Source organism: Carcharodon carcharias, chromosome 9 (assembly GCF_017639515.1).
Source record: "Carcharodon carcharias isolate sCarCar2 chromosome 9, sCarCar2.pri, whole genome shotgun sequence".
NCBI classification, from domain to species: Eukaryota; Metazoa; Chordata; class Chondrichthyes; order Lamniformes; family Lamnidae; genus Carcharodon; species Carcharodon carcharias.
In genome coordinates this window covers 57,271,921-57,416,099 of record NC_054475.1, presented here as the reverse complement: position 1 = coordinate 57,416,099, position 144,179 = coordinate 57,271,921, and the positions used below count along the sequence as shown (strand labels likewise).

General features: G+C 53.0%; 1 protein-coding gene across 1 annotated transcript; it reads left to right on the top strand.

Annotated features, from left to right (window-relative positions):
• The first annotated feature begins 30,309 nt into the window (after positions 1-30,309).
• LOC121282418 (protein PELPK1-like) lies at positions 30,310-86,263 on the top strand. Its single transcript, XM_041196134.1, has 7 exons — positions 30,310-30,461; positions 67,818-67,971; positions 71,296-71,502; positions 74,370-74,522; positions 84,007-84,159; positions 84,250-84,402; positions 86,153-86,263. Exons 1-7 carry the CDS (start codon positions 30,310-30,312, stop codon positions 86,261-86,263), a joined length of 1,083 nt encoding a protein of 360 aa, XP_041052068.1.
• Positions 86,264-144,179: the final 57,916 nt, after the last annotated feature.

Here is a 144,179-nt window from a genome sequence, read left to right as displayed (position 1 = left end):
CAATGTACCCGAGTGTCCAGAGATCCCCAAAGTGGCCGAGATCCCAGAGATCCCCAATGTATCTGAGAGCCCAGAGATCCCCAATGTAACCGACAGTACAGAAATACTCAAAGTATCTGAGCGCCCGGAGATCCCCAATGATCTTGAGAGTTCAGAGATCCCCAATGTACCCGAGAGTCCAGAGATCCCCAAAGGATCTGAGGACCCAGAAATTCCCAATGTTCTTGAGAGTTCACAGGTCCCCAATGTACCCAAGGGTCCAGAGATCCCCAATGTACCCGAGAGTCCAGAGATCCCCAATGTACCCGAGGGTCCAGAGATCCCCAATGTATCCGAGAGCCTAGAGATCCCCAATGTACCCGAGAGCCCGGAGATCCCCATTGTACCAGAGAGCCCAGAAATCCCCATTGTACCCGGCTGCCCAGAAATCCCCAATGCATCTGAGTCCGGAGATCCCCAATGTACCCGAGAGTCCAATGATCCCCAATGTATCTGAGAGTACAGAGATCCCAAATGCATCTGAGAGCCCAGAGATCCCCAATGTTCCTGAGCGTTCAGAGATCCCCAATATACCCGAGAGTCCAGAGATCCCCAAAGTATCTGAGAGCCCAGAGATCCCCAATGTATCCGACAGTCCAGTGATCACCAATATACCTGAGGGCCCGAAATCCCCAATGTACCCAAGAGCCCAGGGATCCCCAATTGTACCAAGAGCCCCGCGATCCCCAATGTACCCGAGAGCCCAGACATCCCCAAAGTACCCGAGAGCCCAGGGATCCCCATTGTACCCGAGAGCCCGAAGATCCCCAATGTACCCGAGAACCCAGAGATCCCCATGTATCTAAGAATCCAGAGATCCCCAATGTACGCGAGAGCCCAGAAATCCCCAATGAACCCAAGTGCCCAGAAATCCCTAATGCATCTGAGTACAGAGATCTCCAGTGTATCTGAGAATCCATAGATCCGCCGAGTACCTGAGAGCCCGTACATCCCCAATTTACCCGAGAGTCCAGAGTTTCCCAATGTACCTGAGAGTCCGGAGATCCCCAATGTATCCGAGAGTTCAGACATCCTCCATGTTCCTGAGAGTTCAGAGATCCTCAGTGTACCCGAGAGTCCAGAGATCCCCAAAGTATCTGAGAGCCCAGAGATCCCCAAAGTACCCGGGAGTCCTGAGTTCCCCAACGTTCCTGAGAGTTCAGAGATCCCTAATGTACCCGACAGTCCAGAGATCCCCAATGTACCCGAGAGTCAGGAGATCCCCAAAGTATGTGGGAGCCCAGATATCCCCAATGTCCCTCTGAGCCCAGAGATCCCCAATGTAGCCGAGAGTCCAGAGATCCCCAAAGTATGTGAGAGCCCAGATATCCCCAATGTCACTGACAGCCCCGAGATCCCCAATGTACCTAAGGGTCCAGAGATCCCCAATGTACCCGATAGTCCAGAGATCCACAGTGTACCTGAGAGGCCAGAGATCCCCAACGTACCCGAGAGCCCGGAGATCCCCAATGGACCCGAGAGCACGGAGATCCCCAATGTTCCCGAGAGCCCACAGATCCCCAATGTACCCAAGAGACCGGAGATCCCCAATGTACCCGAGAGCCCAGATATCACCAATGCACCCGAGAGCCCAGAAATCCCCAATATACCCGAGAGTCCAGAGATCCCCAATATATCCGCGTGTCCAGAGATCCCCAATGTATCTGAGAGTTCAGAGATCCCCAAAGTTCCTGAGAGTTCAGAGATCCCCGATGCACCCGAGAGTCCAAAGAACCCCAATGTAGCTGAGATCCCAGAGATCCCCAATGTATCTGAGAGTCCAGAGATCACCAATGTACATGAGGGCCCGAAATCACCAATGTACCCGAGAGCCCACGGATCCCCAATTGTACCGAGAGCCCCGGGATCCCCCATGTACCCGAGAGCCCAGAGATCCCCAATGTACCCGAGAGCCCAGAGATCCCCAATGTACACGAGAGCCCGGAGATCCCCAATGTACCCGAGAGCCCAAACATCCCCAATGTACCCGAGAATACAGAGGTCCCCAGTGTACCCGAGAGTCCAGAGATCCCCAACGTATCTGAGAGCCCAGAGATCCCCAATGATCTCGAGAGTCCAGAAATCACCAAAGTATCTTAGTGTCCAGAGATCCCCAATGTATCTGAGAGTTCAGAGATCCCCAATGTTCCTGAGTGTTCAGAGATCCCCAGTGTACCCGAGAGTCCAGAGATCCCCAAGGTATCTGAGAGCCTGGAGATCCCCAATGTTCCTGATAGTTCAGAGATCCCCAATGTACCCGAGAGCCCAGGGATCCCCAATTGTACCAAGAGCCCCGTGATCCCCAATGTACCCGAGAGTCAGGAGATTCCCAATGTATGTGAGAGCCCAGATACCCCCAATGTCCCTGAGAGCCCAGGGATCCCCAATGTGGCCGAGAGTCCGGAGATCCCCAAAGTATGTGAGAGCCCGGATATCCCCAATGTCCCTGACAGCGCCGAGATCCCCAATTTACCTATGGGTCCAGAGATCGCCTATGTACGCGAGGGTTCAGAGATTCCCAGTGTACCTGAGAGCCCAGAGATCCCCAATGTACCTGAGAGCCCGGAGATCCCCACTGTACCCGAGAGCACGGAGATCCCCAATGTTCCCGAGAGCCCAAAGATCCCCAATGTACCCAAGAGACCGGAGATCCCCAATGTACCCGAGAGCCCAGATATCACCAATGCACCCGAGAGCCCAGAAATCCCCAATATACCCGAGAGTCCAGAGATCCCCAATATATCCGCGTGTCCAGAGATCCCCAATGTATCTGAGAGTTCAGAGATCCCCAAAGTTCCTGAGAGTTCAGAGATCCCCGATGCATCAGAGAGTCCAAAGAACCCCAATGTAGCTGAGATCCCAGAGATCCCCAATGTATCTGAGAGTCCAGAGATCACCAATGTACATGAGGGCCCGAAATCACCAATGTACCCGAGAGCCCACGGATCCCCAATTGTACCGAGAGCCCCGGGATCCCCCATGTACCCGAGAGCCCAGAGATCCCCAATGTACCCGAGAGCCCAGAGATCCCCAATTTACACGAGAGCCCGGAGATCCCCAATGTACCCGAGAGCCCAAACATCCCCAACGTACCCGAGAATACAGAGGTCCCCAGTGTACCCGAGAGTCCAGAGATCCCCAAGGTATCTGAGAGCCCAGAGATCCCCAATGATCTCGAGAGTCCAGAAATCACCAAAGTATCTTAGTGTCCAGAGATCCCCAAAGTATCTGAGAGTTCAGAGATCCCCAATGTTCCTGAGTGTTCAGAGATCCCCAGTGTACCCGAGAGTCCAGAGATCCCCAAGGTATCTGAGAGCCTGGAGATCCCCAATGTTCCTGATAGTTCAGAGATCCCCAATGTACCCGAGAGCCCAGGGATCCCCAATTGTACCAAGAGCCCCGCGATCCCCAATGTACCCGAGAGTCAGGAGATTCCCAATGTATGTGAGAGCCCAGATACCCCCAATGTCCCTGAGAGCCCAGAGATCCCCAATGTGGCCGAGAGTCCGGAGATCCCCAAAGTATGTGAGAGCCCGGATATCCCCAATGTCCCTGACAGCCCCGAGATCCCCAATTTACCTATGGGTCCAGAGATCGCCTATGTACGCGAGGGTCCAGAGATCCCCAGTGTACCTGAGAGCCCAGAGATCCCCAATGTACCTGAGAGCCCGGAGATCCCCACTGTACCCGAGAGCACGGAGATCCCCAATGTACCTGGGAGTCCCAAGATCTCCAATGTATCCAAGAGACCGGATATACCCAATGTACCCGCGAGCCCAGAAATCACCAATGCATCCGAGAGCCCAGAAATCCCCAATATACCTGAGAGTCCAGAGATCCCCAATGTATCTGAGTGTCCAGAGATCCCCAATGTATCTGAGAGTTCAGAGATCCCCTATGTTCCTGAGTGTTCAGAGATCCCCAACGTACCCGAGAGTCCAGAGATCCCCAAAGTGGCGAGATCCCAGAGATTCCCAATGTATCCGAGAGCCCAGAGATCCCCAATGTAACCGAGAGTACAGAAATCCTCAAAGTATCTGAGCGCCCGGAGATCCCCAATGATCTTGAGAGTTCAGAGATCCCCAATGTACCCGAGAGTCCAGAGATCCCCAAAGGATCTGAGGACCCAGAAATTCCAAATGTTTTTGAGAGTTCACAGGTCCCCAATGTACCCGAGGGTCAAGAGATCCCCAATGTATCCGAGAGCCCAGAGATCTCCAATGTACCCGAGAGCCCGGAGATCCCCATTGTACCAGAAAGCCCAGAAATCCCCATTGTACCGGGCTGCCCAGAAATCCCCAATGCATCTGAGTCCGGACATCCCCAATGTACCCGAGAGTCCAATGATCCCCAATGTATCTGAGAGTACAGAGATCCCCAATGCATCTGAGAGCCCAGAGATCCCCAATGTTCCTGAGCATTCAGAGATCCCCAATATACCCGAGAGTCCAGAGATCCCCAAAGTATCTGAGAGCCCAGAGATCCCCAATGTATCCGACAGTCCAGTGATCACCAATATACCTGAGGGCCCGAAATCCCCAATGTACCCAAGAGCCCAGGGATCACCAATTGTACCAAGAGCCCCGTGATCCCCAATGTACCCGAGAGCCCAGACATCCCTAAAGTACCCGAGAGCCTGGAGATTCCCAATGTACCTGAGAGCCCGAAGATCCGCAATGGACACGAGAGCCCAGGGATCCCCATGTATCTAAGAATCCAGAGATCCCCAAAGTACGCGAGAGCCCAGAAATCCCCAATGAACCCAAGTGCCCAGAAATCCCTAATGCATCTGAGTACAGAGATCCCCAGTGTATCTGAGAATACAGAGATCCGCCGAGTACCTGAGAGCCCGTACATAACCAATTTATCCGAGAGTCCAGAGTTTCCCAATGTACCTGAGAGTCCGGAGATCCCCAATGTATCCGAGAGTTCAGACATCCTCCATGTTCCTGAGAGTTCAGAGATCCTCAGTGTACCCGAGAGTTCAGAGATCCCTAATGTATCCGACAGTCCAGAGATCCCCAATGTACCCGAGAGTCAGGAGATCCCCAAAGTATGTGGGAGCCCAGATATCCCCAATGTCCCTCTGAGCCCAGAGATCCCCAATGTAGCCGAGAGTCCGGAGATCCCCAAAGTATGTGAGAGCCCAGATATCCCCAATGTCACTGACAGCCCCGAGATCCCCAATGTACCTAAGGGTCCAGAGATCCCCAATGTACCCGATAGTCCAGAGATCAACAGTGTACCTGAGAGGCCAGAGATCCCAAACGCACCCGAGAGCCCGGAGATCCCCAATGTTCCCGAGAGCCCAAAGATCCCCAATGTACCCAAGAGACCGGAGATCCCCAATGTACCCGAGAGCCCAGATATAGCCAATGCACCCGAGAGCCCAGAAATCCCCAATATACCCGAGAGTCCAGAGCTCCCCAATATATCCACGTGTCCAGAGATCCCCAATGTATCTGAGAGTTCAGAGATCCCCAATGTTCCTGAGAGTTCAGAGATCCCCGATGCACCCGAGAGTCCAAAGAACCCCAATGTAGCTGAGATCCCAGAGATCCCCAATGTATCTGAGAGTCCAGAGATCACCAATGTACATGAGGGCCCGAAATCACCAATGTACCCGAGAGCCCACGGATCCCCAATTGTACCGAGAGCCCCGGGATCCCCCGTGTACCCGAGAGCCCAGAGATCCCCAATGTACCCGAGAGCCCAGAGATCCCCAATGTACACGAGAGCCCGGAGATCCCCAATGTACCCGAGAGTCCAACGATCCCCCATTTACCGGAGAGTCCAGAGATCCCCAAGGTATCTGAGAGCCCAGAGATCCCCAATGTACTCGAGAGTCCAGAAATCCCCGAAGTATCTTAGTGTCCAGAGATCCCCAATGTATCTGAGAGTTCAGAGATCCCCAATGTTCCTGAGTGTTCAGAGATCCCCAGTGTACCCGAGAGTCCAGCGATCCCCAAGGTATCTGAGAGCCTGGAGATCCCCAATGTCCTGATAGTTCAGAGATCCCCAATGTACCCGAGAGTCCAGAGATCCCCCAAGTATCTGAGCGCCCGGAGATCCCCAATGTACCTGAGAACCCAGAGATTCCCAAACTATCTGAGGGCCCAGAGATCCCCAATTTTCCTGAGAGTTCAAAGATCCCCAAGGAACCCGAGGGTCCAGAGATCCCCAATATCCCGAGAGTTCTGAGATCGCCCATGTTCCTGAGAGTTCTGAGATCCTCAGTGTACCCGAGAGTCCAGAGATCCCCAAAGTATCTGAGAACCCAGAGATCCCCAATGTACCCGAGAGTCCAGAGATCCCCAATGTACCCAAGAGTCCAGAGATCTCCAATTTACCCGAGAGTCAGGAGATCCCAAAAGTATGTGAGAGCCCAGATATCCCTAATGTCCCTGAGAGCCCAGAGATCCCCAATGTAGCCGAAAGTCCGGAGGTCCCCAAAGTATGTGAGAGCCCAGATATCCCCAATGTCCCTGACAGCCCAGAGATCCCCAATGTACCTAAGGGTCCAGAGATCCCCAATGCACCCGAGATCCCTGAGAACCCCAATGTATCCAATAATCCAGAGATCCCCAATGTACCCGAGAGCCCAGAAATCCCCAATGAACCCCAGTGCCCAGAAATCCCTAATGCATCTGAGTACGGAGATCCCCACTGTATCCGAGAATACATAGATCCGCTGAGTACCTGAGAGCCCATAGATCCCCAATGTATCTGAGAGTCCAAAGATCCTCAATGTAACTGGGAGTCCCGAGATCCCCAATGTATCCTAGAATCCAGTGATCCCCAGTCTACCTGAGAGTCCACAGATCACCAATCTATCCAACAATCCAGAGATCCCCACTGTACCTGAGAGTCCAGAGATCCCCAATGTGCCCGATGGTCCGGAGATCCCCAATGTACCCGAATGTCCAGAGATCCCACTTGTACCCGAGAGTCCAGAGATCCCCAATGTACCTGAGAGCCCAGAGATCCCCAATGTACTCTAGAGCCCGGAGATCCCCACTGTACTCGAGAGCACGGAGATCCCCAATGTACCTGAGAGCCCGAAGATCCCCAATGTACGCAAGAGACCGGATATCCCCAACGTACCCGAGAGCCCAGAAATCGCCAATGCACCCGAGAGCCCAGAAATCCCCAATATACCCGAGAGTCCAGAGATCCCCAATATATCCGAGTGTCCAGAGATCCCCAATGTACCTGAGACTCCAGAGATCCCCAATGTATCTGAGTGTCCAGAGTTCCGCAATGTATCTGAGAGTTCAGAGATCCCCAATGTTCCTGAGTGTTCAGAGATCCCCAATGTACCCGAGAGTCCAGAGATCCCCAATGTGGCCGAGATCCCAGAGATCCCCAATGTACCTGAGAGTCCAGAGATCACCAATGTACCTGAGGGCCCGAAATCACCAATGTACCCGCTAGCCCAGGGGTCCCCAATTGTACTGTGAGCTCCGGCATCCCCAATGTACCCTACAGCCCAGAGATCCCCAATGTACTCGAGAGCCTGGACATCCCCAATGTACCTGAGAGCCCAGAGATCCCCAAGGTACCTGAGAACCCAAAGATCCCCAATGTACCCGAGATCCCAGTGAACCCCAATGTATCCAAGAATCCAGAGGTCCCCATTGTACAAGAGAGTCCAGAGTTCCCCAAAGGATCTGAGGGCCCAGAGATCCCCAAAGTTCTTGAGTGTTCACAGATCCCCATTGTACCCGAGAGCCCAAAGATCCCCAATGTCCCCGAAAACCCAGAGATCCCCATGTATCTAAGAATCCAATGATCCCCAATGTACCCGAGAGGCCAGAAATCCCCAATGAACCCAAGTGCCCAGAAATCCCTAATGCATCTGAGTGCGGAGATCCCCAGTGTATCCGAGAATCCATAGATCTGCCGAGTACCTGAGAGGCCGTAGATCCCCAATGTACCCGAGAGTCCGAAGATCCCCAATGTACCTGGGAGTCCCGAGATCCCCAATGTATCCTAGAATCCAGTGATCCCCAGTCTACCTGAGAGTCCACAGATCCCCAATGTATCCAAGAATCCATAGATCCCCACTGTACCTGAGATTACAGAGATCCCCAATGTGCCCGATGGTCTGGAGATCCCCAATGAACCCGAAGGTCCAGAGATCCCCCGTGTACCCGAGAGTCCAGAGATTCCCAATGTACCTGAGAGTCCGGAGATCCCCAATGTATCCGAGAGTTCAGAGATCCCCAAAGTATCTTAGAGCCCAGAGATCCCCAATGTACCCGAGAGTCCTGAGATCCCCAATGTGCCTCAGAGCCTGGAGATCCCCACTGTACCCGAGAGCACGGAGAACCCAATGTACCTGGGAGCCCGAAGATCCCCAATGTACCCAAGAGACCGGATATCCCCAATGTACCCGCGAGCCCAGAAATCACCAATGAATCCGAGAGCCCAGAAATCCCCAATATACCTGAGAGTCCAGAGATCCCCAATGTATCCGAGTGTACAGAGATCCCCAATGTACCTGAGAGTCCAGAGATCCCCAATGTATCTGAGTGTCCAGAGATCCCCAATGTATCTGAGAGTTCAGAGATCCCCTATGTTCCTGAGTGTTCAGAGATCCCCAATGTATCCGAGAGTCCAGAGATCCCCAATGTGGCCGAGATCCCAGAGATCCCCAATGTATCTGAGAGCCCAGAGATCCCCAATGTAACCGAGAGTACAGAAATCCTCAAAGTATCTGAGCGCCCGGAGATCCCCAATGATCTTGAGAGTTCAGAGATCCCCAATGTACCCGAGAGTCCAGAGATCCCCAAAAGATCTGAGGACCCAGAAATTCCCACTGTTCTTGAGAGTTCACAGGTCCACAATGTACCCGAGGGTCCAGAGATCCCCAATGTACCCGAGAGTCCAGAGATCCCCAATGTACCCGAGGGTCCAGAGATCCCCAATGTATCCGAGAGCCCAGAGATCCCCAATGTACCCGAGAGCCCGGAGATCCCCATTGTACCAGAGAGCCCAGAAATCCCCATTGTACCCGGCAGCCCAGAAATCCCCAATGCATCAGAGTCCGGAGATCCCTAATGTACCCGAGAGTCCAATGATCCCCAATGTATCTGAGAGTACAGAGATCCCCAATGCATCTGAGAGCCCAGAGATCCCCAATGTTCCTGAGCGTTCAGAGATCCCCAATATACCCGAGAGTCCAGAGATCCCCAAAGTATCTGAGAGCCCAGAGATCCCCAATGTATCCGACAGTCCAGTGATCACCAATATACCTGAGGGCCCGAAATCCCCAATGTACCCAAGAGCCCAGGGATCCCCAATTGCACCAAGAGCCCCGCGATCCCCAATGTACCCGAGAGCCCAGACATCCCCAAAGTACCCGAGAGCCCGGAGATCCCCAATGTACCCGAGAGCCCGAAGATCCGCAATGGACACGAGAGCCCAGGGATCCCCATTGTACCCGAGAGCCCAAAGATCCCCAATGTACCCGAGAACCCAGAGATACCCATGTATCTAAGAATCCAGAGATCCCCAATGTACCCGCGAGCCCAGAAATCCCCAATGAACCCAAGTGCCCAGAAATCCCTAATGCATCTGAGTACAGAGATCCCCAGTGTATCTGAGAATCCATAGATCCGCCGAGTACCTGAGAGCCCGTAGATCCCCAATTTACCCGAGAGTCCAGAGTTTCCCAATGTACCTGAGAGTCGGGAGATCCCCAATGTATCCGAGAGTTCAGACATCCTCCATGTTCCTGAGAGTTCAGAGATCCTCAGTGTACCCTAGAGTCCAGAGATCCCCAAAGTATGTGAGAGCCCAGATATCCCCAAAGAACCCGGGAGTCCTGAGTTCCCCAATGTTCTTGAGAGTTCAGAGATCCCTAATGTACCCGACAGTCCAGAGATCCCCAATGTACCCGAGAGTCAGGAGATCCCCAAAGTATGTGGGAGCCCAGATATCCCTAATGTCCCTGAGAGCCCAGAGATCCCCAATGTAGCCAAGAGTCCGGTGATCCCCAAAGTATGTGAGAGCCCAGATATCCCCAATGTCACTGACAGCCCCGAGATCCCCAATATACCCGAGTCCAGAGATCCCCAAAGTATCTGAGAGCCCAGACATCCCCAATGTATCCGACAGTCCAGTGATCACCAATGTACCTGAGGGCCCTAAATCCCCAACGTACCCGAGAGCCCAGGGATCACCAATTGTGCCAAGAGCCCCGCAATCCCCAAAGTACCCGAGAGCCCAGACATCCCCAAAGTACCCGCGAGCCCGGAGATCCCCAATGTACCCGAGAGCCCGAAGATCCGCAATGGACACGAGAGCCCAGGGATCCCCATTGTACCCGAGAGCCCGAAGATCCCCAATGTACCCAAGAACCCAGAGATCCCCATGTATCTAAGAATCCAGAGATCCCCAATGTACCCGAGTGCCCAGAAATCCCCATTGAACCCAAGTGCCCAGAAATCCCTAATGCATCTGAGTCTGAAGATCCCCAGTGTATCCGAGAATACAAAGATCCGCCGAGTACCTGAGAGCCTGTAGATCCCCAATCTACCCGAGAGTCCGAAGATCGCCAATGTAACTGGGAGTCCAGAGATCCCCAATGTATCCTAGAATCCAGTGATCCCCAGTCTACCTGAGAGTCCACAGATCCCCAATGTATCCTAGAATCCAGAGATCCCCACTGTACCTGAGAGTCCAGAGATCCCCAATGCGCCCGAGGGTCAGGAGATTCCCAATGTACCCGAGATTCCAGAGATCCCCAATGTATCCGAGTGTCCAGAGATCCCCACTGTACCTGAGAGTCCAGAGATCCCAAATGTTTCTGAGTGTCCAGAGATCCCCAATGTATCTGAGAGTTCAGAGATCCCCAATGTTCCTGAGTGTTCAGAGATCCCCAATGTACCCGAAAGTCCAGAGATCCCCAATGTGGCCGAGATCCCAGAGATCCCCAATGTATCTGAGAGTCCAGAGAACACCAATGTACCTGAGGGCCCGAAATCACCAATGTACCCGAGAGCCCACGGATCCCGAATTGTACCCAGAGCTCCAGTATCCCCAATGTACCCGACAGCACAGAGATCCCCAATGAACCAGAGTGCCTGGAGATCCCCAATGTACCCGAGAGCCCAGAGAGCGCCATGTACCTGAGAACTCAAAGATCCCCAATGTACCCGAGATCCCAGAGAAACCCAATGTATCAAAGAATCCAGTGATCCCCAGTGTACCCGAGAGTCCAGAGATCCCCAAAGTATCAGAGAGCCCAGAGATCCCCAATGTAACCGAGAGTACAGAAATCCCCTAAGTATCTGAGCGCCCGGAGATCCCCAATGCTCCTGAGAGTTCAGAGATCCCCAATGTACCCGAGAGTCCAGAGATCCCCAAAGTATTTGAGTGCCCGGAGATCACCAATGTACCCAAGAGTCCAGACATCCCCAAAGGATCTGAGGGCCCAGAGATCCCCAATGTTCTTGAGTGTTCACAGATCCCCGTTGTACCCGAGAGCCCGAAGATCCCCAATGTACCCGAAAACCCAGAGATCCCCATGTATCTAAGAATCCAGTGATCCCCAATGTACCCGAGAGCCCAGAAATCCCCAATGAACCCAAGTGCCCAGAAATCCCTAATGCATCTGAGTACGGAGATCCCCAGTGTATCCGAGAATCCATAGATCTGCCGAGTACCTGAGAGCCCGTAGATCCCCAATGTACCCGAGAGTCCGAAGATCCCCAATGTACCTGGGAGTCCCGAGATTCCCAATGTATCCTAGAATCCAGTGATCCCCAGTCTACCTGAGAGTCCACAGATCCCCAAAGTATCCAAGAATCCAGAGATCCCCATTGTACCTGAGATTACAGAGATCCCCAATGTGCCCGATGGTCCGGAGATCCCCAATGTACCCAAATGTCCAGAGATCCCCCTTGTACCCGAGAGTCCAGAGATTCCCAATGTACCTGAGAGTCCGGAGATCCCCAATGTATCCGAGAGTTCAGAGATCCCCCATGTTCCTGAGAGTTCAGCGATCCTCAGTGTACACGAGAGTCCAGAGATCCCCAAAGTATCTGACAGCCCAGAGATCCCCAATGTACCCGAGAGCCCAGAGATCCCCAATGGACCCGAGGGAATGGAGATGCCCAATGTACACGCAAGCCCAATGATCCCCAATGTACCCAAGAGACCGGAGATCCCCAATGTACCCGAGAGCCCAGAAATCGCCAATGTAACCGAGAGTACAGAAATCCCCAAAGTATCTGAGCGCCCAGAGATCCCCAAAGTTCCTGAGAGTTCAGAGATCCCCAATGTACCCGAGATTCCAGAGATCCCCAAAGTATCTGAGGGCCCGGAGATCACCAATGTACCCGAGAGTCCAGACAACCCCAAAGGATCTGAGGGCCCATAGATCCCCAATGTTCTTGAGAGTTCACCGATCCCCAATGTACCCGAGGGTCCAAAGATCCCCAATGTACCCGAGGGTCCAGAGATCCCCCATGTATCCGAGAGCCCAGAGATCCCCAATGTACCCGAGAGCCCGGAGATCCCCATTGTACCAGACAGCCCAGAAATCCCCATTGTACCCGACAGCCCAGAAATCCCCAATGCATTTGCGTCCGCAGATCCCCAATGTACCTGAGAGTCCAATGATCCCCAATGTATCTGAGAGTACAGAGATCCCCAATGCATCTGAGAGCCCAGAGATCCCCAATGTTCCTGAGCGTTCAGAGATCCCCAATATACCCGAGAGTCCACTGTTCCCCAAAATATCTGAGAGCCCAGAGATCCCCAATGTATCCGACAGTCCAGTGATCAAAAATGTACCTGAGGGCCCTAAATGCCCAATGTACCCGAGAGCCCAGGGATCACCAATTGTGCCAAGAGCCCCACAATCCCCAATGTACCCGAGAGCCCAGACATCCCCAAATTACCCGAGAGCCCGGAGATCCCCAATGTACCCGAGAGCCCGAAGATCCGCAATGGACACGAGTGGGCAGGGATCCCCATTGTACCCGAGAGCCCGAAAATCCCCAATATACCCGAGAACCCAGAGATCCCCATGTATCTAAAAATGCAGAGATCCCCAATGTACCCGAGAGCCCAGAAATCCCCAATGAACCCAAGTGCCCAGAAATCCCTAATGCATCTGATTACGGAGATCCCCAGTGTATCTGAGAATCCATAGATCTGCTGAGTACCTGAGAGCCCATAGATCCTTAATCTACCCGAGAGTCCGAAGATCCCCAATGTAACTGGGAGTCCAGAGATCCCCAGTGTATCCTAGAATCCAGAGATCCCCAGTCTACCTGAGAGTCCACATATCCCCAATGTATCCAAGAATCCAGAGATCCCCACTGAACCTGAGAGTCCAGAGATGTCCAATGTGCCCGAGGGTCCAGAGATCCCCAATGTACCCGAATGTCCAGAGATCCCCCTTTGACCCGAGAGTCCAGAGATTACCGAGTACCAGAGAGCCCGGAGATCCCCAATGTACCCGAGAGCCCGATGATCTCCAATGTCCCCAATAGCCCTGAGATCCCCGTGCATCTAAGAATCCAAATATCCCCAATGTACCCGAGAGCCCAGAAATCCCCAATGTACCCAAGTGCCCAAAAATCCCCAATGCATCTGAGTACAGAGATCCCCAATATACCCGAGAGTCCAGAGATCCCCAATGTATCCGAGAATCCAGAGATCCGCAGAGCACCCGAGAGCCCGTAGATCCCCAATGTACCCGAGAGTCAGAAGATCCCCAATGTACCAGGGGGTCCAGAGATCTCCAATGCATCCTTGAATCCAGAGAACCCCAGTCTACCCGAGAGTCCACAGATCCCCAATATAGCCAAGAATCCAGAGATCCTCAGTGTACCCGAGAGTCCAGAAATCCCCAATGTATCTGAGAGCCCAGAGATCCCCAATGTACCCGAGAGTCCAGAGATCCCCAATGTAGCCGGGAGACCAGAGTTCCCCAATGTTCCTGAGAGTTCAGAGATCCCAATGTACCTGAGAGTCCAGAGATCACCAATGTATCTGAGTGTCCAGAGATCCCCAATGTTCCTGAGTGTTCAGAGATCCCCAGTGTAACCGTGAGTCCAGAGATCCCCAATGTGGCCGAGATCCCAGAGATCCCCAATGTATCTGAGAGTCCAGAGATCACCAATGTAGCTGAGGGCCCGAAATCACCAATGTACCCGAGAGCCCAGAGTTCCCAATGTACCCGAGAGCCTGGAGATCCCCAATGTACCCAAGAGCCCAGAGATCCCCAAAGTACCTGGGAACCCAAAGATCCCCAATGTACCGGAGATCCCAGAGAACCCCAATGTATCCAAGAATCCAGAGATCCCCAGTGTACCCGAGAGTCCAGAGATCCCCAAAGTATCAGAGAGCCCAGAGATCCCCAATGTAACCGAGAGTACAGAAATCCCCAAAGTATCTGAGCGCCCGGAGATCCCCAATGTTCCTGAGAGTTCAGAGATCCCCAATGTACCCGAGAGTCCAGACATCCCCAAAGGATCTGAGGGCCCAGAGATCCCCAATGTTCTTGAGTGTTCACAGATCCCCATTGTACCCGAGAGCCCGAAGATCCCCAATGTACCCGAAAACCCAGAGATCCCCATGTATCTAAGAATCCAGTGATCCCCAATGTACCCGAGAGCCCAGAAATCCCCAATGAACCCAAGTGCCCAGAAATCCCTAATGCATCTGAGTATGGAGATCCCCAGTGTATCCGAGAATCCATAGATCTGCCGAGTACCTGAGAGGCCGTAGATCCCCAATGTACCCGAGAGTCCGAAGATCCCCAATGTACCTGGGAGTCCCGAGATCCCCAATGTATCCTAGAATCCAGTGATCCCCAGTCTACCTGAGAGTCCACAGATCCCCAATGTATCCAAGAATCCAGAGATCCCCACTGTACCTGAGATTACAGAGATCCCCAATGTGCCCGATGGTCCGGAGATCCCCAATGTACCCGAATGTCCAGAGATCCCCCTTGTACCCGAGAGTCCAGAGATTCCCAATGTACCTGAGAGTCCGGAGATCCCCAATGTATCCGAGAGTTCAGAGATCCCCCAAAGTTCCTGAGAGTTCAGCGATCCTCATTGTACACGAGAGTCCAGAGATCCCCAAAGTATCTGAGAGCCCAGAGATCCCCAATGTACCCGAGAGCCCGGAGATCCCCAATGGACCCGAGGGAATGGAGATACCCAATGTACACAAGAGCCCGAAGATCCCCAATGTACCCAAGAGACCGGAGTTCCCCAATGCACCCGAGAGCCCAGAAATCGCCAAAGTACCCGAGAGCACAGAAATCCCCAATATACTCGAGAGTCCAGAGATCCCCAATGTATCCGAGTGTCCAGAGATCCCCAATGTATCTGAGAGTTCAGAGATCGCCAATGTTCCTGAGAGTCCTGAGCTCCCCAATGTAGCTGAGATTCCAGAGATCCCCAATGTATCTGAGAGTCCAGAGATCACCAATGTACCTGAGGGCCCGAAATCACCAATGTACCCGAGAGCCCAGGGATCCCCAATTGTACCGAGAGCCCCGGGATCCCCAAAGTACCCGAGAGCCCAGAGATCCCCAATGTACCCGAGAGTCCAGAGATCCCCAAGGTTTCTGAGAGCCCAGAGATCCCCAATGATCTCGAGAGTCCAGAAATGCCCAAAGTATCTGAGAGCCCGGAGATCCCCAGTGTTCCTGATAGTTCAGAGATCCCCAAAACTATCTGAGGGCCCAGAGATCCCCAATTTTCCTGAGAATTCAAAGATCCCCAAGGTACCCGAGGGTCCAGAGATCCCCAATGTACCAGAGAGTCCGAAGATCCCCAATGTACCTGGGAGTCCAGAGTACCCCAATGTATACTAGAATCCAGTGATCCCCAGTCTACCTGAGAGTCCACAGATCCCCAATGTATCCAAGAATCCAGAGATCCCCACTGTACCTGAGAGTCCAGAGATCCCCAATGTGCCCGACGGTCTGGAGATCCCCAATGCACCCGAATGTCCAGAGATCCCCCTTGTACCCGAGACTCCAGAGATTCCCAATGTACCTGAGAGTCCGGAGATCCCCAATGGATCCGAGAATTCAGAGATCCCCCATGTTCCTGAGAGTTCTGAGATCATCAGTGTACCTGAGAGTCCAGAGATCCCCAATGTACCTGAGAGCCCAGAGATCCCCAATGTACCCGAGAGCCCGGAGATCCTCACTGTACCCGAGAGCACGGAGATCCCCAATGTACCTGAGAGCCCGAAGACCCCCAATGTACCCAAGAGACCGGATATCCCCAATGTACCCGAGAGCCCAGAAATCCCCAATATACCCGAGAGTCCAGAGATCCCCAATGTATCCGAGTGTCCAGAGATCCCCAATGTACCTGAGATTCCAGAGATCCCCAATGTATCTGAGTGTCCAGAGATCCCCAATGTATCTGAGAGTTCAGAGAACCCAATGTGGCCGAGATCCCAGAGATCCCCAATGTATCTGAGAGTCCAGAGATCACCAGTGTACCTGAGGGCCCAAAATCACCAATGTAGATGAGAGCCCAGGGGTCCCCAATTGTACTGAGAGCTCCGGTATCCCCAATGTACCCGACAGCCCAGAGATCCCCAATGTACCCGAGAGCCTGGAGATCCCCAATGTACCCGAGAGCCCAGAGATCCCCAATGTACCTGAGAACCCAAAGATCCCCAATGTACCCGAGATCCCAGAGAACCCCAATGTTTCCAAGAATCCAGAGATCCCCAGTGTACCCGAGATTCCAGAGATCCCCAAAGTATCGGAGAGCCCAGAGATCCCCAATGTAACTGAGAGTACAGAAATCCCCAAAGTATCTGAGTGCCCGGAGATCCCCAATGTTCCTGAGAGTTCAGAGATCACCAATGTACCCGAGAGTCCAGAGATCCCCAAAGTATCTGAGTGCCCGGAGATCCCCAATGTACCCGAGAGTCCAGAAATCCCCAAAGGATCTGAGGGCCCATAGATCCCCAATGCTCTTGAGAATTCACAGATCCCCAATGTACCCGAGGGTCCAGAGATCCCCAATGGACCCGAGGGTCCAGAGATACCCAATGTATCTTAGAGCCCAGAGATCCCCAATGTACCCGAGAGCCCGGAGATTCCCATTGTACCAGAGAGCCCAGAAATCCCCATTGTACCTGACAGCCCAGAAATCCCCAATGAATCTGCGCCCGGAGATCCCCAATGTAACCGAGAGTCCAATGATCCCCAATGTATCTGAGAGTACAGGGATCCCCAATGCATCTGAGAGCCCAGAGATCCCCAATGTTCCTGAGCGTTCAGAGATCCCCAATATACCCGAGAGTCCAGAGATCCCCAAAATATCTGAGAGCACAGAGATCCCCAATGTATCCGACAGTCCAGTGATCACCACTGTACCTGAGGGCCCTAAATCCCCAAAGTACCCGCGAGCCCGGAGATCCACAATGTACCCAAGAGCCCGAAGATCCGCAATGGACACGAGAGCCCAGGGATCCCCATTGTACCCGAGAGCCCGAAAATCCCCAATGTACCCGAGAACCCAGAGATCCCCATGTATCTAAGAATCCAGAGATCCCCAATGTACCCGAGAGCCCAGAAATCCCCAATGAACCCGAGAGCCCGGAGATCCCCATTGTACCAGACAGCCCAGAAATCCCCATTGTACCCGACAGCCCAGAAATCCCCAATGCATTTGCGTCCGCAGATCCCCAATGTACCTGAGAGTCCAATGATCCCCAATGTATCTGAGAGTACAGAGATCCCCAATGCATCTGAGAGCCCAGAGATCCCCAATGTTCCTGAGCGTTCAGAGATCCCCAATACACCCGAGAGTCCACAGTTCCCCAAAATATCTGAGAGCCCAGAGATCCCCAATGTATCCGACAGTCCAGTGATCAAAAATGTACCTGAGGGCCCTAAATGCCCAATGTACCCGAGAGCCCAGGGATCACCAATTGTGCCAAGAGCCCCGCAATCCCCAATGTACCCGAGAGCCCAGACATCCCCAAATTACCCGAGAGCCCGGAGATCCCCAATGTACCCGAGAGCCCGAAGATCCGCAATGGACACGAGTGGGCAGGGATCCCCATTGTACCCGAGAGCCCGAAAATCCCCAATATACCCGAGAACCCAGAGATCCCCATGTATCTAAAAATGCAGAGATCCCCAATGTACCCGAGAGCCCAGAAATCCCCAATGAACCCAAGTGCCCAGAAATCCCTAATGCATCTGATTACGGAGATCCCCAGTGTATCTGAGAATCCATAGATCTGCTGAGTACCTGAGAGCCCATAGATCCTTAATCTACCCGAGAGTCCGAAGATCCCCAATGTAACTGGGAGTCCAGAGATCCCCAGTGTATCCTAGAATCCAGAGATCCCCAGTCTACCTGAGAGTCCACATATCCCCAATGTATCCAAGAATCCAGAGATCCCCACTGAACCTGAGAGTCCAGAGATGTCCAATGTGCCCGAGGGTCCAGAGATCCCCAATGTACCCGAATGTCCAGAGATCCCCCTTTGACCCGAGAGTCCAGAGATTACCGAGTACCAGAGAGCCCGGAGATCCCCAATGTACCCGAGAGCCCGATGATCTCCAATGTCCCCAATAGCCCTGAGATCACCGTGCATCTAAGAATCCAAATATCCCCAATGTACCCGAGAGCCCAGAAATCCCCAATGTACCCAAGTGCCCAAAAATCCCCAATGCATCTGAGTACAGAGATCCCCAATATACCCGAGAGTCCAGAGATCCCCAATGTATCCGAGAATCCAGAGATCCGCAGAGCACCCGAGAGCCCGTAGATCCCCAATGTACCCGAGAGTCAGAAGATCCCCAATGTACCAGGGGGTCCAGAGATCTCCAATGCATCCTTGAATCCAGAGAACCCCAGTCTACCCGAGAGTCCACAGATCCCCAATATAGCCAAGAATCCAGAGATCCTCAGTGTACCCGAGAGTCCAGAAATCCCCAATGTATCTGAGAGCCCAGAGATCCCCAATGTACCCGAGAGTCCAGAGATCCCCAATGTAGCCGGGAGACCAGAGTTCCCCAATGTTCCTGAGAGTTCAGAGATCCCAATGTACCTGAGAGTCCAGAGATCACCAATGTATCTGAGTGTCCAGAGATCCCCAATTTTCCTGAGTGTTCAGAGATCCCCAGTGTAACCGTGAGTCCAGAGATCCCCAATGTGGCCGAGATCCCAGAGATCCCCAATGTATCTGAGAGTCCAGAGATCCCAATGTACCCGAGAGCCTGGAGATCCCCAATGTACCCAAGAGCCCAGAGATCCCCAAAGTACCTGGGAACCCAAAGATCCCCAATGTACCGGAGATCCCAGAGAACCCCAATGTATCCAAGAATCCAGAGATCCCCAGTGTACCCGAGAGTCCAGAGATCCCCAAAGTATCAGAGAGCCCAGAGATCCCCAATGTAACCGAGAGTACAGAAATCCCCAAAGTATCTGAGCGCCCGGAGATCCCCAATGTTCCTGAGAGTTCAGAGATCCCCAGTGTACCCGAGAGTCCAGACATCCCCAAAGGATCTGAGGGCCCAGAGATCTTCAATGTTCTTGAGTGTTCACAGATCCCCATTGTACCCGAGAGCCCGAAGATCCCCAATGTACCCGAAAACCCAGAGATCCCCATGTATCTAAGAATCCAGTGATCCCCAATGTACCCGAGAGCCCAGAAATCCCCAATGAACCCAAGTGCCCAGAAATCCCTAATGCATCTGAGTATGGAGATCCCCAGTGTATCCGAGAATCCATAGATCTGCCGAGTACCTGAGAGGCCGTAGATCCCCAATGTACCCGAGAGTCCGAAGATCCCCAATGTACCTGGGAGTCCCGAGATCCCCAATGTATCCTAGAATCCAGTGATCCCCAGTCTACCTGAGAGTCCACAGATCCCCAATGTATCCAAGAATCCAGAGATCCCCACTGTACCTGAGATTACAGAGATCCCCAATGTGCCCGATGGTCCGGAGATCCCCAATGTACCCGAAGGTCCAGAGATCCCCCTTGTACCCGAGAGTCCAGAGATTCCCAATGTACCTGAGAGTCCGGAGATCCCCAATGTATCCGAGAGTTCAGAGATCCCCCAAAGTTCCTGAGAGTTCAGCGATCCTCATTGTACACGAGAGTCCAGAGATCCCCAAAGTATCTGAGAGCCCAGAGATCCCCAATGTACCCGAGAGCCCGGAGATCCCCAATGGACCCGAGGGAATGGAGATACCCAATGTACACAAGAGCCCGAAGATCCCCAATGTACCCAAGAGACCGGAGTTCCCCAATGCACCCGAGAGCCCAGAAATCGCCAAAGCACCCGAGAGCGCAGAAATCCCCAATATACTCGAGAGTCCAGAGATCCCCAATGTATCCGAGTGTCCAGAGATCCCCAATGTATCTGCGAGTTCAGAGATCGCCACTGTTCCTGAGAGTCCTGAGCTCCCCAATGTAGCTGAGATTCCAGAGATCCCCAATGTATCTGAGAGTCCAGAGATCACCAATGTACCTGAGGGCCCGAAATCACCAATGTACCCGAGAGCCCAGGGATCCCCAATTGTACCGAGAGCCCCGGGATCCCCAAAGTACCCGAGAGCCCAGAGATCCCCAATGTACCCGAGAGTCCAGAGATCCCCAAGGTTTCTGAGAGCCCAGAGATCCCCAATGATCTCGAGAGTCCAGAAATGCCCAAAGTATCTGAGAGCCCGGAGATCCCCAGTGTTCCTGATAGTTCAGAGATCCCCAAAACTATCTGAGGGCCCAGAGATCCCCAATTTTCCTGAGAATTCAAAGATCCCCAAGGTACCCGAGGGTCCAGAGATCCCCAATGTACCAGAGAGTCCGAAGATCCCCAATGTACCTGGGAGTCCAGAGTACCCCAATGTATACTAGAATCCAGTGATCCCCAGTCTACCTGAGAGTCCACAGATCCCCAATGTATCCAAGAATCCAGAGATCCCCACTGTACCTGAGAGTCCAGAGATCCCCAATGTGCCCGACGGTCTGGAGATCCCCAATGCACCCGAATGTCCAGAGATCCCCCTTGTACCCGAGACTCCAGAGATTCCCAATGTACCTGAGAGTCCGGTGATCCCCAATGGATCCGAGAATTCAGAGATCCCCCATGTTCCTGAGAGTTCTGAGATCATCAGTGTACCTGAGAGTCCAGAGATCCCCAATGTACCTGAGAGCCCAGAGATCCCCAATGTACCCGAGAGCCCGGAGATCCCCACTGTACCCGAGAGCACGGAGATCCCCAATGTACCTGAGAGCCCGAAGATCCCCAATGTACCCAAGAGACCGGATATCCCCAATGTACCCGAGAGCCCAGAAATCCCCAATATACCCGAGAGTCCAGAGATCCCCAATGTATCCGAGTGTCCAGAGATCCCCAATGTACCTGAGATTCCAGAGATCCCCAATGTATCTGAGTGTCCAGAGATCCCCAATGTATCTGAGAGTTCAGAGAACCCAATGTGGCCGAGATCCCAGAGATCCCCAATGTATCTGAGAGTCCAGAGATCACCAGTGTACCTGAGGGCCCAAAATCACCAATGTAGATGAGAGCCCAGGGGTCCCCAATTGTACTGAGAGCTCCGGTATCCCCAATGTACCCGACAGCCCAGAGATCCCCAATGTACCCGAGAGCCTGGAGATCCCCAATGTACCTGAGAACCCAAAGATCCCCAATGTACCCGAGATCCCAGAGAACCCCAATGTTTCCAAGAATCCAGAGATCCCCAGTGTACCCGAGATTCCAGAGATCCCCAATGTAACTGAGAGTACAGAAATCCCCAAAGTATCTGAGTGCCCGGAGATCCCCAATGTTCCTGAGAGTTCAGAGATCACCAATGTACCCGAGAGTCCAGAGATCCCCAAAGTATCTGTGTGCCCGGAGATCCCCAATGTACCCGAGAGTCCAGAAATCCCCAAAGGATCTGAGGGCCCATAGATCCCCAATGCTCTTGAGAATTCACAGATCCCCAATGTACCCGAGGGTCCAGAGATCCCCAATGGACCCGAGGGTCCAGAGATACCCAATGTATCTTAGAGGCCAGAGATCCCCAATGTACCCGAGAGCCCGGAGATCCCCATTGTACCAGAGAGCCCAGAAATCCCCATTGTACCTGACAGCCCAGAAATCCCCAATGAATCTGCGCCCGGAGATCCCCAATGTAACCGAGAGTCCAATGATCCCCAATGTATCTGAGAGTACAGGGATCCCCAATGCATCTGAGAGCCCAGAGATCCCCAATGTTCCTGAGCGTTCAGAGATCCCCAATATACCCGAGAGTCCAGAGATCCCCAAAATATCTGAGAGCACAGAGATCCCCAATGTATCCGACAGTCCAGTGATCACCACTGTACCTGAGGGCCCTAAATCCCCAAAGTACCCGCGAGCCCGGAGATCCCCAATGTACCCGAGAGCCCGAAGATCCGCAATGGACACGAGAGCCCAGGGATCCCCATTGTACCCGAGAGCCCGAAAATCCCCAATGTACCCGAGAACCCAGAGATCCCCATGTATCTAAGAATCCAGAGATCCCCAATGTACCCGAGAGCCCAGAAATCCCCAATGAACCCGAGAGCCCGATCCCCATTGTACCAGACAGCCCAGAAATCCCCATTGTACCCGACAGCCCAGAAATCCCCAATGCATTTGCGTCCGCAGATCCCCAATGTACCTGAGAGTCCAATGATCCCCAATGTATCTGAGAGTACAGAGATCCCCAGTGCATCTGAGAGCCCAGAGATCCCCAATGTTCCTGAGCGTTCAGAGATCCCCAATATACCCGAGAGTCCACAGTTCCCCAAAATATCTGAGAGCCCAGAGATCCCCAATGTATCCGACAGTCCAGTGATCAAAAATGTACCTGAGGGCCCTAAATGCCCAATGTACCCGAGAGCCCAGGGATCACCAATTGTGCCAAGAGCCCCGCAATCCCCAATGTACCCGAGAGCCCAGACATCCCCAAATTACCCAAGAGCCCGGAGATCCCCAATGTACCCGAGAGCCCGAAGATCCGCAATGGACACGAGTGGGCAGGGATCCCCATTGTACCCGAGAGCCCGAAAATCCCCAATATACCCGAGAACCCAGAGATCCCCATGTATCTAAAAATGCAGAGATCCCCAATGTACCCGAGAGCCCAGAAATCCCCAATGAACCCAAGTGCCCAGAAATCCCTAATGCATCTGATTACGGAGATCCCCAGTGTATCTGAGAATCCATAGATCTGCCGAGTACCTGAGAGCCCATAGATCCTTAATCTACCCGAGAGTCCGAAGATCCCCAATGTAACTGGGAGTCCAGAGATCCCCAGTGTATCCTAGAATCCAGAGATCCCCAGTCTACCTGAGAGTCCACAGATCCCCAATGTATCCAAGAATCCAGAGATCCCCACTGAACCTGAGAGTCCAGAGATGTCCAATGTGCCCGAGGGTCCAGAGATCCCCAATGTACCCGAATGTCCAGAGATCCCCCTTTGACCCGAGAGTCCAGAGATTACCGAGTACCAGAGAGCCCGGAGATCCCCAATGTACCCGAGAGCCCGATGATCTCCAATGTCCCCAATAGCCCTGAGATCCCCGTGCATCTAAGAATCCAAATATCCCCAATGTACCCGAGAGCCCAGAAATCCCCAATGTACCCAAGTGCCCAAAAATCCCCAATGCATCTGAGTACAGAGATCCCCAATATACCCGAGAGTCCAGAGATCCCCAATGTATCCGAGAATCCAGAGATCCGCAGAGCACCCGAGAGCCCGTAGATCCCCAATGTACCCGAGAGTCAGAAGATCCCCAATGTACCAGGGGGTCCAGAGATCTCCAATGCATCCTTGAATCCAGAGAACCCCAGTCTACCCGAGAGTCCACAGATCCCCAATATAGCCAAGAATCCAGAGATCCTCAGTGTACCCGAGAGTCCAGAAATCCCCAATGTATCTGAGAGCCCAGAGATCCCCAATGTACCCGAGAGTCCAGAGATCCCCAATGTAGCCGGGAGACCAGAGTTCCCCAATGTTCCTGAGAGTTCAGAGATCCCAATGTACCTGAGAGTCCAGAGATCACCAATGTATCTGAGTGTCCAGAGATCCCCAATGTTCCTGAGTGTTCAGAGATCCCCAGTGTAACCGTGAGTCCAGAGATCCCCAATGTGGCCGAGATCCCAGAGATCCCCAATGTATCTGAGAGTCCAGAGATCACCAATGTAGCTGAGGGCCCGAAATCACCAATGTACCCGAGAGCCCAGAGTTCCCAATGTACCCGAGAGCCTGGAGATCCCCAATGTACCCAAGAGCCCAGAGATCCCCAAAGTACCTGGGAACCCAAAGATCCCCAATGTACCGGAGATCCCAGAGAACCCCAATGTATCCAAGAATCCAGAGATCCCCAGTGTACCCGAGAGTCCAGAGATCCCCAAAGTATCAGAGAGCCCAGAGATCCCCAATGTAACCGAGAGTACAGAAATCCCCAAAGTATCTGAGCGCCCGGAGATCCCCAATGTTCCTGAGAGTTCAGAGATCCCCAATGTACCCGAGAGTCCAGACATCCCCAAAGGATCTGAGGGCCCAGAGATCCCCAATGTTCTTGAGTGTTCACAGATCCCCATTGTACCCGAGAGCCCGAAGATCCCCAATGTACCCGAAAACCCAGAGATCCCCATGTATCTAAGAATCCAGTGATCCCCAATGTACCCGAGAGCCCAGAAATCCCCAATGAACCCAAGTGCCCAGAAATCCCTAATGCATCTGAGTATGGAGATCCCCAGTGTATCCGAGAATCCATAGATCTGCCGAGTACCTGAGAGGCCGTAGATCCCCAATGTACCCGAGAGTCCGAAGATCCCCAATGTACCTGGGAGTCCCGAGATCCCCAATGTATCCTAGAATCCATTGATCCCCAGTCTACCTGAGAGTCCACAGATCCCCAATGTATCCAAGAATCCAGAGATCCCCACTGTACCTGAGATTACAGAGATCCCCAATGTGCCCGATGGTCCGGAGATCCCCAATGTACCCGAAGGTCCAGAGATCCCCCTTGTACCCGAGAGTCCAGAGATTCCCAATGTACCTGAGAGTCCGGAGATCCCCAATGTATCCGAGAGTTCAGAGATCCCCCAAAGTTCCTGAGAGTTCAGCGATCCTCATTGTACACGAGAGTCCAGAGATCCCCAAAGTATCTGAGAGCCCAGAGATCCCCAATGTACCCGAGAGCCCGGAGATCCCCAATGGACCCGAGGGAATGGAGATACCCAATGTACACAAGAGCCCGAAGATCCCCAATGTACCCAAGAGACCGGAGTTCCCCAATGCACCCGAGAGCCCAGAAATCGCCAAAGCACCCGAGAGCACAGAAATCCCCAATATACTCGAGAGTCCAGAGATCCCCAATGTATCCGAGTGTCCAGAGATCCCCAATGTATCTGAGAGTTCAGAGATCGCCAATGTTCCTGAGAGTCCTGAGCTCCCCAATGTAGCTGAGATTCCAGAGATCCCCAATGTATCTGAGAGTCCAGAGATCACCAATGTACCCGAGAGCCCAGGGATCCCCAATTGTACCGAGAGCCCCAGGATCCCCAAAGTACCCGAGAGCCCAGAGATCCCCAATGTACCCGAGAGTCCAGAGATCCCCAAGGTTTCTGAGAGCCCAGAGATCCCCAATGATCTCGAGAGTCCAGAAATGCCCAAAGTATCTGAGAGCCCGGAGATCCCCAGTGTTCCTGATAGTTCAGAGATCCCCAAAACTATCTGAGGGCCCAGAGATCCCCAGTTTTCCTGAGAATTCAAAGATCCCCAAGGTACCCGAGGGTCCAGAGATCCCCAATGTACCAGAGAGTCCGAAGATCCCTAATGTACCTGGGAGTCCAGAGTACCCCAATGTATACTAGAATCCAGTGATCCCCAGTCTACCTGAGAGTCCACAGATCCCCAATGTATCCAAGAATACAGAGATCCCCACTGTACCTGAGAGTCCAGAGATCCCCAATGTGCCCGACGGTCTGCAGATCCCCAATGCACCCGAATGTCCAGAGATCCCCCTTGTACCCGAGACTCCAGAGATCCCCAATGTACCCGAGAGCCCAGAAATCCCCAATGAACCCAAGTGCCCAGAAATCCCTAATGCATCTGATTACGGAGATCCCCAGTGTATCTGAGAATCCATAGATCTGCCGAGTACCTGAGAGCCCATAGATCCTTAATCTACCCGAGAGTCCGAAGATCCCCAATGTAACTGGGAGTCCAGAGATCCCCAGTGTATCCTAGAATCCAGAGATCCCCAGTCTACCTGAGAGTCCACAGATCCCCAATGTATCCAAGAATCCAGAGATCCCCACTGAACCTGAGAGTCCAGAGATGTCCAATGTGCCCGAGGGTCCAGAGATCCCCAATGTACCCGAATGTCCAGAGATCCCCCTTTGACCCGAGAGTCCAGAGATTACCGAGTACCAGAGAGCCCGGAGATCCCCAATGTACCCGAGAGCCCGATGATCTCCAATGTCCCCAATAGCCCTGAGATCCCCGTGCATCTAAGAATCCAAATATCCCCAATGTACCCGAGAGCCCAGAAATCCCCAATGTACCCAAGTGCCCAAAAATCCCCAATGCATCTGAGTACAGAGATCCCCAATATACCCGAGAGTCCAGAGATCCCCAATGTATCCGAGAATCCAGAGATCCGCAGAGCACCCGAGAGCCCGTAGATCCCCAATGTACCCGAGAGTCAGAAGATCCCCAATGTACCAGGGGGTCCAGAGATCTCCAATGCATCCTTGAATCCAGAGAACCCCAGTCTACCCGAGAGTCCACAGATCCCCAATATAGCCAAGAATCCAGAGATCCTCAGTGTACCCGAGAGTCCAGAAATCCCCAATGTATCTGAGAGCCCAGAGATCCCCAATGTACCCGAGAGTCCAGAGATCCCCAATGTAGCCGGGAGACCAGAGTTCCCCAATGTTCCTGAGAGTTCAGAGATCCCAATGTACCTGAGAGTCCAGAGATCACCAATGTATCTGAGTGTCCAGAGATCCCCAATGTTCCTGAGTGTTCAGAGATCCCCAGTGTAACCGTGAGTCCAGAGATCCCCAATGTGGCCGAGATCCCAGAGATCCCCAATGTATCTGAGAGTCCAGAGATCACCAATGTAGCTGAGGGCCCGAAATCACCAATGTACCCGAGAGCCCAGAGTTCCCAATGTACCCGAGAGCCTGGAGATCCCCAATGTACCCAAGAGCCCAGAGATCCCCAAAGTACCTGGGAACCCAAAGATCCCCAATGTACCGGAGATCCCAGAGAACCCCAATGTATCCAAGAATCCAGAGATCCCCAGTGTACCCGAGAGTCCAGAGATCCCCAAAGTATCAGAGAGCCCAGAGATCCCCAATGTAACCGAGAGTACAGAAATCCCCAAAGTATCTGAGCGCCCGGAGATCCCCAATGTTCCTGAGAGTTCAGAGATCCCCAATGTACCCGAGAGTCCAGACATCCCCAAAGGATCTGAGGGCCCAGAGATCCCCAATGTTCTTGAGTGTTCACAGATCCCCATTGTACCCGAGAGCCCGAAGATCCCCAATGTACCCGAAAACCCAGAGATCCCCATGTATCTAAGAATCCAGTGATCCCCAATGTACCCGAGAGCCCAGAAATCCCCAATGAACCCAAGTGCCCAGAAATCCCTAATGCATCTGAGTATGGAGATCCCCAGTGTATCCGAGAATCCATAGATCTGCCGAGTACCTGAGAGGCCGTAGATCCCCAATGTACCCGAGAGTCCGAAGATCCCCAATGTACCTGGGAGTCCCGAGATCCCCAATGTATCCTAGAATCCATTGATCCCCAGTCTACCTGAGAGTCCACAGATCCCCAATGTATCCAAGAATCCAGAGATCCCCACTGTACCTGAGATTACAGAGATCCCCAATGTGCCCGATGGTCCGGAGATCCCCAATGTACCCGAAGGTCCAGAGATCCCCCTTGTACCCGAGAGTCCAGAGATTCCCAATGTACCTGAGAGTCCGGAGATCCCCAATGTATCCGAGAGTTCAGAGATCCCCCAAAGTTCCTGAGAGTTCAGCGATCCTCATTGTACACGAGAGTCCAGAGATCCCCAAAGTATCTGAGAGCCCAGAGATCCCCAATGTACCCGAGAGCCCGGAGATCCCCAATGGACCCGAGGGAATGGAGATACCCAATGTACACAAGAGCCCGAAGATCCCCAATGTACCCAAGAGACCGGAGTTCCCCAATGCACCCGAGAGCCCAGAAATCGCCAAAGCACCCGAGAGCACAGAAATCCCCAATATACTCGAGAGTCCAGAGATCCCCAATGTATCCGAGTGTCCAGAGATCCCCAATGTATCTGAGAGTTCAGAGATCGCCAATGTTCCTGAGAGTCCTGAGCTCCCCAATGTAGCTGAGATTCCAGAGATCCCCAATGTATCTGAGAGTCCAGAGATCACCAATGTACCCGAGAGCCCAGGGATCCCCAATTGTACCGAGAGCCCCAGGATCCCCAAAGTACCCGAGAGCCCAGAGATCCCCAATGTACCCGAGAGTCCAGAGATCCCCAAGGTTTCTGAGAGCCCAGAGATCCCCAATGATCTCGAGAGTCCAGAAATGCCCAAAGTATCTGAGAGCCCGGAGATCCCCAGTGTTCCTGATAGTTCAGAGATCCCCAAAACTATCTGAGGGCCCAGAGATCCCCAGTTTTCCTGAGAATTCAAAGATCCCCAAGGTACCCGAGGGTCCAGAGATCCCCAATGTACCAGAGAGTCCGAAGATCCCTAATGTACCTGGGAGTCCAGAGTACCCCAATGTATACTAGAATCCAGTGATCCCCAGTCTACCTGAGAGTCCACAGATCCCCAATGTATCCAAGAATACAGAGATCCCCACTGTACCTGAGAGTCCAGAGATCCCCAATGTGCCCGACGGTCTGCAGATCCCCAATGCACCCGAATGTCCAGAGATCCCCCTTGTACCCGAGACTCCAGAGATTCCCAATGTACCTGAGAGTCCGGAGATCCCCAATGGATCCGAGAATTCAGAGATCCCCCATGTTCCTGAGAGTTCTGAGATCATCAGTGTACCTGAGAGTCCAGAGATCCCCAATGTACCTGAGAGCCCAGAGATCCCCAATGTACCCGAGAGCCCGGAGATCCCCACTGTACCCGAGAGCACGGAGATCCCCAATGTACCTGAGAGCCCGAAGATCCCCAATGTACCCAAGAGACCGGATATCCCCAATGTACCCGAGAGCCCAGAAATCCCCAATATACCCGAGAGTCCAGAGATCCCCAATGTATCCGAGTGTCCAGAGATCCCCAATGTACCTGAGATTCCAGAGATCCCCAATGTATCTGAGTGTCCAGAGATCCCCAATGTATCTGAGAGTTCAGAGAACCCAATGTGGCCGAGATCCCAGAGATCCCCAATGTATCTGAGAGTCCAGAGATCACCAGTGTACCTGAGGGCCCAAAATCACCAATGTAGATGAGAGCCCAGGGGTCCCCAATTGTACTGAGAGCTCCGGTATCCCCAATGTACCCGACAGCCCAGAGATCCCCAATGTACCCGAGAGCCTGGAGATCCCCAATGTACCCGAGAGCCCAGAGATCCCCAATGTACCTGAGAACCCAAAGATCCCCAATGTACCCGAGATCCCAGAGAACCCCAATGTTTCCAAGAATCCAGAGATCCCCAGTGTACCCGAGATTCCAGAGATCCCCAAAGTATCGGAGAGCCCAGAGATCCCCAATGTAACTGAGAGTACAGAAATCCCCAAAGTATCTGAGTGCCCGGAGATCCCCAATGTTCCTGAGAGTTCAGAGATCACCAATGTACCCGAGAGTCCAGAGATCCCCAAAGTATCTGAGTGCCCGGAGATCCCCAATGTACCCGAGAGTCCAGACATCCCCAAAGGATCTGAGGGCCCATAGATCCCCAATGCTCTTGAGAATTCACAGATCCCCAATGTACCCGAGAGCCCGGAGATCCCCATTGTACCAGAGAGCCCAGAAATCCCCATTGTACCTGACAGCCCAGAAATCCCCAATGAATCTGCGCCCGGAGATCCCCAATGTAACCGAGAGTCCAATGATCCCCAATGTATCTGAGAGTACAGAGATCCCCAATGCATCTGAGAGCCCAGAGATCCCCAATGTTCCTGAGCGTTCAGAGATCCCCAATATACCCGAGAGTCCAGAGATCCCCAAAATATCTGAGAGCCCAGAGATCCCCAATGTATCCGACAGTCCAGTGATCAAAAATGTACCTGAGGGCCCTAAATGCCCAATGTACCCGAGAGCCCAGGGATCACCAATTGTGCCAAGAGCCCCGCAATCCCCAATGTACCCGAGAGCCCAGACATCCCCAAATTACCCGAGATCCCGGAGATCCCCAATGTACCCGAGAGCCCGAAGATCCGCAATGGACACGAGTGGGCAGGGATCCCCATTGTACCCGAGAGCCCGAAAATCCCCAATATACCCGAGAACCCAGAGATCCCCATGTATCTAAAAATGCAGAGATCCCCAATGTACCCGAGAGCCCAGAAATCCCCAATGAACCCAAGTGCCCAGAAATCCCTAATGCATCTGATTACGGAGATCCCCAGTGTATCTGAGAATCCATAGATCTGCCGAGTACCTGAGAGCCCATAGATCCTTAATCTACCCGAGAGTCCGAAGATCCCCAATGTAACTGGGAGTCCAGAGATCTCCAATGTATCCTAGAATCCAGAGATCCCCAGTCTACCTGAGAGTCCACAGATCCCCAATGTATCCAAGAATCCAGAGATCCCCACTGAACCTGAGAGTCCAGAGATGTCCAATGTGCCCGAGGGTCCAGAGATCCCCAATGTACCCGAATGTCCAGAGATCCCCCTTTGACCCGAGAGTCCAGAGATTACCGAGTACCAGAGAGCCCGGAGATCCCCAATGTACCCGAGAGCCCGATGATCTCCAATGTCCCCAATAGCCCTGAGATCCCCGTGCATCTAAGAATCCAAATATCCCCAATGTACCCGAGAGCCCAGAAATCCCCAATGTACCCAAGTGCCCAAAAATCCCCAATGCATCTGAGTACAGAGATCCCCAATATACCCGAGAGTCCAGAGATCCCCATTGTATCCGAGAATCCAGAGATCCGCAGAGCACCCGAGAGCCCGTAGATCCCCAATGTACCCGAGAGTCAGAAGATCCCCAATGTACCAGGGGGTCCAGAGATCTCCAATGCATCCTTGAATCCAGAGAACCCCAGTCTACCCGAGAGTCCACAGATCCCCAATATAGCCAAGAATCCAGAGATCCTCAGTGTACCCGAGAGTCCAGAAATCCCCAATGTATCTGAGAGCCCAGAGATCCCCAATGTACCCGAGAGTCCAGAGATCCCCAATGTAGCCGGGAGACCAGAGTTCCCCAATGTTCCTGAGAGTTCAGAGATCCCAATGTACCTGAGAGTCCAGAGATCACCAATGTATCTGAGTGTCCAGAGATCCCCAATGTTCCTGAGTGTTCAGAGATCCCCAGTGTAACCGTGAGTCCAGAGATCCCCAATGTGGCCGAGATCCCAGAGATCCCCAATGTATCTGAGAGTCCAGAGATCACCAATGTAGCTGAGGGCCCGAAATCACCAATGTACCCGAGAGCCCAGAGTTCCCAATGTACCCGAGAGCCTGGAGATCCCCAATGTACCCAAGAGCCCAGAGATCCCCAAAGTACCTGGGAACCCAAAGATCCCCAATGTACCGGAGATCCCAGAGAACCCCAATGTATCCAAGAATCCAGAGATCCCCAGTGTACCCGAGAGTCCAGAGATCCCCAAAGTATCAGAGAGCCCAGAGATCCCCAATGTAACCGAGAGTACAGAAATCCCCAAAGTATCTGAGCGCCCGGAGATCCCCAATGTTCCTGAGAGTTCAGAGATCCCCAATGTACCCGAGAGTCCAGACATCCCCAAAGGATCTGAGGGCCCAGAGATCCCCAATGTTCTTGAGTGTTCACAGATCCCCATTGTACCCGAGAGCCCGAAGATCCCCAATGTACCCGAAAACCCAGAGATCCCCATGTATCTAAGAATCCAGTGATCCCCAATGTACCCGAGAGCCCAGAAATCCCCAATGAACCCAAGTGCCCAGAAATCCCTAATGCATCTGAGTATGGAGATCCCCAGTGTATCCGAGAATCCATAGATCTGCCGAGTACCTGAGAGGCCGTAGATCCCCAATGTACCCGAGAGTCCGAAGATCCCCAGTCTACCTGAGAGTCCACAGATCCCCAATGTATCCAAGAATCCAGAGATCCCCAGTGTACCTGAGATTACAGAGATCCCCAATGTGCCCGATAGTCCGGAGATACCCAATGTACCCGAAGGTCCAGAGATCCCCCTTGTACCCGAGAGTCCAGAGATTCCCAATGTACCTGAGAGTCCGGAGATCCCCAATGTATCTGAGAGTTCAGAGATCCCCCAAAGTTCCTGAGAGTTCAGCGATCCTCATTGTACACGAGAGTCCAGAGATCCCCAAAGTATCTGAGAGCCCACAGATCCCCAATGTACCCGAGAGCCCGGAGATCCCCAATGGACCGGAGGGAATGGAGGTACCCAATGTACACAAGAGCCCGAAGATCCCCAATGTACCCAAGAGACCGGAGTTCCCCAATGCACCCGAGAGCCCAGAAATCGCCAAAGCACCCGAGAGCACTGAAATCCCCAATATACTCGAGAGTCCAGAGATCCCCAATGTATCCGAGTGTCCAGAGATCCCCAATGTATCTGAGAGTTCAGAGATCGCCAATGTTCCTGAGAGTCCTGAGCTCCCCAATGTAGCTGAGATTCCAGAGATCCCCAATGTATCTGAGAGTCCAGAGATCACCAATGTACCTGAGGGCCCGAAATCACCAATGTACCCGAGAGCCCAGGGATCCCCAATTGTACCGAGAGCCCCGGGATCCCCAAAGTACCCGAGAGCCCAGAGATCCCCAATGTACCCGAGAGTCCAGAGATCCCCAAAGTTTCTGAGAGCCCAGAGATCCCCAATGATCTCGAGAGTCCAGAAATGCCCAAAGTATCTGAGAGCCCAGAGATCCCCAGTGTTCCTGATAGTTCAGAGATCCCCAAAACTATCTGAGGGCCCAGAGATCCCCAATTTTCCTGAGAATTCAAAGATCCCCAAGGTACCCGAGGGTCCAGAGATCCCCAATGTACCAGAGAGTCCGAAGATCCCCAATGTACCTGGGAGTCCAGAGTACCCCAATGTATACTAGAATCCAGTGATCCCCAGTCTACCTGAGAGTCCACAGATCCCCAATGTATCCAAGAATACAGAGATCCCCACTGTACCTGAGAGTCCAGAGATCCCCAATGTGCCCGACGGTCTGGAGATCCCCAATGCACCCGAATGTCCAGAGATCCCCCTTGTACCCGAGACTCCAGAGATTCCCAATGTACCTGAGAGTCCGGAGATCCCCAATGGATCCGAGAATTCAGAGATCTCCCATGTTCCTGAGAGTTCTGAGATCATCAGTGTACCTGAGAGTCCAGAGAACCCAATGTACCTGAGAGCCCAGAGATCCCCAATGTACCCGAGAGCCCGGAGATCCCCACTGTACCCGAGAGCACGGAGATCCCCAATGTACCTGAGAGCCCGAAGATCCCCAATGTACCCAAGAGACCGGATATCCCCAATGTACCCGAGAGCCCAGAAATCCCCAATATACCCGAGAGTCCAGAGATCCCCAATGTATCCGAGTGTCCAGAGATCCCCAATGTACCTGAGATTCCAGAGATCCCCAATGTATCTGAGTGTCCAGAGATCCCCAATGTATCTGAGAGTTCAGAGAACCCAATGTGGCCGAGATCCCAGAGATCCCCAATGTATCTGAGAGTTCAGAGAACCCAATGTGGCCGAGATCCCAGAGATCCCCAATGTATCTGAGAGTCCAGAGATCACCAGTGTACCTGAGGGCCCAAAATCACCAATGTAGATGAGAGCCCAGGGGTCCCCAATTGTACTGAGAGCTCCGGTATCCCCAATGTACCCGACAGCCCAGAGATCCCCAATGTACCCGAGAGCCTGGAGATCCCCAATGTACCCGAGAGCCCAGAGATCCCCAATGTACCTGAGAACCCAAAGATCCCCAATGTACCCGAGATCCCAGAGAACCCCAATGTTTCCAAGAATCCAGAGATCCCCAGTGTACCCGAGATTCCAGAGATCCCCAAAGTATCGGAGAGCCCAGAGATCCCCAATGTAACTGAGAGTACAGAAATCCCCAAAGTATCTGAGTGCCCGGAGATCCCCAAGTTCCTGAGAGTTCAGAGATCACCAATGTACCCGAGAGTCCAGAGATCCCCAAAGTATCTGAGTGCCCGGAGATCCCCAATGTACCCGAGAGTCCAGACATCCCCAAAGGATCTGAGGGCCCATAGATCCCCAATGCTCTTGAGAATTCACAGATCCCCAATGTACCCGAGGGTCCAGAGATCCCCAATGGACCCGAGGGTCCAGAGATACCCAATGTATCTTAGAGGCCAGAGATCCCCAATGTACCCGAGAGCCCGGAGATCCCCATTGTACCAGAGAGCCCAGAAATCCCCATTGTACCTGACAGCCCAGAAATCCCCAATGAATCTGCGCCCGGAGATCCCCAATGTAACCGAGAGTCCAATGATCCCCAATGTATCTGAGAGTACAGGGATCCCCAATGCATCTGAGAGCCCAAAGATCCCCAATGTTCCTGAGCGTTCAGAGATCCCCAATATACCCGAGAGTCCAGAGATCCCCAAAATATCTGAGAGCACAGAGATCCCCAATGTATCCGACAGTCCAGTGATCACCACTGTACCTGAGGGCCCTAAATCCCCAAAGTACCCGCGAGCCCGGAGATCCCCAATGTACCCGAGAGCCCGAAGATCCGCAATGGACACGAGAGCCCAGGGATCCCCATTGTACCCGAGAGCCCGAAAATCCCCAATGTACCCGAGAACCCAGAGATCCCCATGTATCTAAGAATCCAGAGATCCCCAATGTACCCGAGAGCCCAGAAATCCCCAATGAACCCAAGTGCCCAGAAATCCCTAATGCATCTGAGAACAGAGATCCCCAGTGTATCTGAGAATCCATAGATCCGTCGAGTACCTGAGAGCCCGTAGATCCCCAATCTACCCGAGAGTCCGAAGATCCCCAATGTAAATGGGAGTCCAGAGATCCCCAATGTATCCTAGAATCCAGTGATCCCCAGTCTACCTGAGAGTCCACAGATCCCCAATGTATCCTAGAATCCAGAGATCCCCACTGTACCTGAGAGTCCAGAGATCCCCAATGTGCCCGAGGGTCCAGAGATCCCCAATGTACCCGAATGTCCGGAGAACCCCCTTTGACCCGAGAGTCCAGAGATTGCCGAATACCAGAGAGCCAGGAGATCCCCAATGTACCCGAGAGTCCAAAGACCTCCAATGTCCCCAATAGCCCTGAGATCCCCGTGCATCTAAGAATCCAGATATCCCCAATGTACCCGAGAGTCCAGAAATCCCCAATGTACTCACATGCCCAAAAATCCCAAATGCATCTGAGTAAAGAGATCCCCAATATACCCAAGAGTCCAGAGAACCCCAATGTATCCGAGAATCCAGAGATCCACAGAGCACCCAAGAGCCCGTAGATCCCCAATGTACCCAAGAGTCAGAAGATCCCCAATGTACCTGGGAATCCAGAGATATCCAATGCATCCTAGAATCCAGAGATCCCCAGTCTACCCGAGAGTCCGCAGATCCCCAATATAGCCAAGAATCCAGAGATCCTCAGTGTACCCGAGAGTCCAGAAATGCCCAAAGTATCTGAGAGCCCAGAGATCCCCAATGTACACGAGAGTCCAGAGATCCCCAATGTAGCCCGGAGTCCAGAGTTCCCCAATGTTCCTGAGAGTTCAGAGATCACCAATGTACCTGAGAGTCCAGACATCACCAATGTATCTGAGTGTCCAGAGATCCCCAATGTTCCTAAGTGTTCAGAGATCCCCAATGTACCCGTGAGTCCAGAGATCCCCAATGTGGCCGAGATCCCAGAGATCCCCAATGTATCTGAGAGTCCAGAGATCACCAATGTACCTGAGGGCCCGAAATCACCAATGTACCCGAGAGCCCAAGGATCCCCAATTGTACCGAGAGCTCTGGTATCCCCAATGTACCCGACAGCCCATAGATCCCCAATGTACCAGAGAGCCTGGAGATCCCCAATGTACCCGAGAGCCCAGAGATCCACAATGTACCTGAGAACCCAAAGATCCCCAATGTACCCGAGATCCCAGAGAACCCCAATGTATCCAAGTATCCAGAGATCCCCAGTGTACCCGAGAGTCCAGAGATCCCCAAAGTATCAGAGAGCCCAGAGATCCCCAATGTAACCGAGACTACAGAAATCCCCAAAGTATCTGAGCACCCAGAGATCCCCAATGTTCCTGAGCGTTCAGAAATCCCAAAGTATCTGAGAGCCCAGAGATCCGCAATGTACCCGAGAGCCCAGACATCCCCAATGTACCTGCGAGCCCGGAGATCCCCAATGAATCTGAGAGCCTGAAGATCCGCAATGTACCCGAGAGCCCAGGGATCCCCAATGTACCCGAGAGCCCGAAGATCCCCAATATATCCGAGAACCCAGAGATACCCAATGTATCCGTGAATCCAGAGATCCCTATTGTACATGAGAGTCCAGAGATCCCCAAAGTATCTGAGAACCCAGAGATCCCCAATGTACCCGAGAGTCCAGAAATCCCCAAAGTATCTGAGAGCCCCGAGATTCCCAATGTTCCTGAGAGTTCACAGATCCCCAATGTACCCAAGAGTCCAGAGATCCCCAATGTGTCCGAGAATCCAGAGATCCGCAGAGTACCCGAGAGCCTCTAGATCCCCAGTGTACCCGAGAGTCCAAAGATCCCCAATGTACCTGGGAGTCAAGAGAGCCCCAATGTATCCTAGAATCCAGAGATCCCCAGCCTACCCGAGAGTCCGCAGATCTCCAATGTATCCAAGAATGCAAAGATTCCCAGTGTACATGAGAGTCCAGAGTTCCCCAGTGTGCCAAAGTGTCCAGAGAACCCCAACGTACCCGAATGTTCAGAGATACCCCATGTACCCGAGAGTCAAGAGATTCCCAAAGTATCTGATAGCCCACAGATCCCCAATGTACCCGAGAGTCCAGAGATCCCCAATGTACCCCGGAGTCCAGAGTTCCCCAGTGTTCCTGATAGTTCAGAAATCCTCAATGTCCCTGAGAGCCCAGAAATCCCCAAAGTACCCGAGAGACAGGAGATCCCCAAAGTATGTGAGAGCCCTGATATCCCCAATGTCCGTGAGAGCCCAGAGATCCCCAATGTTTCCGAGAGTCCAGAGATCCCCAATGTATCAGAGAATCCAGAGATCAGCAGGGTACCTGAGAGCTCGTAGATCCCCAATGTACCCAAGGGTCCGAAGATCCCCAATGTACCTGGGAGTCCAGAGATCCCCAATGTATCCTAGAATCCAGAGAGACCCAGTCTACCCGAGAGTTCGCAGATCCCCAATGTATCCAAGAATCCAGAGATCCCCAGTGTCCCTGAGAGTCCAGAGTTCCCCAATGTATCCGAGAGTCCCGAGAACCCCAGTGTACCCGAGAGCTCAGTGATCCCCAATGTATCTGAGATCCCAGAGATTCCCAATGTATCAGAGAGCCCAGAGATCACCAATGTTCCTGAGAGTCCAGAGATCCCCAATGTGCCTGAGATTCCAGAGATCCTTAATGTACATGAATGTCCAGAGATCCTCTATGTACCCGTGAGTGCAGAGATTACCAATGTACCTGAGAGTCTGGAGATCCCTAATGTACCCGAGAGTGCAGAGATCCCCCATGTACCTGAGATTTCAGAGATCCCCAACGTACCCGAGAGTCCAGAGATCCCCAATGTAGCCGAGATCCCAGAGATCCCCAATGTATCTGAGAGTCCAGAGAACACCAATGTACCTGAGGGCCCAAAATCACCAATGTATCCGAGAGCCCGGAGATCCCCAATGTACCCGAGAGCCCAAAGATCCCCCATGTACCCAAGAGCACAGAGATCCCCAATGTAACCGAGAGCCCAAAGATCCCCAATGTACCCGAGAACCCGGGGATCCCCAATGTATCCGAGAATCCAGGGATCCCCAGTGTACCCGAGAGTCCAGAGACCCCCAAGGTATCTGAGAGCCCATAGATCCTCAATGTTCCTGAGAGTTCAGAGATCGCCAATGTACCCGAGATTCCAGAGATCCCCAAAGTATCTGAGCGCCAGGAGATCCGCAATGTACCCGAGGGTCCAGAGTTCCCCAAAGTATCCGAGAGCCCAGAGATCCCCAATGTACCAGAGAGCCCGGAGATCCCCAATGTACCCGAGAGCCCAAAGATCCCCAATGTCCCCAATAGCCCGGAGATCCCCGTGCACCTAAGAATCCAGATATCCCCAATGTACCCGAGAGCCCAGAAATCCCCAATGTACTCAAGTGCCCAAAAATCCCCACTGCATCTGAGTACAGAGATCCCCAATATACCCGAGAGTCCAGAGATCCCCAATGTATCCAAGAATCCAGAGATCCGCAGAGCACCCGAGAGCCCGTAGATCCCCAATGTACCCAAGAGTCAGAAGATCCCCAATGTACCTGGGAATCCAGAGATATCCAATGCATCCTAGAATCCAGAGATCCCCAGTCTACCCGAGAGTCCGCAGATCCCCAATATAGCCAAGAATCCAGAGATCCTCAGTGTACCCGAGAGTCCAGAAATGCCCAAAGTATCTGAGAGCCCAGAGATCCCCAATGTACACGAGAGTCCAGAGATCCCCAATGTAGCCCGGAGTCCAGAGTTCCCCAATGTTCCTGAGAGTTCAGAGATCACCAATGTACCTGAGAGTCCAGAGATCACCAATGTATCTGAGTGTCCAGAGATCCCCAATGTTCCTAAGTGTTCAGAGATCCCCAATGTACCCGTGAGTCCAGAGATCCCCAATGTGGCCGAGATCCCAGAGATCCCCAATGTATCTGAGAGTCCAGAGATCACCAATGTACCTGAGGGCCCGAAATCACCAATGTACCCGAGAGCCCAAGGATCCCCAATTGTACCGAGAGCTCTGGTATCCCCAATGTACCCGACAGCCCATAGATCCCCAATGTACCAGAGAGCCTGGAGATCCCCAATGTACCCGAGAGCCCAGAGATCCACAATGTACCTGAGAACCCAAAGATCCCCAATGTACCCGAGATCCCAGAGAACCCCAATGTATCCAAGTATCCAGAGATCCCCAGTGTACCCGAGAGTCCAGAGATCCCCAAAGTATCAGAGAGCCCAAAGATCCCCAATGTAACCGAGACTACAGAAATCCCCAAAGTATCTGAGCACCCAGAGATCCCCAATGTTCCTGAGCGTTCAGAAATCCCAAAGTATCTGAGAGCCCAGAGATCCGCAATGTACCCGAGAGCCCAGACATCCCCAATGTACCTGCGAGCCTGGAGATCCCCAATGAATCTGAGAGCCTGAAGATCCGCAATGTACCCGAGAGCCCAGGGATCCCCAATGTACCCGAGAGCCCGAAGATCCCCAATATATCCGAGAACCCAGAGATACCCAATGTATCCGTGAATCCAGAGATCCCTATTGTACATGAGAGTCCAGAGATCCCCAAAGTATCTGAGAACCCAGAGATCCCCAATGTACCCGAGAGTCCAGAAATCCCCAAAGTATCTGAGAGCCCCGAGATTCCCAATGTTCCTGAGAGTTCACAGATCCCCAATGTACCCAAGAGTCCAGAGATCCCCAATGTGTCCGAGAATCCAGAGATCCGCAGAGTACCCGAGAGCCTCTAGATCCCCAGTGTACCCGAGAGTCCAAAGATCCCCAATGTACCTGGGAGTCAAGAGAGCCCCAATGTATCCTAGAATCCAGAGATCCCCAGCCTACCCGAGAGTCTGCAGATCTCCAGTGTATCCAAGAATGCAAAGATTCCCAGTGTACATGAGAGTCCAGAGTTCCCCAGTGTGCCAAAGTGTCCAGAGAACCCCAATGTACCCGAATGTTCAGAGATACCCCATGTACCCGAGAGTCAAGAGATTCCCAAAGTATCTGATAGCCCACAGATCCCCAATGTACCCGAGAGTCCAGAGATCCCCAATGTACCCCGGAGTCCAGAGTTCCCCAGTGTTCCTGATAGTTCAGAAATCCTCAATGTCCCTTAGAGCCCAGAAATCCCCAAAGTACCCGAGAGACAGGAGATCCCCAAAGTATGTGAGAGCCCTGATATCCCCAATGTCCGTGAGAGCCCAGAGATCCCCAATGTTTCCGAGAGTCCAGAGATCCCCAATGTATCAGAGAATCCAGAGATCAGCAGGGTACCTGAGAGCTCGTAGATCCCCAATGTACCCAAGGGTCCGAAGATCCCCAATGTACCTGGGAGTCCAGAGATCCCCAATGTATCCTAGAATCCAGAGAGACCCAGTCTACCCGAGAGTTCGCAGATCCCCAATGTATCCAAGAATCCAGAGATCCCCAGTGTCCCTGAGAGTCCAGAGTTCCCCAATGTATCCGAGAGTCCCGAGAACCCCAGTGTACCCGAGAGCTCAGTGATCCCCAATGTATCTGAGATCCCAGAGATTCCCAATGTATCAGAGAGCCCAGAGATCACCAATGTTCCTGAGAGTCCAGAGATCCCCAATGTGCCTGAGATTCCAGAGATCCTTAATGTACATGAATGTCCAGAGATCCTCTATGTACCCGTGAGTGCAGAGATTACCAATGTACCTGAGAGTCTGGAGATCCCTAATGTACCCGAGAGTGCAGAGATCCCCCATGTACCTGAGATTTCAGAGATCCCCAACGTACCCGAGAGTCCAGAGATCCCCAATGTAGCCGAGATCCCAGAGATCCCCAATGTATCTGAGAGTCCAGAGAACACCAATGTACCTGAGGGCCCAAAATCACCAATGTATCCGAGAGCCCAGAGATCCCCAATGTACCCGAGAGCCCAAAGATCCCCCATGTACCCAAGAGCACAGAGATCCCCAATGTAACCGAGAGCCCAAAGATCCCCAATGTACCCGAGAACCCGGGGATCCCCAATGTATCAGAGAATCCAGGGATCCCCAGTGTACCCGAGAGTCCAGAGATCCCCAAAGTATCTGAGAGCCCATAGATCCCGAATGTTCCTGAGAGTTCAGAGATCGCCAATGTACCCGAGATTCCAGAGATCCCCAAAGTATCTGAGCGCCAGGAGATCCGCAATGTACCCGAGGGTCCAGAGTTCCCCAAAGTATCCGAGAGCCCAGAGATCCCCAATGTACCAGAGAGCCCGGAGATCCCCAATGTACCCGAGAGCCCAAAGATCCCCAATGTCCCCAATAGCCCGGAGATCCCCGTGCACCTAAGAATCCAGATATCCCCAATGTACCCGAGAGCCCAGAAATCCCCAATGTACTCAAGTGCCCAAAAATCCCCACTGCATCTGAGTACAGAGATCCCCAATATACCCGAGAGTCCAGAGATCCCCAATGTATCCAAGAATCCAGAGATCCGCAGAGCACCCGAGAGCCCGTAGATCCCCAATGTACCCGAGAGTCAGAAGATCCCCAATGTACCTGGGAGTCCCGAGATCCCCAATGCATCCTAGAATCCAGAGATCCCCAGTCTACCTGAGAGTCCGCAGATCCCCAATATATCCAAGAATCCAGAGATCCTCAGTGTACCCGGGAGTCCAGAAATCCCCAAAGTATCTGAGAGCCCAGAGATCCACAATGTACCTGAGAATCCAGAGATCCCCAATGTACCCGGGAGTCCAGAGTTCCCCAATGATCCTGAGAGTTCAGAGATCCCCAATGTACCCGAGATCCCAGAGAACCCCAATGTTTCCAAGAATCCAGAGATCCCCAGTGTACCCGAGAGTCCAGAGATCCCCAAAGTATCTGAGAGCCCAGAGATCCCCAATGTAACCGAGAGTACAGAAATCCCCAAAGGATCTGTGCACCCGGAGATCCCCCAAATTCCTGAGAGTTCAGAGATCCCCAATTTACACGAGAGTCCAGAGATCCCCTATGTGCCTGGGAGTCCTGAGTTCGCCAATGTTCCTGAGAGTTCAGAGATCCCCAATGTACACGAGAGTCCAGTGATCCCCAATGTACCTGAGAGTCAGGAGATCCCCAAAGTATGTGAGAGCCCAGATATCCCCAATGTCCCTGAGAGCCCAGAGATCCCCAATGTACCTGAGAGTACAGAGAGCACCAATGCATCTGAGGGCCTAGAGATCCCCAATGATCCTGAGCGTTCAGAGATCCCCAATATACCCGAGAGTCCAGAGATCCCCAAAGTATCTGAGAGCCCAGAGATCCCTAATGTATCCGACAGTCCACTGATCACCAATGTACCTGAGGGCCCGAAATCCCCAATGTACCCGAGAGCCCAGGCATCCCCAATTGTACCGTGAACCCCGCGATCCCCAATGTACCCGAGAGCCCGGAGATCCCCAATGTACCCAAGAGCCTGACGATCCGCAATGGACACGAGAGCCCAGGGATCCCCATTGTACCCGAGAGCCCGAAGATCCCCAATGTACCTGGGAACCCAGAGATCCCCATGTATCTAAGAATCCAGAGATCCCCAATGTACCCGAGAGCCCAGAAATCCCCAATGAACCCAAGTGCCCAGAAATCCCTAATGCCTCTGATTACGGAGATCCCCAATGTACCTGGGAGTCCAGAGATCCCTAGTGTATCCGAGAATCCATAGATCCGCAGAGTACCTGAGAGCCCGTAGAACCCCAAAGTACCCGAGAGACCGAAGATCCCCAATGTACCTGGGAGTCCAGAGATCCCCAATGTATCCTAGAATCCAGAGATACCCAGTCTACCTGAGAGTTCGCAGATCCCCCATGTATCCAAGAATCCAGAGATCCCCAGTGTACCTGAGAGTCCATCGATCCCCAATGTATCCGAGAGTCCTGAGATCCCCAGTGTACCCGAGAGCTCAGTGATCCCCAATGTGTCTGAGATCCCAGAGATCCCCAATGTCTCAGGGAGCCCAGAGATCATCAACGTTCCTGAGAGTCCGGAGATCCCCAATGTGCCCGAGAGTCTGGAGATGCCCAATGTGCACGAATGTCCAGAGATCCTCTATGTACCCGCGAGTGCAGAGATACCCAATGTACCTGAGAGTCCGGAGAACCCCAATGTACCCGATAGTCCAGAGATCCCCCATGTTCCTGAGAGTTCAGAGATCACCAATGTAGCTGAGAGTCCAGAGATCCACAAAGTATCTGAGAGCCCAGAGATCCCCAATATTCCTGAGAGTTCAGAGATCCCCAACTTACCCGAGAGTCCAGAGATCCCCAATGTATCCGAGAGTCCAGAGAACACCAAGGTATCTGAGAGCCCTGAGATCCCCAATGATCCTTAGAGTTCAGAGATCACCAGTGTACCGGGCTTCCAGAGATCCCAAATGTAGCCGAGAGCCCAGAGATTCCCAATGTACCCAGAGCCCAGATATCCGCAATGTACCCGAGTGCCCCAAGCTCCCCAATGAACCCGAGAGCCCAGGGATCCCCAATGTACCTGAGAGCCCAGAGATCCACAATGTACCCAAGAGCCCGAAGATCCCCAATGTATCCGAGAGTCCAGAGATACCCCATGTTCCTGAGAGTTCAGAGATTCCCAATGTACCCGAGGGTCCAGAGATAACCAATGTACCCGAGGTTCCAGAGATCCCCAATGTACCCGAGAGCCTGGAGATCCCCAATGTACCCAAGAGCACGAAGATCCCCAATGTCCCCAATAGCCCAGAGATCCCCATGTATCTAAGAATCCAGAGGTCGCCAATGTACCCGAGAGCCCAGAAATCCCCAATGTACCGGAGTGCCCAGAAATCCCCAATGCATCTGAGTACGGAGATCCCCAATGTGCCCAAGAGCACGTAGATCCCCAATGTACCCGAGAGTCTGAAGATCCCCAATGTACCTGGGAGTCCAGAGATCCCCAATGTATCCTAGAATCCAGAGATACCCAGTCTTCCCGAGATTTCGCAGATCCCCAATGTATCCAAGAATCCAGAGATCCCAAGGGAAGCTGAGAGTCCAGAGATCCCCAATGTATCCGAGAGTCCTGATACCTCCAGTGTACCCGAAAGCCCTCTGATCCCCAATGTATCTGAGAGCCCAGAGATCCCAAATGTCACAGAGAGCCCAGAGATCAACAATGTTCCTGAGAGTCCGGAGATCCCCAATGTGACCGAGAGTCCGGAGGTCCCCAATATACCCGAAAGTCCAGAGATCCTCCATGTACCCAAGAGTCCAGAGATCCCCAATGAACCTGAGAGTTCAGAGATCACCAATGTACCCGGGGGTCCAGAGTTCCCCAATGTACCCAAGGTTCCAGAGATCCCCAATGTAGCCGAGAGCCCAGAGATCCCCAATGTACCCAAGAGCCCAGATATCCGGAATGTACCCAAGTGCCCCGAGCTCCCCAATGTACCCGAGAGCCCAGGGATCCCCAATGTACCTGAGAGCCGAAGATCCCCAATGTACCCAAGAGCCCACAGATCCCCAATGTATCTGAGAGTCCAGAGATGCTCCATTTTCCTGAGAGTTCAGAGATCAACAGTGTACCCGAGAGCCCAAGGATCCCCAATGTTCCTGAGAGTCCGGAGATCGCCAAAGTATCTGAGAGACCAGAGATCCACAATGTTCCTGAGAGTTCAGAGATCCCCAATGTACCCGAGGGTCCAGAGATCCCCAATGTACCCAAGGTTGCAGAGATCCCCAATGTAGCCGAGAGCCCAGAGATCCCCAATGTACCCGAGAGCCCGGATATCCGCAATGTACCCGAGTGACCCGTGCTTCCCCATGTACCCGAGAGCCCAGGGATCCCCAATGTACCTGAGAGCCCGAAGATCCCCAATGTATCCGAGAATCCTGAGATCTGCAGAGTACCTGAGAGCCCGCAGATCCCAAATGCACGCGGGAGTCTGAAGATAACCAATGTTCCCGACAGTCCAGAGATCCCCAATGTATCCTAGAATCCAGTGCTCCCCAGTCTACCCAAGAGTCCGAATATCCCCAATGTACACAAGAGCCCGGAGATCCCAATGTATCTGAGAATCCTGAGATCTGCAGAGTACCTGAGAGCCCGCAGATCCCCAATGCACCCGGGAGTCTGAAGATCACCAATGTTCCCGACAGTCCAGAGATCCACAATGTATCCTACAATCCAGTGCTCCCCAGTCTACCCAAGAGTCCGCAGATCCCCAATGTATCCAAGAATCCAGGGATCCCCAGTGTACCTGAGAGTCCAGATATCCCCAATGTATCCGAGATTCCCAAGATCCCCAATGTTCCTGAGAGCCCAGTGATCTCCAATGTATCTGAGAGCCCTGAGATCCCCAATGTCTCAGAGAGCTCAGAGATCACCAATGTTCCTGAGAGTCCAGAGATCCCCAATGTGTCCGAGAGTCCGGAGATTCCCAATGTACCCGAATGTCCAGAGATCCTCCATGTACCCGAGAGTCCAAAGATTCCCAATGTACCTGAGAGTCCGGAAATCCCCAATGTACCCGAGAGTCCAGAGATCTCCCATGTTCCTGAGAGTTCAGAGATCCTCAATGTACACGAGAGTCCAGAGATCCCCAAGGTATCTGAGAGCACAGAGATCCCCAATGTACCCGGGAGTCCAGACATCCCCAAAGTATCTGAGAGCACAGAGATCCCCAATGTTCCTGAGAGTTCAGAGATCCACAATGTACCCGATGGTCCAGAGATCCCAACTTATCTGAGATCCCGGAGATCCCCAATGTACCCTAGAGTTTTGAGATCCCCAAAGTATCTGAGAGCCCAGAGATCTCCAATGTTCCTGAGAGTTCAGAGATCACGAATGTACCCAGGGGTCCAGAGGTCCCCAATGTACCCGAGGTTCCAGAGATCCCCACTTTAGCCGAGAGCCCAGAGATCCCCAATGTACCCGAGAGCCCAGATTTCCGCAATGTACCCGAGTGCCCTGAGCTTCCCAATTTTCCCGAGAGCCCAAAGATCCCCAATGCACCTAAGAGACTGGAGATCCCCAATGTATCCGAGAGTCCAGAGATACCCCATGTTCCTGAGAGTTCAGAGATCCCCAGTGTACCCGTGAGTCCAGAGATCCCCAAAGTATCTGAGTGCCCAGAGATCCCCATTCTACGCAAGAGCCCAGAGATCCCCTATGTTCCTGAGAGTGCAGAGATCCCCAATGTAAGCGATAGTCCAGAGAACCCCAAAGTACATGGGAGCCGAGAGATCCCCAATGTTCCTGAGAGTTCAGAGATCACCAATGTACCCAGGGTTCTAGAGGTCCTCAATGTACCCGAGGTTCCAGGGATCCCCAATTTAGCCGAGAGCCCAGCGATCCCCAATGTACTCGAGAGCCCGGATTTCCTCAATGTACCCGAGTGCCCTGAGCTCCCCAATGTACCTGAGAGCCCGAATATCCCCAATGTACCCAAGAGCCCAGTGATTCCCAATGTAACTGAGAGTCCAGAGATCCCTCATGTTACTGAGAGTTCAGAGATCCCCAGTGTACCCGAGAGCCCAGAGATCCCCAACGTTCCTGAGAGTTCAGAGATCCCCAATGTACCCGAGAGTCCGGAGATGGCCAAAGTTTCTGAGAGCCCAGAGATCCCCAATGTATCCGAGAGTCCTGATATCCCCAGTGTACCCGAAAGCCCACTGATCCCCAATGTATCTGAGAGCCCAAAGATCCCAAATGTCTCAGAGAGACCAGAGATCAACAATGTTCCTGAGAGTCCGGAGATCCCCAATGTTACCGAGAGTCCGGAGGTCCCCAATATTCCCGAAAGTCCAGAGATCCTCCATGTACCCGAGAGCCCAGAGATCCCCAATGAACCTGAGAGTTCAGAGATCACCAATGTACCCGGGGGTCCAGAGTTCCCCAATGTACCCAAGGTTCCAGAGATCCCCAATGTAGCCGAGAGCCCAGAGATCCCCAATGTACCCAAGAGCCCAGATATCCTCCATGTACCCATGTGCCCCGAGCTCCCCAATGTACCCAAGAGCCCACAGATCCCCAATGTATCTGAGAGTCCAGAGATGCTCCATGTTCCTGAGAGTTCAGAGATCACCAGTGTACCCGAGAGCCCAAAGATCCCCCATGTTCCTGAGAGTTCAGAGATCCCCAATGTACCCGAGAGTCCGGAGATCGCCAAAGTATCTGAGAGCCCAGAGATCCACAATGTTCCTGAGAGTTCAGAGATCCCCAATGTACCCGAGGGTCCAGAGGTCCCCAACGTACCCGAGGTTGCAGAGATCCCCAATGTAGCCGAGAGCCCAGAGATCCCCAATGTACCCGAGAGCCCAAATATCCGCAATGTACCCGAGTGACCCGTGCTTCCCCATGTACCCGAGAGCCCAGGGATCCCCAATGTACCTGAGAGCCCGAAAATCCCCAATGTACACAAGAGCCCGGAGATCCCCAATGTATCCGAGAATCCTGAGATCTGCAGAGTACCTGAGAGCCCGCAGATCCCCAATGCACCCGAGAGTCCAAAGATCCCCAATGTACCTGGGAGTCAAGAGAGCCCCAATGTATCCTAGAATCCAGAGATCCCCAGCCTACCCGAGAGTCCGCAGATCTCCAATGTATCCAAGAATGCAAAGATTCCCATTGTACATGAGAGTCCAGAGTTCCCCAGTGTGCCAAAGTGTCCAGAGAACCCCAATGTACCCGAATGTTCAGAGATACCCCATGTACCCGAGAGTCAAGAGATTCCCAAAGTATCTGATAGCCCACAGATCCCCAATGTACCCGAGAGTCCAGAGATCCCCAATGTACCCCGGAGTCCAGAGTTCCCCAGTGTTCCTGATAGTTCAGAAATCCTCAATGTCCCTGAGAGCCCAGAAATCCCCAAAGTACCCGAGAGACAGGAGATCCCCAAAGTATGTGAGAGCCCTGATATCCCCAATGTCCGTGAGAGCCCAGAGATCCCCAATGTTTCCGAGAGTCCAGAGATCCCCAATGTATCAGAGAATCCAGAGATCAGCAGGGTACCTGAGAGCTCGTAGATCCCCAATGTACCCAAGGGTCCGAAGATCCCCAATGTACCTGGGAGTCCAGAGATCCCCAATGTATCCTAGAATCCAGAGAGACCCAGTCTACCCGAGAGTTCGCAGATCCCCAATGTATCCAAGAATCCAGAGATCCCCAGTGTCCCTGAGAGTCCAGAGTTCCCCAATGTATCTGAGAGTCCCGAGAACCCCAGTGTACCCGAGAGCTCAGTGATCCCCAATGTATCTGAGATCCCAGAGATTCCCAATGTATCAGAGAGCCCAGAGATCACCAATGTTCCTGAGAGTCCAGAGATCCCCAATGTGCCTGAGATTCCAGAGATCCTTAATGTACATGAATGTCCAGAGATCCTCTATGTACCCGTGAGTGCAGAGATTACCAATGTACCTGAGAGTCTGGAGATCCCTAATGTACCCGAGAGTGCAGAGATCCCCCATGTACCTGAGATTTCAGAGATCCCCAACGTACCCGAGAGTCCAGAGATCCCCAATGTAGCCGAGATCCCAGAGATCCCCAATGTATCTGAGAGTCCAGAGAACACCAATGTACCTGAGGGCCCAAAATCACCAATGTATCCGAGAGCCCGGAGATCCCCAATGTACCCGAGAGCCCAAAGATCCCCCATGTACCCAAGAGCACAGAGATCCCCAATGTAACCGAGAGCCCAAAGATCCCCAATGTACCCGAGAACCCGGGGATCCCCAATGTATCCGAGAATCCAGGGATCCCCAGTGTACCCGAGAGTCCAGAGATCCCCAAGGTATCTGAGAGCCCATAGATCCTGAATGTTCCTGAGAGTTCAGAGATCGCCAATGTACCCGAGATTCCAGAGATCCCCAAAGTATCTGAGCGCCAGGAGATCCGCAATGTACCTGAGGGTCCAGAGTTCCCCAAAGTATCCGAGAGCCCAGAGATCCCCAATGTACCAGAGAGCCCGGAGATCCCCAATGTACCCGAGAGCCCAAAGATCCCCAATGTCCCCAATAGCCCGGAGATCCCCGTGCACCTAAGAATCCAGATATCCCCAATGTACCCGAGAGCCCAGAAATCCCCAATGTACTCAAGTGCCCAAAAATCCCCACTGCATCTGAGTACAGAGATCCCCAATATACCCGAGAGTCCAGAGATCCCCAATGTATCCAAGAATCCAGAGATCCGCAGAGCACCCGAGAGCCCGTAGATCCCCAATGTACCCAAGAGTCAGAAGATCCCCAATGTACCTGGGAATCCAGAGATATCCAATGCATCCTAGAATCCAGAGATCCCCAGTCTACCCGAGAGTCCGCAGATCCCCAATATAGCCAAGAATCCAGAGATCCTCAGTGTACCGGAGAGTCCAGAAATGCCCAAAGTATCTGAGAGCCCAGAGATCCCCAACGTACACGAGAGTCCAGAGATCCCCAATGTAGCCCGGAGTCCAGAGTTCCCCAATGTTCCTGAGAGTTCAGAGATCACCAATGTACCTGAGAGTCCAGAGATCACCAATGTATCTGAGTGTCCAGAGATCCCCAATGTTACTAAGTGTTCAGAGATCCCCAATGTACCCGTGAGTCCAGAGATCCCCAATGTGGCCGAGATCCCAGAGATCCCCAATGTATCTGAGAGTCCAGAGATCACCAATGTACCTGAGGGCCCGAAATCACCAATGTACCCGAGAGCCCAAGGATCCCCAATTGTACCTGAGAGTCCGCAGATCCCCAATATATCCAAGAATCCAGAGATCCTCAGTGTACCCGGGAGTCCAGAAATCCCCAAAGTATCTGAGAGCCCAGAGATCCACAATGTACCTGAGAATCCAGAGATCCCCAATGTACCCGGGAGTCCAGAGTTCCCCAATGATCCTGAGAGTTCAGAGATCCCCAATGTACCCGAGATCCCAGAGAACCCCAATGTTTCCAAGAATCCAGAGATCCCCAGTGTACCCGAGAGTCCAGAGATCCCCAAAGTATCTGAGAGCCCAGAGATCCCCAATGTAACCGAGAGTACAGAAATCCCCAAAGGATCTGTGCACCCGGAGATCCCCCAAATTCCTGAGAGTTCAGAGATCCCCAATTTACACGAGAGTCCAGAGATCCCCTATGTGCCTGGGAGTCCTGAGTTCGCCAATGTTCCTGAGAGTTCAGAGATCCCCAATGTACACGAGAGTCCAGTGATCCCCAATGTACCTGAGAGTCAGGAGATCCCCAAAGTATGTGAGAGCCCAGATATCCCCAATGTCCCTGAGAGCCCAGAGATCCCCAATGTACCTGAGAGTACAGAGAGCACCAATGCATCTGAGGGCCTAGAGATCCCCAATGATCCTGAGCGTTCAGAGATCCCCAATATACCCGAGAGTCCAGAGATCCCCAAAGTATCTGAGAGCCCAGAGATCCCTAATGTATCCGACAGTCCACTGATCACCAATGTACCTGAGGGCCCGAAATCCCCAATGTACCCGAGAGCCCAGGCATCCCCAATTGTACCGTGAACCCCGCGATCCCCAATGTACCCGAGAGCCCGGAGATCCCCAATGTACCCAAGAGCCTGACGATCCGTAATGGACACGAGAGCCCAGGGATCCCCATTGTACCCGAGAGCCCGAAGATCCCCAATGTACCTGGGAACCCAGAGATCCCCATGTATCTAAGAATCCAGAGATCCCCAATGTACCCGAGAGCCCAGAAATCCCCAATGAACCCAAGTGCCCAGAAATCCCTAATGCCTCTGATTACGGAGATCCCCAATGTACCTGGGAGTCCAGAGATCCCTAGTGTATCCGAGAATCCATAGATCCGCAGAGTACCTGAGAGCCCGTAGAACCCCAAAGTACCCGAGAGACCGAAGATCCCCAATGTACCTGGGAGTCCAGAGATCCCCAATGTATCCTAGAATCCAGAGATACCCAGTCTACCTGAGAGTTCGCAGATCCCCCATGTATCCAAGAATCCAGAGATCCCCAGTGTACCTGAGAGTCCATCGATCCCCAATGTATCCGAGAGTCCTGAGATCCCCAGTGTACCCGAGAGCTCAGTGATCCCCAATGTGTCTGAGATCCCAGAGATCCCCAATGTCTCAGGGAGCCCAGAGATCATCAACGTTCCTGAGAGTCCGGAGATCCCCAATGTGCCCGAGAGTCTGGAGATGCCCAATGTGCACGAATGTCCAGAGATCCTCTATGTACCCGCGAGTGCAGAGATACCCAATGTACCTGAGAGTCCGGAGAACCCCAATGTACCCGATAGTCCAGAGATCCCCCATGTTCCTGAGAGTTCAGAGATCACCAATGTAGCTGAGAGTCCAGAGATCCCCAATGTATCAGAGAATCCAGAGATCAGCAGGGTACCTGAGAGCTCGTAGATCCCCAATGTACCCAAGGGTCCGAAGATCCCCAATGTACCTGGGAGTCCAGAGATCCCCAATGTATCCTAGAATCCAGAGAGACCCAGTCTACCCGAGAGTTCGCAGATCCCCAATGTATCCAAGAATCCAGAGATCCCCAGTGTCCCTGAGAGTCCAGAGTTCCCCAATGTATCTGAGAGTCCCGAGAACCCCAGTGTACCCGAGAGCTCAGTGATCCCCAATGTATCTGAGATCCCAGAGATTCCCAATGTATCAGAGAGCCCAGAGATCACCAATGTTCCTGAGAGTCCAGAGATCCCCAATGTGCCTGAGATTCCAGAGATCCTTAATGTACATGAATGTCCAGAGATCCTCTATGTACCCGTGAGTGCAGAGATTACCAATGTACCTGAGAGTCTGGAGATCCCTAATGTACCCGAGAGTGCAGAGATCCCCCATGTACCTGAGATTTCAGAGATCCCCAACGTACCCGAGAGTCCAGAGATCCCCAATGTAGCCGAGATCCCAGAGATCCCCAATGTATCTGAGAGTCCAGAGAACACCAATGTACCTGAGGGCCCAAAATCACCAATGTATCCGAGAGCCCGGAGATCCCCAATGTACCCGAGAGCCCAAAGATCCCCCATGTACCCAAGAGCACAGAGATCCCCAATGTAACCGAGAGCCCAAAGATCCCCAATGTACCCGAGAACCCGGGGATCCCCAATGTATCCGAGAATCCAGGGATCCCCAGTGTACCCGAGAGTCCAGAGATCCCCAAGGTATCTGAGAGCCCATAGATCCTGAATGTTCCTGAGAGTTCAGAGATCGCCAATGTACCCGAGATTCCAGAGATCCCCAAAGTATCTGAGCGCCAGGAGATCCGCAATGTACCTGAGGGTCCAGAGTTCCCCAAAGTATCCGAGAGCCCAGAGATCCCCAATGTACCAGAGAGCCCGGAGATCCCCAATGTACCCGAGAGCCCAAAGATCCCCAATGTCCCCAATAGCCCGGAGATCCCCGTGCACCTAAGAATCCAGATATCCCCAATGTACCCGAGAGCCCAGAAATCCCCAATGTACTCAAGTGCCCAAAAATCCCCACTGCATCTGAGTACAGAGATCCCCAATATACCCGAGAGTCCAGAGATCCCCAATGTATCCAAGAATCCAGAGATCCGCAGAGCACCCGAGAGCCCGTAGATCCCCAATGTACCCAAGAGTCAGAAGATCCCCAATGTACCTGGGAATCCAGAGATATCCAATGCATCCTAGAATCCAGAGATCCCCAGTCTACCCGAGAGTCCGCAGATCCCCAATATAGCCAAGAATCCAGAGATCCTCAGTGTACCGGAGAGTCCAGAAATGCCCAAAGTATCTGAGAGCCCAGAGATCCCCAACGTACACGAGAGTCCAGAGATCCCCAATGTAGCCCGGAGTCCAGAGTTCCCCAATGTTCCTGAGAGTTCAGAGATCACCAATGTACCTGAGAGTCCAGAGATCACCAATGTATCTGAGTGTCCAGAGATCCCCAATGTTACTAAGTGTTCAGAGATCCCCAATGTACCCGTGAGTCCAGAGATCCCCAATGTGGCCGAGATCCCAGAGATCCCCAATGTATCTGAGAGTCCAGAGATCACCAATGTACCTGAGGGCCCGAAATCACCAATGTACCCGAGAGCCCAAGGATCCCCAATTGTACCTGAGAGTCCGCAGATCCCCAATATATCCAAGAATCCAGAGATCCTCAGTGTACCCGGGAGTCCAGAAATCCCCAAAGTATCTGAGAGCCCAGAGATCCACAATGTACCTGAGAATCCAGAGATCCCCAATGTACCCGGGAGTCCAGAGATCCCCAATGTATCCTAGAATCCAGAGAGACCCAGTCTACCCGAGAGTTCGCAGATCCCCAATGTATCCAAGAATCCAGAGATCCCCAGTGTCCCTGAGAGTCCAGAGTTCCCCAATGTATCTGAGAGTCCCGAGAACCCCAGTGTACCCGAGAGCTCAGTGATCCCCAATGTATCTGAGATCCCAGAGATTCCCAATGTATCAGAGAGCCCAGAGATCACCAATGTTCCTGAGAGTCCAGAGATCCCCAATGTGCCTGAGATTCCAGAGATCCTTAATGTACATGAATGTCCAGAGATCCTCTATGTACCCGTGAGTGCAGAGATTACCAATGTACCTGAGAGTCTGGAGATCCCTAATGTACCCGAGAGTGCAGAGATCCCCCATGTACCTGAGATTTCAGAGATCCCCAACGTACCCGAGAGTCCAGAGATCCCCAATGTAGCCGAGATCCCAGAGATCCCCAATGTATCTGAGAGTCCAGAGAACACCAATGTACCTGAGGGCCCAAAATCACCAATGTATCCGAGAGCCCGGAGATCCCCAATGTACCCGAGAGCCCAAAGATCCCCCATGTACCCAAGAGCACAGAGATCCCCAATGTAACCGAGAGCCCAAAGATCCCCAATGTACCCGAGAACCCGGGGATCCCCAATGTATCCGAGAATCCAGGGATCCCCAGTGTACCCGAGAGTCCAGAGATCCCCAAGGTATCTGAGAGCCCATAGATCCTGAATGTTCCTGAGAGTTCAGAGATCGCCAATGTACCCGAGATTCCAGAGATCCCCAAAGTATCTGAGCGCCAGGAGATCCGCAATGTACCTGAGGGTCCAGAGTTCCCCAAAGTATCCGAGAGCCCAGAGATCCCCAATGTACCAGAGAGCCCGGAGATCCCCAATGTACCCGAGAGCCCAAAGATCCCCAATGTCCCCAATAGCCCGGAGATCCCCGTGCACCTAAGAATCCAGATATCCCCAATGTACCCGAGAGCCCAGAAATCCCCAACGTACTCAAGTGCCCAAAAATCCCCACTGCATCTGAGTACAGAGATCCCCAATATACCCGAGAGTCCAGAGATCCCCAATGTATCCAAGAATCCAGAGATCCGCAGAGCACCCGAGAGCCCGTAGATCCCCAATGTACCCAAGAGTCAGAAGATCCCCAATGTACCTGGGAATCCAGAGATATCCAATGCATCCTAGAATCCAGAGATCCCCAGTCTACCCGAGAGTCCGCAGATCCCCAATATAGCCAAGAATCCAGAGATCCTCAGTGTACCGGAGAGTCCAGAAATGCCCAAAGTATCTGAGAGCCCAGAGATCCCCAACGTACACGAGAGTCCAGAGATCCCCAATGTAGCCCGGAGTCCAGAGTTCCCCAATGTTCCTGAGAGTTCAGAGATCACCAATGTACCTGAGAGTCCAGAGATCACCAATGTATCTGAGTGTCCAGAGATCCCCAATGTTACTAAGTGTTCAGAGATCCCCAATGTACCCGTGAGTCCAGAGATCCCCAATGTGGCCGAGATCCCAGAGATCCCCAATGTATCTGAGAGTCCAGAGATCACCAATGTACCTGAGGGCCCGAAATCACCAATGTACCCGAGAGCCCAAGGATCCCCAATTGTACCTGAGAGTCCGCAGATCCCCAATATATCCAAGAATCCAGAGATCCTCAGTGTACCCGGGAGTCCAGAAATCCCCAAAGTATCTGAGAGCCCAGAGATCCACAATGTACCTGAGAATCCAGAGATCCCCAATGTACCCGGGAGTCCAGAGATCCCCAATGTATCCTAGAATCCAGAGAGACCCAGTCTACCCGAGAGTTCGCAGATCCCCAATGTATCCAAGAATCCAGAGATCCCCAGTGTCCCTGAGAGTCCAGAGTTCCCCAATGTATCTGAGAGTCCCGAGAACCCCAGTGTACCCGAGAGCTCAGTGATCCCCAATGTATCTGAGATCCCAGAGATTCCCAATGTATCAGAGAGCCCAGAGATCACCAATGTTCCTGAGAGTCCAGAGATCCCCAATGTGCCTGAGATTCCAGAGATCCTTAATGTACATGAATGTCCAGAGATCCTCTATGTACCCGTGAGTGCAGAGATTACCAATGTACCTGAGAGTCTGGAGATCCCTAATGTACCCGAGAGTGCAGAGATCCCCCATGTACCTGAGATTTCAGAGATCCCCAACGTACCCGAGAGTCCAGAGATCCCCAATGTAGCCGAGATCCCAGAGATCCCCAATGTATCTGAGAGTCCAGAGAACACCAATGTACCTGAGGGCCCAAAATCACCAATGTATCCGAGAGCCCGGAGATCCCCAATGTACCCGAGAGCCCAAAGATCCCCCATGTACCCAAGAGCACAGAGATCCCCAATGTAACCGAGAGCCCAAAGATCCCCAGTGTACCCGAGAACCCGGGGATCCCCAATGTATCCGAGAATCCAGGGATCCCCAGTGTACCCGAGAGTCCAGAGATCCCCAAGGTATCTGAGAGCCCATAGATCCTGAATGTTCCTGAGAGTTCAGAGATCGCCAATGTACCCGAGATTCCAGAGATCCCCAAAGTATCTGAGCGCCAGGAGATCCGCAATGTACCTGAGGGTCCAGAGTTCCCCAAAGTATCCGAGAGCCCAGAGATCCCCAATGTACCAGAGAGCCCGGAGATCCCCAATGTACCCGAGAGCCCAAAGATCCCCAATGTCCCCAATAGCCCGGAGATCCCCGTGCACCTAAGAATCCAGATATCCCCAATGTACCCGAGAGCCCAGAAATCCCCAATGTACTCAAGTGCCCAAAAATCCCCACTGCATCTGAGTACAGAGATCCCCAATATACCCGAGAGTCCAGAGATCCCCAATGTATCCAAGAATCCAGAGATCCGCAGAGCACCCGAGAGCCCGTAGATCCCCAATGTACCCAAGAGTCAGAAGATCCCCAATGTACCTGGGAATCCAGAGATATCCAATGCATCCTAGAATCCAGAGATCCCCAGTCTACCCGAGAGTCCGCAGATCCCCAATATAGCCAAGAATCCAGAGATCCTCAGTGTACCGGAGAGTCCAGAAATGCCCAAAGTATCTGAGAGCCCAGAGATCCCCAACGTACACGAGAGTCCAGAGATCCCCAATGTAGCCCGGAGTCCAGAGTTCCCCAATGTTCCTGAGAGTTCAGAGATCACCAATGTACCTGAGAGTCCAGAGATCACCAATGTATCTGAGTGTCCAGAGATCCCCAATGTTACTAAGTGTTCAGAGATCCCCAATGTACCCGTGAGTCCAGAGATCCCCAATGTGGCCGAGATCCCAGAGATCCCCAATGTATCTGAGAGTCCAGAGATCACCAATGTACCTGAGGGCCCGAAATCACCAATGTACCCGAGAGCCCAAGGATCCCCAATTGTACCTGAGAGTCCGCAGATCCCCAATATATCCAAGAATCCAGAGATCCTCAGTGTACCCGGGAGTCCAGAAATCCCCAAAGTATCTGAGAGCCCAGAGATCCCCAATGTACCTGAGAATCCAGAGATCCCCAATGTACCCGGGAGTCCAGAGTTCCCCAATGATCCTGAGAGTTCAGAGATCCCCAATGTACCCGAGATCCCAGAGAACCCCAATGTTTCCAAGAATCCAGAGATCCCCAGTGTACCCGAGAGTCCAGAGATCCCCAAAGTATCTGAGAGCCCAGAGATCCCCAATGTAACCGAGAGTACAGAAATCCCCAAAGGATCTGTGCACCCGGAGATCCCCCAAATTCCTGAGAGTTCAGAGATCCCCAATTTACACGAGAGTCCAGAGATCCCCTATGTGCCTGGGAGTCCTGAGTTCGCCAATGTTCCTGAGAGTTCAGAGATCCCCAATGTACACGAGAGTCCAGTGATCCCCAATGTACCTGAGAGTCAGGAGATCCCCAAAGTATGTGAGAGCCCAGATATCCCCAATGTCCCTGAGAGCCCAGAGATCCCCAATGTACCTGAGAGTACAGAGAGCACCAATGCATCTGAGGGCCTAGAGATCCCCAATGATCCTGAGCGTTCAGAGATCCCCAATATACCCGAGAGTCCAGAGATCCCCAAAGTATCTGAGAGCCCAGAGATCCCTAATGTATCTGACAGTCCACTGATCACCAATGTACCTGAGGGCCCGAAATCCCCAATGTACCCGAGAGCCCAGGCATCCCCAATTGTACCGTGAACCCCGCGATCCCCAATGTACCCGAGAGCCCGGAGATCCCCAATGTACCCAAGAGCCTGACGATTCGCAATGGACACGAGAGCCCAGGGATCCCCATTGTACCCGAGAGCCCGAAGATCCCCAATGTACCTGGGAACCCAGAGATCCCCATGTATCTAAGAATCCAGAGATCCCCAATGTACCCGAGAGCCCAGAAATCCCCAATGAACCCAAGTGCCCAGAAATCCCTAATGCCTCTGATTACGGAGATCCCCAATGTACCTGGGAGTCCAGAGATCCCTAGTGTATCCGAGAATCCATAGATCCGCAGAGTACCTGAGAGCCCGTAGAACCCCAAAGTACCCGAGAGACCGAAGATCCCCAATGTACCTGGGAGTCCAGAGATCCCCAATGTATCCTAGAATCCAGAGATACCCAGTCTACCTGAGAGTTCGCAGATCCCCCATGTATCCAAGAATCCAGAGATCCCCAGTGTACCTGAGAGTCCATCGATCCCCAATGTATCCGAGAGTCCTGAGATCCCCAGTGTACCCGGGAGCTCAGTGATCCCCAATGTGTCTGAGATCCCAGAGATCCCCAATGTCTCAGGGAGCCCAGAGATCATCAACGTTCCTGAGAGTCCGGAGATCCCCAATGTGCCCGAGAGTCTGGAGATGCCCAATGTGCACGAATGTCCAGAGATCCTCTATGTACCCGCGAGTGCAGAGATACCCAATGTACCTGAGAGTCCGGAGAACCCCAATGTACCCGATAGTCCAGAGATCCCCCATGTTCCTGAGAGTTCAGAGATCACCAATGTAGCTGAGAGTCCAGAGATCCACAAAGTATCTGAGAGCCCAGAGATCCCCAATATTCCTGAGAGTTCAGAGATCCCCAACTTACCCGAGAGTCCAGAGATCCCCAATGTATCCGAGAGTCCAGAGAACACCAAGGTATCTGAGAGCCCTGAGATCCCCAATGATCCTTAGAGTTCAGAGATCACCAGTGTACCGGGCTTCCAGAGATCCCAAATGTAGCCGAGAGCCCAGAGATTCCCAATGTACCCAGAGCCCAGATATCCGCAATGTACCCGAGTGCCCCAAGCTCCCCAATGAACCCGAGAGCCCAGGGATCCCCAACGTACCTGAGAGCCCAGAGATCCACAATGTACCCAAGAGCCCGAAGATCCCCAATGTATCCGAGAGTCCAGAGATACCCCATGTTCCTGAGAGTTCAGAGATTCCCAATGTACCCGAGGGTCCAGAGATAACCAATGTACCCGAGGTTCCAGAGATCCCCAATGTACCCGAGAGCCTGGAGATCCCCAATGTACCCAAGAGCACGAAGATCCCCAATGTCCCCAATAGCCCAGAGATCCCCATGTATCTAAGAATCCAGAGGTCGCCAATGTACCCGAGAGCCCAGAAATCCCCAATGTACCGGAGTGCCCAGAAATCCCCAATGCATCTGAGTACGGAGATCCCCAATGTGCCCAAGAGCCCGTAGATCCCCAATGTACCCGAGAGTCTGAAGATCCCCAATGTACCTGGGAGTCCAGAGATCCCCAATGTATCCTAGAATCCAGAGATACCCAGTCTTCCCGAGATTTCGCAGATCCCCAATGTATCCAAGAATCCAGAGATCCCAAGGGAAGCTGAGAGTCCAGAGATCCCCAATGTATCCGAGAGTCCTGATACCTCCAGTGTACCCGAAAGCCCTCTGATCCCCAATGTATCTGAGAGCCCAGAGATCCCAAATGTCACAGAGAGCCCAGAGATCAACAATGTTCCTGAGAGTCCGGAGATCCCCAATGTGACCGAGAGTCCGGAGGTCCCCAATATACCCGAAAGTCCAGAGATCCTCCATGTACCCAAGAGTCCAGAGATCCCCAATGAACCTGAGAGTTCAGAGATCACCAATGTACCCGGGGGTCCAGAGTTCCCCAATGTACCCAAGGTTCCAGAGATCCCCAATGTAGCCGAGAGCCCAGAGATCCCCAATGTACCCAAGAGCCCAGATATCCGGAATGTACCCAAGTGCCCCGAGCTCCCCAATGTACCCGAGAGCCCAGGGATCCCCAATGTACCTGAGAGCCGAAGATCCCCAATGTACCCAAGAGCCCACAGATCCCCAATGTATCTGAGAGTCCAGAGATGCTCCATTTTCCTGAGAGTTCAGAGATCAACAGTGTACCCGAGAGCCCAAGGATCCCCAATGTTCCTGAGAGTCCGGAGATCGCCAAAGTATCTGAGAGACCAGAGATCCACAATGTTCCTGAGAGTTCAGAGATCCCCAATGTACCCGAGGGTCCAGAGATCCCCAATGTACCCAAGGTTGCAGAGATCCCCAATGTAGCCGAGAGCCCAGAGATCCCCAATGTACCCGAGAGCCCGGATATCCGCAATGTACCCGAGTGACCCGTGCTTCCCCATGTACCCGAGAGCCCAGGGATCCCCAATGTACCTGAGAGCCCGAAGATCCCCAATGTATCCGAGAATCCTGAGATCTGCAGAGTACCTGAGAGCCCGCAGATCCCAAATGCACGCGGGAGTCTGAAGATAACCAATGTTCCCGACAGTCCAGAGATCCCCAATGTATCCTAGAATCCAGTGCTCCCCAGTCTACCCAAGAGTCCGAATATCCCCAATGTACACAAGAGCCCGGAGATCCCAATGTATCTGAGAATCCTGAGATCTGCAGAGTACCTGAGAGCCCGCAGATCCCCAATGCACCCGGGAGTCTGAAGATCACCAATGTTCCCGACAGTCCAGAGATCCACAATGTATCCTACAATCCAGTGCTCCCCAGTCTACCCAAGAGTCCGCAGATCCCCAATGTATCCAAGAATCCAGGGATCCCCTGTGTACCTGAGAGTCCAGATATCCCCAATGTATCCGAGATTCCCAAGATCCCCAATGTTCCTGAGAGCCCAGTGATCTCCAATGTATCTGAGAGCCCTGAGATCCCCAATGTCTCAGAGAGCTCAGAGATCACCAATGTTCCTGAGAGTCCAGAGATCCCCAATGTGTCCGAGAGTCCGGAGATTCCCAATGTACCCGAATGTCCAGAGATCCTCCATGTACCCGAGAGTCCAAAGATTCCCAATGTACCTGAGAGTCCAGAAATCCCCAATGTACCCGAGAGTCCAGAGATCTCCCATGTTCCTGAGAGTTCAGAGATCCTCAATGTACACGAGAGTCCAGAGATCCCCAAGGTATCTGAGAGCACAGAGATCCCCAATGTACCCGGGAGTCCAGACATCCCCAAAGTATCTGAGAGCACAGAGATCCCCAATGTTCCTGAGAGTTCAGAGATCCACAATGTACCCGATGGTCCAGAGATCCCAACTTATCTGAGATCCCGGAGATCCCCAATGTACCCTAGAGTTTTGAGATCCCCAAAGTATCTGAGAGCCCAGAGATCTCCAATGTTCCTGAGAGTTCAGAGATCACGAATGTACCCAGGGGTCCAGAGTTCCCCAATGTACCCGAGGTTCCAGAGATCCCCACTTTAGCCGAGAGCCCAGAGATCCCCAATGTACCCGAGAGCCCAGATTTCCGCAATGTACCCGAGTGCCCTGAGCTTCCCAATTTTCCCGAGAGCCCAAAGATCCCCAATGCACCTAAGAGACTGGAGATCCCCAATGTATCCGAGAGTCCAGAGATACCCCATGTTCCTGAGAGTTCAGAGATCCCCAGTGTACCCGTGAGTCCAGAGATCCCCAAAGTATCTGAGTGCCCAGAGATCCCCATTCTACGCAAGAGCCCAGAGATCCCCTATGTTCCTGAGAGTGCAGAGATCCCCAATGTAAGCGATAGTCCAGAGAACCCCAAAGTACATGGGAGCCGAGAGATCCCCAATGTTCCTGAGAGTTCAGAGATCACCAATGTACCCAGGGTTCTAGAGGTCCTCAATGTACCCGAGGTTCCAGGGATCCCCAATTTAGCCGAGAGCCCAGCGATCCCCAATGTACTCGAGAGCCCGGATTTCCTCAATGTACCCGAGTGCCCTGAGCTCCCCAATGTACCTGAGAGCCCGAATATCCCCAATGTACCCAAGAGCCCAGTGATTCCCAATGTAACTGAGAGTCCAGAGATCCCTCATGTTACTGAGAGTTCAGAGATCCCCAGTGTACCCGAGAGCCCAGAGATCCCCAATGTTCCTGAGAGTTCAGAGATCCCCAATGTACCCGAGAGTCCGGAGATGGCCAAAGTTTCTGAGAGCCCAGAGATCCCCAATGTATCCGAGAGTCCTGATATCCCCAGTGTACCCGAAAGCCCACTGATCCCCAATGTATCTGAGAGCCCAAAGATCCCAAATGTCTCAGAGAGACCAGAGATCAACAATGTTCATGAGAGTCCGGAGATCCCCAATGTTACCGAGAGTCCGGAGGTCCCCAATATACCCGAAAGTCCAGAGATCCTCCATGTACCCGAGAGCCCAGAGATCCCCAATGAACCTGAGAGTTCAGAGATCACCAATGTACCCGGGGGTCCAGAGTTCCCCAATGTACCCAAGGTTCCAGAGATCCCCAATGTAGCCGAGAGCCCAGAGATCCCCAATGTACCCAAGAGCCCAGATATCCTCCATGTACCCATGTGCCCCGAGCTCCCCAATGTACCCAAGAGCCCACAGATCCCCAATGTATCTGAGAGTCCAGAGATGCTCCATGTTCCTGAGAGTTCAGAGATCACCAGTGTACCCGAGAGCCCAAAGATCCCCCATGTTCCTGAGAGTTCAGAGATCCCCAATGTACCCGAGAGTCCGGAGATCGCCAAAGTATCTGAGAGCCCAGAGATCCACAATGTTCCTGAGAGTTCAGAGATCCCCAATGTACCCGAGGGTCCAGAGGTCCCCAACGTACCCGAGGTTGCAGAGATCCCCAATGTAGCCGAGAGCCCAGAGATCCCCAATGTACCCGAGAGCCCAAATATCCGCAATGTACCCGAGTGACCCGTGCTTCCCCATGTACCCGAGAGCCCAGGGATCCCCAATGTACCTGAGAGCCCGAAAATCCCCAATGTACACAAGAGCCCGGAGATCCCCAATGTATCCGAGAATCCTGAGATCTGCAGAGTACCTGAGAGCCCGCAGATCCCCAATGCACCCGAGAGTCCAAAGATCCCCAATGTACCTGGGAGTCAAGAGAGCCCCAATGTATCCTAGAATCCAGAGATCCCCAGCCTACCCGAGAGTCCGCAGATCTCCAATGTATCCAAGAATGCAAAGATTCCCAGTGTACATGAGAGTCCAGAGTTCCCCAGTGTGCCAAAGTGTCCAGAGAACCCCAATGTACCCGAATGTTCAGAGATACCCCATGTACCCGAGAGTCAAGAGATTCCCAAAGTATCTGATAGCCCACAGATCCCCAATGTACCCGAGAGTCCAGAGATCCCCAATGTACCCCGGAGTCCAGAGTTCCCCAGTGTTCCTGATAGTTCAGGAATCCTCAATGTCCCTGAGAGCCCAGAAATCCCCAAAGTACCCGAGAGACAGGAGATCCCCAAAGTATGTGAGATCCCTGATATCCCCAATGTCCGTGAGAGCCCAGAGATCCCCAATGTTTCCGAGAGTCCAGAGATCCCCAATGTATCAGAGAATCCAGAGATCAGCAGGGTACCTGAGAGCTCGTAGATCCCCAATGTACCCAAGGGTCCGAAGATCCCCAATGTACCTGGGAGTCCAGAGATCCCCAATGTATCCTAGAATCCAGAGAGACCCAGTCTACCCGAGAGTTCGCAGATCCCCAATGTATCCAAGAATCCAGAGATCCCCAGTGTCCCTGAGAGTCCAGAGTTCCCCAATGTATCCGAGAGTCCCGAGAACCCCAGTGTACCCGAGAGCTCAGTGATCCCCAATGTATCTGAGATCCCAGAGATTCCCAATGTATCAGAGAGCCCAGAGATCACCAATGTTCCTGAGAGTCCAGAGATCCCCAATGTGCCTGAGATTCCAGAGATCCTTAATGTACATGAATGTCCAGAGATCCTCTATGTACCCGTGAGTGCAGAGATTACCAATGTACCTGAGAGTCTGGAGATCCCTAATGTACCCGAGAGTGCAGAGATCCCCCATGTACCTGAGATTTCAGAGATCCCCAACGTACCCGAGAGTCCAGAGATCCCCAATGTAGCCGAGATCCCAGAGATCCCCAATGTATCTGAGAGTCCAGAGAACACCAATGTACCTGAGGGCCCAAAATCACCAATGTATCCGAGAGCCCGGAGATCCCCAATGTACCCGAGAGCCCAAAGATCCCCCATGTACCCAAGAGCACAGAGATCCCCAATGTAACCGAGAGCCCAAAGATCCCCAATGTACCCGAGAACCCGGGGATCCCCAATGTATCCGAGAATCCAGGGATCCCCAGTGTACCCGAGAGTCCAGAGACCCCCAAGGTATCTGAGAGCCCATAGATCCTCAATGTTCCTGAGATTCCAGAGATCCCCAAAGTATCTGAGCGCCAGGAGATCCGCAATGTACCCGAGGGTCCAGAGTTCCCCAAAGTATCCGAGAGCCCAGAGATCCCCAATGTACCAGAGAGCCAGGAGATCCCCAATGTACCCGAGAGCCCAAAGATCCCCAATGTCCCCAATAGCCCGGAGATCCCCGTGCACCTAAGAATCCAGATATCCCCAATGTACCCGAGAGCCCAGAAATCCCCAATGTACTCAAGTGCCCAAAAATCCCCACTGCATCTGAGTACAGAGATCCCCAATATACCCGAGAGTCCAGAGATCCCCAATGTATCCAAGAATCCAGAGATCCGCAGAGCACCCGAGAGCCCGTAGATCCCCAATGTACCCGAGAGTCAGAAGATCCCCAATGTACCTGGGAGTCCCGAGATCCCCAATGCATCCTAGAATCCAGAGATCCCCAGTCTACCTGAGAGTCCGCAGATCCCCAATATATCCAAGAATCCAGAGATCCTCAGTGTACCCGGGAGTCCAGAAATCCCCAAAGTATCTGAGAGCCCAGAGATCCACAATGTACCTGAGAATCCAGAGATCCCCAATGTACCCGGGAGTCCAGAGTTCCCCAATGATCCTGAGAGTTCAGAGATCCCCAATGTACCCGAGATCCCAGAGAACCCCAATGTTTCCAAGAATCCAGAGATCCCCAGTGTACCTGAGAGTCCAGAGATCCCCAAAGTATCTGAGAGCCCAGAGATCCCCAATGTAACCGAGAGTACAGAAATCCCCAAAGGATCTGTGCACCCGGAGATCCCCCAAATTCCTGAGAGTTCAGAGATCCCCAATGTACACGAGAGTCCAGAGATCCCCTATGTGCCTGGGAGTCCTGAGTTCGCCAATGTTCCTGAGATTTCAGAGATCCCCAATGTACACGAGAGTCCAGTGATCCCCAATGTACCTGAGAGTCAGGAGCTCCCCAAAGTATGTGAGAGCCCAGATATCCCCAATGGCCCTGAGAGCCCAGAGATCCCCAATGTACCTGAGAGTACAGAGATCACCAATGCATCTGAGGGCCTAGAGATCCCCAATGATCCTGAGCTTTCAGAGATCCCCAATATACCCGAGAGTCCAGAGATCCCCAAAGTATCTGAGAGCCCAGAGATCCCTAATGTATCCGACAGTCCACTGATCACCAATGTACCTGAGGGCCCGAAATCCCCAATGTACCCGAGAGCCCAGGCATCCCCAATTGTACCGTGAACCCCGCGATCCCCAATGTACCCGAGAGCCCGGAGATCCCCAATGTACCCAAGAGACTGACGATCCGCAATGGACACGAGAGCCCAGGGATCCCCATTGTACCCGAGAGCCCGAAGATCCCCAATGTACCTGGGAACCCAGAGATCCCCATGTATCTAAGAATCCAGAGATCCCCAATGTACCCGAGAGCCCAGAAATCCCCAATGAACCCAAGTGCCCAGAAATCCCTAATGCCTCTGATTACGGAGATCCCCAATGTACCTGGGAGTCCAGAGATCCCTAGTGTATCCGAGAATCCATAGATCCCCAATGTACCCGAGAGCCCAGTGATCTCCAATGTATCTGAGAGCCCAGAGATACCCAATGTCTCAGAGAGCCCAGAGATCACCAATGTTCCTGAGAGTCCAGAGATCCCCAATGTGTCCGAGAGTCCGGAGATTCCCAATGTACTCGAATATCCAGAGATCCTCCATTTACCCGAGAGTCAAAAGATTCCCAATGTACCTGAGAGTCCGGAAATCCCCAATGTACCTGAGAGTCCAGAGATCCCCATGTTCCTGAGAGTTCAGAGATCCTCAATGTACACGAGAGTCCAGAGATCCCCAAGATATCTGAGAGCACAGAGATCCCCAATGTCTCAGAGAGCCCAGAGATCACCAATGTTCCTGAGAGTCCAGAGATCCCCAAGGTGTCCAAGAGTCTGGAGATTCCCAATGTACCCGAATGTCCAGAGATCCCCCATGTACCCGAGAGTCCAGAGATTGACCATATACCTGAGAGTCCAGAGATCCCCAATGTACCTGAGAGTCCATAGAGCCCCCATGTTCCTGAGAGTTCAGAGATCCTCAATGTACACGAGAGTCCAGAGATCGCCAAAGTATCTGAGAGCCCAGAGATCCCCCATGATCCTGAGAGTTCAGAAATCCACAATGCACCCGATCCTCCAGAGATCCCCAACGTATCTGAGAGTCCAGAAATCCCCTATGTACCCAGGAGTCCTGAGTTCCCCAATGTTCCTGAGAGTTCAGAGATCCCCAATGTACACGAGAGTCCAGTGATCCCCAATGTACCCGAGAGTCAGGAGATCCCCAAAGTATGTGAGAGCCCAGATATCCCCAATGTCCCTGAGAGCCCAGAGTTCCCCAATGTATCCGAGAGTCCCGAGATCCCCAGTGTACCCGAGAGCTCATTGATCCCCAATGTATCTGAGAGCCCAGAGATTCCCAATGTCTCAGAGAGCCCAGAGATCACCAATGTTCCTGAGAGTACAGAGATCCCCAATGTGCCCGAGAGTCTGGAGATGCCCAATGTACATGAATGTCCAGAGATCCTCTAGGTCCCCGCGAGTGCAGGGATTCCTAATGCACCTGAGAGTCTGGAGATCCCCAATGTACCCGATAGTCCAGAGATCCCCCATGTTCCTGAGAGTTCAGAGATCCCCAATGTATCCGAGAATCCAGAGACCCGCAGAGTACCCGAGAGCCTGTAGATGCCCAATGTACCCGAGAGTCTGAAGATCCCCAATGTACCCGACAGTCCAGACATCCCCAATGTATCCTAGAATCCAGAGCTCCCCAGTCAACCCAAGACTCCACAGATCCCCAATGTATCCAAGAATCCAGAGATCCCCAGTGTACCTGAGAGTCCAGAGATCCCCAATGTATCCGAGAGTCCCGAGATCCCCAATGTACCCGAGAGCCCAGTGATCTCCAATGTATCTGAGAGCCCTGAGATCACCAATGTCTCAGAGAGCCCAGAGATCACCAATGTTCCTGAGAGTTCAGAGATCCCCAATGTGTCCGAGAGTCCGGAGATTCCCAATGTACCCGAATGTCCAGAGATCCTCCATGTACCCGAGAGTCCAGAGATTCCCAATGTACCTGAGAGTCCGGAGATCCCCAATGTACCTGAGAGTCCAGAGATGCCCAATGTTCCTGAGAGTTCAGAGATCCTCAATGTACACGAGAGTCCAGAGATCCCCAAAGTATCTGAGAGCACAGAGATCCCCAATGTACCCGAGAGTCTAGACATCCCCAAAGTATCTGAGAGCACAGAGATCCCCAATGTTCCTGAGAGTTCATAGATCCACAATGTACCCGATGGTCCAGAGTTCCCAACGTATCTGAGAGCCCGGAGATCCCCAATGTACCCAAGAGTCTTGAGATCCCCAAAGTATCTGAGAGCCCAGAGATCCCCAATGTTCCTGAGAGTTCAGAGATCACCAATGTACCCAGGGGTCCAGAGGTCCCCAATGTACCCGAGGTTCCAGAGATCCCCACATTAGCCGAGAGCCCAGAGATCCCCAATGTACCCGAGAGCCCAGATTTCCACAATGTACCCGAGTGCCCTGAGCTCCCCAGTGTTCCCGAGAGCCCAGGGATCCCCAATGTACCTGAGCGTCCAAAGATCCCCAACGCCGCCAAGAGCCCGGAGATCCCCAATGTATCCGAGAGTCCAGAGATACCCCATGTTCCTGAGAGATCAGAGATCCCCAGTGTACCCGAGAGTCCAGAGATCCCCAAAGTATCTGAATGCCCAGAGATCCCCATTGTACCCGAGAGCCATGAGATCCCCAATGTTCCTGAGAGTGCAGAGATCCCCAATGTAAGCGATAGTCCAGAGAGCCCCAAAGTACATGGGAGCCCAGAGATCCCCAATGGTCCTGAGAGTTCAGAGATCACCAATGTACCCAGGGTTCTAGAGGTCCTCAATGTACCCGAGGTTCCAGGGATCCCCAATTTAGCCGAGAGACCAGCGATCCCCAATGTACCAGAGAGCCCGGATTTCCTCAATGTACCCGAGTGCCCTGAGCTCCGCAATGAACCTGAGAGCCCGAAGATCCCCAATGTACCCAAGAGCCCGGTGATCCCCAATGTAACCGGGAGTCCAGAGATCCCTCATGTTACTGAGAGTTCAGAGATCCCCAGTGTACCCAAGAGCCCAGAAATCCCCAATGTTCCTGAGAGTTCAGAGATCCCCAATGTACCCGAGAGTCTGGAGATCGCCAAAATATCTGAGGTTGCAGAGATCCCCAGTGTAGCCGAGAGCCCAGAGATCCCCAATGTACCCGAGAGCACGGATATCTGCAATGTACCCGATTGACAGGTGCTTCCCAATGTACCCGAGGGCCCAGGGATCCCCAATGTACCTGAGAGCCCGAAGATGCCCAATGTACCCAAGAGACCAGAGATCCCCAATGTCTCCGAGAATCCTGAGATCTGCAGAGTAGGTTAGAGCCCATAGATCCCCAATGCCCCAGAGAGTCTGAAGATCCGCAATGTACCTGAGAGTCCAGAGATCCCCAATGTATCCTAGTATCCAGAGATCGCCAGTCTACCCGAGAGTCCACAGATCCCCAATGTATCCAAGAATCCAGAGATCCCCAGTGTCCCTGAGATCCAGAGATCCCCAATGTATCCGAGTGTCCTGAGATCCCCAGTGTACCCGAGAACCCAGTGATCTCCAATGTATCTGAGAGCCCAGAGATCCCCAATGTCTCAGAGAGCCCAGAGATCACCAATGTTCCTGAGAGTCCAGAGATCCCAAATGTGTCCAAGAGTCTGGAGATTCCCAATGTACCCGAATGTCCAGAGATCCCCCATGTACCCGAGATTCCAGAGATTCCCAATGTACCTGAGAGTCCGGAGATCCCCAATGTACCTGAGAGTCCAGAGAGCCCCCATGTTCCTGAGAGTTCAGAGATCCTCAATGTACACGAGATTCCAGAGATCCCCAAAGTATCTGAGAGCACAGAGATCCCCAATGTACCCGCGAGTCCATACATCCCCAAAGTTTCTGAGAGCCCAGAGATCCCCCATGATCCTGAATTTCAGAGATCCACAATGTACCCGATCGTCCAGAGATTCCCAAAGTATCTGAGAGCCCAGAGATCCCCAATGTACCTGAGAGTCCAGAGATGCCCAATGTTCCTGAGAGTTCAGAGATCCTCAATGTACACGAGAGTCCAGAGATCCCCAAAGTATCTGAGAGCACAGAGATCCCCAATGTACCCGAGAGTCCAGACATCCCCAAAGTATCTGAGAGCACAGAGATCCCCAATGTTCCTGAGAGTTCAGAAATCCACAATGTACCCGATGGTCCAGAGATCCCAATGTATCTGAGAGCCCAGAGATCCCCAATGTACCCGAGAGCCTTGAGATCCCCAAAGTATCTGAGAGCCCAGAGATCCCCAATATTCCTGAGAGTTCAGAGATCACCAATGTACCCAGGGGTCCAGAGGTCCCCAGTGTACCCGAGGTTCCAGAGATCCCCACTTTAGCCGAGAGCCCAGAGATCCCCAATCTACCCGAGAGCCCAGATTTCCGCAATGTACCTGAGTGCCCTGAGCTCCCCAATGTTCACGAGAGCCCAGGGATCCCCAATGTACCTGAGCGCCCAAAGATCCAAAATGCACCCAAGAGCCCGGAGATCCCCAATGTATCCGAGAGTCCAGAGATACCCCATGATCCTAGAGTTCAGAGATCCCCAGTGTACCCGAGAGTCCAGAGATCCCCAAAGTATCTGAGTGCCCAGAGATCCCCATTGTACCCGAGAGCCCAGAGATCCCCAATGTTCCTGAGAGTGCAGAGATCCCCAATGTAAGCGATAGTCCAGAGAACCCCAAAGCACATGGGAGCCCAGAGATCCCCAATGTTCCTGAGAGTTCAGAGATCACCAATGTACCCAGGGGTCTAGAGGTCCACAATGTACCCGAGGTTCCAGTGATCCCCAATTTAGCCGAGAGCCCGGATTTCCTCAATGTACCCGAGTGCACTGAGCTCCCCAATTTACCTGAGAGCCGGAGATCCCCAATGTACCCAAGAGCCCGGTGATCCCCAATGTAACCGAGAGTCTAGAGATCCCTCATGTTACTGAGAGTTCAGAGATCCCCAATGTACCCGTGTGTCCGGAGATCGCCAAAGTATCTGAGAGCCCAGAGATCAACAATGTTCCTGAGAGTTCAGAGATCCCCAATGTAACCAAGGGTCCAGAGATCCCCAGTGTACCCGAGGTTGCAGAGATCCCCAATGTAGCCGAGAGCCCAGAGATCCCCAATGTACCCGAGAGCCCGGATATCCGCAAAGTACCCGAGTGACCCGTGCTTCCCAATGTACCCGAGAGCCCAGGGATCCACAATGTACCTGAGAGCCCGAAGATCCCCAATGTACCCAAGAGACCAGAGTTTCCCAATGTATCCGAGAATCCTGAGATCTGCAGAGTACGTGAGAGCCCGTAGATCCCCAATGCCCCCGAGAGTCTGAAGATCCGCAATGTACCTGAGAGTCCAGAGATCCCCAATGTATCCTAGAATCCAGAGATCGCCAGTCTACCCGAGAGTCCACAGATCCCCAATGTATCCAAGAATCCAGAGATCCCCAGTGTACCTGAGAGTCCAGAGATCCCCAATGTTTCCGCGAGTCCTGAGGTCCCGAGTGTACCCGAGAACCCAGTGATCTCCAATGTATCTGAGAGCCAAGAGATCCCCAATGTCTAAGAGAACCCAGAGATCACCAATGTTCCTGAGAGTCCAGAGATCCGCAATGTGTTCCAGAGTCTGGAGATTCCCAATGTACCCGAATGTCCAGAGATCCCCCATGTACCCGAGAGTCAACTGATTCCCAATGTACCTGAGAGTCCGGAGATCCCCAATGTACCTGAGAGTCCAGAGATGCCCAATGTTCCTGAGAGTTCAGAGACCCTCAATGTACACGAGAGTCCAGAGATCCCCAAAGTATCTGAGAGCACAGAGATCCCCAATGTACCCGAGAGTCCAGACTTCCCCAAAGTATCTGAGAGCACAGAGATCCCCAATGTTCCTGAGAGTTCAGAGATTGACAATGTACCCGATGGTCCAGAGATCCCAACGTATCTGAGAACCCGGAGATCCCCAATGTACCCAAGAGCCTTGAGATCCCCAATATAGCCGAGAGCCCAGAGATCCCCAATGTTCCTGAGACTTCAGAGATCACCAATGTACTCGATAGTCCAGAGATCCCCAAAGTACCTGGGAGCTCAGAGATCCCCAATGTTCCTGAGAGTTCAGAGATAACCAATGTACCCGAGAGCCCAGAGATCCCCAATGTTCCTGAGAGTACAGAGATCCCCAATATACCCGATAGTCCAGAGATCCCCAAAGTACATGGGAGCCCAGAGATCCCCAATGTTCCTGAGAGTTCAGAGATCACCAGTGTACCCAGTGGTCCAGAGTTCCTCAATGTACCCGAGGTTCCAGGGATCGCAAATTTAGCCGATAGCCCAGCGATCCCCAATGTACCCGAGAGCCCGGATTTCCTCAATGCAACCGAGTGCCCTGAACTCCCCAATGTACCTGAGAGCCTGAAGATCCCCAATGTGCCCAAGAGCCCGGTGATCCCCAATGTATCCGAGATTCCAGAGATCCCCCATGTTCCTGAGGGTTCAGAGATCCCCATTGTAAGAGAGAGCCCAGAGATCCCCAATGTTCCTGAGATTTCAGAGATCCCAAATGTACCCGAGAGTCCGGAGATCGCCAAAGTATCTGAGAGTCCACATATCCCCAATGTACCCGAGAAACCAAAGAACCCCAAAGTATCTGAGAGCCCAGAGATCCACAATCTTCCTGAGAGTTCAGAGATCCTCAATGTACCCGATGGTCCAGAGTTCCCAACGTATCTGAGAGCCCGGAGATCCCCAATGTACCCGAGAGTCTTGAGATACCCAAAGTATCTGAGAGCCCAGAGATCAACAATGTTCCTGAGAGTTCAGAGATCACCAATGTACCCAGGGGTCCAGAGGTCCCCAATGTACCCGAGGTTCCAGAGATCCCCACATTAGCCGAGAGCCCAGAGATCCCCAATGTACCCGAGAGCCCAGATTTCCACAATGTACCCGAGTGCCCTGAGCTCCCCAGTGCTCCCGAGAGCCCAGGGATCCCCAATGTACCTGAGCGCCCAAAGATCCCCAAGGCCGCCAAGAGCCCGGAGATCCCCAATGTATCCGAGAGTCCAGAGATACCCCATGTTCCTGAGAGATCAGAGATCCCCAGTGTACCCGAGAGTCCAAAGATCCCCAAAGTATCTGAATGCCCAGAGATCCCCATTGTACCCGAGAGCCATGAGATCCCCAATGTTCCTGAGAGTGCAGAGATCCCCAATGTAAGTGATAGTCCAGAGAGCCCCAAAGTACATGGGAGCCCAGAGATCCCCAATGGTCCTGAGAGTTCAGAGATCACCAATGTACCCAGGGTTCTAGAGGTCCTCAATGTACCCGAGGTTCCAGGGATACCCAATTTAGCCGAGAGACCAGCGATCCCCAATGTACCAGAGAGCCCGGATTTCCTCAATGTACCCGAGTGCCCTGAGCTCCCCAATGAACCTGAGAGCCCAATGATCCCCAATGTACCCAAGAGCCCGGTGATCCCCAATGTAACCGAGAGTCCAGAGATCCCTCATGTTACTGAGAGTTCAGAGATCCCCAGTGTACCCAAGAGCCCAGAGATCCCCAATGTTCCTGAGAGTTCAGAGATCCCCAATGTACCCGAGAGTCTGGAGATTGCCAAAGTATCTGAGGTTGCAGAGATCCCCAATGTAGCCGAGAGCCCAGAGATCCCCAATGTACCCGAGAGCACGGATATCCGCAATGTACCCGATTGACAGGTGCTTCCCAATGTACCCGAGGGCCCAGGGTTCCCCAATGTACCTGAGAGCCCGAAGATGCCCAATGTACCCAAGAGACCAGAGATCCCCAATGTATCCGAGAATCCTGAGATCTGCAGAATAGGTGAGAGCCCATAGATCTCCAATGCCCCCGAGAGTCTGAAGATCCGCAATGTACCTGAGAGTCCGGAGATCCCCAATGTATCCTAGAATCCAGAGATCGCCAGTCTACCCGAGAGTCCACAGATCCCCAATGTATCCAAGAATCCAGAGATCCCCAGTGTCCCTGAGATCCAGAGATCCCCAATGTATCCGAGTGTCCCGAGATCCGCAGTGTACCCGAGAACCCAGTGATCTCCAATGTATCTGAGAGCCAAGAGATCCCCAATGTCTCAGAGAGCCCAGAGATCACCAATGTTCCTGAGAGTCCAGAGATCCCAAATGTGTCCAAGAGTCTGGAGATTCCCAATGTACCCGAATGTCCAGAGATCCCCCATGTACCCGAGATTCCAGAGATTCCCAATGTACCTGAGAGTCCGGAGATCCCCAATGTACCTGAGAGTCCAGAGAGCCCCCATGTTCCTGAGAGTTCAGAGATCCTCAATGTACACGAGATTCCAGAGATCCCCAAAGTATCTGAGAGCACAGAGATCCCCAATGTACCCGCGAGTCCGGACATCCCCAAAGTATCTGAGAGCCCAGAGATCCCGCATGATCCTGAATTTCAGAGATCCACAATGTACCCGATCGTCCAGAGATTCCCAAAGTATCTGAGAGCCCAGAGATCCCCAATGTACCTGAGAGTCCAGAGATGCCCAATGTTCCTGAGAGTTCAGAGATCCTCAATGTACACGAGAGTCCAGAGATCCCCAAAGTATCTGAGAGCACAGAGATCCCCAATGTACCCGAGAGTCCAGACATCCCCAAAGTATCTGAGAGCACAGAGATCCCCAATGTACCTGAGAGTTCAGAAATCCACAATGTACCCGATGGTCCAGAGATCCCAATGTATCTGAGAGCCCAGAGATCCCCAATGTACCCGAGAGCCTTGAGATCCCCAAAGTATCTGAGAGCCCAGAGATCCCCAATGTTCCTGAGAGTTCAGAGATCACCAATGTACCCAGGGGTCCAGAGGTCCCCAATGTACCCGAGGTTCCAGAGATCCCCACATTAGCCGAGAGCCCAGAGATCCCCAATGTACCCGAGAACCCAGATTTCCACAATGTACCCGAGTGCCCTGAGCTCCCCAGTGTTCCCGAGAGCCCAGGGATCCCCAATGTACCTGAGCGCCCAAAGATCCCCAAGGCCGTCAAGAGCCCGGAGATCCCCAATGTATCCGAGAGTCCAGAGATACCCCATGTTCCTGAGAGATCAGAGATCCCCAGTGTACCCGAGAGTCCAGAGATCCCCAAAGTATCTGAATGCCCAGAGATCCCCATTGCACCCGAGAGCCATGAGATCCCCAATGTTCCTGAGAGTGCAGAGATCCCCAATGTAAGCGATAGTCCAGAGAGCCCCAAAGTACATGGGAGCCCAGAGATCCCCAATGGTCCTGAGAGTTCAGAGATCACCAATGTACCCAGGGTTCTAGAGGTCCTCAATGTACCCGAGGTTCCAGGGATACCCAATTTAGCCGAGAGACCAGCGAACCCCAATGTACCAGAGAGCCCGGATTTCCTCAATGTACCCGAGTGCCCTGAGCTCCCCAATGAACCTGAGAGCCCGAAGATCCCCAATGTACCCAAGAGCCCGGTGATCCGCAATGTAACCGAGAGTCCAGAGATCCCTCATGTTACTGAGAGTTCAGAGATCCCCAGTGTACCCAAGAGCCCAGAGATCCCCAATGTTCCTGAGAGTTCAGAGATCCCCAATGTACCCGAGAGTCTGGAGATTGCCAAAGTATCTGAGGTTGCAGAGATCCCCAATGTAGCCGAGAGCCCAGAGATCCCCAATGTACCCGAGAGCACGGATATCCGCAATGTACCCGATTGACAGGTGCTTCCCAATGTACCCGAGGGCCCAGGGTTCCCCAATGTACCTGAGAGCCCGAAGATGCCCAATGTACCCAAGAGACCAGAGATCCCCAATGTATCCGAGAATCCTGAGATCTGCAGAGTAGGTGAGAGCCCATAGATCTCCAATGCCCCCGAGAGTCTGAAGATCCGCAATGTACCTGAGAGTCCGGAGATCCCCAATGTATCCTAGAATCCAGAGATCGCCAGTCTACCCGAGAGTCCACAGATCCCCAATGTATCCAAGAATCCAGAGATCCCCAGTGTCCCTGAGATCCAGAGATCCCCAATGTATCCGAGTGTCCCGAGATCCGCAGTGTACCCGAGAACCCAGTGATCTCCAATGTATCTGAGAGCCAAGAGATCCCCAATGTCTCAGAGAGCCCAGAGATCACCAATGTTCCTGAGAGTCCAGAGATCCCAAATGTGTCCAAGAGTCTGGAGATTCCCAATGTACCCGAATGTCCAGAGATCCCCCATGTATCCGAGATTCCAGAGATTCCCAATGTACCTGAGAGTCCGGAGATCCCCAATGTACCTGAGAGTCCAGAGAGCCCCCATGTTCCTGAGAGTTCAGAGATCCTCAATGTACACGAGATTCCAGAGATCCCCAAAGTATCTGAGAGCACAGAGATCCCCAATGTACCCGCGAGTCCGGACATCCCCAAAGTATCTGAGAGCCCAGAGATCCCGCATGATCCTGAATTTCAGAGATCCACAATGTACCCGATCGTCCAGAGATTCCCAAAGTATCTGAGAGCCCAGAGATCCCCAATGTACCTGAGAGTCCAGAGATGCCCAATGTTCCTGAGAGTTCAGAGATCCTCAATGTACACGAGAGTCCAGACATCCCCAAAGTATCTGAGAGCACAGAGATCCCCAATGTTCCTGAGAGTTCAGAAATCCACAATGTACCCGATGGTCCAGAGATCCCAATGTATCTGAGAGCCCAGAGATCCCCAATGTACCCGAGAGCCTTGAGATCCCCAAAGTATCTGAGAGCCCAGAGATCCCCAATGTTCCTGAGAGTTCAGAGATCACCAATGTGCCCAGGGGTCCAGAGGTCCCCAGTGTACCCGAGGTTCCAGAGATCCCCACTTTAGCCGAGAGCCCAGAGATCCCCAATCTACCCGAGAGCCCAGATTTCCGCAATGTACCTGAGTGCCCTGAGCTCCCCAATGTTCACGAGAGCCCAGGGATCCCCAATGTACCTGAGCGCCCAAAGATCCCCAATGCACCCAAGAGCCCGGAGATCCCCAATGTATCCGAGAGTTCAGAGATCCCCAGTGTACCCGAGAGTCCAGAGATCCCCAAAGTATCTGAGTGCCCAGAGATCCCCATTGTACCCGAGAGCCCAGAGATCCCCAATGTTCCTGACAGTGCAGAGATCCCCAATGTAAGCGATAGTCCAGAGAACCCCAAAGCACATGGGAGCCCAGAGATCCCCAATGTTCCTGAGAGTTCAGAGATCACCAATGTACCCAGTGGTCTAGAGGTCCTCAATGTACCCGAGGGTCCAGTGATCCCCAATTTAGCCGAGAGCCCGGATTTCCTCAATGTACCCGAGTGCACTGAGCTCCCCAATTTACCTGAGAGCCGGAGATCCCCAATGTACCCAAGAGCCCGGTGATCCCCAATGTAACCGAGAGTCTAGAGATCCCTCATGTTACTGAGAGTTCAGAGATCCCCAATGTACCCGAGTGTCCGGAGATCGCCAAAGTATCTGAGAGCCCAGAGATCAACAATGTTCCTGAGAGTTCAGAGATCCCCAATGTAACCAAGGGTCCAGAGATCCCCAATGTACCTGAGGTTGCAGAGATCCCCAATGTAGCCGAGAGCCCAGAGATCCCCAATGTACCCGAGAGCCCGGATATCCGCAATGTACCCGAGTGACCCGTGCTTCCCAATGTACCCGAGAGCCCAGGGATCCCCAATGTACCTGAGAGCCCGAAGATCCCCAATGTACCCAAGACACCAGAGTTTCCCAATGTATCCGAGAATCCTGAGATCTGCAGAGTACGTTAGAGCCCGTAGATCCCCAATGCCCCCGAGAGTCTGAAGATCCGCAATGTACCTGAGAGTCCAGAGATCCCCAATGTATCCTAGAATCCAGAGATCGCCAGTCTACCCGAGAGTCCACAGATCCCCAATGTATCCAAGAATCCAGAGATCCCCAGTGTACCTGAGAGTCCAGAGATCCCCAATGTTTCCGCGAGTCCTGAGATCCCCAGTGTACCCGAGAACCCAGTGATCTCCAATGTATCTGAGAGCCAAGAGATCCCCAATGTCTAAGAGAGCCCAGAGATCACCAATGTTCCTGAGAGTCCAGAGATCCGCAATGTGTTCCAGAGTCTGGAGATTCCCAATGTACCCGAATGTCCAGAGATCCCCCATGTACCCGAGCGTCCACTGATTCCCAATGTACCTGAGAGTCCGGAGATCCCCAATGTACCTGAGAGTCCAGAGATGCCCAATGTTCCTGAGAGTTCAGAGACCCTCAATGTACACGAGAGTCCAGAGATCCCCAAAGTATCTGAGAGCACAGAGATCCCCAATGTACCCGAGAGTCCAGACTTCCCCAAAGTATCTGAGAGCACAGAGATCCCCAATGTTCCTGAGAGTTCAGAGATCAACAATGTACCCGATGGTCCAGAGATCCCAACGTATCTGAGAACCCGGAGATCCCCAATGTACCCAAGAGCCTTGAGATCCCCAACGTATCTGAGAGCCCAGAGATCCCAATGTTCCTGAGACTTCAGAGATCACCAATGTACCCAGGGGTCCAGAGGTCCCCAATGTACCCGAGGTTCCAGAGATCCCCAATATAGCCGAGAGCCCAGAGATCCCCAATGTTCCTGAGAGTACAGAGATCCCCAATGTACTCGATAGTCCAGAGATCCCCAAAGTACCTGGGAGCTCAGAGATCCCCAATGTTCCTGAGAGTTCAGAGATAACCAATGTACCCGAGAGCCCAGAGATCCCCAATGTTCCTGAGAGTACAGAGATCCCCAATATACCCGATAGTCCAGAGATCCCCAAAGTACCTGGGAGCCCAGAGATCCCCAATGTTCCTGAGAGTTCAGAGATCACCAGTGTACCCAGTGGTCCAGAGGTCCTCAATGTACCCGAGGTTCCAGGGATCGCGAATTTAGCCGAGAGCCCAGCGATCCCCAATGTACCCGAGAGCCCAGAAATCCCCAATGTTCCTGAGTGCCCAGAAATCCCCAGTGCATCTGAGTACGGAGATCCCCAATGTACCCGAGAGCCCGTAGATCCCCAATGTACCCGAGAGTCTGTAGATCCCCAATGTACCTGGGAGTCCAGAGGTCCCCAATGTATCCTAGAATCCAGAGATACCCAGTCTTCCTGAGATTTCGCAGATCCCCAATGTATCCATGAATCCAGAGATCCCAAGGGAAGCTGTGAGTCCAGAGATCCCCAATGTATCCAAGAGTCCTGATATCCCCAGTGTACACAAAAGCTTACTGATCCCCAAAAGCTTACTGATCCCCAATGTATCTGACAGCCCAGAAATCCACAATCTTCCTGAGAGTTCAGAGATCCCCAATGTACCCAAGGGTCCAGAGATCCCAAATGTACCCGATGTTGCAGAGATCCCCAATGTAGCCGAGAGCCCCGAGATCCCCAATGTACCCGAGATCCCGGATATCCACAATGTACCCGAGTGACCTGGGCTCCCCAATGTACCCGGGAGCCCACGGATCCCCAAAGTACATGAGAGCCCAAAGATCCCCAATGTACCCAAGAGCCCGAAGATCCCCAGTGTATCCAAGAATCCAGAGATCCCCAGTGTACCTGAGAGTCCAGAGATCCCCAATGTATCCAAGAGTCCCGAGATCCCCAGTGTACCCGAGAGCCCAGTGATCTCCAATGTTTCTGAGAGCCCCGAGATCCCCAAAGTCTCAGAGAGCCCAGAGAACACCAATGTTCCTGAGAGTCCAGAGATCCCCAATGTGTCCGAGAGTCTGGAGATTCCCAATGTACCCGGATGTCCAGAGATCCCCCGTGTACCCGAGAGTCCAGAGTTTCCCAATGTACCTGAGAGTCCGGAGATCCCCAATGTACCTGAGAGTCCAGAGATCCCCCATGCTCCTGTGAGTTCAGAGATCCTCTATGTACACGAGAGTCCAGAGATCCCCAAAGTATCTGAGAGCACAGAGATCCCCAATGTACCCGAGAGTCCAGACATCCCCAAAGTATCTGAGAGCCCAGATACCCCAATGTTCCTGAGAGTTCAGAGATCCACAATGTACACGAGAGCCCAAATATCCCCAATGTACCCGAGAACCCAGAGATCCCCAATGTATCCGAGAATCCAGAGACCACAGGTGTACCCGAGAGTCCAGAGATCCCCAAAGTATCTGAGAGCCTGGAGATCCCCAATGTTCCTGATAGTTCAGAGAGCCCCAATGTACCCGAGAGTCCAGAGATCACCAAAGTATCTGAAGGCACAGAGATCCCGAATGTTCCTGAGAGTTCACAGATCCCCAAGGTGCCCAATGATCCAGAGATCCCCAATGTACCCAAGAGCCCGGAGATCCCCAATGTACACGAGAGCCGGAGATCCCCAATCTACCAGAGAGCCCAGAAATCCCCATTGTACCCGAGAGCCCAGAAATCCCCAACTCATCTGAGTCCGGAGATCCCCAGTGTACCTGAGAGTCCAAAGATCCCCAATGTATCTGAGAGTAAAGAGATCCCCAATGCATCTGTGAACCAGAGATCCCCAATGTTCCTGAGCATTCAGAGATCCCCAATACACCCGAGAGTCCAGAGATCCCAAAAGTATCCGAGAGCCCAGAGATCCCCAATGTACCCGAGAGCCCAGACTTCCCCATTGTACCGGAGAGACCGGAGATACCCAATGAACCCGAGAGCCCGAAGATCCGCAATGTCCCCGAGAGCCCAGGGATCCCCAATGTGCCCGAGAGCCCGAAGATCCCCAATATACCTGAGAACCCGGAGATCCCCAATGTATCTGTGAATCCTCAGATCCCCATTGTACCTGAGAGTCCAGAGATCCCCAAAGTATCTGAGAGCCCAAAGATCCCCAATGTACCCGAGAGTCCAGAGATCACCAAAGTATCTGAAGGCCCAGAGATCCCCAAAGTTCCTGAGAGTTCACAGATGCCCAAGGTGCCCGAGGGTCCAGAGATCCCCAATGTACCCGAGTGTCCAGAGATCCCCAAAGTACCCGAGGGTCCAGAGATCCCCAATGTATTCAAGAGCCCAGGGATCCCCAATGTACCCGAGAGCCCAGAAATCCCCAATGCATCTGAGTCCGGAGATCCCCAATGTATCCGAGAGTCCAAAGATCCCCAATGTAGCCGAGAGCCCAGAGATCCCCAATGTACCCAAGAGCCCGGATATCCGAAATGTACCCAAGTGATCCGTGCTCCCCAATGTACCTGACAGCCGAGGGGTCCCCAATGTAATTGACAGCCCGAAGATCCCCAATGTACCCAAGAGCCCGGAGATCCCCAATGTATCCGAGAATCCTGAGATCTGCAGAGTAAGTGAGAGCCCGTAGATCCCCAATGTACCCGAGAGTCTGAAGATCCCCAATGTACCCGACAGTCCAGAGATCCCCAATGTATCCTAGAATCCAGAGCTCCCCAGTCTACCCGAGAGTCCGCAGATCCCCAATGTATCCAAGAATCCAGAGATCCCCCGTGTACCTGAGAGTCCAGAGATCCCCAATGTATCCGAGAGTCTCAAGATCCCCAGTGTACCCGAGAGCCCACTGATCTCCAATGTATCTGAGAGTCCGGAGATTCCCAATGTACCCGAATGTCCAGAGATCCCCCATGTACCCGAGAGTCCGGAGATCCCCAAAGTATCTGATAGCCCAGAGATCGCCAACGTACCCGAGAGTCCAGAGATCCCCAATGTACCCCGGAGTCCAGAGTTCCCCAATGTTCCTGATAGTTCAGAGATCCCCAATGTACCAGGTAGTCCAGAGATCCCCAATGTCCCCAAAGACAGGGGATCACCAAAGTATGTGAGACCCCAGGTATCCTCAATGTCCCTGAGAGCCCAGAGATCCCCAATGTAGCCGAGAGTCCGGAGATCCCCAAAGTATGTGAGAGCCCAGATATCCCCAATGTCCCTGACAGCCCCGAGATCCCCAATGTACCTAAGGGTCCAGAGATCCCCAATGTACCCGAGGGTCCTTTGATACCCAATGTACCTGAGAGCCCAGAGATCCCCAATGTACCCGAGAGTCCAGAGATCCCCAATGTTTCTGAGAATCCAGAGATCAGTAGAGTACCCGAGAGCCGGTAGATCCCCAATGTACCCAAGGGTCTGAAGATCCCCAATGTACCTGGGAGTGCAGAGATCTCCAATGTATCCTAGAATCCAGAGATACCCAATCTACCCGAGAATTCGCAGATCCCCAATGTATCCAAGAATCCAGAGATCCCCAGTGTACCTGAGAGTCCATCGATCCCCAATGTATCCGAGAGTCCTGAGATCCCCAGTGTACCTGAGAGCTCAGTGATCCCCAATGTATCTGAGATCCCAGAGATCCCCAATGCCTCAGGGAGCCCAGAGATCATCAATGTTCCTGAGAGTCCGGAGATCCCCAATGTGCCTGAGAGTCTGGAGATGCCCAATGTGCACGAATATCCAGAGATCCTCTATGTACCCGCGAGTGCAGAGATACCCAATGTACCTGAGAGTCCGGAGATCCCCAATGTACCCGATAGTCCAGAGATCCCCCATGTTCCTGAGAGTCCAGAGATCACCAATGTAGCTGAGAGTCCAGAGATCCCCAAAGTATCTGAGAGCCCAGAGATCCCCAATATTCCTGAGAGTTCAGAGATCCCCAATTTACCCGAGAGTCCAGAGATCTCCAACGTATCTGAGAGCCCAAAGATCCCCAACGTTTCCGAGAGCCCAGAGATCCCCAAAGTATCTGAGAGCCCTGAGATCCCCAATGTTCCTGAGAGTTCAGAGATCACCAATGTACCCGGGCGTCCAGAGATCCCAAATGTACCTGAGCTTCCAGAGATCCCCAATGTAGCTGAGAGCCCAGAGATCCCCAATGTACCCTGAGCCCAGATATCCGCAATGTACCCGAGTGCCACAAGCTCCCCAATGTACCAGAGAGCCCAGGGATCCCCAATGTACCTGAGAGCCCGAAAATCCCCAATGTACCCAAGAGCCCGGAGCTCCCCAATGTATCCGAGAGTCCAGAGATCCCCCATGTTCCTGAGAGTTCAGAGATCCCCAAAGCACCCAAGGGTCCAGAGATCCCCAATGTACCCGAGAGCCTGGAGATCCCCAATGTACCCAAGAGCCCAGAGATGCCCATGTATCTAAGAATCCAGAGGTCGCCAATGTACCTGAGAGTCCGGAGATCGCCAAAGTATCTGAGAGCCCAGAGATCCCCAATGTACCCAAGAGTCTGAAGAACCCCAAAGTATCTGAGAGCCCAGAGATCCACAATGTTCCTGAGAGTTCAGAGATCCCCAATGTACCCAAGGGTCCAGAGATCCCCAATGTACCCGAGGTTGCAGAGATCCCCAATGTAGCCGAGAGCCCAGAGATCCCCAATGTACCCGAGAGCCCAGATATCCGCAATGTACCCGAGTGACCCGTGCTTCCCAATGTACCCAAGATCCCAGGGATCCCCAATGTACCTGAGAGCCCGAAGATCCCCAATGTACCCAGGAGCCCAGAGATCCCCAATGTATCCGAGAATCCTGAGATCTGCAGAGTACGTGAGAGCCCGTAGATCCCAATGCCCCCGAGAGTCTGAAGATCCGCAATGTACCTGAGAGTCCAGAGATCCCCAATGTATCCTAGAATCCAGAGATCGCCAGTCTACCCGAGAGTCTGCAGATCCCCAATGTATCCAAGAATCCAGAGATCCCCAGTGTACCTGAGAGCCCAGAGATCCCCAATGTATCCGAGATTCCCGAGATCCCCAGTGTACCCGAGAAACCAGTGATCGCCAATGTATCTGAGAGCCCAGAGATCCCCAATGTCTCAGAGAGCCCAGAGATCACCAATGTTCCTGAGAGTCCAGAGATCCCCAATGTATCCAAGAGTCTGGAGATTCCCAATGGTTCCGAATGTCCAGAAATCCCCCATGTACCCGCGAGTCCAGAGATTCCCAATGTACCTGAGAGTCCGGAGATCCCCAATGTACCTGAGAGTCCAGAGAGCCCCCATGTTCCTGAGAGTTCAGAGATCCTCAATGTACACGAGATTCCAGAGATCCCCAAAGTATCTGAGAGCACAGAGAGCCCCAATGTACCCGCGAGTCCGGACATCCCCAAAGTTTCTGAGAGCCCAGAGATCCCCCATGATCCTGAGAGTTCAGAGATCCACAATGGACCCGATTGTCCAGAGATCCCCAACGTATCTGAGAGTCCAGAGATCCCCTATGTACCCGGGAGTCCCGTGTTCCCCAATGTTCCTGAGAGTTCAGAGATCCCCAATGTACACGAGAGTCCAGTGATCCCCAACGCACCCGAGAGTCAGGAGATCCCCAAAGTATGTGAGAGCCCAGATATCCCCAATGTACCTGACAGCCCAGAGATCCCCAATGTACCTAAGGGTCCAGAGATCCCCAATATACCCGAGGATCCAGAGATCCCCAATGCACCTGAGACCCCAGAGTTCCCCAATGTACCTGAGAGTCCGGAGATCCCCAATGTTCCCGAGAGCACGGAGATCCACAATGTACCCGAGAGCCCGAAGATCCCCAATGTACCCAAGAGACCGGAGATCCCCAATGTACCCGAGAGCCCAGAAATCGCCAATGGACCCGAGAGCCCAGCAATCCCCAATATACCCGAGAGTGCAGAGATCCCCAATGTATCCGAGTGTCCAGAGATCCCCAATGTATCTGAGAGTTCAGAGATCCCCAATGTTCCTGTGAGTTCAGTGATCCCCAATGTACCCGAGAGTCCAGAGATCCCCCATGTTCCTGAGATTTCAGAGATCCCCAATGTACCCGAGAGTCCAAAGATCCCTAATGTAGCTGAGATCCCAGAGATCCCCAATGTATCTGAGAGTCCAGAGATCACCAATGTACCTGAGGGCCTGAAATCACCAATGTACCCGTGAGCCTAGGGATCCCCAATTGTACCGAGAGCCCCGGGATCCCCAAAGTACCCAAGAGCCCAGAGATCCCCAATGTACCTGAGAGCCCAGACATCCCCAATGTACCCGCAAGCCCAGAGATCCCCAATGAATCCGAGAGCCCGATGATCCACAAAGTACCCGAGAGCCCTGGGCTCCCCAATGTTCCCGAGAGTCCAAAGATCCCCAATATTACGGAGAACCCGGAGATACCCAGTGTATCCGTGATTCCAGAGATCCCCATTGTACGTGAGAGTCCAGCGATCCCCAAAGTAAGTGTGAGCCCAGAGATCCCCAATGTACCCGAGAGTCCAGAAATCCCAAAAGTATCTGAGAGTCCAGAGATCCCCAATGTGTCCGAGAATCCAGAGATCAGCAGAGTACCCGAGAGCCCCTCGATCCCCAGTTTACCCGAGATTCCTAAGATCCCCAATGTACCTGGGAGTCCAGAGAGCCCCAATGTATCCCAGAATCCAGAGATCCCCAGTCTACCCGAGAGTCCGCAGATCCCCAATGTATCCAAGAATCCAGAGATCCCAAGTGCACCTGAGAGTCCAGAGGTCCCCAATGTGCCCGAGGGTCCAGAGATCCCCAATGTACCCGAATGTCCAGAGATACCCCATGTGCCCGAGAGTCCAGAGATTCCCAAAGTATCTGATAGCCCAGAGATCCACAAGGTACCCGAGAGTCCAGAGATCCCCCATGTACCCCGGAGTCCAGAGTTCCCCAATGTTCCTGAAAGTTCAGATATCCCCAATGTACCCGATAGTCCAGAGATCCCCAATGTCCCCAAAGACAGGGGATCCCCAAAGTATGTGAGACCCAAGGTATCCTCAATGTCCCTGAGAGCCCAGAGTTCCCCAAATGTAGCCGCAAGTCCGGAGATCCGCAAAGTATGTGAGAGCCCAGATATCCCCAATGTCCCTGACAGCCCCGAGATCCCCAATGTACCTAAGGGTCCAGAGATCCCCAATGTACCCAGGCGTCCAGAGATCCCAAATGTACCTGAGCTTCCAGAGATCCCCAATGTAGCCGAGAGCCCAGAGATCCCCAATGTACCCAGAGCCCAGATATCCGCAATGTACCCGAGTGCCCCAAGCTCCCCAATGTACCCGAGAGCCCAGGGATCCCAAATGTACCAGAGATCCCCAATGTTCCTGAGAGTTCAGAGATCCCCCATGTACCCGAGGGTCCAGAGATCCCCAATGTACCCGAGGTTGCAGAGATCACCAATATACCCGAGAGCCTGGAGATCCCCAATGTACCCAAAAGCCCGAAGATCCACAATGTCCCCAATAGCCCAGAGATCCCCATGTATCTAAGAATCCAGAGGTCGCCAATGTACCCGAGAGCCCAGAAATCCCCAATGTACTGGAGTGCCCAGAAATCCCCAAAGCATCTGAGTACGGAGAACCCCAATTTACCCGAGAGCCTGTAGATCCCCAATGTACCCGAGAGTCTGAAGATCCCCAATGAACCTGGGAGTCCAGAGGTCCCCAATGTATCCTAGAATCCAGAGATACCCAGTTATCCTGAGATTTCGCAGATCCCCAATGTTTCCATGAATCCAGAGATCCCAAGGGAAGCTGAGAGTCCAGAGATCCCCAATGTATCCGAGAGTCCTGATATCCCCAGTGTACCCAAAAGCTTACTGATCCCCAATGTATGTGAGAGCCCAGAGATCCCAAATGTCTCAGAAAGCCCAGAGATCAACAATGTTCCTGAGAGTCCAGAGATCCCCAATGTGACCGAGTGTCCGGAGGTCCCCAATATACTCGAAAGTCCAGAGAACCTCCATGTACCCGAGAGTCCAGAGATCCCCAATGATCCTGAGAGTTCAGAGATCACCAATGTACCCGGGGGTCCAGAGTTCCCCAATGTACCCAAGGTTCCATAGATTCCCAATGTAGCCGAGAGCCCAGAGAACCCCAAAGTACCCAAGAGCCCAGATATCCTCAATGTTCCCAAGTGCCCCGAGCTCCCCAATGTAGCCGAGAGCCCAGGAATCCGCAATGTACCTGAGAGCTGAAGATCCCCAATGTACCCAAGAGCCCTGAGATCCTGAATATATCCGAGAGTCCAGAGATTCCCCATGTTCCTGAGAGTTCAGAGATCACCAGTGTACCCGAGAGCCCAAAGATCCCCAATGTTCCTGAGAGTTCAGAGATCCCCAATGTACCCGAGAGTCCGGAGATCGCCAAAGTATCTGAGAGCCCAGAGATCCACAATGTTCCTGAGAGTTGAGGGACCCCCAATGTACCCGAGGGTCCAGAAATCCCCAATGTACCCGAGGTTGCAGTGATCCCCAAGGTAGCCGAGAGCCCAGAGATCCCCAATGTACCCGAGAGCCCGATTATTCGCAATGTACCCGAGTGACCCGTGCTCCCCAATGTACCCGAGAGCCCAGGGATCCCCAAAGTACATGAGAGCCCGAAGATCCCCAATGTACCCACCAGCCCCGAGATCCCCAATGTATCCGAGAATCCTGAGATCTGCAGAGTACGTGAGAGCCCGTAGATCCCCAATGCACCCGTTAGCCTAAAGATCCCCAATGTACCTGACAGTCCAGAGATCCCCAATGTATCCTAGAATCCAAAGCTCCCCAGTCTACCCAAGAGTCCGCAGATCCCCAATGTATCCAAGAATCCAGAGATCCCCAGTGTAGCTGAGAGCCCAGAGATCCCCAATGTATCCGAGAGTCCCAAGATGCCCAATGTCCCCGAGAGCCCAGTGATCTCCAATGTCTCTTAGAGCCCAGAGATCCCCAATGTCTCAGAGAGCCCAGAGATCACCAATGTTCCTGAGAGTCCAGAGATCCCCAATGTGTCCGAGAGTATGGAGATTCCCAATGTACCCGAATGTCCAGAGATCCTCCATGTACCCGAGAGTCCAGAGATTCCCAATGTACCTGAGAGTCCGGAGATCCCCAATGTACCTGAGAGTCCAGAGATACCCAATGTTCCTGAGAGTTCAGAGATCCTCAATGTACACGAGAGTCCAGAGATCCCCAAAGTATCTGAGAGCACAGAGATCCCCAATGTACCCGAGAGTCCAGACATCCCCAAAGTATCTGAGAGCACAGAGATCCCCAATGTTCCTGAGAGTTCATAGATCCACAATGTACCCGATGGTCCAGAGATCCCAACGTATCTGAGAGCGCAGAGATCCCCAATGTACCCGAGGTCTTGAGATCCCCAAAGTATCTGAGAGCCCAGAGATCCCCAATGTTCCTGAGAGTTCAGACATCACCAATGTACCCAGGGGTCCAGAGGTCCCCAATGTACCCGAGGTTCCAGAGATCCCCACTTTAGCCGAGAGCCCAGAGATCCCCAGTCTACCCGAGAGCCCAGATTTCCACAATGTACCCGAGTGCTCTGAGCTCCCCAATGTTCCCGAGGGTCCAGAGATCCCCAATGTACCCGAAGTTCCAGAGATCCCCAATGTACCCGAGAGCCTGGAGATCCCCAATGTACCCAAGAGCACGAAGATCCCCAATGTCCCCAATAGCCCAGAGATCCCCATGTATCTAAGAATCCAGAGGTCGCCAATGTACCCGAGAGCCCAGAAATCCCCAATGTACCGGAGTGTCCAGAAATCCCCAATGCATCTGAGTACGGAGATCTCCAATGTACCCGTGAGCCCGTAGATCCCCAATGTACCCGAGAGTCTGAAGATCCCCAATGTACCTGGGAGTCCAGAGATCCCCAATGTATCCTAGAATCCAGAGACACACAGTCTTCCCGAGATTTCGCAGATCCCCAATGTATCCAAGAATCCAGAAATCCCAAGGGAAGCTGAGAGTCCGGAGATCCCCAATGTATCCAAGAGTCCTGATATCCCCAATGTACCCGAAAGCCCACTGATCCCCAATGTATCTGAGAGCCCAGAGATCCCAAATGTCTCAGAGAGCCCAGAGATCAACAATGTTCCTGAGAGTCCGGAGATCCCCAATGTGACCGAGAGTCCGAAGGTCCACAATATACCCGAAAGTCCAGAGATCCTCCATGTACCCGAGAGTCCAGAGATCCCCAATGATCCTGAGAGTTCAGAGATCACCAATGTACCCGGGGGTCCAGAGTTCCCCAATGTACCCAAGGTTCCAGAGATCCCCAATGTAGCCGAGAGCCCAGAGATCCCCAATGTACCCAAGAGCCCAGATATCCGCAATGTTCCCAAGTGCCCCGAGCTCCCCATTGTACCCGAGAGCCCAGGGATCCCCAATGTATCTGAGAGCCGAAGATCCCCAATGTACCCAAGAGCCCTGAGAACCCCAATGTATCCAAGAGTCCAGAGATGCCCCATGTTCCTGAGAGTTCAGAGATCACCAGTGTACCCGAGAGCCCAAAGATCCCCAATGTTCCTGAGAGTTCAGAAATCCATAATCTACCCGAGAGTCCGGAGATCGCCAAAGTATCTGAGAGCCCAGAGATCCACAATGTTCCTGAGAGTTGAGAGACCCCCAATGTACCCGAGGGTCCAGAGATCCCCAATGTACCCGAGGTTGCAGAGATCCCCAATGTAGCCAAGAGCCAGAGATCCCCAATGTACCCGAGAGCCCGAATATCCGCAATGTACCCGAGTGACCCGTGCTCCCCCATGTACCCGGGAGCCCAGGGATCCCCAATGTACCTGAGAGCCCGAAGACCCCTAATGTACCCAAGAGCCCGGAGGTCCCCAATGTATCCGAGATTCCTGAGATCTGCAGAGTACGTGACAGCCCGTAGATCCCCAATGCACCTGGGAGTTTGGAGATCCCCAATGTTCCCGACAGTCCAGAGATCCCCAATGCATCCTAGAATCCAGAGCTCCCCAGTCTACCCAAGAGTGCGCAGATCACCAATGTATCCAAGAATCCAGAGATCCCCAGTGTACTTGAGAGTCCAGAGATCCCCAATGTATCCGAGTGTCCCAAGATCCCCAATGTATCCGAGAGCCCAGTGATCTCCAATGTATCTGAGAGCCCTGAGATCCCCAATGTCTCAGAGAGCCCAGAGATCACCAATGTTCCTGAGAGTCCAGAGATCCCCAATGTGTCCGAGAGTCCGGAGATTCCCAATGTACCCGAATGTCCAGAGATCCTCCATGTACCCTAGAGTCCACAGATTCCCAATGTACCTGAGAGTCCGGAGATCCCCAATGTACCTGAGAGTCCAGCGATGCCCTATGTTCCTGAGAGTTCAGAGATCCTCAATGTACACAAGAGTCCAGAGATCCCCAAAGTATCTGAGAGAAAAGAGATCCCCAATGTACCCGAGAGTCCAGACATCCCCAAAGTATCTGAGAGCACAGAGATCCCCAATGTTCCTGAGAGATCAAAGATCCACAATGTACCCGATGGTCCAGAGATCCCCAACGTATCTGAGAGCCCGGAGATCCCCAATGTACCCGAGAGTCTTGAGTTCCCCTAAGTATCTGAGAGCCCAGAGATACCCAATGTTCCTGAGAGTTCAGAGATCGCCAATGTACCCAGGGGTCCAGAGGTCCCCAATATACCCGAGGTTCCAGAGATCCCAACTTTAGCCGAGAGCCCAGAGATCCCCAATCTACCCGAGAGCCCAGATTTCCGCAATGTACCCGAGTGCCCTGAGTTCCCCAATGTTCCCGAGAGCCCAGGGATCCCCAATGTACCTGAGCGCCCAAAGGTCCCCAATGCACCCAAGAGCCCGGAGATCCCCAATGTATCCGAGAGTCCAGAAATACCCCATGTTTCTGAGAGTTCAGAGATCCCCAGTGCACCCGAGAGTCCAGAGATCCCCAAAGTATCTGAGTGCCCAGAGATCCCCATTGTACCCGAGAGCCCAGAGATCCCCAATGTTCCTGAGAGTGCAGAGATCCCCAATGTGAGCGATAGTCCAGAGAGCCCCAAAGTACATGGGAGCCCAAATTCCGCAATGTTCCTGAGAGTTCAGAGATCACCAATGTACCCATGGGTCTAGAGGTCCTCAATGTACCCGAGGTTCCAGGTATCCCCAATTTAGCCGAGAGCCCACTGATCCCCAATGTACCCGAGAGCACGGATTTCCTCAATGTACCAGAGTGCCCTGAGCTCCCCAATGTACCTGAGAGCACGAAGATCCCCAATGTACCCAAGAGCCCGGTGATCCCCAATGTAACCAAGAGTCCAGAGATCCCTCATGTTACTCAGAGTTCAGTGATCCCCAGTGTACCCGAGAGCCCAGAGATCCCCAATGTTCCTGAGATTTCAGAGATCCCCAATGTACCCGAGAGTCCGGAGATCGCCAAAGTATCTGAGAGCCCAGAGATCTCCAATGTACCCGAGAGTCCTAAGAACCCCAAAGTATCTGAGAGCCCAGAGATCCACAATGTTCCTGAGAGTTCAGAAATCTCCAATGTACCCAGGTGTCTAGAGATCCCCAATGTACCCAAGGTTGCAGAGATCCCCAATGTAGCCGAGAGCCCAGAGATCCCCAATGTACCCGAGAGCCCGGATCTCCGCAATGTACCCGAGTGACCCTTGCTTCCCAATGAACCCGAGATCCCAGGGATCCCCAATGTACCTGAGAGCCCGAAGATCCCCAATGTACCCAAGAGCCCGGAGATCCCCAATGTATCCGAGAATCCTGAGATCTGCAGAGTACGTGAGAGCCCGTAGATCCCCAATGCCCCCGAGAGTCTGAAGATCCGCAATGTACCTGAGAGTCCAGAGATCCCCAATGTATCCTAGAATCCAGAAATCGCCAGTCTACCCGAGAGACCACAGATCCCCAATGTATCCAAGAATCCAGAGATCCCCAGTGTACCTGAGTGTCCAGAGATCCCCAATGTATCCGAGAGTCCCGAGATCCCCAGTGTACCCGAGAAACCAGTGATCTCCAATGTATCTGAGAGCCCAGAGATCCCCAGTGTCTCAGAGAGCCCAGAGATCACCAATGTTCCTGAGAGTCCAGAGATCCCCAATGTGCCCAAGAGTCTGGAGATTCCCAATGGTTCCGAATGTCCAGAGATCCCCCATGTACCCGCGAGTCCAGAGATTCCCAATGTACCTGAGAGTCCGGAGATCCCCAATGTACCCCGGAGTCCAGAGTTCCCCAATGTTCCTGATAGTTCAGAGATCCCCAATGTACCCGATAGTCCAGAGATGCCCAATGTCCCCAAAGACAGGGGATCCCCAAAGTATGTGAGAACTCAGGTATCCTCAATGTCCCTGAGAGCCCAGAGATCCCCAATGTAGCCGAGAGTCCGGAGATCCCCAAAGTATGTGAGAGCCCAGATATCCCCAATGTCCCTGACAGCCCGTAGATGCCCAATGTACCCAAGGTTCTGAAGATCCCCAATGTACCTGGGAGTCCAGAGATCCCCAATGTATCCTAGAATCCAGAGATACCCAGTCTACCCGAGAGTTTGCAGATCCCCAATGTATCCAAGAATCCAGAGATCCCCAGTGTACCTGAGAGTCCAGAGTTCCCCAATGTATCCGAGAGTCCCGAGATCCCCAGTGTACCCGAGAGCTCAGTGATCCCCAATGTATCTGAGAGCCCAGAGATCCCCAATGTCTCAGAGAGCCCAGAGATCACCAATGTTCCTGAGAGTACAGAGATCCCCAATGTGCCTGAGAGTCTGGAGATGCCCAATGTACATGAATGTCCAGAGATCCTCTATGTACACGTGAGTGCAGAGATTCCCAATGTACCCGAGAGCCTGTAGATCCCCAATGTACCCGAGAGTCCGAAGATCCCCAATGTACCTGGGAGTCCAGACATCCCCAATGTATCCTAGAATCCAGAGGTACCCAGTCTACCCGAGAGTTCGCAGATCCCCAATGTATCCAAGAATCCAGAGATCCCCAGTGTACCTGAGAGTCCATCAATCCCCAATGTATCCGGGAGTCCTAAGAACCCCATTGTACCCAAGAGCTCAGTGATCCCCAATGTAACTGAGAGCCCAGAGATCCACAATGTCTCAGGGAGCCCAGAGATCATCAATGTTCCTGAGAGTCCGGAGATCCCCAATGTGCCCGAGAGTCTGGAGATGCCCAATGTGCACGAATATACAGAGATCCTCTATGTACCCGCGAGTGCAGAGATACCCAATGTACCTGAGAGTCCGGAGATCCCCAATGTACCCGATAGTCCAGAGATCCCCCATGTTCCTGAGAGTTCAGAGATCACCAATGTAGCTGAGAGTCCAGAGATCCCCAAAGTATCTGAGAGCCCAGAGATCCCCAATATTCCTGAGAGTTCAGAGATCCCCAATTTACCCGAGTGTCCACAGATCTCCAACGTATCTGAGAGCCCAAAGATCCCCAACGTATCGGAGAGTCCAGAGATCCCCAAAGTATCTGAGAGCCCTGAGATCCCCAATGTTCCTGAGAGTTCAGAGATCACCAATGTACCCGGGCGTCCAGAGATCCCAAATGTACCTGAGCTTCCAGAGATCCCCAATGTAGCCGAAAGCCCAGAGATCCCCAATGTACCCAGAGCCCAGATATCTGCAATGTACCCGAGTGCCCCAAGCTCCCCAATGTACCCGAGAGCCCAGGGATCCCCAATGTACCTGAGAGCCCAAAGATCCCCATTGTACCCAAGTGCCCGGAGATCACCAATGTATCCGAGAGTCCAGAGATCCCCCATGTTCCTGAGAGTTCAGAGATCCCCAATGTACCTGAGGGTCCAGAGATCCCCAATGTACCCGAGGTTCCAGAGATCCCCAATGTAGCCGAGAGTCCGGAGATCCCCAACGTAAGTGAGAGCCTAGATATCCCCAATGTCCCTGAGAGCCCAGAGATCCCCAATGTACCTAAGGGTCCAGAGATCCCCAGTGTACCCGAGGATCCAAAGATCCCCAAAGCACCTGAGAGCCTAGAGTTCCCCAATGTACCCGAGAGTCTGGAGATCCCCAATGTACCCGAGAACTCGGAGATCCCAAATGTACCCGAGAGCCCGAAGATCCCCAATGTACCCAAGAGACCGGAGATCTCCAATTTACCCGAGAGCCCAGAAATCGCCAATGCACCCAAGAGCCCGGAAATCCCCAATATACCCGAGAGTTCAGAGATCCCCAATGTTCCTGAGAGTTCAATGATCCCCAATGTACCCGAGAGTCCAGAGATCCCCCATGTTCCTGAGATTTCAGAGATCCCCAACGTACCCGAGAGTCAAGAGATCCCTAATGTAGCTGAGATCCCAGAGATTCCCAATGTATCCGAGAGTCCAGAGATCACCAATGTACCTGAGGGCCTGAAATCACCAATGTACCTGTGAGCCTAGGGATCCCCAATTGTACCGAGAGCCCCGGGATCCCCAAAGTACCCAAGAGCCCAGAGATCCCCAATGTACCCGAGAGCCCAGACATCCCCAATGTACCCGCGAGCCCAGAGAACACCAATGAATCAGAGAGCCCGATGATCCGCAAAGTACCTGAGAGCCCTGGGCTCCCCAATGTTCCCGAGAGCCCAAAGATCCCCAATATACCGGAGAACCCGGAGATACCCAGTGTATCCGTGATTCCAGAGATCCCCATTGTACGTGAGAGTCCAGCGATCCCCAAAGTAAGTGTGAGCCCAGAGATCCCCAATGTACCCGAGAGTCCAGAAATCCCCAAAGTATCTGAGAGCCCAGAGATTCCCAATGTTCTTGAGAGTTCACAGATCCCCAATGTACCCAAGAGTCCAGTGATCCCCAATGTGTCCGAGAATCCAGAGATCTGCAGAGTACCCGAGAGCCCATAGATCCCCAGTGTACCCGAGATTCCTAAGATCCCCAATGTACCTGGGAGTCCAGAGAGCCGAAATGTATCCCAGAATCCAGAGATCCCCAGTCTACCCGAGAGTCCTCAGATCCCCAATGTATCCAAGAATCCAGAGATCCCAAGTGCAACTGAGAGTCCAGAGGTCCCCAATGTGCCCGAGGGTACAGAGATCCCCAATGTACCCGAATGTCCAGAGATACCCCATGTGCCCGAGAGTCCAGAGATTCCCAAAGTATCTGATAGCCCAGAGATCCCCAACATACCCGAGAGTCCAGAGATCCCCAATGTACCCCGGAGTCCAGAGTTCCCCAATGTTCCTCATAGTTCAGAGATCCCCAATGTACCCGATAGTCCAGAGATCCCTAGTGTCCCCAAAGACAGGGGATCCCCAAGGTATGTGAGACCCCAGGTATCCTCAATGTCCCTGAGAGCCCAGAGATCCCCAATGTAGCCGAGAGTCCTGAGATCCCCAAAGAATGTGAGAGCCCAGATATCCCCAATGTACCTGAGAGCCCGTGGATCCCCAATGTACCCAAGGGTCTGAAGATCTCCAATGTACCTGGGAGTCCAGAGTTCCCCAATGTATCCTAGAATCCAGAGATACCCAGTATACCCGAGAGTTTGCAGATCCCCAATGTATCAAAGAATCCAGAGATCCCCAGTGTACCTGAGAGTTCAGAGTTCCCCAATGTATCCGAGAGTCCCGAGATCCCCAGTGTACCAGAGAGCTCAGTGATCCCCAATGTATCTGAGAGCCCAGAGATCCCCAATGTCTCAGAGAGCCCAGAGATCACCAATGTTCCTGAGAGTCCGGAGATCCCCAATGTGCCTGAGAGTCTGGAGATGCCCAATGTGCACGAATATCCAGAGTTCCTCTATGTTCCCGCGAGTGCAGAGATACCCAATGTACCTGAGAGTCCGGAGATCCCCAATGTACCCGATAGTCCAGAGATCCCCCATGTTCCTGAGAGTTCAGAGATGACCAATGTAGCTGAGAGTCCAGAGATCCCCAAATTATCTGAGAGCCCAGAGATCCCCCATATTCCAGAGAGTTCAGAGATCCCCAATTTACCCGAGATTCCAGAGATCTCCAACGTATCTGAGAGCCCAAAGATCCCCAACGTTTCCGAGAGTCCAGAGATCCCCAAAGTATCTGAGAGCCCTGAGATCCCCAACGTTCCTGAGAGTTCAGAGATCACCAATGTACCCGGGCGTCCAGAGATCCCAAATGTAACTGAGCTTCCAGAGATCCCCAATGTAGCCGAGAGCCCAGAGATCCCCAATGTACCCAGAGCCCAGATATCCGCAATGTACCCGAGTGCCCCAAGCTCCCCAATGTACCCGAGAGCCCAGGGATCCCCAATTTACCTGAGAGCCTGAAGATCCCTAATGTACCCAAGAGCCCGGAGATCCCCAATGTATCCGAGAGTCCAGAGTTCCCCCATGTTCCTGAGAGTTCAGAGATCCCCAATGTACCCGAGGGTCCAGAGATCCCCAATGTACCCGAGGTTGCAGAGATCACCAATGTACCCGAGAGCCTGGAGATCCCCAATGTACCCAAAAGCCCGAAAATCCACAATGTCCCCAATAGCCCAGAGATCCCCATGTATCTAAGAATCCAGAGGTCGCCAAAGTACCCGAGAGCCCAGAAATCCACAATGTACCGGAGTGCCCAGAAATCCCCAATGCATCTGAGTACGGAGATCCCCAATGTACCCGAGAGCCCGTAGATCCCCAATGTACCCGAGAGTCTGAAGATCCCCAATGTACCTGGGATTCCAGAGATCCCCAATGTATCCAAGAATCCAGAGACACCCAGTCTTCCCGAGATTTCGCAGATCCCCAATGGATCCAAGAATCCAGAGATCCCAAGGGAAGCTGAGAGACAAGAGATCCCCAATGTATCTGAGAGTCCTGATATCCCCAGTGTACCCGAAAGCCCACTGATCCCCAATGTATCTGAGAGCCCAGATATCCCAAATGTCTCAGAGAGCCCAGAGATCAACAATGTTCCTGAGAGTCCGGAGATCCCCAATGTGACCGATAGTCCGGAGGTCCCCAATATACCCGAAAGTCCAGAGATCCTCCATGTACCCGAGAGTCCAGAGATCCCCAATGAACCTGAGAGTTCAGAGATCACCAATGTACCTGGGGGTCCAGAGTTCCCCAATGTACCCAAGGTTCCAGAGATCCCCAATGTAGCTGAGAGCCCAGAGATCCCCAATGTACCCAAGAGCCCAGATATCCGCAATGTACCCAAGTGCCCCGAGCTCCCCAATGTACCCGAGAGCCTAGGGATCCCCAATGTATCTGAGAGCCGAAGATCCCCAATGTACCCAAGAGCCCGGAGATCCCCAATGTATCCGAGAGTCCAGAGATCCCCCATGTTCCTGAGAGTTCAGAGATCACCAGTGTACCCGAGAGCCCAAAGATCCCCAATGATCCTGAGAGTTAAGAGATCCCCAATGTAACCGAGAGTCCGGAGATCGCCAAAGTTTCTGAGAGCCCAGAGATCCACAATGTTCCTGAGATTTCAGAGATCCCCAATGTACCCGAGGGTCCAGAGATCCCCAATGTACCCGTGGTTGCAGAGATCCCCAATGTAGCCGAGAGCCCAGAGATCCCCAATGTACCCGAGAGTCCGGAGATCGCCAAAGTATCTGAGAGCCCAGAGATCCCTAATGTACCCAAGAGTCCAAAGAACCACAAAGTATCTGAGAGCCCAGAGATCCACAATGTTCCTGAGAGTTCAGAGATCCCCAATGAAACCAAATGTCCAGAGATCCCCAATGTACCCGAGGTTGCAGAGAACCCCAATGTAGACGAGAGCCCATAAATCCCCAATGTACCCGAGAGCCCGGATATCCGCAATGTACCCGAGTGACCCGTGCTTCCCAATTTACCCGAGAGCCCAGGGATCCCCAATGTACCTGAGAGCCCAAAGATCCCCAATGTACCCAAGAGACCAGAGATCCCCAATGTATCCGTGAATCCTGAGATCTGCAGAGTACGTGAGAGCCCGTAGATCCCCAATGCCCCCGAGAGTCTGAAGATCCGCAATGTACCTGAGAGTCCAGAGATCCCCAATGTATCCTAGAATCCAGAGATCGCCAGTCTACCCGAGAGTCCGCAGATCCCCAATGTATCCAAGAATCCAGAGATCCCTAGTGTACCTGAGAGTCCAGAGATCCCCAATGTATCCGAGAGTCCCGAGATCCCCAGTGTACCCGAGAACCCAGTGATCTCCAATGTATCTGAGAGCCCAGAGATCCCCAATGTCTCAGAGAGCCCAGAGATCACCAATGTTCCTGAGAGTCCAGAGATCCCCAATGTGTCCAAGAGTCTGGAGATTCCCAATGTACCCGAATGTCCAGAGATCCCCCATGTACCCGTGAGTCCAGAGATTCCCAATGTACCTGAGAGTCCGGAGATCCCCAATGTTCCTGAGAGTTCAGAGATCCACAATGTACCCGATCGTCCAGAGATCCCCAACGTATCTGAGAGCCCAAAGATCCCCAATGTACCCGAGAATTTTAGATCCCCAAAGTATCTGAGAGCCCAAAGATCCCCAATGTTCCTGAGAGTTCTGAGATCACCAATGTACCCAGGGGTCCAGAGGTCCCAAATGTACCCGAGGTTACAGAGATCCCCAATTTATCCGAGAGCCCAGAGATCCCCAATGTAGCCGTGAGCCCGGATTTCCGCAATGTACCCAAGAGCCCTGAGCTCCCCAGTGTACCCGCGTGCCCAGGGATCCCCAATGTCCCTGAGCGACCGAAGATCCTCAATGCACCCAAGAGCCTGGAGATCCCCAATGTATCCGAGAGTCCAGAGATACCCCAAGTTCCTGAGAGTTCAGAGATCGCCAATGTACCCGAGAGTCCAGAGATCCCCAAAGAATCTGAGAGCCCAGAGATCCCCATTGTACCCGAGAGTCAAGAGATCCCCAATGTTCCTGAGAGTACAGAGGTCCCCAATGTACCCGATAGTCCAGAGATCCCCAAAGTACCTGGGAGCCCAGAGATCCCCAATGTTCCTGAGAGTTCAGAGATCACCAATGTACCCAGGGGTCCAGAGGTCCCCAATGTACCCCAGGTTCCAGAGATCCCCACTTTATCCGAGAGCCCAAAGATCCCCAAGGTAACCGAGAGCCCGGATTTCCGCATTGTACCCGAGTGCCTTGAGCTCCCCAATGTTCCCGAGAGCCCACGGATCCCCAATGTACCTGAGCGACTGAAGATCCCCAATGTACCCAAGAGCCCGCAGATCCCCAATGTATCCGAGAGTCCAGAGATACCCCATGTTCCTGAGAGTTCAGAGATCTCCAGTGTACCCGAGGGTCCAGAGATCCCCATTGTACCCGAGGTTGCATAGATCCCCAATGTAGCCGTCAGCCCAGAGATGCCCAATGTACCCGAGAGCCCGGATATCCGCAATGTACCCGAGTGACCCGTGCTCCCCAATGTACCCAAGAGCCCGGAGATCCCCAATGTATCTAGGAATCCTGAGATCTGCAGAGTACGTGAGAGCCCGTAGATCCACAATGCACCCAAGAGTCTGAAGATCCGCAATGTACCTGAGAGTCCAGAGATCCCCAATGTATCCGAGAGTCCCGAGATCCCCAGTGTACCCGAGTGTCCAGTGATCTCCAATGTATCTGAGAGCCCAGAGATCCCCAATGTCTCAGAGAGACCAGAGATCACCAATGTTCCTGAGAGTCCAGAGATCCCCCAAGTTCCTGAGAGTTCAGCGATCCTCAATGTACACGAGAGTCCAGAGAGCCCCAAAGTATCTGAGAGCACAGAGATCCCCAATGTACCCGATGGTCCTAGGATCCCCAACGTATCTGAGAGCCCAGAGATCCCCAATGTTCCTGAGAGTTCAGAGATCACCAATGTACCCAGGGGTCCAGAGATCCCCAATGTACCCGAGGTTCCAGAGATCCCCATTTTAACCGAGAGCCCAGAGAACCCCAATGTACCCGAGAGCCCGGATTTCCGCAATGTACCCGAGAGCCCTGAGCTCCCCAATGTACCCGTGAGCCCGGAGATCCCCAATGTACCTGAGCGTCGAAGATCCCCAATGCACCCAAGAGCCCGGAGATACCCAATGTATCCGAGAGTCCAGAGATACCCAAAGTTCCTGAGAGTTCAGAGATCCCCAGTGTACCCAAGAGTCCAGAGATCCCCAAAGTATCTGGGAGCCCAGAGATCCACATTGTACCCGAGAGCTCAGAGATCCCCAATGTTCCTGAGAGTTCAGAGATCACCAATGTACCCAGGAGTCCAGAGGTCCCCAATGTACCCGAGGTTCCAGAGATCCCCACTTTAGCCGAGAGCCCAGAGATCCCCAATGTACCCGAGAGCCCGGATTTCCGCAATGTACCCAAGTGCCCTGAGCTCCCCAATGTACCCAAGAGCCCGGAGATCCCCAATGTATCCGAGAGTCCAGAGGTACCCCATGTTTCTGAGAGTTCAGAGATCCCCAGTGTACTCGAGAGTCCAGAGATCTCCAAAGTATCTGAGTGCCCAGAGATCCCCATTGTATACGAGAGCCCAGAGATCCCCAATGTTCCTGAGAGTACAGAGATCCCCAATGTACTCGATAGTCCAGACATCCCCAAGGTACATGGGAGCCCAGAGATCCCCAATGTTCCTGAGAGTTCAGAGATCACCAATGTACCCAATTGACCAGAGGTCCTCAATGTACCCGAGGTTCCAGGGATCCCGAATTTAGCCGAGAGCCCAGCGATACGCAATGTACCCGAGAGCCCGGATTTCCTCAATGTACCTGAGTGCCCTGAGCTCCCCAATGTACCTGAGAGCCCGGAGATCCCCAATGTACCCAAGAGACCGGTGATCCCCAATTTACCCGAGAGTCCAGAGGTCCCCCATGTTCCTGAGAGTTCAGAAATCCCCAGTGTAACCGAGAGACCAGAGATCCCCAATGTTCCTGAGAGTTCAGAGATCCCCAATATACCCGATATTCCGGAGATCACCAAAGTATCTGAGAGCCCAGAGATCCCCAATGTACCCGCGAGTCCAAAGAACCCCTAAGTATCTGAGAGCCCAGAGATCCACAATGCTCCTGAGAGTTCAGAGATCCCCAATGTAGCCGAGAGCCAAGAGATCCCCAATGTACCCGAGAGCCCGGATATCCGCAATGTACCCGAGTGACCCGTGCTTCCCAATGTACCCGGGAGCCCAGGGATCCCCAAAGTACCGAGAGCCCAAAGATCCCCAATGTACCCAAGAGCCCGAAGATCCCTAATGTATCCTTGAATCCAGAGATACCCAGTCTACCCGGGAGCCCAGAGTTCCCCAATGTATCCGAGAGTCCCGAGATCCCCAGTGTACCCGAGAGCTCAGTGATCCCCAATGTATCTGAGAGCCCAAAGATCCCCAATGTCTCAGAGAGCCCAGAGGTCACCAATGTTCCTGAGAGTCCGGAGATCCCCAATGTGCCCGGGAGTCTGGAGATGCCCAATGTGCACGAATGTCCAGAGTTCCTCTATGTACCCGCGAGTGCAGAGATACGCAATGTACCTGAGAGTCCGGAGATCCACAATGCACCCGAGAGTCCAGAGATCCCCCATGTTCCTGAGAGTTCAGAGATCACCAATATAGCTGAGAGTCCAGAGATCCCCAAAGTATCTGAGAGCCCAGAGAGCCCCAATAATCCTGAGAGTTCAGAGATCACCAATGTACCCGGGTGTCCAGAGATCCCAAATGTACCTGAGCTTCCAGAGATCCCCAATGTAGCCGAGAGCCCAAAGATCCCCAATGTACCCAGAGCCCAGATATCCGCAATGTACCCGAGTGCCCCAAGCTCCCCAATGTACCCGAGAGCCCAGGGATCCCCAATTTACCTGAGAGCCCGAAGATCCCCAATGTACCCGAGATCCCGGAGATCCCCAATGTATCCGAGAGTCCAGAGATCCCCCATGTTCCTGAGAGTTCAGAGATCCCCAATGTACCCGAGGGTCCAGAGTTCCCCAATGTACCCGAGGTTGCAGAGATCCCCAATGTAACCGAGAGCCTGGAGATCCCCAATGTACCCAAAAGCCCGAAGATCCACAATGTCCCCAATAGCCCAGAGATCCACATGTATCTAAGAATCCAGAGGTCGCCAATGTACCCGAGAGCCCAGAAATTCCCAATGTACCGGAGTGCCCAGAAATCCCCAATGCATCTGAGTACGGAGATCCCCAATGTACCCGAGAGCCTGTAGATCCGCAATGTACCCGAGAGTCTGAAGATCCCCAATGTACCTGGGAGTCCAGAGATCCCCAATGTATCCTACAATCCAGAGACACCCAGTCTTCCCGAGATTTCACAGATCCCCAATGTATCCAAGAATCCAGAGATCCCAAGGGAAGCTGAGAGACAAGAGATCCCCAATGTATCCGAGAGTCCTGATATCCCCAGTGTACCCGAAAGCCCACTGATCCCCAATGTATCTGAGAGCCCAGAGATCCCAAATGTCTCAGAGATCCCAGAGATCAACAATGTTCCTGAGAGTCCAGAGATCCCCAATGTGTCCGAGAGTCCAGAGATTCCCAATGTACCCGAATGTCCAGAGATCCTCCATGTACCCGAGAGTCCAAAGATTTCCAATGTACATGAGAGTCCGGAGATCCCCAATGTACCTGAGAGTCCAGAGATCCCCCATGTTCCGGAGAGTTCAGAGATCACCAGTGTACCCGAGAGCCCAAAGATCCCCAATGATCCTGAGAGTTCAGAGATCCCCAATGTAACCGAGAGTCCGGAGATCGCCAAAGTATCTGAGAGCCCAGAGATCCACAATGTTCCTGAGAGTTCAGAGATCCCCAATGTACCCGAGGGTCCAGAGATCCACAATGTACCCGAGGTTGCAGAGATCCCCAATGTACCCGAGAGCCCAGGGATCCCCAATGTACCTGAGAGCCCGAAGATCCCCCATGTACCCAAGAGCACGGAGATCCCCAATGTATCCGAGAATCCTGAGATCTGCAGAGTACGTGAGTGCCCGTAGATCCCCAATGCACCCGGGAGTCTGAAGATCCCCAATGTACCCGACAGTCCAGAGATCCCCAATGTATCCTAGAATCCAAAGCTCCCCAGTCTACCCTATAGTCCGCAGATCCCCAATGTATCCAAGAATCCAGAGATCCCCAGTGTACCTGAGCGCCCAGAGATCCCCAATGTCTCAGAGATCCCAGAGATCACCAATGTTCCTGAGAGTCCAGAGATCCCCAATGTAGCCGAGAGCCCAGAGATCCCCAATGTACCCAGAGCCCAGATATCCGCAATGTACCCGAGTGCCCCAAGCTCCCCAATGTACCCGAGAGCCCAGGGATCCCCAATTTACCTGAGAGCCCAAAGATCCCCAATGTACCTGAGAGCCCGGAGATCCCCAATGTATCCGAGAGTCCAGAGATCCCCCACGTTCCTGAGAGTTCAGAGATCCCCAATGCACCCGAGGGTCCAGAATTCCCCAAAGTACCCGAGGTTGCAGAGATCCCCAATGTACCCGAGAGCCTGGAGATCCCCAATGTACCCAAAAGCCCGAAGATCCACAATGTCCCCAATAGCCCAGAGATCCACATGTATCTAAGAATCCAGAGGTCGCCAATGTACCCGAGAGCCCAGAAATCCCCAATGTACCGGAGTGCCCAGAAATCCCCAGTGCATCTGAGTACGGAGATCCCCAATGTACCCGAGAGCCCGTAGATCCGCAATGTACCCGAGAGTCTGAAGATCCCCAATGTAAATGGGAGTCCAGAGATCCCCAATGTATCCTAGAATCCAGAGACACCCAGTCTTCCCGAGATTTCGCAGATCCGCAATGTATCCAAGAATCCAGAGATCCCAAGGGAAGCTGAGAGACAAGAGATCCCCAATGTATCTGAGAGTCCTGATATCCCCAGTGTACCCGAAAGCCCACTGATCCCCAATGTATCTGAGAGCCCAGAGATCCCAAATGTCTCAGAGAGCCCAGAGATCAACAATGTTCCTGAGAGTCCGGAGATCCCCAATGTGACCGATAGTCCGGAGGTCCCCAATATACCCGTAAGTCCATAGATCCTCCATGTACCCGAGAGTCCAGAGATCCCCAATGATCATGAGAGTTCAGAGATCCCCAATGTACCCAAGAGCCCAGATATCCGCAATGTACCCAAGTGCCCCGAGCTCCCCAATGTACCCGAGAGTCCAGAGATCCCCAATGTGGCCGAGAGTCCGGAGATTCCCAATGTACCCGAATGTCCAGAGATCCTCCATGTACCCGAGAGTCCAAAGATTTCCAATGTACATGAGAGTCCGGAGATCCCCAATGTACCTGAGAGTCCAGAGATCCCCCATGTTCCGGAGAGTTCAGAGATCACCAGTGTACCCGAGAGCCCAAAGATCCCCAATGATCCTGAGAGTTCAGAGATCCCCAATGTAACCGAGAGTCCGGAGATCGCCAAAGTATCTGAGAGCCCAGAGATCCACAATGTTCCTGAGAGTTCAGAGATCCCCAATGTACCCGAGGGTCCGGAGATCCACAATGTACCCGAGGTTGCAGAGATCCCCAATGTAGCCGAGAGCCCAGAGATCCCCAATGTACCCGAGAGCCCGAATATCCGCAATGTATCCGAGTGACCCGTGCTCCCCAATGTACCCGCGAGCCCAGGGATCCCCAATGTACCTGAGAGCCCGAAGATCCCCCATGTACCCAAGAGCACGGAGATCCCCAATGTATCCGAGAATCCTGAGATCTGCAGAGTACGTGAGAGCCCGTAGATCCCCAATGCACCCGGGAGTCTGAAGATCCCCAATGTACCCGACAGTCCAGAGATCCCCAATGTATCCTAGAATCCAAAGCTCCCCAGCCTACCCTATAGTCCGCAGATCCCCAATGAATCCAAGAATCCAGAGATCCCCAGTGTACCTGAGCGCCCAGAGATCCCCAATGTCTCAGAGATCCCAGAGATCACCAATGTTCCTGAGAGTCCAGAGATCCCCAATGTGTCCGAGAGTCCGGAGATTCCCAATGTACCCGAATGTCCAGAGATCCTCCCTGTACCCGAGAGTCCAAAGATTTCCAATGTACATGAGAGTCTGGAGATCCCCAATGTACCTGAGAGTCCAGAGATCCCCCATGTTCCTGAGAGTTCAGAGATCCTCAATGTACACGAGAGTCCAGAGATCACCAAAGTATCTGAGAGCACAGAGATTCCCAATGTACCCGAGAGTCCAGACATCCCCAAAGTATCTGAGAGCACAGAGATCCCCAATGTTCCTGAGAGTTCAGAGATCCACAATGTACCCGATGGTCCAGAGATCCCAACGTATCTGAGAGCACGGATATCCCCAATGTACCCGAGATTCTTGAGATCCCCTAAGTATCTGAGAGCCCAGAGATCCCCAATGTTCCTGAGAGTTCAGAGATCACCAATGTACCCAGGGGTCCAGAGGTCCCCAATGTACCCGAGGTTCCAGAGATCCCCACTTTAGCCGAGAGCCCAGAGATCCCCAATGTACCCGAGAGCCCAGATTTCCGCAATGTACCCGAGTTCCCTGAGCTCCCCAATGTTCCCTAGAGCCCAGGGATCCCCAATGTACCTGAGCGCCCAAAGATCCTCAATGCACCCAAGAGCCCGGTGATCCCCAATGTAACCGAGAGTCCAGAGATCCCTCATGTTCCTGAGAGTTCAGAGATCCCCAGTGTACCCGAGAGCCCAGAGATCCCCAATGTTCCTGAGAGTTCAGAGATCCCCAATGTACCCGAGAGTCCGGAGATCGCCAAATATCTGAGAGCCCAAAGATCCCCAATGTACCCGAGAGTCCAAAGAACCCCAAAGTATCTGAGGGCCCAGAGATCCACAATGTTCCTGAGAGTTCAGAGATCCCCAATGAACCCAAGTGTCCAGAGATCCCTAATGTACCCGAGGTTGCAGAGAACCCCAATATAGCCGAGAGCCCAGAGATCCCCAATGTACCTGAGAGCCCGGATATCCGCAATGTACCCGAGTGACCCGTGCTCCCCAATGTACCCAAGAGCCCGGAGATCCCCAATGTATCCGAGAATCCTGAGATCTGCAGAGTACGTGAGAGCCCGTAGATCCACAATGCGCCCAAGAGTCTGAAGATCCGGAATGTACCTGAGAGTCCAGAGATCCCCAATGTATCCGAGAGTCCCGAGATCCCCAGTGTACATGAGTGTCCAGTGATCTGCAATGTATCTGAGAGCCCAGAGATCCCCAATGTCTCAGAGAGTCCAGAGATCACCAATGTTCCTGAGAGTCCAGAGATCCCCAATGTGTCCAAGAGTCTGGAGATTCCCAATGTACCCGAATGTCCAGAGATTCCCCATGTAACCGAGAGTCCAGAGAGTCCCAATGTACCTGAGATTCCGGAGATCCCCAATGTACCTGAGAGTCCAGAGATCCCACAAGTTCCTGAGAGTTCAGCGATCCTCAATGTACACGAGAGTCCAGAGAGCCCCAAAGTGTCTGAGAGCACAGAGATCCCCAATATACACGATGGTCCAGAGATCCCCAACGTATCTGAGAGCCCAGAGATCCCCAATGTTCCTGAGAGTTCAGAGATCACCAATGTACCCAGGGGTCCAGAGATCCCCAATGTACCCGAGGTTCCAGAGATCCCCATTTTAGCCGAGAGCCCAGAGAACCCCAAAGTACCCGAGAGCCCGGATTTCCGCAATGTACCCGAGAGCCTTGAGCTCCCCAATGTACCCGTGAGCCCAGGGATCCCCAATGTATCTGAGCGTCGAAGATCCCCAATGCACCCAAGAGCCCGGAGATACCCAATGTATCCGAGAGTCCAGAGATACCCCAATGTTCCTTGAGAGCTCAGAGATCCCCAATGTTCCAGAGAGTACAGAGATCCCCAATGTACCCGATAGTCCAGAGATCCTCAAAGTACCTGGGAGCCCAGAGATCCCCAGTGTTCCCGAGAGCCCAGATATCCGCAATGTACCCGAGTGCCCTGAGCTGCCCAATGTACCCAAGAGCCCGGAGATCCCCAATGTATCCGAGAGTCCAGAGATACCCCATGTTTCTGAGAGTTCAGAGATCCCCAGTGTACACGAGAGTCCAGAGATCTCCAAAGTATCTGAGTGCCCAGAGATCCCCATTGTACTCGAGAGCCCAGAGATCCCCAATGTTCCTGAGAGTACAGAGATCCCCAATGTACTCGATAGTCCAGAGATCCCCAAAGTACATGGGAGCCCAGAGATCCCCAATGTTCCTGAGAGTTCAGAGATCACCAATGTACCCAATGGTCCAGAGGACCTCAATTTACCCACGTTCCAGGGATCCCGAATTTAGCCAAGAGCCCTGCGATACCCAATGTACCCGAGACCCCGGATTTCCTCAATGTACCTGAGTGCCCTGAGCACCCCAATGTACCTGAGAGCCCGGAGATCCCCAAAGTACCCAAGCACCCGGTGATCCCCAATCTATCCGAGAGTCCAGAGATCCCCCATGTTCCTGAGAGTTCAGAGATCCCCAGTGTAACCGAGAGACCAGAGATCCCCAATGTTCCTGAGAGTTCAGAGATCCCCAATGTACCGAGAGTCCGGAGATCGCCAAAGTATCTGAGAGCCCAGAGATCCCCAATGTACCCGAGAGTCCAAAGAACCCCAAAGTATCTGAGAGCACTGAGATCCACAATGTTCCTGAGAGTTCAGAGATCCCCAATGTACCCAAGGGTCCAGAGATCCCAAATGTACCCGAGGTTGCAGAGAACCCCAAAGTAGCCGAGAGCCCAGAGATCCCCAATCTACCCGAGAGCCCGGATATCCGCAATGTACCCGAGTGACCCGTGCTCCCCAATGTACCCGGGAGCCCAGGGATACCCAAAGTACCTGAGAGCCCGAAGATCCCCAATGTACCCAAGATCCTGAAGATCCCCAATGTATCCGAGAATCCTGAGATCTGCAGAGTACGTGAGAGCCCGTAGATCCCCAATGCACCCGAGAGTCTGAAGATCCACAATGTACCTGAGAGTCCATTGATCCCCAATGTATCCTAGTATCCAGAGATCCCCAGTGTACCCGAGAGTCCGCAGATCCCCAATGTATCCTAGAATCCAGAGATACCCAGTCTACCCGAGAGTTTGCAGATCCCCAATGTATCCAAGAATCCAGAGATCCCCAGTGTGCCTGAGAGTCCAGAGTTCCCCAATGTATCTGAGAGTCCCGAGATCCCCAGTGTACCCGAGAGCTCAGTGATCCCCAATGTATCTGAGAGCCCAGAGATCCCCAATGTCTCAGAGAGCCCAGAGATCACCAATGCTCCTGTGTGTCCGGAGATCTCCAATGTGCCCGAGAGTCTGGAGATGCCCAATGTGCACGAATGTCCAGAGTTCCTCTATGTACCCACGAGTGCAGAGATACCCAATGTACCTGAGAGTCCGGAGATCCCCAATGCACCCGATAGTCCAGAGGTCCCCCATGTTCCTGAGAGTTCAGAGATCACCAATGTAGCTGAGTGTCCAGAGATCCCCAAAGTATCTGAGAGCCCAGAGATCCCCAAAATTCCTGAGAGTTCAGAGATCTCCAACGTATCTGAGAGCCCAAAGATCCCCAAAGTTTCCGAGAGTCCAGAGATCCCCAAAGTATCTGAGAGCCCTGAGATCCCCAAAGTTCCTGAGAGTTCAGAGATCACCCGGGCGTCCAGAGATCCCAAATGCACCTGAGCTTCCAGAGATCCCCAATGTAGCCGAGAGCCCAGTGATCCCCAATGTACCCAGAGCCCAGATATCCACAATGTACCCGAGTGCCCCAAGCTCCCCAATGTACCCGAGAGCCCACGGATCCCCAATTTACTTGAGAGCCCGAAGATCCCCAATGTACCCAAGAGCCCGGAGATCCCCAATGTATCCGAGAGTCCAGAGATCCCCCATGTTCCTGAGAGTTCAGAGATCCCCAATGTACCCGAGGGTCCAGAGATCCCCAATGTACCCGAGGTTGCAGAGATCCCCAATGTACCCGAGAGCCTGGAGATCCCCAATGTACCCAAAAGCCCGAAGATCCACAATGTTCCCAATGGCCCAGAGATCCCCATGTATCTATGAATCCAGAGGTCGCCAATGTACCCAAGAGCCCAGAAATCCCCAATGTACCGGAGTGCCCAGAAATCCCCAATGCATCTGAGTACGGAGATCCCCAATGTACCCGAGAGCCCGTAGTTCCCCAATGTACCCGAGAGTCTGAAGATCCCCAATGTACCTGGGAGTCCAGAGATCCCCAATGCATCCTAGAATGCAGAGACACCCATTCTTCCCGAGATTTCACGGATCCCCAATGTATCCAAGAATCCAGAGATCCCAAGGGAAGCTGAGAGTCCAGAGATCCACAATGTATCCGAGAGTCCTGATATCCCCAGTGTACCCGAAAGCCCACTGATCCCCAATGTATCTGAGAGCCTTGAGATCCCAAATGTCTCAGAGATCCCAGAGATCAACAATGTTCCTGAGAGTCCAGAGATCCCCAATGTGACCGAGAGTCCGGAGGTCCCCAATATACCCGAAAGTCCAGAGATCCTCCATGTACCCGAGAGTCCAGAGATCCCCAATGATCCTGAGAGTTCAGAGATCAAAAATGTACCCGGGGGTCCAGAGTTCCCCAATGTACCCAAGGTTCCAGAGATCCCCAATGTAGCCGAGAGCCCAGAGATCCCCAATGTACCCAAGAGCCCAGATATCCACAATGCACCCAAGTGCCCCGAGCTCCCCAATGTACCCGAGAGCCTAGGGATCCCCAATGTATCTGAGAGCCGAAGATCCCCAATGTACCCAAGAGCCCGGAGATCCCGAATGTATCAGAGAGTCCAGAGATCACCAATGTTCCGAGAGTTCAGAGATCACCAGTGTACCCGAGAGCCCAAAGATCCCCAATGATCCTGAGAGTTCAGCGATCCCCAAGGTACCCAAGGGTCCAGAGATCCCCAATGTACCCGAGGTTGCAGAGATCCCCAATGTAGCTGAGAGCCCAGAGATCCCCAATGTACCCGAGAGCCCGAATATCCGCAATGTACCCGAGTGACCCGTGCTCCCCAATGTACCCAAGAGCCCAGGGATCCCCAATGTACCTGAGAGCCCGAAGATCCCCAATGTACCCAAGAGCACTGAGATCCCCAATGTATCCGAGAATCCCGAGATCTGCAGAGTACATGAGAGCCCGTAGATCCCCAATGCACCCGGGAGTCTGAAGATCCCCAATGTACCTGACAGTCCAGAGATCCCCAATGTATCCTAGAATCCAAAGCTCCCCAGTCTACCCTACAGTCCGCAGATCCCCAAGGTATCCAAGAATCCAGAGATCCCCAGTGTACCTGAGAGCCCAGAGATCCCCAATGTCTCAGAGATCCCAGAGATCACCAATGTTCCTGAGAGTCCAGAGATCCCCAATGTGTCCGAGAGTCCGGAGATTCCCAATGTACCCGAATGTCCAGAGATCCTCCATGTACCCGAGAGTCCAAAGATTCCAAATGTACCTGAGAGTCCGGAGATCCCCAATGTCCCTGAGAGTCCAGAGATCCCCCATGTTCCTGAGAGCTCAGAGATCCTCAATGTGCACAAGAGTCCAGAGATCACCAAAGTATCTGAGAGCACAGAGATCCCCAATGTACCCGAGAGTCCAGACATCCCCAAAGTATCTGAGAGCACAGAGATCCCCAATGTTCCTGAGAGTTCAGAGATCCACAATGTACCCGATGGTCCAGAGATCCCAACGTATCTGAGAGCACGGATATCCCCAATGTACCCGAGAGTCTTGAGATCCCCTAAGTATCTGACAGCCCAGAGATCCCAGATGTTCCTGAGAGATCAGAGATCACCAATGTACCCAGGGGTCCAGAGGTCCCCAATGTACCCGAGGTTCCAGAGATCCCCACTTTAGCCGAGAGCCCAGAGATCCCCAATGTACCCAAGAGCCCAGATTTCCGCAATGTACCTGAGTTCCCTGAGTTCCCCAATGTTCCTGAGAGCCCAGGGATCCCCAATGTACCTGAGCGCCCGAAGATCCTCAATGCACCCAAGAGCCCGGTGATCCCCAATGTAACCGAGAGTCCAGAGATCCCTCATGTTCCTGAGAGTTCAGAGATCCCCAGTGTACCGGAGAGCCCTGAGATCCCCAATGTTCCAGAGGGTTCAGAGATCCCCAATGTACCCGAGAGTCCGGAGATCGCCAAAGTATCTGAGAGCCCAGAGATCCCCAATGTACCCGAGAGTCCAAAGAACCCCAAAGTATCTGAGAGCCCAGAGATCCACAATGTTCCTGAGAGTTCAGAGATCCCCAATGAACCCAAATGTCCAGAGATCCCCAATGTACCCGAGGTTGCAGAGAACCCCAATGTAGACGAGAGCCCAGAGATCCCCAATGTACCCGAGAGCCCGGATATCCGCAATGTACCCGAGTGACCCGTGCTCCCCAATGTACCCGGGAGCCCAGGGATACCCAAAGTACCTGAGAGCCCAAAGATCCCCAATGTACCCAAGAGCCTGAAGATCCCCAATGTATCCGAGAATCCTGAGATCTGCAGAGTACGTGAGAGCCCGTAGATCCCCAATGCACCCGAGAGTCTCAAGATCCACAATGTACCTGAGAGTCCATTGATCCCCAATGTATCCTAGTATCCAGAGATCCCCAGTGTACCCGAGAGTCCGCAGATCCCCAATTTATCCTAGAATCCAGAGATACCCAGTCTACCCGAGAGTTTGCAGATCCCCAATGTATCCAAGAATCCAGAGATCCCCAGTGTGCCTGAGAGTCCAGAGTTCCCCAATGTATCTGAGAGTCCCGAGATCCCCAGTGTACCCGAGAGCTCAGTGATCCCCAATGTATCTGAGAGCCCAGAGATCCCCAATGTCTCAGAGAGCCCAGAGATCACCAATGCTCCTGTGTGTCCGGAAATCCCCAATGTGCCCGAGAGTCTGGAGATGCCCAATGTGCACGAATGTCCAGAGTTCCTCTATGTACCCACGAGTGCAGAGATACCCAATGTACCTGAGAGTCCGGAGATCCCCAATGCACCCGATAGTCCAGAGATCCACCATGTTCCTGAGAGTTCAGAGATCACCAATGTAGCTGAGTGTCCAGAGATCCCCAAAGTATCTGAGAGCCCAGAGATCCCCAATATTCCTGAGAGTTCAGAGATCCCCAATTTACCTGAGAGTCCAGAGATCTCCAACGTATCTGAGAGCCCAAAGATCCCCAAAGTTTCCGAGAGTCCAGAGATCCCCAAAGTATCTGAGAGCCCTGAGATCCCCAAAGTTCCTGAGAGTTCAGAGATCACCAATGTACCCGGGCGTCCAGAGATCCCAAATGTACCTGAGCTTCCAGAGATCCCCAATGTAGCCGAGAGCCCAGTGATCCCCAATGTACCCAGAGCCCAGATATCCACAATGTACCCGAGTGCCCCAAGCTCCCCAATGTACCCGAGAGCCCAGGGATCCCCAATTTACCTGAGAGCCCGAAGATCCCCAATGTACCCAAGAGCCCGGAGATCCCCAATGTATCCGAGAGTCCAGAGATCCCCCATGTTCCTGAGAGTTCAGAGATCCCCAATGTACCCGAGGGTCCAGAGATCCCCAATGTACCCGAGGTTGCAGATTTCCCCAATGTACCCGAGAGCCTGGAGATCCCCAATGTACCCAAAAGCCCGAAGATCCCCAATGTACCCAAGAGACCAGAGATTCCCAATGTATCCGTGAATCCTGTGATCTGCAGAGTACGTGAGAGCCCGTAGATCCCCAATGCCCCCGAGAGTCTGAAGATCCGCAATGTACCTGAGAGTCTAGAGATCCCCAATGTATCCTATAATCCAGAGATCCCCAGTGTACCTGAGAGTCCAGAGATCCCCAATGTATCCGAGAGTCCCGAGATCCCCAGTGTACCCGAGAACGCAGTGATCTCCAACATATCTGAGAGCCCAGAGATCCCCAATGTTCTAGAGAGCCCAGAGATCACCAATGTTCCTGAGAGTCCAGAGATCCCCAATGTGTCCAAGAGTCTGGAGATTCCCATTGTACCCGAATGTCCAGAGATCCCCCCTGTACCCGAGTGTCCAGAGCTCCCCAATGTACCTGAGAGCCTAGGGATCGCCAATGTACCTGAGAGCCGAAGATCCCCAATGTACCCAAGAGCCCGGAGATCCCCAATGTATCCGAGAGTCCAGAGATCCCCCATGTTCCGGAGAGTTCAGAGATCACCAGTGTACCCGAGAGCCCAAAGATCCCCAATGATCCTGAGAGTTCAGAGATCCCCAATGTAACCGATAGTCCGGAGATCGCCATAGTATCTGAGAGCCCAGAGATCCACAATGTTCCTGAGTGTTCAGAGATCCTCAATGTACCCGAGGGTCCAGTGATCCCCAATGTACCCGAGGTTGCAGAGATCCCCAATGTAGCTGAGAGCCCAGAGATCCCCAATGTACCCGAGAGCCCGAATATCCGCAATGTACCCGAGTGACCCGTGCTCCCCAATGTACCCGAGAGCCCAGGGATCCCCAAAGTACCTGAGAGCCCGACTATCCCCAATGTACCCAAGAGCACGGAGATCCCCAATTTATCCGAGAATCCTGAGATCTACAGAGTACGTGAGAGCCCGTAGATCCCCAATGCACCCGGGAGTCTGAAGATCCCCTATGTACCTGACAGTCCAGAGATCCCCAATGTATACTAGAATCCAAAATTCCCCAGTCTACCCTAGAGTCCGCAGATCCCCAATGTATCCAAGAATCCAGAGATCCCCATTGTACCTGAGAGCCCAGAGATCCCCAATGTCTCAGAGAGCCCAGAGATCACAAATGTTCCTGAGAGTCCAGAGATCCCCAATGTGTCCGAGAGTCCGGAGATTCCCAATGTACCCGAATTTCCAGAGATCCTCCATGTACCCGAGAGTCCAAAGATTCCCAATGTACCTGAGAGTCCAGAGAACCCCAATGTACCTGAGAGTCCAGAGATCCCCCATGTTCCTGAGAGTTCAGAGATCCTCAATGTACCCGAGAGTCCAGACATCCCCAAAGTATCTGAGAGCACAGAGATCCCCAATGTTCCTGAGAGTTCAGAGATCCACAATGTACCCGATGGTCCAGAGATCCCAACGTATCTGAGAGCACGGATATCCCCAATGTACCCGAGAGTCTTGAGATCCCCTAAGTATCTGAGAGCCCAGAGATCCCCAATGTTCCTGAGAGTTCAGAGATCACCAATGTACCCAGGGGTGCAGAGATACCCAATGTACCCGAGGTTCCAGAGATCCCCACTTTAGCCGAGAGCCCAGAGATCCCCAATGTACCCGAGAGCCAAGATTTCCGCAATGTACCCGAGTTCCCTGAGCTCCCCAATGTTCCCTAGAGCCCAGGGATCCCCAATGTACCTGAGCACCCGAAGATCCTCAATGCACCCAAGAGCCCGGTGATCCCCAATGTAACCGAGAGTCCAGAGATCCCTCATGTTCCTGAGAGTTCAGAGATCCCCAGTGTTCCAGAGAGCCCTGAGATCCCCAATGTTCCTGAGAGTTCAGAGATCTAAAATGTACCCGAGAGTCAGGAGATCACCAAAGTATCTGAGAGCCCAGAGATCCCCAATGTACCCGAGAGTCCAAAGAACCCCAAAGTATCTGAGAGCCCAGAGATCCACAATGTTCCTGAGAGTTCAGAGATCCCCAATGAACCCAAGTGTCCAGAGATCCCCAATGTACCCGAGGTTGCAGAGAACCCCAATGTAGACGAGAGCCCAGAGATCCCCAATGTACCTGAGAGCCCGGATATCCGCAATGTACCCGAGTGACCCGTGCTTCCCAATGTACCCGAGAGCCCAGGGATCCCCAATGTACCTGAGAGCCCGAAGATCCCCAATGAACCCAAGAGACCAGAGATCCCCAATGTATACGTGAATCCTGAGATCTGCAGAGTACGTGAGAGCCCGTAGATCCCCAATGCCCCCGAGAGTCTGAAGATCCGCAATGTACCTGAGAGTCCAGAGATCCCCAATGTATCCTAGAATCCAGATATCGCCAGTCTACCCGAGAGTCCGCAGATCCCCAATGTATCCAAGAATCCAGAGATCCCCAGTGTACCTGAGAGTCCAGAGATCCCCAATGTATCTGAGAGTCCCGAGATCCCCAGTGTACCCGAGAACCCAGTGATCTCCAATGTATCTGAGAGCCCAGAGATCCCCAATGTCTCAGAGAGCCCAGAGATCACCAATGTTCCGCAGAGTCCAGAGATCCCCAATGTGTCCAAGAGTCTGGAGATTCCCAATGTACCCGAATGTCCAGAGATCCCCCATGTACCCGAGAGTCCATAGATTCCCAATGTACCTGAGAGTCCGGAGATCCCAAATGTACCTGAGAGTCCAGAGATCACCCAAGTTCCTGAGAGTTCAGCGATCCTCAATGTACACGAGAGTCCAGAGAGCCCCAAAGTATCTGAGAGCACAGAGATCCCCAATGTACCCGATGGTCCAGAGATCCCCAACGTATCTGAGAGCCCAGAGATCCCCAATGTTCCTGAGAGTTCAGAGATCACCAATGTACCCAGGGGTCCAGAGATCCCCAATGTACCCGAGGTTCCTGAGATCCCCATTTTAGCCGAGAGCCCAGAGAACCCCAATATATCCGAAAGCCCGGATTTCCGCAATGTACCCGAGAGCCCTGAGCTCCCCAATGTACCCGTGAGCCCAGGGATCCCCAATGTACCTGAGCATCGAAGATCCCCAATGCACCCAAGAGCCCGGAGATACCCAATGTATCCGAGAGTCCAGAGATACCCCAACTTCCTGAGAGTTCAGAGATCCCCAGTGTACCCATGAGTCCAGAGATGCCAAAAGTATCTGGGAGTCCAGAGATCCACATTGTACCCGAGAGCTCAGAGATCCCGAATGTTCCTGAGTGTACAGAGATCCCCAATGTACCCGATAGTCCAGAGATCCCCAAAGTACCTGGGAGCCCAGAGATTCCCAATGTTACTGAGAGTTCAGAGATCACCAATGTACCCAGAGGTCCAGAGGTCCCCAATGTACCCGAGGTTCCAGAGATCCCCACTTTAGCCGAGAGCCCAGAGATCCCCAATGTACCCGAGAACCTGGATTTCCGCAATGTACCCGAGTGCCCTGAGCTCCCCAATGTTCCCGAGAGCCCAGGGATCCCCAATGTACCTGAGCACCCGAAGATCCCCAATGTACCCAAAAGCCCGGAGATCCCCAATGTATCCGAGAGTCCAGAGATACCCCATGTTTCTGAGAGTTCAGAGATCCCCAGTGTACACGAGAGTCCAGAGATCACCAAAGTATCTGAGTGCCCAGAGATCCCCATTGTACATGAGAGCCCAGAGATCCCCAATGTTCCTGAGAGTCCAGAGATCCGCAATGTACTCGATAGTCCAGAGATTCCCAAAGTACATGGGAGCCCAGAGATCCCCAAAGTTCCTGAGAGTTCAGAGATCACCAATTTAGCTGTGTCCAGAGATCCCCAAAGTATCTGAGAGCCCAGAGATCCCCAATATTCCTGAGAGTTCAGAGATCCCCAATTTACCTGAGAGTCCAGAGATCTCCAACGTATCTGAGAGCCCAAAGATCCCCAAAGTTTCCGAGAGTCCAGAGATCCCCAAAGTATCTGAGAGCCCTGAGATCCCCAAAGTTCCTGAGAGTTCAGAGATCACCAATGTACCCGGGCGTCCAGAGATCCCAAATGTACCTGAGCTTCCAGAGATCCCCAATGTAGCCGAGAGCCCAGTGATCCCCAATGTACCCAGAGCCCAGATATCCACAATGTACCCGAGTGCCCCAAGCTCCCCAATGTACCCGAGAGCCCAGGGATCCCCAATTTACCTGAGAGCCCGAAGATCCCCAATGTACCCAAGAGCCCGGAGATCCCCAATGTATCCGAGAGTCCAGAGATCCCCCATGTTCCTGAGAGTTCAGAGATCCCCAATGTACCCGAGGGTCCAGAGATCCCCAATGTACCCGAGGTTGCAGATTTCCCCAATGTACCCGAGAGCCTGGAGATCCCCAATGTACCCAAAAGCCCGAAGATCCCCAATGTACCCAAGAGACCAGAGATTCCCAATGTATCCATGAATCCTGTGATCTGCAGAGTACGTGAGAGCCCGTAGATCCCCAATGCCCCCGAGAGTCTGAAGATCCGCAATGTACCTGAGAGTCTAGAGATCCCCAATGTATCCTATAATCCAGAGATCCCCAGTGTACCTGAGAGTCCAGAGATCCCCAATGTATCCGAGAGTCCCGAGATCCCCAGTGTACCCGAGAACGCAGTGATCTCCAACATATCTGAGAGCCCAGAGATTCCCCAATGTTCTAGAGAGCCCAGAGATCACCAATGTTCCTGAGAGTCCAGAGATCCCCAATGTGTCCAAGAGTCTGGAGATTCCCAATGTACCCGAATGTCCAGAGATCCCCCCTGTACCCGAGTGTCCAGAGCTCCCCAATGTACCTGAGAGCCTAGGGATCGCCAATGTACCTGAGAGCCGAAGATCCCCAATGTACCCAAGAGCCCGGAGATCCCCAATGTATCCGAGAGTCCAGAGATCCCCCATGTTCCGGAGAGTTCAGAGATCACCAGTGTACCCGAGAGCCCAAAGATCCCCAATGATCCTGAGAGTTCAGAGATCCCCAATGTAACCGATAGTCCGGAGATCGCCATAGTATCTGAGAGCCCAGAGATCCACAATGTTCCTGAGTGTTCAGAGATCCTCAATGTACCCGAGGGTCCAGTGATCCCCAATGTACCCGAGGTTGCAGAGATCCCCAATGTAGCTGAGAGCCCAGAGATCCCCAATGTACCCGAGAGCCCGAATATCCGCAATGTACCCGAGTGACCCGTGCTCCCCAATGTACCCGAGAGCCCAGGGATCCCCAAAGTACCTGAGAGCCCGACTATCCCCAATGTACCCAAGAGCACGGAGATCCCCAATTTATCCGAGAATCCTGAGATCTACAGAGTACGTGAGAGCCCGTAGATCCCCAATGCACCCGGGAGTCTGAAGATCCCCTATGTACCTGACAGTCCAGAGATCCCCAATGTATACTAGAATCCAAAATTCCCCAGTCTACCCTAGAGTCCGCAGATCCCCAATGTATCCAAGAATCCAGAGATCCCCATTGTACCTGAGAGCCCAGAGATCCCCAATGTCTCAGAGAGCCCAGAGATCACAAATGTTCCTGAGAGTCCAGAGATCCCCAATGTGTCCGAGAGTCCGGAGATTCCCAATGTACCCGAATTTCCAGAGATCCTCCATGTACCCGAGAGTCCAAAGATTCCCAATGTACCTGAGAGTCCAGAGAACCCCAATGTACCTGAGAGTCCAGAGATCCCCCATGTTCCTGAGAGTTCAGAGATCCTCAATGTACCCGAGAGTCCAGACATCCCCAAAGTATCTGAGAGCACAGAGATCCCCAATGTTCCTGAGAGTTCAGAGATCCACAATGTACCCGATGGTCCAGAGATCCCAACGTATCTGAGAGCACGGATATCCCCAATGTACCCGAGAGTCTTGAGATCCCCTAAGTATCTGAGAGCCCAGAGATCCCCAATGTTCCTGAGAGTTCAGAGATCACCAATGTACCCAGGGGTGCAGAGATACCCAATGTACCCGAGGTTCCAGAGATCCCCACTTTAGCCGAGAGCCCAGAGATCCCCAATGTACCCGAGAGCCAAGATTTCCGCAATGTACCCGAGTTCCCTGAGCTCCCCAATGTTCCCTAGAGCCCAGGGATCCCCAATGTACCTGAGCACCCGAAGATCCTCAATGCACCCAAGAGCCCGGTGATCCCCAATGTAACCGAGAGTCCAGAGATCCCTCATGTTCCTGAGAGTTCAGAGATCCCCAGTGTTCCAGAGAGCCCTGAGATCCCCAATGTTCCTGAGAGTTCAGAGATCTAAAATGTACCCGAGAGTCAGGAGATCGCCAAAGTATCTGAGAGCCCAGAGATCCCCAATGTACCCGAGAGTCCAAAGAACCCCAAAGTATCTGAGAGCCCAGAGATCCACAATGTTCCTGAGAGTTCAGAGATCCCCAATGAACCCAAGTGTCCAGAGATCCCCAATGTACCCGAGGTTGCAGAGAACCCCAATGTAGACGAGAGCCCAGAGATCCCCAATGTACCTGAGAGCCCGGATATCCGCAATGTACCCGAGTGACCCGTGCTTCCCAATGTACCCGAGAGCCCAGGGATCCCCAATGTACCTGAGAGCCCGAAGATCCCCAATGAACCCAAGAGACCAGAGATCCCCAATGTATACGTGAATCCTGAGATCTGCAGAGTACGTGAGAGCCCGTAGATCCCCAATGCCCCCGAGAGTCTGAAGATCCGCAATGTACCTGAGAGTCCAGAGATCCCCAATGTATCCTAGAATCCAGATATCGCCAGTCTACCCGAGAGTCCGCAGATCCCCAATGTATCCAAGAATCCAGAGATCCCCAGTGTACCTGAGAGTCCAGAGATCCCCAATGTATCTGAGAGTCCCGAGATCCCCAGTGTACCCGAGAACCCAGTGATCTCCAATGTATCTGAGAGCCCAGAGATCCCCAATGTCTCAGAGAGCCCAGAGATCACCAATGTTCCGCAGAGTCCAGAGATCCCCAATGTGTCCAAGAGTCTGGAGATTCCCAATGTACCCGAATGTCCAGAGATCCCCCATGTACCCGAGAGTCCATAGATTCCCAATGTACCTGAGAGTCCGGAGATCCCAAATGTACCTGAGAGTCCAGAGATCACCCAAGTTCCTGAGAGTTCAGCGATCCTCAATGTACACGAGAGTCCAGAGAGCCCCAAAGTATCTGAGAGCACAGAGATCCCCAATGTACCCGATGGTCCAGAGATCCCCAACGTATCTGAGAGCCCAGAGATCCCCAATGTTCCTGAGAGTTCAGAGATCACCAATGTACCCAGGGGTCCAGAGATCCCCAATGTACCCGAGGTTCCTGAGATCCCCATTTTAGCCGAGAGCCCAGAGAACCCCAATATATCCGAGAGCCCGGATTTCCGCAATGTACCCGAGAGCCCTGAGCTCCCCAATGTACCCGTGAGCCCAGGGATCCCCAATGTACCTGAGCATCGAAGATCCCCAATGCACCCAAGAGCCCGGAGATACCCAATGTATCCGAGAGTCCAGAGATACCCCAACTTCCTGAGAGTTCAGAGATCCCCAGTGTACCCATGAGTCCAGAGATGCCAAAAGTATCTGGGAGTCCAGAGATCCACATTGTACCCGAGAGCTCAGAGATCCCGAATGTTCCTGAGTGTACAGAGATCCCCAATGTACCCGATAGTCCAGAGATCCCCAAAGTACCTGGGAGCCCAGAGATTCCCAATGTTACTGAGAGTTCAGAGATCACCAATGTACCCAGAGGTCCAGAGGTCCCCAATGTACCCGAGGTTCCAGAGATCCCCACTTTAGCCGAGAGCCCAGAGATCCCCAATGTACCCGAGAACCTGGATTTCCGCAATGTACCCGAGTGCCCTGAGCTCCCCAATGTTCCCGAGAGCCCAGGGATCCCCAATGTACCTGAGCACCCGAAGATCCCCAATGTACCCAAAAGCCCGGAGATCCCCAATGTATCCGAGAGTCCAGAGATACCCCATGTTTCTGAGAGTTCAGAGATCCCCAGTGTACACGAGAGTCCAGAGATCACCAAAGTATCTGAGTGCCCAGAGATCCCCATTGTACATGAGAGCCCAGAGATCCCCAATGTTCCTGAGAGTCCAGAGATCCGCAATGTACTCGATAGTCCAGAGATTCCCAAAGTACATGGGAGCCCAGAGATCCCCAAAGTTCCTGAGAGTTCAGAGATCACCACTGTACCCAATGGTCCAGAGGTCCTCAATGTACCCGAGGTTCCAGGGATCCCGAATTTAGCCGAGAGCCCAGCGATAAACAATGTAGCCGAGAGCCCGTATTTCCTCAATGTACCTGAGTGCCCTGAGCTCCCCAATGTACCTGAGAGCCCGGAGAGCCCCAATGTACCCAAGAGCCCGGTGATCCTCAATCTATCAGAGAGTCCAGAGATCCCCCATGTTCCTGAGAGTTCAGAGATCCCCAGTGTAACCGAGAGTCTGGAGATCGCCAAAGTATCTGAGAGCCCAGAGATCCCCAATGTACCCGAGAGTCCAAAGTACCCCAAAGTATCTGAGAGCACTGAGATCCACAATGTTCCTGAGAGTTCAGAGATCCCCAATGTACCCAACTGTCCAGAGATCCCAAATGTACCCGAGGTTGCAGAGAACCCCAATGTAGCCGAGAGCCCAGAGATCCCCAATGTACCCGAGAGCCCGGATATCCGCAATGTACCCGACTGACCCATGCTCCCCAATGTACCCGGGAGCCCAGGGATCCCCAAAGTACCTGAGAGCCCAAAGATCCCCAATGTACCCAAGAGCCTGAAGATCCCCAATGTATCCGAGAATCCTGAGATCTGCAGAGTACGTGAGAGCCCGTAGATCCCCAATGCACCCGAGAGTCTGAAGATCCACAATGTACCTGAGAGTCCAGTGATCCCCAATGTACCTGAGAGTCCGGAGATCCCCAATGTACCTGAGAGTCCAGTGATCCCCATGTTCCTGTGAGGTCAGAGATCCTCAATGTACACGAGAGTCCAGAGATCCTCAAAGTATCTGAGAGCACAGTGATCCCCAATGTACCCGAGAGTCCAGACATCCCCAAAGTATCTGAGAGCCCAGATACCCCAAAGTTCCTGAGAGTTCAGAGATCCACAATGTACCCGATGGTCCAGAGATCCCCAACGTATCTGAGAGCCCGGAGATCCCCAATGTATCAGAGAGTCCAGAGATACCCTAAGCCCCTGAGAGTTCAGAGATCCCCAGTGTAACTGAGAGTCCAGAAGTCCCCAAAGTATCTGAGAGCCCAGAGATCCCCATTGTACCCGTGAGCCCAGAGATCCCCAAAATTCCTGGGAGTACAGAGATCCCCAATGTACCCAATAGTCCTGAGATCCCCAGAGTACCTGGGAGCCCAGAGATCCCCAATGTTCCTGAGAGTTCAGATATCACCAATGCACCCAGGGGTCCAGAGGTCCTCAATGTACCCGAGGTTCCAGGGATCCCCAATTTAGCCGAGAGTCCAGCGATCCCCAATGTACACGAGAACCTGGATTTCCTCAATGTACCCGAGTGCCCTGAATTCCCCAATGTAGTCGGGGGCCCAGGGATCCCCAATGTACCTGAGCGCCCGAAGATCCCCAATATACCCAAGAGCCCGGAGATCCCCAATGTATCCGAGAGTCCAGAGATACCCCATGTTCCTGAGAGTTCAGAGATCCCCAGTGTACCCGAGAGTCCAGAGATCCACAAAGTATCTGTGAGCCCAGAGATCCCCAATGTACCCGAGAGCCCAGAGATCCCCAATGTTCCTGAGATTTCAGAGATCCCCAATGTACCCGATAGTCCAGACATCCCCAACGTATCTGTAAGCCCAGAGATACCAATGTACCCGAGAGTCCACAGATCCCCAAAGTATCTGAGCGCCCAGAGATCCCCCATGTTCCTGAGAGTTCAGCAATCCACAATGTACTCGAGAGCCTGGAGATCAACATTGTACCCGAGCGCCCCGAGCTCCCCAATGTACCAAGAGCCCAGAGATCCCTAATTTTCCAGAGAGTCAGAGATCCCCAATGTACCCGAGAGTCCAGAGATCCCCAATGTACGCGAGAGTCCAGAGATACCCAAAGGATCTGAGAGCCCAGAGATCCACAATGTACCCAAGAGCCCAGAGATCCCTAATGTACCCAAGAGTCCTGAGATCCACAATGTACGTGAGAGTCCAGAGATCGCCAAAATATTTGCGAGCCCAGATGTCCCCAATGTACCCGAGAGCCCAGAGATCCCCAATGTACCTGAGGGTCCACAAATCCCCAGTGTCCGCGAGGGTCCAGAGATCCCCAAAGTACCCGAGCGCCCTGAGATCCCCAAAGTACCCGAGAGCCCGGAGATTCCCAATGTATCCGAGTGCCCGGATATCCGCAATGTACACGAGAGCCCGAAGATGCCCAATGTACCCAAGAGACCGGCGATCCCTAATGTGTCCTAGAGTCCAGAGATCCCCAATGTATCCGAGAGCCCAGTAATCCCGAATGTACCTGAGAGCCCAGAAATCCCCAATGTACCCGAGAGTCCAGAGATCCCCAAAGTATCTGGGAGCCCAGAGATCCCCAATGTACCCAAGGGTCCTGAGATCCCCAATGCACCCGAGAGCCCGAAGATCCCCCATGTACCCGAGAGCTCAGAGAACCCCAATATACCCGAGAGCCCAAAGATCCCCAATGTACCCAAGAACCCAGAGATCCCCAATGTATCCGAGAATCCAGAGACCACCAGTGTACCCGAGAGTCCAGAGATCCCCAAAGTATCGGAGAGCCCGGAGATCCCCAAAGTTCCTGATAGTTCAGAGATTCCCAATGTACCCGAGAGTCCAGAGCTCACCAAAGCATCTGAAGGCCCAGAGATCCTGAATGTTCCTGAGAGTTCACAGATCCCCAAGGTGCCCAAGGGTCCAGAGATCCCCAATGTACCCAAGAGCCCAGAGATCCCCAATGTACACAAGAGCCAGAGATCCCCAATGTACCAGAGAGCCCAGAAATCCCCATTGTACCCGAGAGCCCAGAAATCCCCAATGCATCTGAGTCCGGAGATCCCCAATGTACCCGAGAGTCCAAAGATCCCCAATGTATCTGAGAGTAAAGAGATCCCCAATGCATCTGTGAGCCCTGAGATCCCCAATGGTCCGGAGCGTTCAGAGATCCCCAATACACCCGAGAGTCCAGAGATCCCCAAAGTATCCGAGAGCCCAGAGATCCCCAATGTACCCGAGAGCCCAGACATCCCCATTGTACCGGAGAGACCGGAGATACCCAATGAACCGAAGAGCCCGAAGATCCGCAATGTACCCGAGAGCCCAGGGATCCCCAATGTACCCGAGAGCCCGAAGATCCCCAATATACCCGAGAACCTGGAGATCCCCAATGTCTCCGTGAATCCTCAGATCCCCATTGTACCTGAGTGTCCAGAGATCCCCAAAGTATCTGAGAGCCCAGAGATCCCCAATGTACCCGAGAGTCCAGAGATCATCAAAGTATCTGAAGGTAGAGATCCCCAATGTTCCTGAGAGTTCACAGATGCCCAAGGTGCCCGAGGGTCCAGAGGTCCCCAATGTACCCGAGTGTCCAGAGATCCCCAATGTACCCGAGGGTCCAGAGATCCCCAATGTATTCGAGAGCCCAGGGATCCCCAATGTACACGAGAGCCCGGAGATCCCCAATGTACCAGAGAGTCCTGAAATCCCCATTGTACCTGAGAGCCCAGAAATCCCCAATGCAACTGAGTCCGGAGATCCCCAATGTATCCGAGAGCCCGGATATCCGAAATGTACCCGAGTGACCAGTGCACCACAATGTACCCGACAGCCCAGGGGTCCCCAATGTACCTGAGAGCCTGAAGATCCCCAATGTACCCAAGAGCCCGGAGATCCCCAATGTATCCGAGAATCCTGAGATCTGCAGAGTAAGTGAGAGCCCGTAGATCCCCAATGCACCCAAGAGTCTGAAGATCCCCAATGTACCCGACAGTCCGGAGATCGCAAATGTATCCTAGAATCCAGAGCTCCCCAGTCTACCCAAGAGTCCGCAGATCCCCAATGTATCCAAGAATCTAGAGATCCCCAGTGTACCTGAGAGTCCAGAGATCCCCTATGTATCCGAGAGTCTCGAGATCCCCAGTGTACCCAAGAGCCCACTGATCTCCAATGTATCTGAGAGACCAGAGATCCCCAATGTCTCAGAGAGCCCAGAGATCACCAATGTTCCTGAGAGTCCAGAGATCCCCAATGTGTCCGAGAGTCCGGAGATTCCCAATGTACCCGAATGTCCAGAGATCCCCCATGTACCCGAGAGTCCAGAGATACTCAATGTACCCGAGAGTCCCGAGAAACCAATGTACCTGAGACTCCGGAGTTCCCCAATGTACCTGAGAGTCCAGATATCCCCCTTGTTCCTGAGAGTTCACAGATCCTCAATGTACACGAGAGTCCAGAGATCCCCAAAGTATCTGAGAGCACAGAGATCCCCAATGTTACTGAGAGTTCAGAGATCCACAATGTACCCGATGGTCCAGAGATCCCCAATGTATCTTTGAGCCCAGAGATCCCCAATGTACCCGAGAGTCCAAAGAACCCCAAAGTATCTGAGAGCCCAGAGATCCACAATGTTCCTGAGAGTTCAGAGATCCCCAATGTACCCGAGGGTCCAGAGATCCCCAATGTGCGCGAGGTTGCAGATGTCCCCAATGTAGCCGAGAGCCCAGAGATCCCCAATGTACCCAAGAGCCCGGATATCCGCAACGCACCCAAGTGACCTGTGCTTCCCAATGTACCCGAGATCCCAGGGATCCCCAATGTACCTGAGAGCCCGAAGATCCCCAATGTACCCAAGAGCCCGGAGATCCCCAATGTATCCGAGAATCCTGAGATCTGCAGAGTACGTTAGAGCCCGTGGATCCCCAATGCACCTGAGAGTCTGAAGATCCGCAATGTACCTGAGAGTCCTGAGATCACCAATGTATCCTAGAATCCAGAGATCCCCAGTCTACCCGAGAGTCCACAGATCCCCAATGTATCCAAGAATCCAGAGATCCCCAGTGTACCTGAGAGTCCAGACATCCCCAATGTATCCGAGAGTCCTGAGATCCCAAGTGTACCCGAGAACCCAGTGATCTCCAATGTATCTGAGAGCCCAGAGATCCCCAATGTCTCAGAGAGCCCAGAGATCACCAATGATCCTGAGAGTCCAGAGATCCCCAATGTGTCCGAGAGTCTGGAGATTCCCAATGTACCCGAATGTCCAGAGATCCCCCATGTACCCGAGAGTCCAGAGATTCCCAATGTACCTGAGAGTCCGGAGATCCCCAATGTACCTGAGAGTCCAGAGATCCCCCATGTTCCTGAGAGTTCAAACATCCTCAATGTACACGAGAGTCCAGAGATCACCAAAGTATCTGAGAGCACAGAGATCCCCAATGTACCCGAGAGTCCAGACATCCCCAATGTATCTGAGAGCACAGAGATCCCCAATGTTCCTGAGAGTCCAGAGATCCACAATGTACCCGTTGGCCCAGAGATCCCCAAGGTATCTGAGAGCCCAGAGATCCCCAATGTACCCGAGAGTCTTGAAATCCCCATAGTATTTGAGAGCCCAGAGATCCCCAATGTTCCTGAGATTTCAGAGATCACCAATGTACCCAGTGGTCCAGAGGTCCCCAACGTACCCGAGGTTCCAGAGATCCCCACTTTAGCCGAGAGCCCAGAGATACCCAATGTCCCCGAGACCCCGGATTTCCGCAATGTACCCGAGTTCCCTGAGATCCCCAATGTTCCCGAGAGCCCAGGAATCCCCAACGTACCTGAGCGCCCGAAGATCCCCAATGCACCCAAGAGCCCGGAGATCCCCAATGTATTTGAGAGTCCAGAGATACCCCATGTTTCTGAGAGTTCAGAGATCCCCAGTGTACCCGAGAGTCCAGAGATTCCCAAAGTATCTGTGTGCCCAGAGATCCTCATTGTACCCGAGAGCCCAGAGATCCCGAATGTTCCTGAGAGTACAGAGATCCCCAATGTACCCGATCGTCCAGAGATCCCCAAAGTACCTGGGAGCCCAGAGATCCCCAATGTTCCTGAGAGTTCAGAGATCACCAATGTACCCAGGGGTCCAGAGGTCCTCAATGTACCCGAGGTTCCAGGGATCCCCAATTTAGCCGAGATCCCAGCGATCACCAATCTACCAGAGAGCCCGGATTTCCTCAATGTATCCGAGTGCCCTGAGCTCCCCAATGTACCTGAGAGCCCGAAGATCCCCAATGTAAGCAAGAGCCCAGTGATCCCCAATGTATCCGAGATTACATAGATCCCTCATGTTCCTGAGAGTTCAGAGATCCCCAGTGTACCCGAGAGCCCAGAGATCCCCAATGTTCCTGAGCGTTTAAATTCCCCCAATGTACCCGAGAGTCCGGAGATCGCCAAAGTATCTGAGAGCCCAGAGATCCCCAATGTACCCGAGAGTCCAAAGAACCCCAAAGTATCTGAGGGCCCAGAGATCCCCAATGTTCCTGAGAGTTCAGAGATCCCCAATGTACCCGAGGGTCCAGAGATCCCCAATGTGCCCGAGGTTGCAGAGATCCCCAATGTAGCCGAGAGCCCAGAGATCCCCAATGTACCTGAGAGCCCGGATATCCGCAATGTACCCGAGTGACCCATGCTTCCCAATGTACCCGAGTTCTCAGGGATCCCCAATGTACCTGAGAGCCCGAAGATCCCCAATGTACCCAAGAGCCCAGAGATCCCCAATGTATCCGAGAATCCTGAGATCTGCAGAGTACGTGACAGCCCGTAGATCCCCAATGCACCCGAGCGTCTGAAGATCCACAATGTACCTGAGAGTCCAGTGATCCAAAATGTATCCCAGAATCCAGAGATCCCCAGTCTACCCGAGAGTCCGCAGATCCCCAATGTATCCAAGAATCCGGAGATCCCCAGTGTCCCTGAGAGTCCAGACATCCCAAATGTATCCTAGAGTCCTGAGATCCCCAGTGTACCCGAGAACACAGTTATCTCCAATGTATCTGAGAGCCCAGAGATCCCCATTGTACCTGAGAGCCCAGAGATCCCCAATGTTCCTGAGAGTACAGAGATCCCCAATGTTCCCGATAGTCCAGAGATCCCCAAAGTACCTGGGAGCCCAGATATCCCCAATGTTCCTGAGAGTTCAGAGATAACCAATGTACCCGAGAGCCCAGAGATCCCCAATGTTCCTGCGAGTTCAGAAATCACCAATGAACCCAGGGGTCCAGAGGTCCTCAATGTACCCGAGGTTCCAGGGATCCCAAATTTAGCCGAGAGCCCAGCGATCCCCAATGTACCCGAGAGCCCGGATTTCCTCAATGTACCCGAGTGCCCTGAGCTCCCCAATGAACCTGAGAGCCCGAAGATCCCCAATGTACCCAAGAGCCCGGTGATCCCCAATGTATCCGAGAGTCCAGATTTCCCTCAATTTCCTGAGAGTTCAAAGGTCCCCAATGTACCCGAGAGTCCAAAGAACCCCAAAGTATCTGAGAGCACTGAGATCCACAATGTTCCTGAGAGTTCAGAGATCCCCAATGTACCCGAGGGTCCAGAGATCACCAATGTGCCCGTTGTTGCAGAGATCCCCAATGTAGCCGAGAGCCCAGAGATCCCCAATGTACCCGAGAGCCCAGATATCCACAATGTACACGAATGACCCGTGCTTCCCAATGTACCCGAGATCCCAGGGATCCCCAATGTACCTGAGAGTCCAAAGATCCCCAATGTACCCAAGAGCCCAGAGATCCCCAATGTACCCGGTAGTCCAGAGATCCCCAAAGTACCTGGGAGCCAAGAGATCACCAATGTTCCTGAGAGTTCAGAGATCACCAAAGTACCCGAGAGTCCGGAGATCGCCAAAGTATCTGAGAGCCCAGAGATCCCCAATGTACCCGAGAGTCCACAGATCCCCAAAGTATCTGAGAGCCCAGAGATCCACAATGTTCCTGAGAGTTCAGAGATCCCCAATGTACCCGAGGGTCCAGAGATCCCCATTGTGCCCGAGGTTGCAGAAATCCCCAATGCAGCCGAGAGCCCTGAGATCCCCAATGTACCCGAGAGCCCGAATATCCGCAATGTACCCGAGTGACCCGTGCTTCCCAATGTACCCGAGAGCCCAGGGTTCCCCAATGTACCTGAGAGCCCGAAGATCCCCAATGTACCCAAGAGCCCGGAGATCCCCAATGTATTCGAGAATCCTGAGATCTGCAGAGTACATGAGAGCCCGTAGATCCCCTAATCACCCGAGAGTCTGAAGGTCCACAATGTACCTGAGAGTCCAGAGATCCCCAATGTATCCTAGAATCCAGAGATCACCAGTCTACCCGAGAGTCCGCAGATCCCCAATGTATCCAAGAATCCAGAGATCCCCAGTGTACCTGAGAGTCCAGACATCCCCAATGTGTCCGAGAGTCTGGAGATTCCCAATGTACCCGAATGTCCAGAGATCCCCCATGTACCCGAGAGTCCAGATATCCCCAATGTTCCTGAGCGGTCAAAGATCCCCAATGTACCCGAGAGTCCAGAGATCGCCAAAGTATCTGAGAGTTCAGAGATCCTCAATGTACACGAGAGTCCAGAGATCCCCAAAGTATCTGAGAGCACAGAGATCCCCAATGTACCCGAGAGTCCTGACATCCCCAAAGTATCTGAGAGCCAAGAGATCCCCAATGTTCCTGCGAGTTCAGAGATCCACAATGTACCCGATGGTCCAGAGATTCCCAACATATCTGAGAGCCCAGAGATCCCCAATGTACCCGAGGGTCTTGAAATCCCCAAAGCATCTGAGAGCCCAGAGATCCCCAATGTTCCTGAGATTTCAGAGATCACCAATGTACCCTGGGGTCCAGAGGTCCTCAATGTACCCGAGTTTCCAGAGATCCCCAATTTAGCCGAGAGCCCAGAGATACCCAATGTACCCGAGAGCCCGGATTTCTGCAATGTTCCCGAGTGCCCTGAGCTCCCCAATGTTCCTGAGAGCACAGGGATCCCCAATGTACCTGAGCGCCCGAAGATCCCCAATGCACCCAAGAGCCCGGAGATCCCCAAAGTATCCGAGAGTCCAGAGATACCCCATGTTCCTGAGAGTTCAGAGATCCCCAGTGTACCCGAGAGTCCAGAGATCCCCAAAGTATCTGAGTGCCCAGAGATCTCCATTGTACACGAGAGCCCAGAGATCCCCAATGTTCCTGAGAGTACAGAGATCCCCAATGTACCCGATAGTCCAGAGGTCCCCAAAGTACATGGGACCTCAGAGATCCCCAATGTTCCTGAGAGTTCAGAGAAAACCAATGTACCCAGGGGTCCTGAGGTCCTCAATGTACCCGAGGTTCCAGGGATCCCCAATTTAGCCGAGAACCCAGTGATCCCCAATGTACCCGAGAGCCTGGATTTGCTCAATGTACCCGAGTGCCCGGAGCTCCCCAATGTACCTGAGAGCCCGAAGATCCCCAATGTACCCAAGAGCCCGGTGTTCCCCTATGTATCCGAGAGTCCAGAGATCCCCCATGTTCCTGAGAGTTCAGAGATTCCCAGTGTACCCGAGAGCCCAGAGATCCCCAATGTTCCTGAGAGTTCAGAGATCCCCAATGTACCCGAGAGTCCAGAGATCGCCAAAGTATCTGAGAGCCCTGAGATTCCCAATGTACCCGAGAGACCAAAGAACCCCAAAGTATCTGAGAGCCCAGAGATCCACAATGATCCTGAGAGTTCAGAGATCCCCAATGTACCCGATAGTCCAAACATCTCCAAAGTATCTGAAAGCCCAGAGATACCCAATGTACCCGAGAGTCCATTGATCCCCAAAGTATCTGAGAGCCCAGCGATCCCCCATGTTCATGAGAGTTCAGAGATCCCCAGTGTACGCGAGAGCCCAGAGATCCCCAATGTTCCTGAGCGTTCAAAGATCCCCAATGTACCCGAGAGTCCGGAGATTGCCAAAGTTTCTGAGAGCCCAGAGATCCCCAATGTACCTGAGAGTCCAAAGAACCCCAAAGTATCTGAGAGCCCAGAGATCCACAATGTACCTGAGAGTTCAGAGATCCCCAATGTACCCGAGGGTCCAGAGATCCCCAATGTGCGCGTTGTTGCAGAGATCCCCAATGTAGCCGAGAGCCCAGAGATCCCCAATGTACCCGAGAGCCCAGGGATCCCCAATGTACCTGAGAGCCCGAAGATCCCCAATGTACCCAAGAGCCCAGAGATCCCCAATGTACCCGGTAGTCCAGAGATCCCCAAAGTACCTGGGAGCCAAGAGATCACCAATGTTCCTGAGAGTTCAGAGATCACCAAAGTACCCGAGAGTCCGGAGATCGCCAAAGTATCTGAGAGCCCAGAGATCCCAAATGTACCCGAGAGTCCACATAACCCCAAAGTATCTGAGAGCCCAGAGATCCACAATGTTCCTGAGAGTTCAGAGATCCCCAATGTACCCGAGGGTCCAGAGATCCCCATTGTGCCCGAGGTTGCAGAAATCCCCAATGCAGCCTAGTGCCCTGAGATCCCCAATGTACCCGAGAGCCCAAATATCCGCAATGTACCTGAGTGACCCGTGCTTCCCAATGTACCCGAGAGCCCAGTGATCCCCAATGTAACTGAGAGCCCGAAGATCCCCAATGTACCCAAGAGCCCGGAGATCCCCAATGTATCCGAGAATCCTGAGATCTGCAGAGTACATGAGAGCCCGTAGATCCCCAATGAACCCGAGAGTCTGAAGATCCACAATGTACCTGAGAGTCCAGAGATCCCCAATGTATCCTAGAATCCAGAGATCCCCAGCCTACCCGCGAGTCCGCAGATCCCCAATGTATCCAAGAATCCAGAGATCCCCAGTGTACCTGAGAGTCCAGACATCCCCAATGTGTCCGAGAGTCTGGAGATTCCCAATGTACCCGATTGTCCAGAGATCCCCCATGTACCCGAGAGTCCAGAGATTCCCAATGTACCTGAGAGTCCGGAGATCCCCAATGTACCTGAGAGTCCAGAGATCCCCCATTTTCCTGAGAGTTCAGAGATCCTCAATGTACACGAGAGTCCAGAGATCCCCAAAGTATCTGAGAGCACAGAGATCCCCAATGTACCCGAGAGTCCTGACATCCCTAAAGTATCTGAGAGCCAAGAGATCCCCAATGTTCCTGAGAGTTCAGAGATCCAAAATGTACCCGATGGTCCAGAGATCCCCAACGTATCTGAGAGCCCAGAGATCCCCAATGTACCCGAGGGTCTTGAAGTCCCCAAAGTATTTGAGAGCCCAGAGATCCCCAATGTTCCTGAGATTTCAGAGATCACCAATGTACCCAGTGGTCCAGAGGTCCCCAATGTACCCGAGGTTCCAGAGATCCCCAATTTAGCCGAGAGCCCAGAGATCCCCAATGTACCCGAGAGCCCGGGTTTCCGCAATGTACCCGAGTGCCCTAAGCTCCCCAATGTTCCCGAGAGCCCAGAGATCCCCAATGTACCTGAGCGCCTGAAGAACCCCAATGCACCCAAGAGCCCGGAGATCCCCAATGTATCCGAGTGTCCAGAGATACCCCATGTTCCTGAGAGTTCAGAGATCCCCAGTGTACCCGAGAGTCCAGAGATCCCCAAAGTATCTGTGTGCCCAGAGATCCCCTTTGTACCCGATGGTCCAGAGATCCCCAACGTATCTGAGAGCCCAGAGATCCCCAATGTACCCGAGGGTCTTGAAATCCCCAAAGTATCTGAGAGCCCAGAGATCCCCAATGTTCCTGAGATTTCAGAGATCACCAATGTACCCTGGGGTCCAGAGGTCCTCAATGTACCCGAGTTTCCAGAGATCCCCAATTTAGCCGAGAGCCCAGAGATACCCAATGTACCCGAGAGCCCGGATTTCTGCAATGTTCCCGAGTGCCCTGAGCTCCCCAATGTTCCTGAGAGCACAGGGATCCCCAATGTACCTGAGCGCCCGAAGATCCCCAATGCACCCAAGAGCCCGGAGATCCCCAAAGTATCCGAGAGTCCAGAGATACCCCATGTTCCTGAGAGTTCAGAGATCCCCAGTGTACCCGAGAGTCCAGAGATCCCCAAAGTATCTGAGTGCCCAGAGATCCCCATTGTACCCGAGAGCCCAGAGATCCCCAATGTTCCTGAGAGTACAGAGATCCCCAATGTACCCGATAGTCCAGAGGTCCCCAAAGTACATGGGACCTCAGAGATCCCCAATGTTCCTGAGAGTTCAGAGAAAACCAATGTACCCAGGGGTCCTGAGGTCCTCAATGTACCCGAGGTTCCAGGGATCCCCAATTTAGCCGAGAACCCAGTGATCCCCAATGTACCCGAGAGCCTGGATTTGCTCAATGTACCCGAGTGCCCGGAGCTCCCCAATGTACCTGAGAGCCCGAAGATCCCCAATGTACCCAAGAGCCCGGTGTTCCCCTATGTATCCGAGAGTCCAGAGATCCCCCATGTTCCTGAGAGTTCAGAGATTCCCAGTGTACCCGAGAGCCCAGAGATCCCCAATGTTCCTGAGAGTTCAGAGATCCCCAATGTACCCGAGAGTCCAGAGATCGCCAAAGTATCTGAGAGCCCAGAGATTCCCAATGTACCCGAGAGACCAAAGAACCCCAAAGTATCTGAGAGCCCAGAGATCCACAATGTTCCTGTGAGTTCAGAGATCCCCAATGTACCCGATAGTCCAAACATCTCCAAAGTATCTGAAAGCCCAGAGATACCCAATGTACCCAAGAGTCCATTGATCCCCAAAGTATCTGAGAGCCCAGCGATCCCCCATGTTCATGAGAGTTCAGAGATCCCCAGTGTACGCGAGAGCCCAGAGATCCCCAATGTTCCTGAGCGTTCAAAGATCCCCAATGTACCCGAGAGTCCGGAGATTCCCATTGTGCCCGAGGTTGCAGAAATCCCCAATGCAGCCGAGTGCCCTGAGATCCCCAATGTACCCGAGAGCCCAAATATCCGCAATGTACCTGAGTGACCCGTGCTTCCCAATGTACCCGAGAGCCCAGGGATCCCCAATGTACCTGAGAGCCCGAAGATCCCCAATGTACCCAAGAGCCCGGAGATCCCCAATGTATCCGAGAATCCTGAGATCTGTAGAGTACATGAGAGCCCGTAGATCCCCAATGAACCCGAGAGTCTGAAGATCCACAATGTACCTGAGAGTCCAGAGATCCCCAATGTATCCTAGAATCCAGAGATCCCCAGCCTACCCGCGAGTCCGCAGATCCCCAATGTATCCAAGAATCCAGAGATCCCCAGTGTACCTGAGAGTCCAGACATCCCCAATGTGTCCGAGAGTCTGGAGATTCCCAATGTACCCGATTGTCCAGAGATCCCCCATGTACCCGAGAGTCCAGAGATTCCCAATGTACCTGAGAGTCCGGAGATCCCCAATGTACCTGAGAGTCCAGAGATCCCCCATGTTCCTGAGAGTTCAGAGATCCTCAATGTACACGAGAGTCCAGAGATCCCCAAAGTATCTGAGAGCACAGAGATCCCCAATGTACCCGAGAGTCCTGACATCCCTAAAGTATCTGAGAGCCAAGAGATCCCCAATGTTCCTGAGAGTTCAGAGATCCAAAATGTACCCGATGGTCCAGAGATCCCCAACGTATCTGAGAGCCCAGAGATCCCCAATGTACCCGAGGGTCTTGAAGTCCCCAAAGTATTTGAGAGCCCAGAGATCCCCAATGTTCTTGAGATTTCAGAGATCACCAATGTACCCAGTGGTCCAGAGGTCCCCAATGTACCCGAGGTTCCAGAGACCCCCAATTTAGCCAAGAGCCCAGAGATCCCCAGTGTACCCGAGAGCCCGGGTTTCCGCAATGTACCCGAGTGCCCTAAGCTCCCCAATGTTCCCGAGAGCCCAGAGATCCCCAATGTACCTGAGCGCCTGAAGAACCCCAATGCACCCAAGAGCCCGGAGATCCCCAAGGTATCCGAGTGTCCAGAGATACCCCATGTTCCTGAGAGTTCAGAGATCCCCAGTGTACCCGAGAGTCCAGAGATCCCCAAAGTATCTGTGTGCCCAGAGATCCCCTTTGTACCCGATGGTCCAGAGATCCCCAACGTATCTGAGAGCCCAGAGATCCCCAGTGTACCCGAGGGTCTTGAAATCCCCAAAGTATCTGAGAGCCCAGAGATCCCCAATGTTCCTGAGATTTCAGAGATCACCAATGTACCCTGGGGTCCAGAGGTCCTCAATGTACCCGAGGTTCAAGAGATCCCCAATTTAGCCGAGAGCCCAGAGATACCCAATGTACCCGAGAGCCCGGATTTCTGCAATGTTCCCGAGTGCCCTGAGCTCCCCAATGTTCCCGAGAGCACAGGGATCCCCAATGTACCTGAGCGCCCGAAGATCCCCAATGCACCAAAGAGCCCGGAGATCCCCAAAGTATCCGAGAGTCCAGAGATACCCCATGTTCCTGAGAGTTCAGAGATCCCCAGTGTACCCGAGAGTCCAGAGATCCCCAAAGTATCTGAGTGCCCAGAGATCCCCATTGTACACGAGAGCCCAGAGATCCCCAATGTTCCTGAGAGTACAGAGATCCCCAATGTACCCGATAGTCCAGAGGTCCCCAAAGTACATGGGACCCCAGAGATCCCCAATGTTCCTGAGAGTTCAGAGATCACCAATGTACCCAGGGGTCCAGAGGTCCTCAATGTACCCGAGGTTCCAGGGATCCCCAAGTTAGCCGAGAACCCAGTGATCCCCAATGTACCCGAGAGCCCGGATTTGCTCAATGTACCCGAGTGCCTGGAGCTCCCCAATGTACCTGAGAGCCCGAAGATCCCCAATGTACACAAGAGCCCGGTGATCCCCAATGTATCCGAGAGTCCAGAGATCCCCCATGTTCCTGAGAGTTCAGAGATTCCCAGTGTACCCTAGAGCCCAGAGATCCCCAATGTTCCTGAGAGTTCAGAGATCCCCAATGTACCCGAGAGTCCAGAGATCGCCAAAGTATCTGAGAGCCCAGAGATCCCCAATGTACCCGAGAGACCAAAGAACCCCAAAGTATCTGAGAGCCCAGAGATCCACAATGTTCCTGTGAGTTCAGAGATCCCCAATGTACCCGACAGTCCAGAGATTGCCAAAGTATCTGAGAGCCCAGAGATCCCCAATGTACCCGAGAGACCAAAGAACCCCAAAGTATCTGAGAGCCCAGAGATCCACAATGTTCCTGAGAGTTCAGAGATCCCCAATGTACCCGATAGTCCAGACATCTCCAAAGTATCTGAAAGCCCAGAGATACCCAATGTACCCGAGAGTCCATTGATCCCCAAAGTATCTGAGAGCCCAGCGATCCCCCATGTTCCTGAGAGTTCAGCAATCCACAATGTGCCCGAGAGCCTGGAGATCCGCATTGTACCCGAGTGCCCCGAGCTCCCCAATGTACCCGATAGCCCAGGGATCCCCAATGTACCTGAGAGCCCGAAGTTCCCCAATGCACCAAGAGCCCAGAGATCCCCAATTTTCCAGAGAGTCAGAGATTCCCAATGTACCCGAGAGTGCAGAGATCCCCAATGTACCCGAGTTTCCAGAGATACCCAAAGGATCTGAGAACCCAGAGATCCACAATGTCCCCGAGAGCCCAGAGAACCCTAATGTACCCGAGAGTCCTGAGATCCACAATGTACACGAGAGTCCGGAGATCCCCAAAATATATCTGCGAGCCCAGATATCCCCAATGTACACGAGAGCCCAGAGATCCCCAATGGACCTGAGGGTCCACAAATCCCCAATGTCCCCGAGGGTCCACAGATCCCCAATGTACCCGAGAGCCCTGAGATCCCCAAAGTACCTGAGAGCCCGAAGATTCCCAATGTATCCGAGAGCCCGGATATTCCCAATGTAGACGAGAGCCCGAAGATCCCCAATGTACCCAAGAGACCAATGATACCTAATGTGTCCTAGAATCCAGAGATCCCCAATGTACCCGAGAGCCCAGAAATCCCCACTGTACCCGAGAGTCCAGAGATCCCCAAAGTATCTGGGAGCCCAGAGATCCCCAATGTACCCAAGGGTCCTGAGATCCCCAATGCACCCAAGAGCCCGAAGATCCCCCATGTACCCGAGAGCTCAGAGAACCCCAATGTACCAGAGAGCCCAAAGATCCCAATGTACCCGAGAACCCAGAGATCCCCAATGTATCCGAGAATCCAGAGACCACCAGTGTTCCCGAGAGTCCAGAGATCCCCAAAGTATCTGAGATCCCGGAGATCCCCAATGTTCCTGATAGTTCAGAGATCCCCAATGTACCCGAGAGTCCAGAGATCACCAAAGTATCTGAAGGCCCAGAGATCCTGAATGTTCCTGAGAGTTCTCAGATCCCCAAGGTGCCCAAGGTTCCAGAGATCCCCAATGTATCCAAGAGCCCAGAGATCCCCAATGTACACAAGAGCCGGAGATCCCCAATGTACCAGAGAGCCCAGAAATCCCCATTGTACCCGAGAGCCCAGAAATCCCCAATGCATCTGAGTCCGGAGATCCCCAATGTACCTGAGAGTCCAAAGATCCTCAATGTATCTGAGAGTAAAGAGATCCCCAAAGCATCTGTGAGCCCAGAGATCCCCAATGTTCCTGAGCGCAAAGACATCCCCAATACACCTGAGAGTCCAGAGATCCCCAAAGTATCCGTGCGCCCAGAGATCCCCAATGCACCCGAGAGCCCAGACATCCCCATTGTACCGGAGAGCCCGGAGATCCCCAATGAACCTGAGAGCCCGAAGATTCGCAATGTACCCGAGAGCCCAGGGAGCCCCAATGTACCCGAGAGCCCGAAGATCCCCAATATACCCGAGAACCCGGAGATCCCCAATGTATCCGTGAATCCTCAGAACCCCATTGTACCTGAGAGTCCAGAGATCCCCAAAGTATCTGAGAGCCCAGAGATCCCCAATGTACCCGAGAGTCCAGAGATCACCAAAGTATCTGAAGGCCCAGAGATCCCCAATGTTCCAGAGAGTTCACAGATGCCCAAGGTGCCCGAGGGTCCAGTGATCCCCAATGAACCAGAGGGTCCAGAGATCCCCAATGTACCCGAGGTTCCAGAGATCCCCAATGTATCAGAGAGCTAAGAGATTCGCAATGTACACGAGAGCCCGGAGATCCCCAATGTACCAGAGAGTCCAGAAATCCGCATTGTACCCGAGAGCCCAGAAATCCCCAATGCATCTGAGTCCGGAGATCCCCAGTGTATCCGAGAGTCCAAAGATCCCCAATGTAGCCGAGAGCCCAGAGATCCCCAATGTACCCGAGAGCCCAGATTTCCGAAATGTACCCGAGTGACCCGTGCTCCCTAATGTACCCGAGAGCCCAGGGGTCCCCAATGTACCTGAGAGCCCAAAGATCCCCAATGTACCCAAGAGCCCAGAGATCCCCAATGTATCCGAGAATCCTGAGATCTGCAGAGTAAATGAGAGCCCGTAGATCCCCAATGCACCCGAGAGTCTGAAGATCCCCAATGTACCCGACAGTCCAGAGATCCCCAATGTATCCAAGAATCCAGAGATCCCCAGTGTACCTGAGAGTCCAGAGATCCCCAATGTATCTGAGAGTCTCGAGATCCCCAGTGTACCCGAGAGCCCACTGATCTCCAATGTATCTGAGTGTCCAGAGATCCCCAATGTCTCAGAGAGCCCTGAGATCACCAATGTCCTGAGAGTCCAGAGATCCCCAATGTGTCCGAGAGTCCAGAGATTCCCAATGTACCCGAATGTCCAGAGATCCCCCATGTACCCGAGAGCCCAGAGATCCTCCATGCACTCGAGAGTCCCGAGATTCCCAATGTACCTGGGACTCCGGAGATCCCCAATGTTCCTGAGAGTCCAGATATCCCCCTTGTTCCTGAGAGTTCAGAGATCCTCAATGTACATGAGAGTCCAGAGATCCCCAAAGTATCTGAGAGCACAGAGATCCCCAATGTACCCGAGAGTCTTGAAATCCCCAAAGTATCTGAGAGCCCAGAGATCCCCAATGTACCTGAGAGTTCAGAGATCACCAATGTACCCAGGGGTCCAGATGTCCCCAATGAACCCGAGGTTCCAGAGATCCCCACTTTAGCCGAGAGCCCAGAGATCCCCAATGTTCCCGAGAGCCCAGATTTCCGCAATGTACCCGAGTTCCCTGAGCTCCCCAGTGTTCCCGAGAGCCCAGGAATCCCCAATGTACCTGAGCGCCCAAAGATCCCCAATGCACCCAAGAGCCCGGAGATCCCCAATGTATCCGAGAGTCCAGAGATACCCCATGTTCCTGAGAGTTCAGAGATCCCCAGTGTACCCAAGAGTCCAGAGATCCTCAAAGTATCTGAGTGCCCAGAGATCCCCATTGTACCCGAGAGCCCAGAGATCCCCAATGTTCCTGAGAGTACAGAGATCCCCAATATACACGATAGTCCAGAGATCCCCAAAGTACCTGGGAGCCCAGAGATCGCCAATATACCAGAGAGCCCGGATTTCCTCAATGTACCCGAGTGCCCTGAGCTCCCCAATGTACCTGAGAGCCCGAAGATCCCCAATGTAGCAAAGAGCCCGGAGATCCCCAATGTATCCGAGAGTCCAGAGATCCCTCATGTTCCTGAGAGTTCAGAGATCCCCAGTGTACCCGAGAGCCCAGAGATCCCCAATGTTCCTGAGAGTTCAAAGATCCCAATGTACCCGAGAGTCCGGAGATCGCTAATGTGTCTGAGAGTTCAGAGATCCCCAATGTACCCGAGGGTCCAGAGATGCCCAATGTGCCCGAGGTTGCAGAGATCCCCAATGTAGCCGAGAGCCCGGAAATCCGCAATGTACCCGAGTGACCCGTGCTTCCCAATGTACCCGAGAGCCCAGGGATCCCCAATGTTCCTGAGAGCCCAAAGATCCCCAATGTACCCAAGAGCCCTGAGATCCCCAATGTATCCAAGAATCCTGAGATCTGCAGAGTACGTGAGAGCCCATGGATCCCCAATGCAGCCGAGAGTCTGAAGATCAGCAATGTACCTGAGAGTCCAGAGATCCCCAATGTATCCTAGAATCCAGAGATCCCCAGTCTACCCGAGAGTCCGCAGATCCCCAATGTATCCAAGAATCCAGAGATCCCCAGTGTACCTGAGAGTCCAGAGATCCCCATTGTATGCGAGAGTCCTGAGATCCCCAGTGTACCCGGGAACCCAGTGATCTCCAATGAATCTGAGAGCCCAGAGATCCCCAATGTCTCAGAGAGCCCAGAGATCACCAATCTTCCTGACAGTCCAGAAATCCCCAATGTCTCCGAGGTTTTGGAGATTCCCAATGTACCCGAATGTCCAGAGATCCCCCATGTACTCGAGAGTCCAGAGATTCCCAAAGTTCCTGAGAGTCCGCAGATCCCCAATGTACCTGAGAGTCCAGAGATCCCCCATGTTCCTGAGAGTTCAGAGATCCTCAATGTACACGAGAGTCCAGAGATCCCCAAAGTATCTGAGAGCACTGAGATCCCCAATGTTCCTGAGAGTTCAGAAGATCCACAATGTACACGATGGTCCAGAGATCCCCAACGTATCTGAGAGCCCAGAGATCCCCAATGTTCCTGAGATTTCAGAGATCACCAATGTACCCAGTGGTCCAGAGGTCCCCAATGTACCCGAGGTTCCAGAGATCCCCAATTTAGCCGAGAGCCCAGAGATCCCCAATGTACCCGAGAGCCCAGATTTCCACAATGTACCCAAGTTCCCTGAGCTCCCCAATGTTCCCGAGAGCCCAGGAATCCCCAATGTACCTGAGCGCCCGAAGATCCACAATGCACCCAAGAGCCCGGAGATCCCCAATGTATCCGAGAGTCCAGAGGTACCCCATGTTCCTGAGAGTTCAGAGATCCCCAGTGTACCCGAGAGTCCAGAGATCCCCAAAGTATCTGAGACCCCAGAGATCCCTATTGTACCCGAGAGCCCAGAGATCCCCAATGTTCCTGAGAGTACAGAGATCTGCAATGTAGCTGATAGTCCAGAGATCCCCAAATTACCTGGGAGCCCAGAGATCCCCAATGTTCCTGAGAGTTCAGATATCACCAGTGCACCCAGGGGTCCAGAGGTCCTCAATGTACCCGAGGTTCCAGGGATCCCCAATTTAGCTGAGAGCCCAGCGATCCCCAATGTACCAGAGAGCCCGGATTTCCTCAATGTACCCGAGTGCCCTGAGCTCCCGAATGTCCCCGAGAGCCCAGGGATCCCCAATGTACCTGAGCTCCCGAAGATCCCCCATGTACCCAAGAGCCCGGAGATCCCCAATGTATCGGAAATCCAGAGATACCCCATGTTCCTGAGAGTTCAGAGATCCCCATTGTACACGAGAGTCCAGAGATCCCCAAAGTATCTGAGAGCCCAGAGATCCCCAATGTACCCGAGAGCCCAGAGATCCCCAATGTTCCTGAGAGTTCAGAGATCCCCAATGTACCCGATGTTCCAGACATCCCCAAAGTATCTGAGAGCCCAGATATCCCCAATACACTCGAGAGTCCATAGATCCCCAAAGTATCTGAGAGCCCAGAAATCCCCCATGTTTCTGAGAGTTCAGCAATCCACAATGTACCTGAGAGCCTGGAGATCCGCATTGCACCCGAGTGCCCGGAGCTCCCCAATGTACCCGAGAGCCCAAGGATCCCCAATGTACCTGAGAGCCCGAAGTTCCCCAATGTACCAAGAGCCCAGAGATCCCCAATTTTCCAGAGAGTCAGAGATCCCCAATGTACCCGAGAGTTCAGAGATCCCCAATGTACCTGAGAGTCCAGAGATACCCAAAGGATCTGAGAGCCCAGAGATCGACAATGTACCCGAGAGCCCAGAGATCCCTAATGTACCCCAGAGTCCTGAGATCCCCAATGCACGCGAGAGTCCGGAGATCCCCAAAATATTTGTGAGCCCAGATATCCCCAATGTACCCGAGAGCCCAGAGATCCCCAATGTACCTGCGGGTCCACAAATCCCCAATGTCCTCGAGGGTCCAGAGATCACCAATGTACCCGAGAGCCCTGAGATCCCCAAAGTATCCGAGAGCCCAAAGATCCCCAATGTATCCAAGAGCCCGGATATCCCCAATGTACACGATAGCCTGAAGATCCCCAATGTACCCGAGAGCTCAGAGATTCCCAATATACCTGGGAGACCAGAGATCCCCAAAGTATCTGAGAGCCCAGAGATCCACAATGTAACTGAGAGCCTGGAGATTTCCAATGTATCCGAGGGTCCAGAGGTACCCCATGTTCCTGAGAGTTCAGAGATCACCAGTGTACCCGAGAGCCCAAGGATCCCCAATGATCCTGAGAGTTCAGAGATCCCCAATGTACCCGAGAGCCCGGATTTCCGCAATGTACCCGAGTTCCCTGAGCTCCCCAGTGTTCCCGAGAGCCCAGGAATCCCCAACGTACCTGAGCGCCCCAAGATCCCCAATGCACCCAAGAGCCCGGAGATCCCCAATGTATCCGAGAGTCCAGAGATACCCCATGTTCCTGAGAGTTCAGAGATCCCCAGTGTACCCAAGAGTCCAGAGATCCTCAAAGTATCTGAGTGCCCAGAGATCCCCATTGTACCCGAGAGCCCAGAGATCCCCAATGTTCCTGAGAGTACAGAGATCCCCAATATACCCGATAGTTCAGAGATCCCCAAAGTACCTGGGAGCCCAGAGATCGCCAATATACCAGAGAGCCCGGATTTCCTCAATGTACCCGAGTGCCCTGAGCTCCCCAATGTACCTGAGAGCCCGAAGATCCCCAATGTAGCAAAGAGCCCGGAGATCCCCAATGTATCCGAGAGTCCAGAGATCCCTCATGTTCCTGAGAGTTCAGAGATCCCCAGTGTACCCGAGAGCCCAGAGATCCCCAATGTTCCTGAGAGTTCAAAGATCCCAATGTACCCGAGAGTCCGGAGATCGCTAATGTGTCTGAGAGTTCAGAGATCCCCAATGTACCCGAGGGTCCAGAGATGCCCAATGTGCCCGAGGTTACAGAGATCCCCAATGTAGCCGAGAGCCCGGAAATCCGCAATGTACCCGAGTGACCCGTGCTTCCCAATGTACCCGAGAGCCCAGGGATCCCCAATGTTCCTGAGAGCCCAAAGATCCCCAATGTACCCAAGAGCCCTGAGATCCCCAATGTATCCGAGAATCCTGAGATCTGCAGAGTACGTGAGAGCCCATGGATCCCCAATGCAGCCGAGAGTCTGAAGATCAACAATGTACCTGAGAGTCCAGAGATCCCCAATGTATCCTAGAATCCAGAGATCCCCAGTCTACCCGAGAGTCCGCAGATCCCCAATGTATCCAAGAATCCAGAGATCCCCAGTGTACCTGAGAGTCCAGAGATCCCCATTGTATGCGAGAGTCCTGAGATCCCCAGTGTACCCGGGAACCCAGTGATCTCCAATGAATCTGAGAGCCCAGAGATCCCCAATGTCTCAGAGAGCCCAGAGATCACCAATCTTCCTGACAGTCCAGAAATCCCCAATGTCTCCGAGGTTTTGGAGATTCCCAATGTACACGAATGTCCAGAGATCCCCCATGTACTCGAGAGTCCAGAGATTCCCAAAGTTCCTGAGAGTCCGCAGATCCCCAATGTACCTGAGAGTCCAGAGATCCCCCATGTTCCTGAGAGTTCAGAGATCCTCAATGTACACGAGAGTCCAGAGATCCCCATAGTATCTGAGAGCACAGAGATCCCCAATGTACCCGAGAGTCCAGACATCCCCAAAGTATCTGAGAGCACTGAGATCCCCAATGTGCCTGAGAGTTCAGAAGATCCACAATGTACACGATGGTCCAGAGATCCCCAACGTATCTGAGAGCCCAGAGATCCCCAATGTACCCGAGAGTCTTGAAATCCCCAAAGTATCTGAGAGCCCAGAGATCCCCAATGTTCCTGAGATTTCAGAGATCACCAATGTACCCAGTGGTCCAGAGGTCCCCAATGTACCCGAGGTTCCAGAGATCCCCAATTTAGCCGAGAGTCCAGAGATCCCCAAAGTATCTGAGAGCCCAGAGATCCCTATTGTACCCGAGAGCCCAGAGATCCCCAATGTTCCTGAGAGTACAGAGATCTGCAATGTAGCTGATAGTCCAGAGATCCCCAAATTACCTGGGAGCCCAGAGATACCCAATGTTCCTGAGAGTTCAGATATCACCAATGCACCCAGGGGTCCAGAGGTCCTCAATGTACCCGAGGTTCCAGGGATCCCCAATTTAGCTGAGAGCTCAGCGATCCCCAATGTACCAGAGAGCCCGGATTTCCTCAATGTACCCGAGTGCCCTGAGCTCCCGAATGTCCCCGAGAGCCCAGGGATCCCCAATGTACCTGAGCTCCCGAAGATCCCCCATGTACCCAAGAGCCCGGAGATCCCCAATGTATCGGAAATCCAGAGATACCCCATGTTCCTGAGAGTTCAGAGATCCCCATTGTACACGAGAGTCCAGAGATCCCCAAAGTATCTGAGAGCCCAGAGATCCCCAATGTACCCGAGAGCCCAGAGATCCCAAATGTTCCTGAGAGTTCAGAGATCCCCAATGTACCCGATGTTCCAGACATCCCCAAAGTATCTGAGAGCCCAGATATCCCCAATGCACTCGAGAGTCCATAGATCCCCAAAGTATCTGAGACCCCAGAAATCCCCCATGTTTCTGAGAGTTCAGCAATCCACAATGTACCTGAGAGCCTGGAGATCCGCATTGCACCCGAATGCCCGGAGCTCCCCAATGTACCCGAGAGCCCAAGGATCCCCAATGTACCTGAGAGCCCGAAGTTCCCCAATGTACCAAGAGCCCAGAGATCCCCAATTTTCCAGAGAGTCAGAGATCCCCAATGTACCCGAGAGTTCAGAGATCCCCAATGTACCTGAGAGTCCAGAGATACCCAAAGGATCTGAGAGCCCAGAGATCGACAATGTACCCGAGAGCCCAGAGATCCCTAATGTACCCCAGAGTCCTGAGATCCCCAATGCACGCGAGAGTCCGGAGATCCCCAAAATATTTGTGAGCCCAGATATCCCCAATGTACCCGAGAGCCCAGAGATCCCCAATGTACCTGCGGGTCCACAAATCCCCAAAGTCCTCGAGGGTCCAGAGATCACCAATGTACCCGAGAGCCCTGAGATCCCCAAAGTATCCGAGAGCCCGAAGATCCCCAATGTATCCAAGAGCCCGGATATCCCCAATGTACACGATAGCCCGAAGATCCCCAATGTACCCGAGAGCTCAGAGATTCCCAATATACCTGGGAGACCAGAGATCCCCAAAGTATCTGAGAGCCCAGAGATCCACAATGTAACTGAGAGCCTGGAGGTTCCCAATGTACCTGAGAGACCTGAGTTACCCACTGCATCCTAGAATCCGGAGATCCGTAATGTATCCTGGAATCCAGAGAACCCCAGTGTACCCAAGAGTCCGGAGATCCCCAATGTATCCGAGAATTCCTGAGATCCACAAAATACCTGAGAGCCCAGAAATCCCCAATGTACCCGAGAGCCCAAAAAACGCCAATGTACCCGAGAGTCCAGAGATCCCCAAAGTATCTGAGACACCAGAGATCCCCAATATTCCAGAGAGTTCAGAGATCCCCAATGTACCCGAGAGTCCAAAGATCCCCAATGTACACGAGAGCCCAGGGAACCTAAATGTCCATAAGAGTTCAGAGATCCCCAATGTACCCGAGAGTCCAGTGATCCCCAATGTACCCGAGAGTCCATAGATCCCGAATGTACCCGAGTGCCCAGAGATCCCCAATGTTCCTCAGAGTTCAGAGATCCCCAATGTCCCTGACAGACCAGAGATCGCCAATGTACCCAAGAGTCTGGAGATCCCCAAAATATGTGAGAGCTCAGATATCCCCAATGTACCCGAGAGCCCAGAGATCCCCAATGTACCCGAGAGCAAAGAGATCCCCAATGTACCCGAGAGCCCGGAGATCGCCAATGTACCCGAGAGCTCGGAGATTCCCAATATACCTGGGAGTCCAGAGATCCCCAAAGTATCTGAGAGC

Bases quoted from the DNA above. Each gene is read 5' to 3' on its own strand.
- LOC121282418 (XM_041196134.1), top strand. From the start codon at position 30,310: ATGCCCAATGTACCCGAGAGCCCAGGGATCACCAATTGTGCCAAGAGC. The intron at 71,503-74,369 runs GTATCCGAGATT...AATGTACCCGAG, and splicing joins AGAGCCCGGTGATCCCCAAT to GTTCCAGGGATACCCAATTT. The intron at 74,523-84,006 runs GTAACCGAGAGT...AATGAATCCGAG, and splicing joins AGAGCCCGGTGATCCGCAAT to AGCCCGATGATCCACAAAGT.